This window comes from Mya arenaria, chromosome 15, assembly GCF_026914265.1.
Source record: "Mya arenaria isolate MELC-2E11 chromosome 15, ASM2691426v1".
Classification (NCBI taxonomy): domain Eukaryota; kingdom Metazoa; phylum Mollusca; class Bivalvia; order Myida; family Myidae; genus Mya; species Mya arenaria.
Genome location: NC_069136.1, coordinates 11,855,453 through 11,961,179, shown reverse-complemented (window position 1 = coordinate 11,961,179; position 105,727 = coordinate 11,855,453). Strand labels below are relative to the sequence as shown.

Genomic DNA, 105,727 nt, shown 5'->3' with positions numbered 1-105,727 from the left:
TGACGTCATCTCTGATGATGACATCATCATAAATGGTTTTTCTAGACCAGTTCGTAGAGATCGGCATGGAGGTTCGTACGGTGGTGTTGTCGCTTATATTAAAGATGGTATTAGATTTGTCCGAAGAAATGATCTTGAGTTATTTGATGTTGAATGTCTCCGGTTAGAAGTCAAGATCAGAAGAACAAAAAGTTTACTTGTTGGCGTTTTCTATTGCCCTCCAAACTCCAGTTACAACTATTATAAACTCATTGAGGATTCAATTGGGCTTGCGAGAGAAAGCGGGATCGATGATATTATTATAACTGGCGACTTCAATGTCAACACACTTCATGATGTTTCTGGTCGTAAAATACAATCATTGTCTCAAAAATTTGAACTTAGGCAAATCATTTCGGAGCCAACGCATTTTACCGAACATTTGTCGTCGATTATCGACCTTTTATTTGTATCCAATCAAAACTCTCTAGTTCATAGTGGTGTCAGTGATCCATTAATCGACCATAACATTCGTTTTCATTGTCCTATATTTGGAATATTCAGATATCATAAACCAGTTAAAAAAATAATTCGACGTCTTATATGGAAATACGACAATGGTGATTATGAATCATTACGACAGAAACTATCGGATGTTGATTGGTCAACTGTGAAGTGTAATAATGTTAATGACTTTACTTCAAATCTTACAAAAACCATCACTGATATTGCTAGCTGTTGTATTCCAAGCAAGATTGTTCATGTTAATCATAAAGATCCCCCATGGATGAATGCTGATATTAAATTAAAATTCGAAAACGCAAAAGGGCGTTCAGAAAGGCTATGTCCAGTAATAATCCAGTACACTGGTTAAAGTTCCGTGGTCTTAGAAATGAAGTTGTTGCTCTGATTCGTCGGTCCAGATCCTTGTATTTTGATAATCTTGCTTCCAAACTCAAATCCAGCGAAATTAGTTCGAAAGATTGGTGGAAAACTCTTAAATCCTTCATTAGTCCGGATACATCCAACGCTATTCCTCCACTCCTTAACCCAGCTGATGGAGAACTAAAGACAGACGAACAAGATAAGGCCGATATTCTGAACGATTGTTTTGTTCGTCAAACATACATTGACGACTCCAGTCAAACTTTGCCTCTGCTTGATTCAAATCCTACTCATGATATTCTTAATAACATCCACATTACGCCATCTGAAGTAAAATATGCGATAAGTTGCCTGGTTGTGGGTAAAGAATCTGGTCCTGACGGAGTAAGCAATCGCATTCTTCTCGAAGCCTCTGCTCAACTCAGTCAGCCTTTGTGTGATCTGTTTAATGATTCATTAAATACTTCTATTATGCCGTCAAGTTGGAAGTGTTCAAATGTTTGTGCAATTTTCAAAAAGGGTGATCCTTCAGACCCATCAAATTATCGCCCAATATCACTCCTAAATATTATGGAAAAGGTCTTTGAACGGATTATATTTAAACATGTCTTTAACTTTCTCCGTGATACTCACTTCTCAACATGTTTTCAATCCGGTTTTATGCCCGGTGACTCTGCCGTTAATCAACTAACATATATCTAGTAATAATGTAGCACATGGATTTTCCATATCCAGTTTGCAGCAAAGCAGTCACATCTCTGTTTTCCAACAATGCCGTAATAATATTTACTTGTTCGTTCTTAAGTTCAAAGTTAAACTTTTACCTAACGGAATTGTACAATATTTTAACAGTATCAGCAATCGCAATGATAATGAAGCAACTTTATTAGTTAATTCTACCGTTCCAATCCTTTATTTTATATGTTTGTAACGAATGCTGTATTGTTGTTTTTCTGCATAATAAATATGTTTTAACTAAGACGGAATAAGGCTACAAACAACCAATTTACATAGTTCCACAGCCAATGATTTTTCCAATTTTTACACTGAAAACTATCAGTTTTTGCAATACAGTGTCCAATAATGTTAAGCTCTATGCAAAAAGGCCACCTGTTCTCGTTCATTCAACTTGATAAAATATTGGTACTTGAACACAAGCACTCTTTTTCTGTATTCACATCCGGATCTTGAGACAAGTCAGGTCGTATCATAAACACCAGCAAGTCGGCGGAATAAAGGCTGGGATAGACGGGAGTAATGATAAAACGCTATGCCGTACTATTCAATTTTGGATTTCATCGTCCAACGATTTTAAATAATTACAAAGTGATAATCAAAGAATACTTTGTGATAACTATCATTTTATTTAAATTTAGATGAAAAGAGTTTTATTGATGCTTTTTTATGAATAACAATGAAGACAATACTATTAACATGTAAAATCAAAGCCTAAACAAAATCATAGTATTTTAGCATGAATATTTGGGTCATGAACCACACACACACACGCACACACGCGCACTCACGCGCGAACACACACACACGCACGTACGCACGCACGCACTCACGCACACACACACATGATGAAACAAGTGAGTAAATATCTGATGGATTACTTTAGTCAACTAATGATAAAATGTATCACCGAACACCGGACAAGGCAGGTCGCTGGAAGGTCGTTCTCTTATAGAATCAAAGCGCTTAAAGCGTTGATTGGCTTTCGGCCTGCAACGTTTAGTGAGCATAGTCATGTAATTGTAAAACATAATTATTAACATCTATAAACAAAGATAGTATATGCTCGCTAATAATTTCCTTCGCGAAAACTTTTAGAGTTTAATTTTGATTCTAAATGAAATCCTGAAGTATAGGTCACTTGAAATGTGGAATACGCCAAAAAGTTACTTATAAGGTATGGAGTAATTCTCAATATGATTATGATATAAACCTTATCTCGAGCTTTGGTTTCATAAACAATGCACTGCCACAGATAAAGCATTAAGGAAGTTTTCGTAAAATCTACTCTACACTTCAAACTTAACTTTGGCGTATTTAATACACTACCAGGGAATGCCAGCTAAACCAAATGCATCCCAACAAAATGCATTGGACATATTGATTAGGTTTATGTTTAAGGCTTCTTTCTACAACGCCAAATACATCTGGATCGAATCACCCACATACTCTTTATTCCCTGTGTGTTTGATGTACATGTATCTTAATAATGCCCTCAACATATATCACTCGTGGACAAAATACACAGATATATCAGTTTAAAAATAATGCATATGCATAATGCTACATGCTTAAGATAATGGACTGAAATTACTGAGAAAAACTGAAAAATATTAACATACACTCCGTTTCATTCGGCATTACATGACTATGCCACAACATATAGCAGGTCGATAGCCTGTCAACGCTTTACGCGATTTCATTTGAATAGTAAAAAGTAAAAGTGTATGATATTCATTTAGTAATGGTTAAAAGGTTGTTATAATGTACTGTTGTTATAAAAGTCTGCAGGTCTAGCGGCATACAGCCTTAAATATATTACGTGCACACCAGACAAGTCCGTTTGCACCGCATAGCATAATTGCTACATGTTCACCAGAAAAGTCAGGTCGCTGGAATGTTGTTAATTCTAGCCTCTCAAAGTGTAATTTCTACTTCCACACCAGACAAGTCAGGTCGCTGGAAGGTCTTTAATTCTAGCTTCTCAAAGTGAAATTTCTACTTGCACACCAGACAAGACAGGTTGCTGGAAGGGCGTCAAACCTAGCCGCCAAAATTTATAGAATAATTGCTTCTTGCACACCAGACAAGTCAAGTCGATGGAAGTTTTTTCTAGCTTCTCAAAGTTTAATTTCTACTTGCATACCAGATAAGTCTTGTCGCTGGAAGGTCGCTCTGGTGTTTTATAGTATAAATGTTACTTGCACACCATAAAAGTCAGGTCGCTGAAAGGTCGCTCTGGCGTCTTATAGTATAATTACAACTTGCACACCAGAAAAGTCAGGTCCCTTGAAATCCGACTAAATATATTTAAACAATTTATTAAAACGTTATACTCATTATTATAGGTCTCACTTATTGTTAAATAAGTTGGGTGTTTGTCGGTAAGTGCTTGAAATTTTCTGAAATGATACATGTGTTTACCATGGTTTATTATTCATTAATGCTTCATATGATTTATATTTATCCTATTGTTATTTAAATGATAGTATACATGTATGAATTGTGTACTTGTGTTAAACATAATTAACATATTTAAGTATTCATAAATGACTTATATAACTTGTTTTTTATCGGTATTTAAAATATGATGTTTTATAGATGACACTGTATAAGGTCATATTGTGTTACCATTTTAAAATAAATATGTTGTTGTTATTATTATTATTATTATCATCATTATTATTATTATTATTATTATTATTATTATTATTATTATTATTATTATTGTTATTATTATTATTATTATTATGATTATGATTATGATTATTATTATTATTATTATTATTATTATTATTATTGGAAGGTCGTTCTAGCCTATTAAAGTATAATTTTGCTACTTGCCTACAAGACAAGTCAGCTCGATGTAAGGTTGCTCTAAATAGCGTCTTATAGTATAATTGTTACTTGCACACCAGACAAGTCAGGTCACAGGAAGGTCACTCTAGCCTCTTATAGTAATACTATTACGTGTACACAAGAAAAGTCAGGTCGATGGAAGGTCGCTCTAGCCTTTTATTGCATATTGTTATTTGCACACCAGACAAGTCAGGTCGATTAAAGGTCGCTCTAGCCTCTTATAGTAATATTATTACGTGCACACAAGACAAGTCAGGTCACAGGAAGGTCGCTCTAGCCTCTTATAGTAATATCATTACCTGCACACAAGACAAGTCAGGTCGCTTGAAGGTCGCTCTATAGCTTTCCTCTTATAGTAATGTATTTACGTGCACACACGCCAAGTCAGGTCAATGGAAGGTCGCTCTAGCCTCTTATAGTAATATTATTACGTGCTCACCAGACATCTCAGGTTTCTGGAAGGTCAATTTAGCCTCGTAAAGTAATTTTATTACGTGGACACCAGACAAGTCAGGTCGATGTTAGGTCGCTTTAGATAGCGTCTTATAGAATAATTGTTACTTGCACACCAGACATGTCAGGTCACAGGAAGGTCACTCTAGCCTCTTATTGTAATACTATTACGTGCATACAAGACAAGTCAGGTCGGTGGAAGGTCGCTCTAGCCTTTTATTGCAATATTGTTACTTGCACATCAGACAAGTCAGGTCGCATGAAGGGCGCTCTAGCCTCTTATAGTAATGGAATGACGTGCACACCAGACAAGTCAGAGCGATTGAAGGTCGCTCTATCCTCTTATAGTAATATTATTACGTGCACACAAGACAAATCAGGTCGATGGAAGGTCGCTCTAGCCTTTTATTGCGATCTTGTTACTTGCACACCAGACAATTTAGGTCGCTTGAAGGTCGCTCTATCCTCTTACAGTAATGTAATTAAGTGCACACCAGACAAGTCAGGTCGATTGAAGGTCGCTCTGTCCTCTTATAGTAATGGAATGACGTGCACACCAGACAAGTCAGGGCGATTGAAGGTCGCTCTATCCTCTTATAGTAATATTATTACGTGCACACAAGACAAATCAGGTCGATGGAAGGTCGCTCTATCCTCTTATAGTAATGTAATTTCGTGCACACAAGACAAGTCAGGGCGATGGAAGGTCGCTCTATCCTCTTATAGTAATATGATTACGTGTACACCAGACAAGTCAGGTCGCTGGAAGGTCGCTCTTGCCTCGTATAGTACAATTGCTATGATAACGTAAACCATGACGATATACGCAGATTCAACCTTGGGTATGAAATTGTTACCCACCGCTAAAGAATATGTTCACCTTGGATTCAAGTGTGACTCTTTCCTGTCGTGTTCTGCGAATGTTGACGACGCTTGTGTAAATTGCGGGGCACCTTTTTAAACATATGCAATAGCGGATTATACCCTGGTAAACTCAACCCGTTTACATCGTTGATTATATACAATTCCTTTGTTATTCCAAACAGTATGTATGACTGTTAATTTTGGACAATGTCAACAACCGACTTATTAAAAAAGTCCCATAGATTCTATGTCAAAATAATTCAGGGCCTAAACAAACCTACAAATACAGACTTCACATTAGGTGCACTCGGTACTGTATCTGCTGAAACATTAATAGACGTGAAGCTCCAGTTCTTTGGGCAACTGTGTCGCCTGCCAAATAAATACATGGCTAAACATGTTTTAACTACAGACTTGTGAGCTAAAGCAATTAAGATAACCAGTCAATGAGGCTCGAAATACATAGAATCTTAAAATAATACAAACTTCAAGACATACTGTGGGACTATGTCCACAACGGAAATCCTCCAACAAAATGCATGTGGAAGAAAATTATTTAACTCAAAGTTATAAATCCAACACGTAGACAGCACTTTCATTTCAACGATTGTTCTACAAGGATTATATACCTGAGCATCTACTAAGGGACAATAATGCTTCAGAACTGTGGAATGCGGCGAGAAAAAAATCCCCGATTACTATCCCTGAATGGACATTTACTACGCTTAATTGATGCACTCTGGCGAACGTTCCCTCAATTATGCGACATATGCAATTCTCACCATGAAAATTACATCTTACATAAATGTGTTTTTGTCCATATTTGGTCGAACTTTATTAGTGAAAAGCTATGGGACCAAATAATTATGCAAAAAGGATATCTAAGTTTCATTGATCTGTCAGAGCAAACTTTGAAAAGCCAATGCAAAATCATATTTGGTAAAGCCACGGCTACAAATGAAAATTATGAAATGAAAAGTATATATGTTGCAATAATAATCTGTAAATTGCTCCAAGTGTAGCACTTATATTGAAATTGTATTGACTTTTTGTATAATTACCTATACTGTAGAACACGCCTTGATAATCTAGGTTTTAGTTTTTGAGCTAGGTTAGCAACAAGAATTGTGTGTGGGTGGATCTTTCCTTATCACCCGTATACATATTAAATTCTTTTAATAAGGGTTCTTTATATTGTATCGGGTGTGTCAAGTAATGCTATTCTTGATATGTCTAATAATAATTATGTTTTAGACATACACATTTTTTTAACATTTAGTATTAGTGTGCAATTGCATGCATGTACATATACATTATATTTATAAATATATATATCATAACTATGTAAATTTATGTTTAACTCTTCATATATTGGATTCAATTAAATGCTTATTGATATTTATATACGTACTAAGCCTATGCTATTGAAATAAAAAGATTTATGTATGTGTATATTTTGTTGCATTTCCAAGCTGAAACTTAGGTACATGCATAAGATATCTGCCCCATCAACTGGTTTTTATCATATTACACACAAGTGCATTGTCTGTATTATGCAAATTACACAGATTATATTACAGATTAGACTTTATCAGGCTCAAGCACTAAGATATATTGTTTAAAAAAGAAAATGATACATTTGTAGTCCCTACTAACTTACAGTAGTTATTTCACAATACCATAAACATGCAAAACTGATAAACTTCTTAACTGCCATCGTTCCTTTTTCTACAGACGCAATTCATTCTGCTAGACTTCTTCAGCTTCGAGTAGAAACACATCGAAGATTTCCTCTGAGGCCAAATAAAAAATAGGTGCGTTTCAGGAAACGCTGCCAAAAAAAATAGGTAGGTCGGAATATTTTTTTATTTCATTTTTATATATATTTTTTTGATATATTGATTTCTGTAACTGTTGACTTAGAAAGTAACAAAAATAAAATTCATCAATTTCAAGGTTTATCAGTAGTTTTTAAACATGTTCCATGCTTCAAAGGAAACATTCTTTATTTGTCTGGTTAAATACTTTGGCAATGATGGTTGGATTTCAATTAAGTTATGGTATTATTTAAGACATTCCAGGAACGGTTTTTCTTTTCTTTATGCACACTTTTGCTTTTAATCACCCTCTATAGAATGCTAACCTCTATGTAACATAATTACATAAAGAGTGGGACAGCAAATTTACCATATAAGCCATCAGCTAATGAAACCTCAATGCTGTCAAGAGGACCTGGGGGTTCAGGTTTGAAGAACAAGGTAACATGCAGGTTTTATTGCCGAAATTGCACTGACATATCAATCCGAAAGTCAGTATCTGACACATTTGTATCTGACAAGAAAATATAGTTCAAGAATTGAAATATACCTGCCACACAAGCACAAACTACCCGTAATTCGGACAATCTAAAAACTCGGACATCCATTCTTATTTTCAAAAATAATTTATTTTAGGTACCTAATTTTCGGACACCCAAAGGACATCGATTGTAATTTTTACAGTTACGCACCAGTCAATTGTAACCACGCCCCCCCCCCCCCCCAGGTCCGGGGGATAACCGGGGAAAAGGGCCGTGGTTTTACTTTCAAGGTGCCCCCGCAGGGCCGGGTGACCGCGGTGGTTTTGTCATAGCGCCATATTTAGCGAAGATTGGGCCTTATATAGAGCAACTGGGGTGGGGGGTGGGGGCATTTGGCCGGATTTTAACCCTCAGTTCGTCCCCGCAGGGCGGGGATTTTACCCGGGGTTGGCTGGGCCGAAAGTCAAAGTCCCGGTTATTCCCCGGACCAGGGGGCCGTGGTTACAATTAACTGGTGCATTACTAAGTCTCACAGACAAAAATTATTGATCTTTATCGGTACAATGCATGGCTAGATTACCTAACCGTATACATCACTGTGACAAGTTAGTTAGTTACTACCCATCCTAAACGATTTATTGCCTGTTGAAAAGGATGTGTGATATATTTAATGGAGGATTAAAGAAACAACAAGGGCAATCAAGACATTAAGAAAAGACAGACATGACATGTTTGTAAAACGATCCGCCAACAAAATTTGAAACTTGTAATGTTCCACACTTTCAATATAGACTTTATGAAGCAATAACCGTACAGTAATACTCATTGTAACATCAATAGAACAATAAAAGTCAACACATTCAATGATACAGGTAACTATTTAATGTGATGAATTAAAGTTAGAAATGCAATACTTAAGTTACAATCGAAAATACCACCCAGACACATTAATCCTGCATAACAATATCCATGTTTTCCATGAGATCCTCGTGGGTATAACTGAGAGTTATGTGACGTCACACAATGTGACTGTTTGATCTGAAGCCGATAAAAGGTGTTTATTCATTTCAATGCATGTATAAAATGGTGTTGAATGGGATTTTAATTAACTTGATGAAGGAGTTACACTTATAGGCGTAATAACCATTGATAACTACGGATACATTAATAAGTGGTAAAATGCAGACATGAAGAAAAAAAGGCAGGTTTACCATACATGTAGATAAATTGTAAAAATTGTTATTTTCTATGAATTCGGAGAGCGAAAAAATAATAATTTTAAGGTGTCCGAACTCTAAGGTGAAGTACGGTCAATACATTTTGAAATCCAACTCTAATATTGCCAACTTTACGTACATACATTTCGTAACAAATGCTTTTCGTACCCAAGTCACATTTTTATTAGGGAAAAAATAGGTTAGGGTCGGCGGGAAAAAACAGGGTCGGTCGGGTAACCTGAAACAGACCTATTTTTTTATTTGGCCTGAAAACAAAAGTGACAAGTACGTTGAGTATTGCAAGCAATTCATATGTCCCCTATGCTGCCATTTTAAGGCTTTATCTTTAACAAGTCAAGGGCCACTCTGCATTCCATGTTTAGGGAGCTAAGAAAGATATGGTCAACCTAGAGTCCACTACGGTGAAACTCCAGTCTCCGGTAAAGGACTAATAATTCATTTGATTGTGTCATTTAAGTATTGAAGTCATCCATTTAAATAAGTAGCTTGTTCCAACAGATTTAACATCGTGAGTGAGAAAATTCAGGCCTGGTGTTTAAAGATACCTTAAACAAACGTCTTAATTATGTTATCCTTATTCAAACCTACCTCGTCTTTCTTTTTCCCCAGCATTTTCTATGGGAGGTCGGCTTGCGGGCTCGTGTACAGGAGGTCGGCTTTGTGGCTTAACAACTTCTTCAACAGCAGATATGCCAGCTTTGTCTACAGGAGGTCGGCTTTGTAACTCAACAGCTTCCTCAACAGCAGGTATGCCAGCTTCGTGTACAGGAGGTCGGCTTTGAGGCTTAACATCTTCATCAAAAGCAGGTATGCCAGCTTTGTCTACGGGAGGTCGGCTTTGTGACTGAACAGCTTCCTCAACATCAGGTATGCCAGCTTCAACAGTTGGTTCTATCATCACTATGTTTGAGAAAAGGTGACAAATGAGAAAATATATCCAATATAGTAAGTATAAAACTGCATATTCATAAAAACACTCAGATTTAGCTTTTTAAGTAACTTGACTTTTCATAATGAAACTATTTCTATTAAAGAAAATATACTCACAAATTGTAAATGTTTCAAAAAATATTCATTGTCTAAATATAAAAAAAATTCAACCATCATCAATATCGAAACACATAGAAGGATCAGGGCATGTAAAACAATTAGTCAAGCAACAAACATTACGACAGACAGCCTCAAAATACAACAAACACAACACCAGCCTTTATCCGGCACTTGCCTGGTTTACATGTCTACAATTTTATTTATTTTTTCTTCCCAATATTTTATTATAACAGGGACATTTCTGACGAAAGGATGAATACTGAAGAAAAAACACATCAAATAAAGACTAGTATAATTATATTGACGTATACCAATTACACCAGTATAACCAACTTGGTTGCATTACCTGCATAATGGAGCAGATGGGCCGCAGCAATGGTCATTCGCACACCTACCAGTTCGACTTTGGTTATACTGAACTGCACACTCTGCCTATTAAGGAAGCATTCGGCCAGCTGAAATAGAAGGTATTGTACTGATATATTCCTATTGCCAATTTGCAAAACCTTGATTGCAATTAAACACATGTTGTGCACATATCTATCTTTCACAATCAATACCATCCCTGTAAGATAAATTTCATTTTTCTATATCTTAATCAATATTTGCTTTGTTGGGTTGAATGGGCAGTTTATTCATGACCTAAAATTTATTTTAATGTCAAGATGTTAAAGATGATGGAATGTAAGTTATACTAAACTTATTGACATCTGTTTTACTAATTATACAATTATGAAATTAAAGAGAATAAGAATATGTTAATTAAGAAACACAATGGTAAGGAAAAACACTTGGAAAGCAATATTGGAGATGAACTTACCATCAACACATACTCTCCACACGACAGCCCATCAGCTTTTTTTGCATGAGGGGAGGCCTATTAATCCTATTGCCAGCCAATTTCTCTTCAACAACAACAGTATTTCGTGCATGTAGAAATGCACTGAAAGTAGAAACGTACACAACACTTAAATACAGAATACCTAACCACTTATTGAACGAATGGTTGCTGTTTCTTGACATTAATTGCTATTACATATTAATGTCTGTGACATAATCAAAATAGTTCTGACACAGATAGCATGTTACAATGTCCAATACCCAGTAACTTAAATTATGGGAAATGGCTCCTTCAGTTCATTAGTGGGTAGAAACTTTAAATCAAGTGGAGGCGGTTGTGAGTTTGATCTCGACTGGGACATAAAAGTAACTTTAAAGATGGCTTCCAGCGGTTGCCATTAAGTAGGGCAGGACTGGCTACTCTCTAAGTTTATGTCTCGAATTTACTTCAATTACATTGAAAAAAATCATAAATAAAATGCATTTTTTTATTTATAAAATGTGCAAGTGTCCAAGCCTATTATATACAAGAATTACCATGCAGAAAACTTAATTTTTAGACAGAACCCATTTACCTGAAATGGTTTATAACAGTTTTTTATTTATTTAATATTTTGAGTAATCATTTCGAATTTGATAGCATGGTATAAAAATATACGTATCAATGTGTTTCTTTACTTTCAATGTTGTGAATCAGGTTCTGAGATAAAATTCAATTGTCTTTAAATGGTATAACTAATGTTGTATGAAGTAAAATATATCAGGCGATCACTTGATGTCTATAATCACATTGGCATATGAATTAACAGATACGGACTCTGAATTCATTTTCTATCTTGGCGGGTAGGCCAGGATAGGCTTGCAATAAACATGTTTGCGCGAGTTTAAATTCGAGGAAGTGTTCAGGAAACACCGTGTTCAGGTTTTAATAGGTAGCTTAAACCCATGTGTCATGAAATCAACATTTCTGTATCTGCTAAATTCCGCTAAATGCATTGCGCAAACGGTGCGACAAAATATTAAGTATGTCTTTCTATGACAATATCATGTTTCTCAGTTTTAAACTCAAATAAATAGCGGAAGGAGCATGTTGCATGACAAGATATGAAGTTATCGAAAACGAATTGTTGATTTGTACCATTTCGATAACCGAAACCCTAAAATGCGATTCACATTCATAAAGAAACAATTCTAGGTCCAATATGAAACATAATTAAACAATAACAAATTACACTGTAACATATAACAACAACTTAATGTCCAAAAGGAGCTTACATGTAAATACATCTGTTAGGATTGTAAGACTTGTGATTGTCCAAACTTTTGGACTCTCCAAAATACTTTTCCTTTCGAAACAGATTAACTTTTATTATTATTCTCAAGCGGTTTGACCGTATAGAAAACCATTGAGTTTTCATATTTAACATCGTAACTGAAAGTCAGAAAGATGATGTGTTTAGAGATTCCAACTTACTTGTGTATGCTACCTGAATGTTACATGTCGAATGTTTATGCCACCTGCTTTAGGGACTTCTTACTATTGATGTATAGGGAGCAACGTACAAAATGCTGCAAACACTAAACTTACAAACTTGTTAGATATGTGTCGATTATGTTTCACGTTTTTCATTTGATTGTAATGCTAAGCTTTCACATTGTAATGTTGCATTTCTTTCTGTATTTTCATGTGCAGCTTAGGGACTTTTTGGTGACCTTACATAATGACTTTGATACTATTTAATTGCTACACTGTTTATTGTACACTGCCCTTTAACAGTTTATGCATTACATTTGTAAACTAATCAATATTTCTTAGTACATGATCCAAATTGCTTCAAATACATGTTACGCCATATTGACTGCAAAAGGGCTTCTGTATAAATGTGACCATACGGATAGAAAACGACGATCAATTGTGCCTAAAAACGCTCATGCCTATTATAATTTTCTTTAAAAAGCTTTTAAACAAGCACATCAGAGACAAGTGTTTTAATTTAAAAATAGCGTCAAATGAGAAATGTCTTTATTTTCTGGCCTTACCACTTCTTACCAAAATTACCGATTGAAAGAAATTGTGTTTGAATTTCCTAATAAGGTGTTGTGAATTATTAATTGAAAATGTTCGACACTGAACCATGAACCATTGTTTCATTTCAAGTAGATCTTAGCATTACTACTGTGGACTCATTTAAGGCCACAATGCATGTAACTCATGCCAGTATCTTATTGTAAAGAAAGAATATACTAATTCATATTAATAAATACTTTTTTTTACATTTGTCTTATGATTATTAAAATCCCAAAGATAGGACGTTGCATAATTAGTTTCAACTTTGTTATAATTATACAGACTTAAATATATTTGTGTCTATGATATACTATCCTTTAAACATTAATACTAATTGACTGACGAAATACATTTAAAGTATAAAATACTCTTCGCATAAAATATACTGTTTTCATTTTTTGTTCATGATTTTCATGTTTGATAAATTGTTTGCAAAGTGTGAAAGCAAATTCATTGCATGGTCAAATGAATGCTATGCCATATACACTTTATGAAACATTAATATCAGTAAACCTTATTCATCGGAGAGTGTGGTCTGGTGGAAATTCACAGAATCTGCAGTCAGGACGTATGGTCCAACTTTGCCTATGTTGTATTGCAGACAATAAGTGGTCTCCCAGATGAAATCAACATCTGAAATTAAAATACAAAGCTACAGATATGCTTGTTGGTATACTTCTCAATTCAGTCTCCGCAAAACCTTGTATAACACAGGACAATGTTGGGCAAAACTTGTCTGCGCCTGGTAGAAATTTTGGGTTTACCTTAATAAATAATGACAGGTATCTTTTGTCAAATTTTGCTCCATATTCAATTAAGTGACAGGTAAAAAATATCCAGGAAATTTTAACATGTATAAATTGCCAGCCACATTGTCATGTGACGAGAAGCAAGATTTCGCATATACATGTACTGCTCAATACTCTATGCTTAATAAAAACGAAATAAAACATAGAATACCCAATCAATAATGTGGCTTTTCTTGAATAAACATAGATAAGAAGTTTGATTACTTACTTGAATTATTTGACAAATATAAAAAAAAATCCAGAAAATTGCAATAAAACTCGATACATTTGAATTTCAAGTTTAAATATCTGATTCATCAGTAGTTTTATTTGTTGCTCTTGATAATGAAACAAAGATATTTGATACACATAAACAAGAAGTAACAGAGTTCAAGCTTATATAACAATACTATTATATGGAGTCACCAGATGTACTGCATAGGCAAATTTTCTGAGTAACATACGGTCCACATACGATCTTAAAGGTATAAATATGAATCTTGAACTTGATCAATGTGCTGAACATTCACATATTATGCAGATGAAAGACAAAATCAGAAAACCTTTTAAAAATCTAGTATGGGCAAGACTATGGTGAACATTCTGGAATTTTTCCTGCATTTCTGGTGACTGGCCAACTACATAGTATTCATTTTTAAGTATTCAAGTATTCATTTTAAGAATTTCGTCTGACAGCTTTTTTTTGTTTTTGCCAACTTGGTTTTGTTTCATCTTCAATGTATTGCTTTGCAATTTCCTTCTTGATGGCAAATCACAAATTTTGACAGCCTGACCATCCAAGGATGAGTCAATTTCTGAAGGTTTTTCGCACACTTTTTACATCAAAGGTACAGTACAGATAGTTCTGCACATGTTTTAACACTCCAATGTTTTTCTTACTGCAATAGGCGTGACTGTTCGAGTAGCAGTGTCATTGTCAGGTTTCTTATCCTCAAAATCATCAGTCTAAGCAATATATGCATTTGGCTTGTTGTTCCTAGGCACTGGCTCATTGACAGCAATCTGCCGGAATACATCTACGTCCAGGTTGAAGCAAGGTTGATTTGTTTAGGATTTACGAAGAGTGTCTCTACCATGCTCTGGGTAGTGACTGTATATGGCCAGAACATGCTTGCAGGGCCAATGATATTTTGCAAAGTCCGAACATGAGCAGTATGGAACTTGATGTTCATAATTAATATCATACTGTGAAACAGTGAATTTTTAAAGAGTCTGATGACCGTTGTTTGCTTATATGGTCCTGGTTGATGTGCGTTACATTTGGAGCCATCTTCTTCACACAATGCTCTACGAAGGGCTTGGTTTTCGTTTTAGGAAGTTAGGCAGGTGATGTGAGTACGATCTGGTTTCTTATAACGCTGGAACATTGCTCTTAATGTACCTGATACAAAAAGCACACCCCAATACGTTACGTACAGTTCATGTCAATAGAAAAATGACGTGGCCATCAACCATCTTAATCACCAAATGTTTACGATTTGGGTACTTAGGGGTACTAAGAGCATGCAGACAAATGGCCTGATTAATATATCAGCTGGAAATATTTATAATTTCACTCACTTTTCCTGCATCTCTGGGAAGAACCTTTTCACCAATATGGTCAGCAGTCATTCACCTCACACTGCTGATTCAAGTGGGACAGCTGTCAGTGGCTTGCAGTGTAGCCAAAGAATGCACTTATTGTGAAGCCTAGGTAGATCCTTAATAGACTGAAAACGCCTTTATTGGCCGCATGATGTGTCAATATGCTTTAAGGGTGGGCAGCGATGCAAAAGTCGATTGAGGGACCAATTGTTGAATGTAAATGTTAAATGTTTTAAAAAAATCAATCTATAATTATTAGTTTTAAGGTTATATATTTAACAAGCATGACTCATTTATCTGATGCAAAATGAAAAACTGGAATAAGGAGTTGAACATTTTTACGAAAGAATATTTTATCAGATTTTCAATGAAAAAGCAACTACGTTTTCCCGGAAATGTCTAAATACGAATAAAAAGAATATGTATGTGAGTCAAATTTATCGGAACTGCCCAATCAACAATGTCTTGTGGCTTGGAGTTGACTGCAGCTATTTTTAAAAAAAAGATATATGCATTTTTGTAACCCGGAATTGAATTTCATCCGAGATATTTCATTATTTTTCTGAATATCATTCTTATTTGACATAATATCATCAAGATCTCTCAAGGCATTGTTGAATGGGTAGTCTGGGGTATTTTACCATAAAAACGATGTACTAAATTCAACAGACATTTTCGTAATAATGTGAATGCTTTTTGATCCAAAGTTTTTTAACTCCTAACTAATCCAAAACATGTCGCCAAGAATAAATGTTTCACTTCCCAAAAAGATTGTTCTTCAAAGCTAAATAAAACATGTAGTTTTTAAACGTTTTAGTTTTTGACCTTCCCCACCCACTTTTGCATCGCTGCCGGCCCTTAAATCCATCAAAACAAACAAACAAAATAAAAGCAAACTACAGGGATAAGGTCCATAAACCATAATTTTTCTAAATTTAATCCAGTTTATAGTAAAACGGCTATTATTGGTGTAGTAGCAGCTAAATGTATTTTAGCCGTTATCTGCCATCGTTTTGTAGATATGATTATAAATGTCCTTTCTGCTCGGGAAAAAATGGTGATCACAGTGATCTGACCAAGCTGGCGCTTTTTCCTTCCTATCTGCTGGGCTCTTCGATGTACTTCAGATGCATTCACTATCACCTCCTTTGCCAGACCCTTGAAAGTTCCAATGACCCTTCCATCCATTTGATTAGTGTATGCTGATAGCTACAACCCCAACGTAATAATTTCACGCAGTAAAATAGTTATGTAAGCAGTTTCAATCAGATAAACATGCTAGTCATTTGAAGAATTAAATAAAAAAGGCTGTCTACTTTATCAATCAATGAATGCATTTCATTTATGTCCAGTGTCACAATCTTTAACTTCTCAAAGGGAAACAATATTTTCCTGACTAGAAATAGTTTACATTGTTTTAAAAGAACACAAAAGTGTTCTTGTAATACAATAGCTTGATATTCAATATTCTCAACAGTATATTTTGTTTGTTTCATAGAAAGCAATATGCTTTCATAAACATATACAGGTACTAGTACACACTACATGACATGTCATCATTTGACATCAGGAGAGCTGTTGCAACCTTTGCAGTATTACATAATACTATTGCTTACGTGTTACCGAGCAACAGATAAGATGCTTTTTAGGCTATTTACTCAATTCGATTTTTGAAATACCCATTTGTTTTTCAAGACATTGGGTAACAAAAAACAAATGAATTGATGACAATCAAATCGAGATGTTGTTTTTTATGATAACATTTAGCAAAAAGTTGATTTATTGCTAAGAATTTGATAGATACCAAATGGAAAATAGCAAATTCTCAATACATTTGAATTTGGAAGATTAAATATGCTATTCAATAGAAATATTATCTATTGCCCTGACAATTAAACAATAGCTATTCAGCTTTTTTAAGTCTGTTGCGAAAAAAACCCAGAAGACAAGTACTCTTCAAAGAATTGCCATTACATATCTTCAACCTATATAGTGTGCCTTTAGTAACACATGTTTATATTTAAACAACGCAAAGAGCAGAGTAGATAGATGTTTTCCTTGGTGGACGGACACCAATATAATTGTAATGAGGCTTGGCAAATAATTAGAATACTCTGTATTCTTCGCAACACATGGTTTTATATTACTTAACGTTTTATGTGTACATTTTAGAAATTTTCCGTTTATATTTGAATTTCTTAGTAATACATTTCTTCTACAAGCCATTATTCCAGTTGAATGCTTGCATTAAATACATTAAGGCACAAACAGTTTCTTCTTTCTTATCAAAATACTGTATTAAGTGGTTAAGTATAAACATATTATCCGCAGTTGAAAACCCATACAATTTAGAAGAGACACACCTGACAACAGTAGCCAAGTGACAGCGACGGAACTCTTTGGAATGTTAACTGAAAATCATAGTATCGGACGACAGAATTGAGTTAATGCTATTTTTTTCTAAGTTAATTTCTTTCGCTATTTTTCTAAATAAAACAAAAACAAAAGTATTTTTGGAACTCATGAAACGTACACGTATGACTTAAATATTCTGCAAAAATAGTAAGATTCAGTAACATATTTAAAAATAGACGAATTAGCTACATAATTTAAATAATACTAAAAGCAATTTAATTTCCAACCATTAAGCGCATCAATTTTTTTATATGTTTTCCTATATTTATACAAACTTTTATTTTCACATCTTATTTTTGCTAAAAACTTATTTTGCCAAGTCTTATTGTTCCAGTTACAAATGATTGAATTTTTGAAAGTGTTCAGTGTCATTACGTATGTAGTGTACATATATAAGATATTGAATATAAATAATGTATAATAAATAAACATGGTTTCGCTTATTTTCGTTAAAAAATGTTTTATTTTCGCCCAAAATAGCTTGGTATCATAAATAAACATGGTGTTGCTTATTTTCGTTAAAAGTTGTTTTATTTTCGCCCAAAATAGCTTGGTATCTTTCGGTACTGGTACCCAGCTAGTGGATTTGTCCAAGGTAAATAACCGGGAACCAGGACATGGGAAGAGGGGAGACGAATCCCAGGCATGAGGCCAGAAGCATGCTTGCTGTAGTTAAAGGTAAAAAGCCACTTTCGTAGACGAATATTCGGGTTATGCAGATACCTTAAGAAGAGGTAATTGTCTCAAATAACATGAGCGAATTGGTATATTAAAGTAAGCTGGAAACACCACAATGGTGGCAGCGGTTTTGAAAAGAACCCGTTGCGATTTTCGTCCGCTCGGATAGAGGTGTGACTCAGCTATTCTGCATGGGTTTACATTTCTTTTTTGGCTTGCTTTTAAATATGCAATGCAATAAAGCTCTAGTTCAGTAATGCATACGTGTATTGCTTTATTGAATTACTTTACCAATATTTCTGCAATTTAGCAAATGTTGGCAATTTTCTGAGTTTTAATGGCAGGAAAAAGTAAATTTGTTTTTCAAATTGACCTCCATTTTGTTTCATCATTCTGATTTATAACCTTTGATGGGGCTGTGACTTTCGCTTTTTGTTTACCAAATGAATGAAAAAAACTCATTCAAAATAATTGTAAAACAAATTTGGCCTATTTTAAACGTCTCCGGCAGATTTTGCACTGATATCTGCTCATAGTTTCCGCGACCATGGTGTCACTGCTACTGTGACTCGGTTCCGTTTTAATAGGCAACAAACATTTCCGACTACTCTTCCAAAATCCCTAATTTGGGATAGGGAGGGGAATTGGGGTACAGTAAATTAACTTATAATGAGTGTTCTGGTTTGACAGAAGGAGTGTTTGTGTGCTCTCTGCTAGTGCCTTTCAATCAAAGCAGCTGATTATTACGTTTTGAAAGCCAATTCGTACTTTAATTTGTAAGGGACGCTTTGGTAACACTGAGCTGACAGAAACTGAGCTATGACCCTTGGAAACCTTTAAGGCACTTGCCTTAAAAGTTGATGAATGCCGGCAATACAACTGGTACAGCGGTATCAACAAGTTTCAACAAGAAACTGTTAAGTGTATTGTTCTAGTACAGAGAGGAGTGTACATATAATTGCCGTGGGTCCGGCTGCAGGTAGAGCAGCGGATGCAGTCCAGGTAACAATGCCCATCCTGATGTGGGAGGGGTATGTTGTAATTAATGTTATAAATGCTTAATAAACCCTAGTGACAGATTTTGAGAGGTAACCAAAGTTTGGTACTACCTGAATTTGTTTGAACACAGTCGGGTGGCCTCTCCTGATGGTAGCTGCAGGCCAAGTTAGATTCCTAGTGAATGACTGCCGATCATTTAAAATAATTTGAAGGGTTTGACACATTTCCTGGAACCACAGGGGCAGCTTGTGAGAGGGCCTAATCAGCCCTTAGTGAATATGGTACAAAAGTACGATGCTGGCCGAGATCATTGATGGAGAAGTACTTTCTCGGTTACACTTAAATAGAGAGTTCGAGGGTTGCCACTATATGCTAGCTGAGTTGCCTTGTAGTGGGGGTAGGATTGCGCAATGGTTCAGGAGTGCTAGGACTTTTCTTGGCTAGTGTAGACAAGGTGTGCTGTTAGGGCAGGACATAGCAGTCCGCAACTGATCGACGGGTCAGGACCTTTTGTGAGATCTTCGAGACCCGGAAACAGCCGTCCACGAGGGCAAATGCTGGATTGCACTGTCTCCGTTTCACCTACATAGATATTGCAAAAGTCGCCATGGTGGGGTAGCAATGCTACCTGGTGGGTGTTAGTATTGCGCATAGGTTCTGGAAAGGTGGGGACTTTCCTGGCTAGTGTGGACAACATGATGCGGTTAAAAGCCGGTTGTATACAGTCAAACTGGTAATGATCAGGACCGTTCGGGAGGTCTTCGGGACCTGGGTGTGGCCGTCCACTGGAATGCATGCAGAAATGTGGTCAATTGCCCGAATAACAGTGTGAACCAGGGTTTTTCAGCTATCACGGTTCTGTTAAGTGAACGGTTTGTTCTAGGTGAGCCAATGTAAAACGGGTAAATGGAGTCCGGGAAACTCTGAAGACATGAAATGCACGGTTGGGTGACAAAACAGTTATCCATAGCCATAGTTGTGTTATGCCCATACGATGAATTCTGCAGCTCGGTAAAAACCAAACCAGAATAATGTATTCTGGTAGGGTAATAATGTGTGTGCGGATTTTGGGACACAAGACATTAATTTAAAGTTAAACTTGTTCTTGTTATTAACATAAATACATTATAAATGTAACCTATACTATTTAAAGTTATTTTATTTAACACTTACCCGATTTTATTCAGAACATGATGATATTCGGAGGGGTAAAAGTATCATGAACTGACTCTGTATTTACATTTGCCAAAAGTGCATTTCAGATAAACTTTACCCCACCCGGTAATTGTAAGCATTTAGTGAACGTTTTCAACAGATGCATGCTTTTAAATTTAAATCGTTCAACAATAGCTTTCCTCGATATGTTGGTGTTAAGATGCATTTGTTTTCCTCACCGCTGGTGCGACGTTATATCCATATTTCTTGCATTATTTATCGTAAAGTTTCTGTACTCGCACAATGTCAGCCATTTTGTTTTTCTGCGCAACTTCCGCTCGTTTAAGGTCAAGTGCAGTCATGTATAAGGTGACTCATCTTTTTGATTTGTTTATGTTTACATTCCAAAACTTAAGGCTATGTCCGGAGCCTTTCTTTGTATCAGTTACATATTTTTCCAAGATGGCTGCCTTTGATTCACATAAACGTTCTATTTTGTGGCAGTCACATGACTGCCATTCAAATCGTTGTCACTGCCATAATTTTTCTTGGCACTGCCAACGTTTTGGGTGGCATTGCCATCATTCTTATTGGTAGTAGCGTTTTGCCAACTGTGCGAGTATAAAAGCGCCACGATTTTCGTTGGCAGGGAGGCTTAGTCAAGCATTTGTTCAGTGCAGAACCACGTTACGTTTGCTAAAGTAATAAATCTGAGTTTCAACTGAAATAATTACAATAGTTACATTAAAGAACTACTTGATAAAATAATCACTCAGCAAACGTATAACTTATGTGACTTTGTATGAATTGATCATTTATAAGTAGTTTTACTAACGTTCATTGACAAAGTCCTACTAGTGCAGTATACATATTGAAGATATAACGCACAGACAACTTTTATAAGCAAGTAGGGTGACTTTTGTGAGTTATCTCGCTTAGATTGCATTACCAGAACAATATTGAAATCGCGTTGAACTACAGAAATAACACCGCTAGATTAATAATAATATAACAAATAAATTATATTATAAATACGGGTTTTTCGGAACGTGCGCACCAGCGAAAACTAGTGACTTTTAATGAATATTATGATATAAATACATAATATTTCTGTATAAACATTTGTACCCAGTTCGAGTGATGTTTCACCTTTATTAATGCAATAAAACTGTTAAAACTTATAAACTGTTTTCAATCGTGGTTGACAATTGGTACGAACTACAGAATGTCTGCGTAATATCAGAGTTGAGTTGGTTACTTGAGAGCCAAGCTGAGCTTGTTCACACTACAATAAGTTGAAGCGAAGTTGTGATATAAATTTGCGTCAAGTACATTCACTAGCGTGAAACTAGGGCGAGCCCCTTACATTTTGGTGTCAGAAGTGGGATTGGTTATTTTATACCAATCCAGTGAGACGCATGTACGCATAACATGGCAAGCCAAGGAAGCGACGAAGATGACCTTCACCAGAGCTAGAAGCCGTACAAGAACGGGAGCAAGAGAGCAATCCGGTGAACAAGAGGAGGGTGACTGCAGCCCATACCGCAACGCAAATTCTGTTGAGCGGCATACGCATCCTGACGTAAGCGAACCAGCCCAGGCGCAAATAACAGCAATAAGTTAGACATGGCTGATGTTTTGAAAGAGGTGGTCAGTGAGCTACGGGTACTTAAAGAGGCGCAGCGTGCACATGTGCCAACGGAAGCACATAACAGCGGGAAAGATACAGACCGATGATAGGCCCGGAACCGGAAGTAAACGCGCATGAAACAGATGGGGAGCGGATGCTAACAACTCCCATAACAACCGACGGGGTGAGGTTGTTAGCCCGGAGCACATGAGAGCCCGCCACATGGACGACGACTATGGCGTCGAGAGACGGCAAATGGCGTTTGAAAGACAGGCAAGGAAACACACGTCTCGAGACAGGCGGCAAAACCAGCCTAACTTTAAATTACCACCATTTACGGGAAAAGAGAACTGGAACGTCTGGTTAACGAAGTTTGAGACAATTGCTGACCGACAAGGCTGGGACTTTGAGGAGCGCCTAGACAATTTGTTACCGAAGATCGAGGGGCAGGCAAGTGAGTTTGTGTTTTCTCAAATATCAGCGGACGTTCTGAGTGATTACGAGGCTCTAGTCGGGGAATTAACGGGCAGGTACCGTGTAATCGAAACAGAACAATTGTTTGCTGTTAGATTCAGCAGACGATACCAAAAACATGGTGAGACCGCTGAAGATTTCGCGTCCGAGTTAAAGCGTCTTTACGACAAAGCCCATCGGCATAAGGACAGACGTACACGGGACGAAGATCTCACCAGGCGATTCTTCGACGGTCTGCAAGATCAAAGCTAGGTTTGCCGTAGAGTTTAACAAGGAGCCGCGTAATATAGATGAGGCCGTGTTCCACGTGGTGAGCTGGATACAGATGAAGGCTGGAGTGAGGGGTGATAGGGGCAGAAATGCAGCCCGACGCACTTTTGATGTTGATATTGACGTTGAAGAGCTAGGGGGTGAGAGTGAAGAGCAGTTACGACGAACGGCGGACGTGAAGACATTGCGATCTCAAGCCCCGACAAAAACGGAAGGATGAGAGCAAACCCGCGTCACCCGACAACCAGCAACAGCTTCTAGAACGACTGTTGCAACGTGTTGAACATTTAGAACAGGCTTCGAGGCAAAATCGGCCACAGAGGAGAATGAACAACGTTGAGTGCTTCAATTGTCACGAGCGAGGCCATTACGCCAGGGAGTGCATAAACAAACGCGTGGTGAAGCAGGAAAAGAGCGGTATGAATACCGAGAAATAAGAAAGCGGGGCTTTAACAGGCAGGGACCGTCTCTCGCGGCAGAGGGGGGTCCAGTTAAGTGAGAACATTGTAGTCAAAGGCCATATTTTTGTAGATAATGCAAGCACGCAGGCGGGGGTCCTAAAGAGCGGAGAGACACATGCGGACCTTGGCGATGGTATATACATACGGGGCGAGGTGAATGGTGTTCCAGTTACCTTCACTGCAGACACCGGGGCGACGAGAACACTTGTATCGCATCGGTTGTATAACAAGATAAGTGACAAAGAACGACCGGTGTTGAGGGGGTCTACTCTTCTTCCGGGCGGGCGGTGCTCCTATTCGGGAGTGGGGTAAAGGTACGTTTAGGGTTACCTTGGGACCACTAGGTATGGAGAAAGAGCTCGCAGTGGCGGAGATAGAAGACGAGGCGCTTCTTGGTTACGACGTGTTGGTTGGCGGTGACGGTGGCCCGGCTGACCTACTTCTAAGCAAAGACCTTATTTTGCTAAATGGGTGTGAGATACCGTGCTTGCGGAAAGGTAATCTACAAAAGGTGAGGAAAGTGGTAGTGGCGGAGGACATTTGTTTGCCAGCGCAGTCTGAAGCCGGGTTGATGTCTTTGTTGAGAGGATAGAGGAGGATGACCTGGACGAGGAGGCAAACTACATTGTGGAAGCCACAGAATCGTTCAAGACAAGGTACCCGCTTTTGATGGCATCTACCCTCGTTAACATCAACGCTCCACTACATGTAAGGTGAGAATACTTAACCCATTCCTTACTGCGACAACTCTTAAACAGGATACAGAGATAGGGATGGCTGAGCGAGTAGAGCGTGTAGTAAGCGTTTTGGCTCCTAAGGAAGATGCGAAGGAGGAAAGTAATGCGGACCGGGTCCGAAGGGTGCAGATGAGAAGCGCGACCGATGAGCAGCCAGTATGTAGGGATATGCGGGGTGAAGTTGCTAAGGTTCCTGATCACTTGAAATCTCTGTTTGAGCGGTCAGCGACAGGCAGAAGTCAGCGCGAACAAGAGATATTGTCAGGTTTTTTTAGTGAAGTACGGGGGCGCGTTTTCTAAACATGAATGGGACTTGGGTCTCACCGATTTAGCAGAGCACTCTATCAACACAGGTGAGGCCCCGCCAGTAAAACAGCGGCCCAGACGAGTTTCAATTGCACATGCTGATGAAGAGAAAAAGGCGGTTGAAGATTTACTCCAGAAGGGTGTAATACGCAAAATCACTTCCCCTTGGGCCTCACCTATTGTCCTTGTCAAGAAGAAATCAGGCGCAATACGACCATGTGTAGACTATAGAAAGGTCAATGAGCTAGTGAAACCAGACGGCTTTCCTTTACCTAGAATTCAGGACTGTCTCGACGCGGTTGCGGGTTCCAACATATTTAGTAGTTTTGACCTTACAAGTGGTTATTTTCAAATACCAGTAAAAAGGAGGACATCCCGAAAACAGCATTTTGCTGCAAATACGGACACTACGAGATGGTACGTATGCCATTCGGGCTCAATAATGAAAGTGGGACTTTTCAGCGTGTTATGGAGCTCGCGCTGCAAGGGCTCCAGTGGGTCACTTGTCTGGTATACATAGATGACATCATCGTCTTTGGCCGCAGTTTTGATGAGCATATGACCAGAACAGCAGAAGTTTTAGACCACATTGTAGCAGTCGGACTGAAGTTAAAGCCGGAGAAGTGTCAGCTATTGCAGGCGGAAGTAACATTTCTTGGACATGTGGTCTCTGCTGAGGGTTTGCGTCCAGACCGGACTAATGTGGCCAAAATTCTAGCTTGGCCGCATCAAGTCAACGCTAAACAAGTGAAACAATTTGTAGCCACTGGGTCTTATTACCGCCGCTTTGTGAAATTTTTTGCAAAGATCGTCCATCCCTTGACCGAACTGACAAAAATCGACAAACCATTTGTATGGAGCGATGATTGTGAACAGGCTTTCGCCACACTGAAGCAGTGCTTGACAAGTCCCGATATTATGGGTTACCCTCGTAATGATGCTGGACAATTTATCTTAGATGTTGACGCTTCTGGTACTGGCATAGGTGGCGTCTTGGCTCAATTACAAGATGGTCGAGAAAGAGTTATAGCTTTTGCAAGCCGTGGTTTGAACAGAGCGGAGCACAACTATTGTGTAACAGAGCGGGAGTTGTTGGCAGTCATCTTTTTCGTTCAGTATTTTCGCCAATACCTGTTAGGCCGGAAGTTCCGGGTTCGAACAGACCACCAGGCCCTCGTTTGGCTATTCAGGCTGAAGGAGCCTAATGGTAAGGTGGCTAGGTGGCTTGAAATATTGGCGTCATATCAATTCGAGATTGAGTACAGGCCTGGTCGTCTTCAAGGTCATTGTGACGCGTTGTCGAGATGTCCGGTTCCCAGCGACTGCACGTGCGACGCGGTTGACACAGACGAGCCACTTAAATGCGGTCCATGCTCAAAGTGCAAACGACGGGCGGAGATTATGCGCTTAGAGCCACCTTTTCCAGTCATAGGTGAAGAGATCATTGCCCAGAAATCATTCGTTTCCGGAAGGGCCCAAACTATCGAACCCCCAGATATTGGTGACCAAGACGCTATATCGGTGGTCAGAACGGTCGATGCGGAAAAGCCGTCAACATCATCCACCGAACCATCAAAACCCAGAGCTGTTTGCAATTGGTTAGATGGTTACCAAGCTGCAGATATCGCCAACATGCAATCCCGCGACAGTGATCTTGAGCTGGTTTACACTGGGATGCTAGAGGCGCGCCGACCAAATAGAGAAGAGATGGCGTCCAAGAGCCGGGCGGCAAGGCACTATGATATCATCTGGGAAAATCTGTCCTTAGTTGATGGTGTTCTTTACCGTAGACAGTCTCCAGAAAAGAAACCGCAGATGGTTGTACCAAATGAACTAAAAAATGAAGTTATGCGCCTTGTCCACGATGGATTGACCGGCGGTCATATGGGGGTTAAGGCCACTAAGGCAAAACTCAATCAGTAGGAGTTTAAGTTTTATATATCATACGGAAAGAGACGTACTGTCTCTTGAAGTATAAATACCAATTGGTGATTATTTTGTGATTACCTATTTTTAAACTGCTAGGCAAATTATCCGCCAAGGTAAATATGCTGTGCGGGAAAGCATGAGTTCTGAGTGGTCTGATGATTACTGGTGCTCATTATTAACTGATACAGAGGTCTCTCTGTATTTAGATAAATGGTCTTTATTATTTCGTCTGAAGTCTCAAGGTTGTCTTGCCAATTCTCTATCTGGCTTGGCTGATGAGAACTGGTGTTTGTTAGTAACTAATACAGGGGTCTCTCTTTATTTAGATCAATACCCTTTGAGGTTTCGTCTGAAATTTCAAGGTAGTCTTGCCAGTTCTAATCATGCCGACAAATATCTCAGGTGCTCTCAGTGGGGTCCAGCGGTCTGAGGCTTCCTACTGCTGCTGATGAGCACTGATGCTCATAAGTAACTGATACAGGGGTCTCTCTGTAGACAGGTACTCTTTGAGGTATCATCCAAGGCCTCAAAGTAGCCATGTCAGTTATATATCTGGCTTGGCTTATGAGTAGTGGAGCTCTGAAAATGATACAGAGGTCTCTCTGTAATTAGACCGGTACTGTTTGAGCTATTGACTGAAGTCTCAAAATAGTCCTGACCAGTTCTAGTCATGCCGACAAGTATCTCAAGGGTTCTCTCTGGGGTCCAGCTGTCTAAGGCTTCAAAACCTTTAAAGTATGTGGGTCCAACTAGAGGTCACACAAGTCTGCTAGCATCAGGTACCAACAACCTTTATAATAGGATGGGGGAGAGTGTGGTATCTTTCGGAACTGGTACCCAGTTAGTAGATTAGTCCAAGGGAGATAACCGGGAACCAGGACCTGGGAAGAGGGGAGACGAATCCGAGGCACTTTCGTAAACGAATATGCGTTTGATGCAGATACCTTAATGAGCGCCGTGCGGCAATAAATGATGTGTTTTAAATGAAATTTGATATGTATGTCTATTAACGATGAGATAAAAATCTGTAAAAATGAATGAATAATGTTCCTTTTTTCATTTGTTTTGCTTGCCTATTTATATGCTACGGTTTACTGGGACAGCCCACGTATTAAGTTACTTAACGTTTCATACGTCTTACTTCTGTACATGCTATAATATATGTACATCAATTATCATGAATATCTAGCTTGATAAGACCGGGATTTTCCTTCGAAAACAAAAATCCTCACGAGAAACCAATGTCGGGGTCGGTTACACTCATCCTTGATTTTATTTTCTAGGTTTTGTAACTGTCAATTGTGTGTTCACATATCGAAATGTGATTTAGTTTAAGTCTAAGAACCGTGTGACACATACTTAGGCCAGAATGATCCATGCATAATATATTCATTATAGGAGGTATTATTAGATACGATATGAAATCGCTCCAGGTATATTTAGATGTACCCTGGTGACTTAATTTTCGCTAACATTTAAAAAAGCATTATACTTAGAATTCTGTTTAAAAACAAAATACGTTTATAATTATTGGTAAACATAGTCTGAGCATCCAGAAACAAAGATATCTTTGACAACCTTTTGCTGATACTACATCCTTCATCTAACGGAGTTGTTGTCTATGTACCTGACATCAAAATTTTGCAGTTTATACACAAACGATGAGAAACCGTAGATTGACTTCATATCAAATTTGCATGATTTACTTTACTTTCATCAGTGTTAGCTCGAAAATCAAAATGGGGCGTTTTTAATTACCCCCGCTTATATAGTTTCTTTGATAAAAAAGGCAGGGAAAGGATAATAATGAAATCTGCAAAGCATTAAATAAAATGACTACATGTTAAGTTTCAATTGGCTTCCTCATATTGAATTTGCATGATTTACTTTCGATGTTAGCTCAAAAATAAAAATGGGGCCTTTTTAATTACACCCGCTTATATTATTTATTGCATCATTGAAAGCGAACGTATTGTTCGCGTTTCTTTTTGCCATGTTAGAATCATTTTGACTTACAGTTCTAGTCGTACCTCTCAGTAATAAAATAAACATACAATTGCATTTTCGTACATAAAGTGAATCATACAACGAATGAATTTCAAAATAGACTTTGTTTAGGAAATTTAAGATATCGATACAAATATAAATATGTTTTTACTATAAAAATAGGAAGAATTAAAGTTTAATTTTAACTAGACACTGCACATCCTTTCAAACTTCCGTATGAGTGCATTAAATTCGCTTGAGAATAACCACATTAATTCACGCAGTTCGGAGGATGTTTATTGATCAGTAAATATGAGGACAGGATTTTTCGTACATTGTGTTTTAATGTCGTGGACGGTTTTATATTGTCATTCAAGTTCAGGTACAAATACTTTCCTTCTATACGTATTTGGCTGGTGGCAGTTGTTACATCAAATATATACTTTTCAATAATGCATAATTTCTATGTTGTTGCGACTTTTCTGTCGAGAGTTCTAACCCCTTCTGGAATCTAATTCGTTACAGTAGAATATACTGTATATATGACGACGCCTTTAGAAAGGGGTACAATGTTGCGAATTTCAATTGAAAGAAAAACGTGTTGTGTACATTTATTTTTCTTACGATTATTATTGATACGAGCCGTAGTCACCATTTCTTCGCTAACTTTGATATGAACTAAGGCGTTGCCTCTACAAGCTTGAAATGTTATTGCCGGACACGTTATTGGTCAAGTTTATTTAATGACCAAGTAAAACATATAAGGAGTGAAACGGAAACGTTTGTCATTTTTATCAATGCAACTTGGAAGTTTTCATCCCATTTTAAATAATAAGCAATTTTGCTACTGTTGCCAATTTATTTAATATATACACAAGCATCTACAATAATATTGTATACATTATATATTATTCATTATACCAATATTTATAAAAAAAAGAGCAATAGATATATATATATATATAGTTGTTCATAGTTGTCAAGAATCAGAAGACATAAATTAAATAAGCGTTTCGTAGGCCAGTTGCATAAATAAGGTTTGAACTACATTGTATTCTTTGATTATAATGTATAAATGGCTAGTTGCTCAGCCATATCTGATCCAATGTAGGTTTAAAGTTTCCTCAAGTTAATGCATACTTTGATGAGATTTACCTTTTGCGTTTTATCTTTATTAAGGATTGTTGGGATAAGAGTGAGGTTTGCGCACATAAACTTGTTTAAACCCCCCAGTAAATTTACATTTTACTGACCGTTCCAAGGCGGTACCTAACAATTTTTGATAAACATACCTATTTTTTATATATATAGTATGTACGCACTGTGCTGTTTGTGGAGTTTTGTGCTGTTCTTCCATGTTTCTTGTTGGTGTTTGCCCAGTGCCACTAAACCGGGTTTATGTTTAAATTTTTTGCTACTGAGCTTGTTTCCGTAGCTTTTTTCATAAATATTTATACTACAATAGCTTACGTTACAACAACAATATGTATAATCCTTATACTTAACCCTATAAGTTCGGTTTAAGAAAGTTTAGCAACCGGTCATGGCGTGTACGTAACATTTGTGTTCCTCTTAAAATGTCATTTGGGCCTTAACTTGTTATTTTAAAAAAGGTTAATGTTTTAATTTATGACTACTTGGCCTGTCCGTGTAGTTTGTATTGTATTATTGTTAAACAGCTTTCAATTATTGTGGGGTGGGGTCGTGGGCGTACTTAATCTCGACAATTGTTTTTATTTGTGTATATACTCATTTTAACAACTATATTGTGTAATATGATACTTAATATACATATAGTACATAAAGCGTAGCATTTATTACTGTTAGAAATGTTTGTAATATAAAAATAAATAAATTGTTAAACGATGTGCTTATATCAACTTACAGTTACGACCGCGTATACCATCTCGGGAAACGGCACGGGAACTGACGGGGCTTCGGTGCCTCGGGGTGACAACTTGAAACTGACGTGTACCTCACCAAGTCATGATATTCTATTTGTAGACTGGTATAACAAAACACGTGGCAATAGTAACTACCAATTCTCACCTTTAGTATCAATGCGAATGAATTCAAAAGGAATATGCGACTTTGACAAAACTTACACAATGCCTGCCAACATGAAGTGTGACTGTGTTAACATTTCAATGTACACGTGTACTCTTATCAGTGTTCAGGCGGACATCAATGGCGACATGTGGAAGTGTAGATTTACATACGGCACTTTTTCTTATACTAATATTCTGACTGTTGATGTGACAGGTAAGAATTTATTTATCAACAACAATAAGGTAATGCTATTCAAATATATTTTCTAAATTAAACAAAAAGTTTAACTTTATGCAAAGTAAGGTCATATACGATACTGTATTGTACTGCAATCAGTAGGCGTTAGCCGTACATATATTTGTTTTAATATACTTTATTTTTTTTGTATTTTTACCTCATAATCGATTTGCAAAATTAGTTAACATTATTAGTATTCAAATTGACACAAATCAAGAAGCACAGTGTCTCTGACATACATACATTCTTAGATGTTGACATTGTTTATAATAAAAAGTAGCTCCATATTAGGCATATTAAATATGAAAATAAATAATACACTCGATTAGATTTTAAGAATATATATCATGTTGGAATATGAATACAGTAAAATAAAATATATTTAATAGATTAGTTAATAAAACAACAAATATAATGGTGAGTCAGGTAAATAATTATCAAATATTTTCTATATTATATAAGACTAACATCTGCTTGATATATCAACAAGGTCGTTACGCATGATTCAGTGTAAACTCAGGCATCACAAATATTCTTCACTAATTAGTTTTAACCCACGAAGTGTTCTTACAGTTCCTTAATTGTTCAATTAGATATTTTGATCCAACTCTTTTCTTTGACCGGGCTGAGAGTTACATTTTAAAAGCTTGTAGGCTATTATTTAGTTGGCTGTACGGGAACCTTTACGTGTTGAGCAAAAACAAATCAAAATAAATAAAATAGAAAATTACATGGTCTTGAAATATAGTTTTTCGGAAGTGGGAATCAATTAATCGATTTTCCCACACATGGGTAGGCTTTACTCTGCTTATAGTACAAGTACCATGAAACGTCAGAGTTTGGGGTTTTCCTACTCATATACATTTCCTAAATATAGCTCCTTCATGCTACCCTTTAAGCTTTGCGCGAAAAAAGCCGGGTGAAATCTAGTCACGTCATAACATTTTGGGGCCCACCGGAAATGATAATAAAATATTGACGTCACTGCATTTGACATAATTGGCGCCATTTAACGAAGACTATATTTATCTCTTTAAAAATATAATTGCTTATATTTTTTATAAACGCCCCGCAATCTTCTATCTGATATTATTATCATTTAGGTGGTTATGAAGAAAAAAGTAATAAAAAATACCAGAGAAACATATTTTTCATGATACATGTAAAAATATCTACTACACTATGTACTCCATCATAAGTCTTTGCTAACCGCCTTCTCCATATTTCAATGAGACATCAGCTTTAAAGCTCGTCTACATTCAGGAAGTAAATGCCAAATGTAAAAGTGTACCCGCTTTGGCTTTTGGAAATGTATAATTTAAATACAATTGTTCGGAATTAAGTTAATTCACCTTATTCAAATTGATTGTAATACTGTCTATAGCTTAGCAGGGATTAACTGTATATAGCTTTGCAATGTACTTTTACAGGGATGTTCCATTTCACCCCTTAACCCCGACCCTTCATGAATATGCTAGAGCTCAACCTGTTGTATTGTTACCGTTCTCTATTACTATTATCACTTAACCAAATTACATTCCGACACGATGCGTTTGAAAGTAAACGTTGTTAGTTTTTCTTTCAGAAAACAGTAAGGTACAACAATACAACATAATCATTATACATAGAAATTGTTAACACGAATCCAAATACCTGCAGTTAAAATAGCATGCAATAATACGACGTATCGCACATGGTTACAATACATATTACATGTTTTATAATTTTACCTTTTTAATCAATATAACACATAACACGCTTACATAGTATTGAAATAACTCGGGCTTTCGAAATGTGACGACTTACCGAGGGAGGGATGGAATAATGACACTCAAATGAAGCGCAAAATTATGTATTTGAACGATATGTACTTTAATGTATATAAACGATTATGTTTTGAAAAAAATGATAAAAGAAAGCCAGCTTTACATGTGTCGAATGCTGTTTGTCGACATTTTCCTAGAAATGTCGAATATCATTATTCAAGCATGTTTGACATTCAATCTCCATTGCGAGCAATCTGAACGTTGTTTTTCTGAATGTTGATTTCTTTGCCATGCCAGCATGGTATTGTTTTTTTGAATATCGAATGTTATTAAACTATCTACCGTAGTAAAACATTCACTATCATTGGTCAAGCCATCTCAACATTCATTTTGTGAAGGTTAAATATCATATTATGTCAAGGGAGCATTTGTCAAGCAAGCTGGACACATATTTTCTGATGTTCATTGTTCAGCTAACTGAACAAACGTATCATAGAAGATACCGCTGGTTAAGGATATCGGCCTAAATTGTATGTCAATTAAAAATTATTTATTTAGCAATGCCGTTGATTGCTTTATGAATTGTAAAATATATATGTTAAAATCACTAATTTCATCTTTAGAATTTTGATTATAAACGAGTTTTAAAAAGCATGCATATACAGACATTAGATTGAAATTGTTCAGTTGCATACTTAGATATTTTAATTTATAAAATTCAATTGTTCAAAGAATTTTTATAATAATCATTTTATAATCATCATTATATCACTACATGCACTCTGTGTTTAATTATCTGAAGTACTCTGCAAAGCAAAGACAGAGTGGCTTGCTAAGTGGTAATTATTAATTGAATGGTTTAATTTCCTGGTGACTTAATGGACTGATAAGGCCTTTTCTCAAAATGAAAAAAAAACTAATTGGCAATTTCCTCAGACTGAGTAGAGATAATGCTAGCGGGAATTAAATGACACATGCAGTTTAAATTTCCAAACGTGATACATAAATGCGTTTGCTTGTAGTTATTCAATTTGGCAGCCTTCCATTCTAGTGTACATCAACCTGTTAAGCCTTAGTGCCCACTTATTCCGTATCTATTGTTATAAAATAGTATACATCTATAAAACACACACGCTGAAACTGATTTAATAATAAAGGTACATCCTTCTATATGCCTATTTTGAATCAATAAAATTTCTTAACAATTTCCAATGCAAAGTAAATAGGATAACATTCAGTGTTGTACCGTATATATTACAAAATGTATTTAAGGAAAAATGAATTCATGCTCACTTAAAATAATTTCAAAAGAAATATAAGTGTATGTTTTAACTAATATTGTATGATTCGAGCAGTCTCCATGTTCTATTATAGGTCCTAATTATTAAAAAAATATGGCTACTAAATGTCATGTTTGTCATATTTAACAGAGGATAAGGTTTCAAAAGACATTTGTCATTAAGTCTTCGACAGCATTGTACCATTCTTTTAAAAATTGTGATAACAATGCTTTTGTCAAGAAGAAAAAACATGTATATCTAGAATATAAACCCCTAATCTATAATAAATCTAATGCAAATCTAAAGTGGATATAGGCCAGATCGTAAGATGTTTGTCCGAAAGGAGCTCACCAGTTAATCTATTTTAAGCATTTTGGCTGATAAAACTCCCTCCTATAGTGTGAAGTATATGACTGAATAACTTGTGTGCAATTTGTTGCTAGAAAACAGATTCATTTTTTATTGTATGCCATATGCATATTCTTATATGCAAAGCTTTGCAATTTGATTCAGTATGATAGCATAATTTAAAGTTTTGTAATAGGTATGAGAGTTAAGCTTATGTTTATCTCCATTTGTACAAACAATATACTTATATTAATTGAATAAATGCCACAAAAGGAGTTCATTCCTAGTTGGTGGTATAACTTTAAAGTGACACTCCTTTTCAAAATCAATACATACACATGTATAACAAACATAAATTTTGACGATAAACCTTACACTCCTTACTAAATAATGCATATATATGGAAAATATAAACTACTGATAATAAGATTGTACCCGTGAATTTAATAGCGGAAAGCGCTAAAATATTAAATGATTGGTGAATGCTTAAAGATTAACTGTGGTCTACTATAGTCTCATAAGGTAGAAAATCCGTGTTTTTTGCTCATTTCTTTCAAATTCAACTCGGTATCCTTCATAATGACTATTTTTATTCATCCTTTTTGGAAATTTAAAACGATATTATTTATTGTGGTAAATATTATTTGGGAGTAAGAGTGCATCTTTAATGAAATACAACAAAACGAATTCTTTAACCTTAAAAATTTCTAGATAAAATGAAATGTTCTGAACTGCCAATACATAAGTAAAAAGAAACACATGAAAGTTGAGTTTGGAATTTGATACCAGCGGAAGGCAGGCAGAATTTATAAATCTGCGATTTGTTTAAGGTCATCATCACAGAGGGGATAACAATAACCGACCACGGTATCCTTTATCAAACTTTTGGTGGACAAATACCATGAACTGATAAAGGGGAATTAAAATGAAAGTGAAAAAGTATGTAATAACTTTAAAGACAAATGGAGAAAAGAGCACTTTCATATAAAACGGTGTGAACAGAAACGATAAACAATCATTCACGTGGCTGAAACACATTCGTTTTATCACGATCATAGATTATTTTCAGGCAATGACATCGTGTATAGGAACTACTCTTAATCGTTAAAAATTACAGATACGATGTCGTACTGTTGTTCTCCGCCTGCCTAAAATGCGACTTAATATAACGTATTTGGAACATGTTCTAACTAAAACTTGGTCCATATGAGATGTGTGGTTTAATTCAACGCGCCTATTTTGATTATTATACATGCAATTATTTTTGTTTCTAGCATCTGTTTCTTGATTAATGCATAGTGACCCTAACACGTTTTGCATGTTTTGTTTTAGTTGGCATAACGTCGACAGTAATTTCCTCTCCGATTGTCAACCCCGTGTCCGTCATAGCAAACACAACAGGAACATTCCAGTGTGAGACTTCACCTGGAAACCCTGTAGCCACCGTCGTCTGGTACAAAGAAAACACAACCTCTACTACCGGAAACTACACACAAATAACTTCGGGTACTAATACGTCATCAACACCGGACGGGGATCTGATCGTGACGCACGGAACCCTCACTCTACAGGTCCAGAGAGATGACCAGGACCTGGGCGTGTATTGTCGTGCAAGAAACAAGGAACAGTGGTTCACTTCTGGAACAAAGAAGATCAATATTCTATGTAAGTTGATATTAAAAAATCATAAATAATAATCTCTTAATTGATTATGCTTTTCGGGGCATGTATTTTAAATGGTGTGATGCAAAAGTCTTGCTTTAAAAACGAAACAATTCATGGTATATTAAACTCTACCATAAAGCTTCATGTAAGTGCCAATTTAGTGAAAGCTTTTTGAAGAACAGAAATATATTCGAAGTGATTCTATTTACCAAGCTATAATTATTCAGTTCATATGAGATATGTAAAGTTGTTTTATATTCGTTTTATTGGTCTTGAAAATGTAAATATATAGAGGATATTTGTTTATTTCAGTGTAAGATCGTATTTTATTTCACGAGTGTCAAAGAAAAACATATTTTCACGAGTGGCGAAGCCACGAGTGAAAATGTAGTTTTTTTATGATCACGAGTGAAATTAAATACGATCTTACACTGAAATAAACAAATTTTCTGTTTCTTTTATGCTTATTTTCGGAGTTTTATTTGTTTTTTATTTATTTCTGAATTACCCCCTTTTTTGAAAAGGGTGGGCTTTACGCCGCTACCCGTGGGGCGCCTCTCATGCATAATTATAGCTGTCAACTTTTTTACTTTCGGTTTGCTGAGAAATAGTTCTCTGCTATTCATTCTTATAGCTTAATATTCGCTCGTTTTTTATTGCAAAGCTTTATGAACAGTAAAAAATGAAGTATTATTAGTGCACAAACGTTCCAAAAAATAATGAAAACACTTTTTATTTTAACCAAATTACTACGCCGCTATTTATAGAATGAAAATTTGGAAGGTCAAATGTGTTAGCAAAACAAATGTGGATACTCATTGGATTTTAACCATTCTTCTTAGTTTTAAGACTGCATATACGCGTGTTTTTATAGTAAGTTAATCAACAGTCATCTTACTGTCAGAGACCAGTCTGTTTCGCTTTAAAATGTTTGTTTTCCAGAAGAATAAATGCCATGCTAGTTTGTTGACACATTTTGAGATGTGGGTGGGGTAAAAAATATCTATCTGTAAATTGTTGTGTGAATTCTCCAGGAAGCTCATTTTACGTACTACGGTTAACAGTTCAAAATACATTTGATCGATGCTATAAAATTTTATTTATGTTCGAACAGTTGTTTTTGTCTGTAATTTGTTTGGAATGAAAGCAAATGTTCGAACATTCAGCTTCAAAGATCAGTAAAATGTTTGATAAACGGGATAACCGGTAATAAACGGTAAGTTGTTAATTTCCAATTATATATTTATTTAAATTTATAAAATATTTCTTTATCTTTTTTAACCTTTTTTGACATAATTTACTGAAGTCCAGTGTTCTGTTTTGACCAAGGCAAGTACATGTAACAACAAAGGATTTTAAAAGTAGTTCTGAAAATTGATATTTTCACTCCTTATTTTGCAGTGAAAATATCAAATTGATATTTTCACTGTTGTTATTTCACTGTTAAAACCCCATATTTCATCGTAAAGCATGAAAGAAAATGATTTATTTTCATTTCCCAGATAAATTTGTTAAGTGTCTTTACTACCATATAGATAACATCTTTTCTTTTCGATGTGATTTTTGATATTTATGAAAATACCAGGCGGTTACCTCATAAACAAACACTTGAAATAATACAGCATCTGCATTGGGGTGATGTTTTCCCACGATTGACTGGTTCGAAATGATTAAATTCAATGCACTAATAAGGATTTGTTAGAGTAAATCACAACTTTAAATGTAAATATGCTTTTAACTTAAGAGTTGTTTTCAAGTACAACCATTTAAGTAATATTTTTCTACTCACAGGAAAAAAAATCCGGAGACTTATATATTTTAGAAATTCTAAACAGGTGCTTTGAGAACATAAAGCAAAATATAGTTTGAATTTTAAGCTTTTTACCACACAGACATCATTTAGGATATGTGCAATTATTGCATCGAGGTGAGAAGAATTTAACAACCAAGTTAAGTAGTTGTTTATATATCGTTTAAAGAAATTCGTTACATAGAACGGTGGCATCGGTGGTATTTCGTTATAACACAAGTTATGAGTTATGACATTCGTCATATATATATACATATAAATAAACGGACATGCACCGCTTTAATTACGCATTGATATATGCCTATGGTAAATGATTAAATGTATACATATAATGTTTATTTATTTATATATTAAAATATGATAAGCATAACACAAATATATAAATTGAAAGATATGTTATTGAGTCATGAACACGACCATCTGTCTATTACAACACCAATTTATGGCACACAAGTTTGCACTACACTACAAACAATGTCCTCAAAAGTGCACCGTTCAGTGAGAAGCATCATTGAACCAACTACCATAAAAGCAATATCGTTCGCGTCATTGCCATAACCGTGCGGAATATTAATATGAGAAATGATTGGTGTATGTATGCACGTTACAAACCAATCGATAACCTCTCATTTACACAGTCGATTACACGAGTATATATAGATGTGAGTTTTATAGATAAAAACTAAAATGTGTTTTAGGATATATTCGACATATTATTTCTAGACGGACCGGACCGTCTTGAGTGCACATCGAACAACGTCAACGTTTCCCCATCGTTGAGGGTTGTTGTTGGCAGCACGTTCTCAATCTCCTGTACAGCTGATAGTAAACCGCCGCCGAGCACATTTATACTATCTGGACCAGGGGGTTATAACCTGCCGATGAGCTTTACCGGCATAACTAGGACACAGGCTGGATCGTACAGCGTTGAGGCCATGAACAGTATGTACGCAACTGGTAATGGTAAACCGATAGTTGGCCGAAACTCGACGTTCTTCACCATCGATGTATTGTGTAAGTAGTTCATGCCAACAAGTTTAATTGAATATGATTGTTAATTATTGAGCACATGTTCATGGTAAGCTTATTTGATTCATATTAAGTATATTCAAGATATAAAGCAGAAAGAAAACAGTGACGTATTACCATACTGCTGGCCGCATAAGTAATTTCATATTGGCGGCCATATTATATTTTATAAACTGGAACGTTACTAGAAACAACAGCACTGATTTCACAGATTTCTAATATACACTTCTAATATTTGGTGATATGTCCACGAGACCTCATTACATTGTTTTAGTACACATATTTCCAACCTGTTGTGTAACACTGCTTTGACACTGTTTTTTTCTTCATAAAAAGCCCAACAGTCTCAATTATGTTGAGACTAGGGGTCTGTGCTTGCCGATGACAATAGTTTTCATGTCATAACTTCAATTTTCAGCATACTTTCATTAACAATTGTAACCTATAAATGCTGTCTGCAGTGACATTTCTTTCTTAACACCACTTATGTATACTTTCGGCCCCAATTTCTCGAAACTTCTTAAGTCCCTTATAACAGAATTAAGCTAAACCCACTATTTTCATTTTTTAATATTTCGCGTTTTATATACTCCATTAAAAGTTTTAATCCTTTAGATAGCAATTAGTGTTACATTTATCACAATAAACTATTTTTCATTTATCAAAAGTCATAATAAGTATGTTTTTTGGTTGTTTGAAATAAGCAACTTAAGCCTGTTAAGCTTAAGAAGTTTCTAGAAATTGGGGCCTGATGTTAATCTCAGTTATATAGTCAGATTGACAGGGTTAGCTAAATAGGCAGAGCATGGATGTAATCATAGCTTTCTTAAGTATTGGATACCCATCCAATATGGCGACCTGAATGGAATGGTGTTCGATTGTGGCACTAGTTCAGTGACGTTTTGGCCCTTGGCTAGTGCATCGAATGAGGTATGTGTGTGGTGTTCGATTGTGGCACTAGTTCAGTGACGTTTGGGCCCTTGGCTAGTGCGTCTAATGAGGTATGTGTGTGGTGTTCGATTGTGGCACTAGTTCAGTGACGTTTTGGCCATTGGCTAGTGCATCGAATGAGGTATGTGTGTGGTGTTCGATTGTGGCGCTAGTTCAGTGACGTTTTGGCCCTTGGCTAGTGCATCGAATGAGGTACGTGTGTGGTGTTCGATTGTGACACTAGTTCAGTGACGTTTTGGCCCTTGGCTAGTGCGTCGAGTGAGGTATGTGTGTGGTGTTCGATTGTGGCACTAGTTCAGTGACGTTTTGGCCCTTGGCTAGAGCGTCGAATGAGGTATGTGTGTGGTGTTCGATTGTGGCACTAGTTCAGTGACGTTTTGGCCCTTGGCTAGTGCGTCGAATGAGATATGTGTGTGGTGTTCGATTGTGGCACTAGTTCAGTGACGTTTTGGCCCTTGGCTAGTGCGTCGAATGAGGTATGTGTGTGGTGTTCGATTGTGGCACTAGTTCAGTGACATTTTGGCCCTTGGCTAGTGCGTCGAATGAGGTATGTGTGTGGTGTTCGATTGTGGCACTAGTTCAGTGACGTTTTGGCCCTTGGCTAGTGTGTCGAATGAGGTATGTGTGTGGTGTTCGATTGTGGCACTAGTTCAGTGACGTTTTGGCCCTTGGCTAGTGCGTCGAATGAGGTATGTGTGTGGTGTTCGATTGTGGCACTAGTTCAGTGACGTTTTGGCCCTTGGCTAGTGCGTCGAATGAGGTATGTGTGTGGTGTTCGATTGTGGCACTAGTTCAGTGACGTTTTGGCCCTTGGCTAGTGCGTCGAATGAGGTATGTGTGTGGTGTTCGATTGTGGCACTAGTTCAGTGACGTTTTGGCCCTTGGCTAGAGCGTCGAAAGAGGTATGCGTGTGGTGTTCGACTGTGGCACTAGTTCAGTGACGTTTTGGCCCTTGGTTAGTGCGTCGAATGAGGTATGTGTGTGGTGTTCGACTGTAGCACTAGTTCAGTGACGTTTTGGCCCTTGGCAAGTGCGTCGAATGAGGTATGCGTGTGGTGTTCGATTGTGGCACTAGTTCAGTGACGTTGTGGCCCTTGTCTATTGCATCGAATGAGGTATGTGTGTCGTGTTCGATTGTGGCACTAGTTCAGTGACGTTTGGGCCCTTGGCTAGTGCGTCTAATGAGGTATGTGTGTGGTGTTCGATTGTGGCACTAGTTCAGTGACGTTTTGGCCTTTGGCTAGTGCATCGAATGAGGTATGTGTGTGGTGTTCGATTGTGGCGCTAGTTCAGTGACGTTTTGGCCCTTGGCTAGTGCATCGAATGAGGTACGTGTGTGGTGTTCGATTGTGACACTAGTTCAGTGACGTTTTGGCCCTTGGCTAGTGCGTCGAGTGAGGTATGTGTGTGGTGTTCGATTGTGGCACTAGTTCAGTGACGTTTTGGCCCTTGGCTAGAGCGTCGAATGAGGTATGTGTGTGGTGTTCGATTGTGGCACTAGTTCAGTGACGTTTTGGCCCTTGGCTAGTGCGTCGAATGAGATATGTGTGTGGTGTTCGATTGTGGCACTAGTTCAGTGACGTTTTGGCCCTTGGCTAGTGCATCGAATGAGGTATGTGTGTGGTGTTCGATTGTGGCAGTAGTTCAGTGACATTTTGGCCCTTGGCTAGTGCGTCGAATGAGGTATGTGTGTGGTGTTCGATTGTGGCACTAGTTCAGTGACGTTTTGGCCCTTGGCTAGTGCGTCGAATGAGGTTTGTGTGTGGTGTTCGATTGTGGCACTAGTTCAGTGACGTTTTGGCCCTTGGCTAGTGCGTCGAATGAGGTATGTGTGTGGTGTTCGATTGTGGCACTAGTTCAGTGACGTTTTGGCCCTTGGCTAGTGCGTCGAATGAGGTATGTGTGTGGTGTTCGATTGTGGCACTAGTTCAGTGACGTTTTGGCCCTTGGCTAGTGTGTCGAATGAGGTATGTGTGTGGTGTTCGATTGTGGCACTAGTTCAGTGACGTTTTGGCCCTTGGCTAGAGCGTCGAAAGAGGTATGCGTGTGGTGTTCGACTGTGGCACTAGTTCAGTGACATTTTGGCCCTTGGCTAGTGCGTCGAATGAGGTATGCGTGTGGTGTTCGACTGTGGAACTAGTTCAGTGACGTTTTGGCCCTTGGCAAGTGCATCGAATGAGGTATGCGTGTGGTGTTCGATTGTGGCACTAGTTCAGTGACGTTGTGGCCCTTGTCTATTGCACTGAATGAGGTATGTGTGTGGTGTTCGATTGTGGCACTAGTTCAGTGATGTTTTGGCCCTTGGCTAGTGCATCGAATGAGGTATGTGTGTGGTGTTCGATTGTGGCACTAGTTCAGTGACGTTTTGGCCCTTGGCTAGTGCGTCGAATGAGGTATGTGTGTGGTGTTCGATTGTGACACTAGTTCAGTGACGTTTTGGCCCTTGGCTAGTGCGTCGAATGAGGTATGTGTGTGGTGTTCGATTGTGGCATTAGTTCAGTGACGTTTTGGCCCTTGGCTAGAGCGTCGAATGAGGTATGTGTGTGGTGTTCGATTGTGGCAGTAGTTCAGTGACGTTTTGGCCCTTGGCTAGTGCATCGAATGAGGTATGTGTGTGGTATTAGATTGTGGCACTAGTTCAGTGACGTTTGGGCCCTTGGCTAGTGCATCCAACGAGGAATGTGTGTGGTGTTCGATTGTGACACTAGTTTAGTGACGTTTTGGCCCTTGGCTAGTGCATCGAATGAGGAATGTGTGTGGTGTTTGATTGTGGCACTAGTTCAGTGACGTTTTGGCCCTTTCACTGTGCCTTTAGAAGGGGTTTATATTTGAATTTGATTATTTGACTTGTAGCATTTGACCTAAACTTATGTAGAGCATCTAAACGAAGAGTTAAAAAGTATGTCCTTTGCAGAATATTTTCACAGCAAATATTATCCTAGTAGATTATACACAAGAAAGATATATTTTAGAGGTGCCTTCAAATTGTCTGCTAGCGTAAAATTCTAATATTTAAACGACACACGTTGACAAACTACCAGTTGCATGCTTGCATCATGCGTATAAAAGGAGTCGATATATGCCTAAAAATGTTTTAGCTTCACAGAAACAGTAAATAGTTCATAATTTGACAAATGAAGTCATAAAATATGTATATGGTCATGTAAGTCATTTGATTATGTTTTACCTATATATCAACAGGGTCTAAGGTCGTGTTTAATTTGCATTTTCCTGATCTCACCTATAGTGAATATACACTAAGAAAACAATGCAAATTGTAGGTTTGTCCACCTTATTATAAGGTTTTAATATATGACTCTGTTTAGCCTCTTTAAAAACTTAAATTGAGTTCATCTAATAAATAGTTATATGGTGCGTATCAGACAAAAGACACAACCTACATTGATTAACATAGTTCGATTCACTATACTGAGCACCGCACTAAACAAGTTATCTGACCGCTGAAATCATTTATGTGCTACATAAGTGAATTTGGAGACACTTCAAGGCATTGCAATGACCAAATGACTATTCTTCAGATATAAAAAGATCTTTCTTCTTTCTATTTACACACTAAATGTAACTCATTACACTTCATTACGACTATATATTCCAATTCTTTTCCTCGGTAATACATCTGCATTTTGATATTTTTTACAATATCCTCTTTTTCGTAAGGTTGAAGGGTAGAATAAATGCCACTGTAGTTAAAACATTTTCAACCTGGTTTAGGTATATATATTTTCAATTACCGAACACTTCTGCGTTTATGTGATAGCAATCTTGTATCAAAGCATAGGTTAGTTGAGTTATGGTCATTCGTTCACAGGGCACTAGAACTGCAATATTAAATTGACCTAGTAAATAAATCACTCAAATAAAGAAGCAAACAAAGGAAAATTATCTCAAAAAGTTTATTTAGCTTCTTTGAATAACTTTAAAATCTTGTTCATTCTCTGAGTATGTTTAAATGCTATAAAGTTTAACAATCCGCCTTAATTTATGGACATACATATAACGCAAATGTATATTGGAAACTACAGGGTATAGTCTAGCATCCAGACATGTAACTACGATCGTGTTAAAGGGCACCACCTATAAAACAGACCATAATCTTACAAATTGCCGTGGGTTACAAATGTTGACTAGTAATTTTAGGAATAAATGCATCGACATGAATACATATGTAGCAAATGTATTGACACATGTAACATTTATCCGTTACGAAGAGGATTTTAATATTGCCATGCATCAACGTCCTTCTGAGTAAATTATTAAGAGCTCTTCATTTACACGTACACAATCATACATACATAGGTTTTTGTACGACTCAAACTTCAAGGAGTAAGTTTGATAAAATATCGAAATAATCGTTATATGCACATATTGTATGTCGCTGATGCAATTAAGTATTGAATTTTGTAAGATTTTATTATTAAATTCAGACCCACCTTCTGTGCCAACATTACGTGTAAATGGTACGGCAGTTCAAGGCACGGTGAATATCATCAAAGGCAATAGCAAGGTGTTCAACTGCAGCACTGACAGCAACCCGGCGAGCAGCTACAGCTGGACGTACCCACGTGGGTCTAGTGGTATCAGTACATTGCGAGTAGCGAACTTTTTGCATAGCACAGACGACGGGGACTACACGTGCACCGTGCAAAACAGAATGATATCTTCTTTCGGCAGTTTTCAGAACGGGGTGAATATGACAACTATCACGGTAAAAGTCATGTGTAAGTACGTTCTTTTGTTTGCATAACCGTTCCACAATATACCGAGTTTTCCGAGTGGATCACCGGTTGAACACAACAAATAAATATTTGCCATGTTTTACTTAATGTTTTTTAAGTCTGCACTTGTAATACTGTCTTAAAATATTTGCTGCTTTGACTACTTAAGATTTGTTAACATGTTAATTGACCTTCGGCACTTTTGATACGTTGGTTAACGTATCGTCAATTGATTTTCATTGTATTAGAATTTGATCGTTTCAAGGTTAGATTGCCAATTTTATGTGTATGACCATACATTTATAGCTGTGTCCATAGTCCAATAATAATGCAATGCAGGAAGATATAGTTCATATGATGAAAAGTATTTCATTGTATCCAGGGGTTTGTACTCTTCCGAATTTAATTGTTATTTATGCATTGTTGTGTGTTTTTAGATGGCCCGAAAATGAGGACTTTGCGAGACGTCAGTACAGTTCGAGGGGAAAAATTTGAATATCCATGTTTGTATGAACCTGGAAATCCCCCCTCTGTGTCATTCGAGTGGACAAGATCCGCAACCATCGCACCCTGGACGAAACAGAATACACATAACTTGATTATTCCAAACGTACAGCGCAGTGATGAGGCCAGTTACACGTGCAATGTGTCGAGTGTTCTTCGGCCAACATTGAGATCAACGACGACAGTGAAATACGACACTGCAACATTTCATCTAGACGTCCAATGTAAGTATTATTTTCGACGTGGATTCTACTATAAAATTTGATACTATAATGTTATCAGCAAATATCTGAAGTATGAACATACAACAGCCCATCTACAAAGGTAGACCTAATTAGCCCATATTTTCTTCAAAGACAGAAAGAAAATGATTTTCTGTGGAAGTACTATCTTCGACCAGTATCTCATATATTGCATGGGATTTGACAACAACGGTTTCGTAATTGTGCCTTTTATAAAAAATAAAAACAATCCTAAATTTTCACGGACGTAGCCGTATAATTGTGAACATACAAATGAACTTATCACTAATTGATATATGGTATATATTTTAACATATTTTAATGATGGATATTTGAAAATCGACTGTTTGCATCAGATATAGTATGTTATTTTAAGCTCCGTCCCCGTCGCTCACATATAAGTATTGCTTTAAGGAAACTATTATGGTTAGTGAAAAACACTGAAGGGCTGATATAAACATTTACTTATTTTATATTCATCCTTAAATATAACCATTTACGAAAAATCTTCTAGCCGTAATACTATGTACGGAATAAAAAACGCTACAATCTAGGGGCTCCTGACTAGCCGGTCATGATTGGTCTTCCATACTGTCATCTAACATGCCTTACTTTTATGTTTTATTGATTTTATAATCACTATTATCATACCGTCCTATAACTAAATTGCAAACAATTCGGGCATGCTATATCCACGTTAGCGAACAACTTCAGTGGTATAATGGTCCCTTGAGCTTATCAGCTTATCAGTTCATGCATCGGAAGGCCACTTGAAATAGTATATTATGTCAAGCTCCTTCCAGCGACCCTCACATAAGTTTTGCATAAAGAAAACTGTCATCTTCTTTGTAGATATTCGAACTATCCAATAATTGGCAGAAATTCTGAAATATAAAGTCAAATATAAATTATATAAAGAAACAATATGATTAAAGTATACTTTAAGATGTAAGCTCTACAATAATTAGCTCAAACGCTTTCTTCAATAGTTAATTGTGGTAAATCAATTATGTGTAACTGTTCCTGGGAGACCTTCTCCAATGTCGATTAATGGACATTTTTACTTCTATACATGGCCCGAGATAATGAGCTGGCGACGCCTGCTGGCGAGAAAGGTGGGCTATGGTAGCATAATGATTTAATATACTTTCCAACGCCTATCCTATGTTTTGGTTTATGTCATTATCTCGTAACAACCGCAATGTAATGGACAAACCGCTGTGTCCGCTACGAGCGCTTTCTCCATTTACCATATATGTATTGCTTTCCTGTGTGATTTTAAACTGTCAGTAATCAGACATGCCGAAACAGATTGCCTAGTGATGAAACTTTTTGTTCTAAATAAAATATCAGTGTCTAGCCTGACACCTATTTTTATGATAACGTAACATCAACCTATAAAGTCGAAACAGTGCACATGTCCTCATAAGAAAATTGCAAAGGTTTAGGGTTACCTAATTAAAACGTTTTACCGGCAATTGTCCGTATGAATAAACTTTGACCTTGTGACAATATGAATTTGTTTTACAGCCTCAATAGACCTAAACCATTGGCTTTATCACCTGAATGAAGTATGAATGTAAAATATGGTATATCCTTAAACAGTATTGTTTTGTTATGACATCTTTTTCTATCGAATATTAAATATAGCAAATGCCTACAAAGTGACCCTTAAGTGTCGTATATTAAAGGAACAGGCTGTTTGCGGACAACATAGGCCTGTTCGTGGACAACATCGTTAGGAGCCTGTTCTACAGCCATAGCTTTAATGTCTTGTTTGAGAACACCTGTCGAAGAGGGATTTTGATTTGAAATTTCAGGATTTAATTCGTTAGGTCTCTTTGCACCCCGAAACATGGCCTTTGCTAATCCTCATGAACTATCGGACGTTTTATCTGCCATGGTTATAATACACGCGCATTTCTGTTCACAATGTTCCCAACGAAAATGACATTCCTCGTGGTGTAACTGTGTACGTCCGTTTTTCTCTTGATATACGAAATATTTCCTAACATCGGGCTTCGGGAATTAATGGCCTGTAACATACAATGGTTGTCAAAATATTCAATAACTCGATCATTATTGTTCAATTCATTGCCACAATACGGGTAAAATTGATTGTCATTTTGAGGTGAAGCTTGCAATCTCCAAATGTTATAGTAGATTTATGTATATCGGCCGAGTCTTCACTCTGCAAAACACAGAGATACGGGCACAAGGATGTCATTTTAAAAGCATATTGTCTCTTTGTATTTCTGGCAGTAAACTCATACTCGTTAACATAATTGGTTCAAGTTTATAGAAAACGATACATTGGATTTGTTTGCATCACGATTGCAAGTCACCAAATGCTTAAACATGCCTACGTTTATGTTGGTATGATCATAAAACTGTATGCCAAGAAAGAATAATGTTAGTTTCTAGTGACCAGTCAAATTCAACTAACTTTAATTCCCTATTCCTACTAATTTTACGTAATAAGTAAGGATGTTGTCTGTTTCATACTTATGGATGCTTATTCCGTCCCCTTTTGTCAAATGCATATCTCTTAAAATATCAAAACTAAAGCAATTACTCACAGTAATGTTTAACCTGTGAAAAGCTTACAAGTACTTCCTCACATATGTTTATCAATGAACCAAAATTACATTTAAATCTCCCCAATGGACGAAACAAACGAGTGCAATTATGCAACAGACATTCTGTAATGATATAACACGGGCTAACGCTCTATCTGGCAATCGCTATCAAATTTCGTGAACTTCCACGAACGTTTGCTGTGAAATTAACAATTGCCAGATGTTAACAGATTAAATCGGATGTATGTACAATGATCATAGAAACTTGTTTTATAATGCAAATTAGCGATGCTATCGCACTAAAATAGTAGAGCCCTCACGGTATTTTTCAGAAACCATATAATGCTAAGTAAATTAAGTTTTCACTTCTTCAACTAACCTGTTATCAATATATTAGAACATAGAACTATTGAACGCTTTCCCAATATAAACAGTTGGCTATGACGTCGAAGTGTGATATATGTGTGATGATAGTTTGAATCCAAAAGGAAGCGTTGCAAAACAGTAATAACGACTTTCCCACTGAAATTCAACACATTTCAGCGAGTATTGTTTTAATGTGACCCATTCAAACGCAGACTTATCATCGATAGAAGTGAAGTATACTTCCTGTTTCGTGGCTCGAGATATGTCTCTTCATGTATCAAGGGTGAATTGTCTGCCTGACTCTCTTGAATTACTGTTCCCGAATGCCAACGGAGAAGTTATGAACCCAGCAAAAATGACCATATCGGGCCGATGTCGGCTGAAAAGCGGCATATCGGCCAATGTTTGCCGATATCAGCCTGACATCGGACCAATATCGGCATAATGACTGAAAGTTTATTTTTGTAATGATACAATACGGTTTACATTTGAATGCTTGTACATCTTTACATAAACATTAATGTTTCATTTTCTATTGACAAAAAACTTGTCACAAGTATGTTAATATCGGCCCGATGTTGGCCCGATGTTACGTATTGTTGCTTCAAGGGAAGGCAATGCATATGTTGCAACTTTCACTCGCAACCACTTGCGATTAATGAATAACTTCAATCATAATCATTAATTAATAAAACTATTACTACTATAAAAACATTAAGTTTATATGGTTATTTTTAATTAATTTTGTATTTATAACGTTACGTTTATTTAATTACAATCAAGGAAAAGATTTCGTTTAATATTTATTGCGGTATTTGTGCCATTTCTAAGAGAAGTTAAAAGTGGAATAATATTTTTGGTTTTAATTTATGGTAGGTACTGTTTGAGTCTTTGTTGATCGCATGAATATAAGACATTGTTATAGGACTAGCCTAATACTCTTTAGTGTTATTCTTGAAAGTAATAAATACTTTTATTCAACTAAATAAGTTGTAAAGAAATTCGTGTAATAAATGTTTGTGACTAGTTTTTTGTCTTTCGTTGGTTCATGATTTAAATTAAAAATCAGCATATAAATAGCATGTACAATCATAAGCATACAAAAGCAAAGTATAATATTGATGTTTTGGTTGGATTTGAACGATAAATCTATCTGCTTCTATTGTAGACAAACTTAACAAAAGTTGTGTTATCAATTATCAATCATAAATGACATACATTTTAAGTTACAGTACGTATAATGTGGTACGATCAAAGCTGCAGAAAATGGAAATAGTCTGATTTGCGGTAAAGATCATAGGAGAGGTATGTAACTTGTACCTTCATCACACGACGTAATAACTTATATTAAGCTCTTCATACTATGATAGCTACGTCTGTCATGATGATGTGTCTGCATTTTTAATTTTTTTTGTGATGGCATATTTTTATGATACATTTGATTGAGTGAGATGGAAATCTTTGATAAAAAGTAGGCTATTTTACATTTAAGAAAAAGCAATTTGACTAAGCCAACCTAAAAATTAACCGAAATCGAAAACATGATCAGGATTTACCGATTTACCTATTTATGCATCTGCGAGCATAACAGAAAATGTTTAATATTCTTGGGATGTCCTTTCAGAGCAAAAGTGTATTAATCAGATGAGGATGACGAAATGCCTGTGACAACACCACCAAAGCAATTGAAGGTACTACCTGACAGTGGCAATAGCAGGACCGCTCTGCAAGCATAATAGTAGTTGCTCCAACAACTACACGCACCTCTACAGGTATATACCATTATTAACCTTCGTTGAAAATTAAGTATAGAATTGCCTTAAAAAGGGATGTAAGGCAAAATTTATACAAATAACAGAACATACAATTCATATTTTGTCAAAAACCCTATTAAGAATTTCAGTAACGCAATTCAGTGTAAATGGATTTTGAAAGTACTGATTTCCTGAAAAAACACCTTAACTGTTGATCGGGTAAACAGTACATGCACTTTACAGAGGCTGTCATGAAGTCCCGTCTTTGTACCGCAGCAGAGGTATGAGATAAATATGTTGCCTGGATAAGGACATCATCGGACAGAGATGGTTGAAGGGAAAGAAGATTGGAAAGGGGGCAGGCACAGGTGGCTGAGTGCATCGCTGGATCACCGGGATGAACAAAATAAAAAATAAAAATGTTTAATGCAGGAGCTTTACCTCAATTGTTCTGTAATGATTTGATTCTTATTTCTAGTCTTATTTTGTTGTTTAGTTATACAGTTAAAAATAAATGTCAATATGATATCAAAACCGCATTAATCTCAACTTATATATCTCTGTTTATATTTTTATTCAGTTCATCATTTGTTTTAAAAATAACAATGTTGCCATTTGTTAAAACTGTTGTTGATCTATTTTATTTGTGAAAAATCTCTTATAGAACATATATTTTAGATATATTATTTAATTCATATTTTATTTTGCAAAAAATAAGAAGCGAAATCAGTCAAGGAAAATTATGAGTTCAAATATGCTTATGATTTCATGATTTTTATAAATTATAGAAAAAGGTGTATATTATGGCATGTATGTTTATTATTATTTGTGTATATTGATAATACATTTGGCTGTGGGGATATTATCTGCATTCTGTGATAACCCTATTTGTTTTACTTTGGTAATAAAAAATTGTATGATCAAAAAGCTTCTTTTCTTATGTAGGAATTTGCGAATATAGATTATGCCTGTAGGTTTAAGTTTACTTCGTATTATTATTTTTCTTCCAACCAATGCAAATCCTTGTTTTTAACTATCTTGTTCTGTTGTCATTGAACATGACAACTCAGCTGTGTGAGAATAGGGCCGGAAATGGATCTCGGCATTATGTTGGCTATTCGTTGGCTTTTTTACCAATATGACGACATCGGCCCGATGTTGAGCTGTACTGCACGTCTGATATCGGCCCAATTTAAATGCCGATGTCGGGCAGAATAAAATGTTCCATATTGGCCCGATATCAGTCCAACATAAAATGTTTGCTGGGTATGGTGCGTTACACTCTTATATACACCCTTTTGCAAACGTTTTTGAAAAGTATCATTATTGAAAGTTGTAAATGCTTTGCATTTTTCTACGGGGATGGGTTAATGCACAATCATATGATTTAACCCAAACAATCCCCTTAAAAGTCACAAAATAAGTTTGTATATCCACGCCATAGCATATCCAAATCATCGCTTCCTTATAATAAATGACTCCAGACGGCCTGTAAAAGCCATGATTTGGATATGCATATATGGCATGTATAGCGCGCCCATTAACTGTAAGGCGTTCTGATCTTCTGTGACATGAGGTCGTAGCTCAAGATTATGGATTCCTTCCATTTGTTTTTTTTTAAAAAAACAGTGTCAAAATTACACAAACAATTTGAAATTGCCTAATCTCAACATGATAACACTTCCATGAAATTAGTCAAATTGATGTGTTTTCTATTTCTCTACGACTCATAGCGGATTTTGCATTTCTCCTCTTATTTTACTGTATTACGTCACTAATCAAGACTGTTCATTAACATCACTGTTACGAACTTACAAGAACACCTTCAATTAATTTCAATTATGAAAAATAGTACATATAAAAACTTGTCGAGCATTCGTCGCACACACTTTAAATCAACATATTTACACATACAAATATGTTCTTTTTCCCCATATTGATGAATATCGATTTTTGTATACATGTTACCGTTTGATGATATTACTACTTAATACTTAAGACTAAAATAGTAATTGGAACAGGCCAGAAATGAATGACATATAATATACATTATTTAGGCGATAAGGGTAGACAAATCTTTGACCATTGAAAGCTCCAGTCACAACTCTTTCCTCCTTATAACTTAACATCTTAACAACCAAAGCCGCTGTAAACTTTTGTTGATCCCGATAGACTTGATAACCTTGAAATGAGCATGGCAATCGTTTCTCTGTGGGAACATTTACAGTCCTGGCCATAATGTCCAGAATAATTAATTTTGAGAAAAATTGTCAGATTTTTACTGCTTTCGTTCCACTTTGCAATCGTTCAAATTCTTGTTTCTCATCACGTTTTATTTTTCCTTTAAGTGCTTTTCAAAACCGTCAATCTTCCCGATTAGCTCATCTTACCGATGTACATTAAAACAAAATACACAGCAATTCACTATCCATTCTATGCATGATATTATAACACCAGCTCATAAGAAACTCATTGCATTATCACAGCTTTGCGTCGATATTGTAATATTGATATTGTTAATGTTCCTCAAAACTCCATTTAAAAAATAACTGGTAACAAACACTATTATATAAATGTTTACTTAAAAAACACAAAGTTGTTACGAATGTACATAACCTTAAATCGGAATAAAACTCAACATAAATCAGTGACTGAGAACAAATCCTTTTTATGCTTGCTATTCGTTGGCTTTTCGCCAATATGACGACAACGGCCCGATGTTGAGTCGTTTTGCATCTGACCAATCGTCTTTACAACATCTTTTGTAATGATTACGTACACCATCACACATTTTTACATTAAAACTACACTTCTTTCACATAAAAAACATCAACAGATCTAACACATAAGTCTTAACGTAGTTTTAGGTGAATAATAAACAAAACTTGATGTTGACCTCATCTAGTCATCATCTCTTTATTTCTTTTGTCATAAAAATCAGTTTCGACATTTACTTTACTCTTCACCCAGGCCCTCAACACGTTCATTGCTTTGAATACTGGCCACTTTCCAGCCGCTGGTCACTTCCCAGCCAAATGTATTTAATCAGTTAGACAAACATTCAAATATAAAAATCCCATTTACCACCAAAATGATATTTAAAATACTGGCCACTTTCCAGCCGCTGTCTACTCTCCAGCCAAATGTAATAAGATAATTAGACAAAGCACTTCAATATCAAATCTCCAATTTACCATTTTAATGATCTTTAAAATACTGGCCACTTTTAAGTTGCTGGCACAACTACAGCCAAATGCATTTAAATAGTTTGTCAAGTACTACACTTTAAATCCCCAATTTACCATTCCAAATTGTATTTTTTAAATGAAAGAATACTTGCCAATTCCAAACGACTGGCATTTATCCAGCCAATATATCTGATAGGTAGACGAATACATTCGTGTAATGATGAAAATAATAGCATAAGGACACACCTTTTACAATGTTATTTAACTTTATATAAACTTTTAATACATTAAAATTCATTAAAACCTCTTAAAACCCTTACATAAAATTTGAATTTTACGAACATAGTATGGGATAAAGAAAATCATTAGGTGAGAAAAGCAGCGTCAGAAAGCCTGATGTTGACATAGCAAAGACCCTGTTAACGACATATTTGTGTACAGTCATAATTCAAATGTTTTCTTCTGTAACATGGTTTTGCTAGGAATAAAAACCTGCCGCGAATTGTGATTCATTTTGCACTGAAATTTTAAGTCTGAGCAATTATTGCCAGAAAAAAGCACTTCATATTCAGATGTAAACTTCTGATCAAATACCCCCACCCAACACACATCATCCCTCTCATTGAATTGAAAAGGGAACAATAATTTATTATTAACAATGTATGCAACTACACAACAATATGAATATGCATGTTTGGATTTGCTGCATAAAGTGTACTAGTATCATTATGTTATACATCCGCTTGGGCAGTAAGTTCACAGACAATGTTGGAAAGGAAAAATACATTCTTTAGATAATCAATAAAGACTGTTATCGGCAATCCTTTTCAATAAGGATGTCTAGTGACCTCATATATTTTCGCATAAATTAAAAGGGTATTACTTGCTAATTGACACTATGGTTAAAGAGTTTACATTGTGTGTTACTGATTTATTTCAACTAAAATCAGACTTGATAAACCCAAGCCTTTTAAACTGACACCAACATAATGTGAGGTCAGAGTTAATATCTTCGTTTGGCAAATTGACAAAAATGTTCATGTTTATACTGTTATCAAGAGTGTTATTTATTGTAAAGGCATAAAGTATAACAAATAAGTCATCACTAAATATGGTGTTTCAGATGGAGCAGAGCATTTAAAGTTACTACTCAACGACGTTTCGAACACATCAGTAGTAATTGAGGAGCTTTCAACAAACAAACTGCAATGCTTTCTAGAAAGTAACCCCGCTTCGCATATGTTCATTGTTAAGGATGGCAAGACAATACTAAAAAGACCTGTTGTACATCAACTTATACATAGAATGACGGCTGAATGTTCTGACACGGGAGTTTATACATGCTCAGGATACAACCATTATGGGACGGCTGATAACGCTTCGCTCCGTTTGTTTGTCAAATGTAAGTAGTTTTATCGTTGAACTTTGAAATATCTACCAGGTAGTTAGTTAGTTTTTAACACACCAAAGTTGCCGTTTCGACAAGAAATATATTTTTAATTATTTTTACTTATTTTTAAATTTATAATAGAGCCGTCATAAAGGATATAAATTATAATGTTATATAATACATTTTATAAGGAAACCGCTCATCATTATACAGTAAGCATCTTTTATAAACAGAATAATACGCTATATTGAACTCTATAAATAGAAAATTGAGATTTTCGTGACTCAGAAGTCAATACTGCAATATTGATCTACCCCAAATAAATTCGTCAATGTACATTAATATAAATAGACAGGTCAATATTGACATTTCAAAGGACCTTTTCTGACTCCGTCTCTGAGGACTACATTGAACTACACTTGTTCATTAAATCACATTAATCGGAAGAAAACATACATTATGGATAACAAATATCAATACATTATGTTGAATCATACTTCAAGGTTACATGCAATACAGGTGGTTGTTGTCGTTTATATAAATAAAGCCAAGGTGAATATTATAACGCCATTATATAGTTTTGAAAGATAACTATTGTAAAAACATTAACCATGAAGTCATATAAATGAATAGCATTAAAAATGTGAGAATATTTTAGTAACGTTTTGGTGAAATTGGCGTTTAAAACCATGACATTAGTATTTATGATATAAACTGAGTCATTTTTATTATTTGTTAAAACTCTTGTAATATATACAGTATCCAATTACAACTGATGTAAATCTCTTATAAAGAATATTTTAAAACGAAGTTATTGAATTCATATCAGACAAGTTGCTATCATTCTTGCGTAGGTTTTACGTATAGTTCCCGTGTGCCTCTAGAAGAAAGCTTTGTTCAAATCCGAGTGGCGGCGATCAGAGGATAAGATGCTTTATTGAATGGAAATTGTTCGTTCGTCCCAAAAACGCAAACAAGTAAAATCAGGCGCACATTGCATGAAAAGAATATATTTATATTTTAAAGTGAGATTTTTGAAACAGACTGTGTGGGGTAAATAAGTAAATAAATATAAACAAGTATGTCGTGTTGGTGCTTATCCGTTTCGTTCGTGGTTGAAATCTCTACGTTTTTCATTTGCCGCAATTAAGAATTCATAAACTTATCGCTCGCATTTTAATGCAATAATGATTTATTTACAAGTATTCCATACTCGTCTGTAGAAATTCAAAAATAAATGTGTGGATGGAGAGAAGAAAAAGCTTTGATAGATTAAATTGCAGACAAACTGTTGATGACAAGCTAAATTGCCATAAACTGAACACTTATATAAACATCTCTACAACGCCAATGTTGTTTTCGGCGAAATATACGTAGAAATGTGTTGGTTTTCGTATACGTTTTACTACACAGTGTAACAATATTTGAAAGATCGTTGATGAATATATAGACCAAAAACGCCTAAACGAGAATTAGCTTTACCCCGTTTCAATCGCGTTTGAAGACAAACATGAATGGTGCATTCGTTCAACTGTGCCAAAATCTTACAATCACAGACTAATTGTCAGAAAAATATAACACTATTTTTAAGCTAAGCTGATAAACCATTTTCAAAAAATACAGACATAAGTTTATCGTAATTCTTTTTATCCCATTAACTGAAATGATAAAAAAACAACCCTGATAAACATATTCATATCTTTTTAACAAGTATAGCTATTTACTAGTCGAATGAAACCATATAATTATATTCATTCGACGATTCAATGTATTTTGTTTTGAACTATCTACTTATTATCGAGGGTGGTCGTTCTACGGTTAAGCGTCATATCAATTAGAGATTATACCTCGTGAAGCGTTAAGAGGAAAAATTGAGTCGGATTAGCTTGACTTTTTACATTAGCATTAACATCTGATTTATGAATGTTGATTATTCCAGGCTCAGCAAGGCAACCTCCTAGAGTTGATGTGAAACTTAATTACAACGCCCGTGAACATGACAATGTGACACTGTCGTATACAATAGTTGCCTTCCCAGTACCAGAACCTTCGCAGTTTGCTTGGGAGAGGTGCACCAACGAAAGCAAGGGTTCTTGTAACAACTCGTTGGATGGAATGCATAAATTTGATGTTATGACTAAAGGCCTTTCCAGCTTTTTAACAATAAGGGACGTTAAAATAGAGGACTACGGAATGTACAAATTTTCAGTCTTTAACGGCATTGGTTCACGATTAATCGAGTGGTTGCACCTTAAACCTATAGGTACTTTACTGGTCCTATATTTGTCATATATTTTGTCTACTAAATACTTACATCAAGAAGTATTTTCCTTTTTATATATATGTTATTTATAAACCAATTATCCTGCTTTACTTCGTAATGAGCTTTACTACTGTAACATGACTTACGTGAATTAGTACTATAAGATATGTATCTGAATTGTTACAAATTGTTACAAACTCGACCCAACATTTTTTTTTGTAAATGTAAAGCATGGCTTGGTAAACAGGGCCGACAGAGGTTACATAGATGGTCAAATATAGCTCATGACAATCCCATACACATGTAAACGATACAGAACATGTTCGTATTAAAGGTTAAAGACACTAAATCATACATAGAATAAGAAACAGTAGCGTCTTTTTGCTCATTGGCATCTGTTCACTTGCAGAAAAACCGGACCCGCCTACTGATTTCCATGTAATCCAAGAGGAAATTAGTGAAAGGAGTGCTGTGTTAACCTGGGTTCCTGGGTTTGACAACGGCTCACCACAAACTTTTTACATCACCTATGCAAAGAAGGGCGATTCTTCAGAATTGATCACACAATCTATAGAATTCAAATGTCAAAAAGAGATGAATTACACGTTAAGAAATTTAGAATCCAAAACAGAATATATTGCTTCAATTTACGCCTCCAACGGAGAAGGTTTTTCTCCAACAATAAACGAAACGTTCATAACATTGAAGCATATACCTGGTAGGATCCTTTTTTTTCAAATTTCTAGAAATGGGCTAAATAATATTACATGGTGGAACCTTGTCCTTGAGTGCAAATCGCCCGGTTTACTGCGAACGGGCGTTTATGAATACGAGACTAGCTATAATTCTTAATAGTAGTCTAAAACTAATGTTTTATAAAATTTATTTATAAAAGTTTGGAAAATATAATGTGTTTGGCCATATTGAAAGAATATCTATTTGCTATGCAGTAATGCTTAAATACGCCCTCTTTATAAATGGTGCAAATTTTATACTTTGTTATTCAAACACACTTAAGGGCTTATATTCATCCAGATATTAAATATCTTAGAAGTATAAAAAATAAATTGTTCTTATGTATATTAATCTTTGTAGACCCTGCATTGGCATTAAGAAGTATGCTCTGGATAATCAAACAACCTGCTTTTATCGCTAGTCCATATGCAGTTCTTTCTTTCTATTTTTATTGAAAGATTAAATATTATACATAAATAGTATTATTCACTTTAATGAAATTATACTTTACTACGTGAAATGATTATTTTAAAAGGCAAAAAGGCAGATTCCCCGGTTGCATTTATCGTAGGTTCCGTCGGTGGTGGAATTGCAACAGTTTTAGTAATTATTGGAGTGATCTTCATTGTGAAAAGGCTCAGAACATCAGGTAAACGATGCTAAATGTTATACTGTTGAGTGATTATTGATGTATATTTAGTGGGTACAAACAATGCAAGTAACAATAATGATGGTTTTATTTAGTACAAAAAAAATGAATTAAAATTATTACACTATAAAGTAGGCGCATCGAATAGCAATAACCTCTCTGCCAAGTTTAGTTTTATCTGCAGCAAGATATGGCTTTTTGGAACATACTGCTTGTTAAGGTCTTGTGTTAAAGCATATTGCTGTGTATACCGTACCAAGCGCGTTTAGGAACAAACTGTCACATTAATTAATTGGTATCATCAATACCATGTTTTCTTGATTAAATAAACCTAGCCCTACATAAACCATCTTTCTCATGTATTTGAGTTCTATAAATTGTAATGTCGACGTAATGATACGCCTCTCTACGTTGTAGGTAACTCCAGACACAGATACAAATTAAAAAAGGGCCAGTAAGGACATATTTGATTTGGATGTATTGGTTTTGACTTAAGCCAACGCGCATAAAAAATTTAGATCAATTGATTTCGACCATTTTTACTGGTTTTTGTATGTCCTATTACTATGTTCAAATTGTTTTAAAACAATGCAATGTATGGTTTATACAAAGTTTACTAATTATTTTTCAGAATGAACCAATATTCCAGTCAACAGCAGGACGATGATGGTAAGAGTTTATGTCATCGATCAAGTTCACGTATACAAAACGGAAATAACTGCTGCTTTATCATAGAGTAACAGTAACTTCCTGTTTAAAATGTAAATAGCCTTCCAAGTGTTAGTTATTTGACAAAAGTAAAGAAAGAATTATATGAAACAAATAGAATGAGATATTAGTGCTTACCACAACTTGTATCTGTCATTGTTTCGTAAATACCATTTAATATTTAATGTATTAACAGGTTATTTTATTTTCTGTTTAATATTTATCTCACTCGTTTCAAAAACATTTCATCCTATTATTTTCTTGATAAGTACACTATATTTATGAACAATATGAGAAATGTTTTGTCATCGTCTTAATATCAATATATATGAAACACTAATTTTAAGAAAAAAACAGGTATATGAAATATGGAACTTTTATCATTCACAATATGTACTCATACATGTAGTTATATGTTTCTTACAAAGGAGGGAAGTCCTACAACATTTAAGCAACACATCTGTTTTAAAAATATTCTTTAGTATATTGTTAAATTGATTTTGAACAAGCTTTTCACAAAGTGAAACTTGGTTTTTAGATTGTCGTACGTAGTTGTTCGGAAAGGCGAGCGGGCGGGTGCGCTAGCGGTGTCAAACTCACCTATAGTACATAATAAATTTAGTGAGAGTTAACATATTGTGAACAAACTTGATATGTAAGTTTGTTCATGGATACCTATCATTGATTGGATAGATTGCGTTTTAGGCCACCTGTAACCGTCAAGGTCACTGTTAGTTAAAATAGAAGAAATGGGTTGGAACTGAGTCAAATAGAAGCATGTTTTCTTCTGAGCCATATTTTAAGGAAATTTATGTTCCAAATAATCTAATTTTTATTACATTGGTGTAACATTAGTCCAATCGTTACCAAACGCCTGTAATTCTTGGTCTCTATGTTTAGTTGTGAGCTGAAAATGTGAAAAAATGCAAATACTATTTTTATATTTTATAGTTTAATTGATAAAAAATGATTGGTACATTTTATAATGATAATTATGTATAGACTGTATCACCGTATTATTCCATTATACGTCCATTCATTTTGACTTACATTAATTTTAGTGTATGTATATAAATGTTTGAATGGTATGGCCATATTGACCTAATAATGTATGTATCGACAGTGAATACATATGTCAACATTTGTTAATGTCATTAAACCAAATTCTTTATTTCAGCTTATCAAAATGGACAATCCGTGTAAGTGGTTGCTATTCCGTGAAGACTTTTGTTTGTCTAATACACATTCATGGGTTTCCCGCTTAGTCATATATTTACAGTGAACTAATTTATAAATCGTTTTTCTCATTTGCTAACTGTTCTTCTTCAGCATGTCCTAACAGTAAACTCATTTGCTAACGGTTCTTCTTCAGCACGTCCTTACAGTAAACTCATTTGCTAATTATTCTTCTTCAGCACGTCTTAACAGTAAACTCATTTGCTAACTGTTCTTCTTCAGCACGTCCTAACAGTAAACTCATTTGCTAACTGTTCTTCTTCAGCATGTCCTAACAGTAAACTCATTTGCTAACTGTTCTTCTTCAGCACGTCCTAACAGTAAACTTATTTGCTTACTGTTCTTATTCAGCACGTCTTAACAGTAAACTTATTTGCTAACTGTTCTTCTTCAGCATGAAATGACAGTGAACTGAATTGCTAACTGTTCTACGTCTGGTTGTACTGACAGTGAAATAATTTGCTAACTGTTCTTTCTTCAGCATGTAATGACAGTGGAATACTGTCAGTGAACTACTTTGCTAACTGATCTTTATTCAGCAAGTTATGACAGTAAACTAATTTGCTAACTGTTCTACGTTAACATGTACTGACAGCGAACTTCTTTGCTTACAGTTCTTCATCAGCATGTACTGACAGTATACTACTTTGCTAACTGTTTTTCTTCAGCATGTATTGACAGTGAACAACTTTGCTTACTGCTCTTCTTGAGCATGTACTGACAGTGAACAACTTTTCAAACGATTCTTCTTCAGCATGTATTGACAGTGAACTACTTTGCTTACTGTTCTTCTTCAGCATGTCTTGACAGTAAACTACTTTGTTAACTGTTTATCTTCAGCATGTAATGACAGTGAACTACTTTGCTAACTATTCTTCTTCAGCATGTTCTGACAGTGAACTACTTTGCTAACTGTTCATCTTCAGAATGGACTGACAGTGAACTACTTTGCTAACTGTTCATCTTCAGAATGGACTGACAGTGAACTAATTTTCTAACTCTTCTTTCTTCAGCATATTATGACAGTGAACTACTTTGCTAACTGTTCTTTCTTCAGCATGTAATGACAGTGAACTACTTTGCTAACTATTCTTCTTCAGCATGTTCTGACATTGAACTACTTTGCTAACTGTTCTTCTTCAGAATAGGCTGACAGTGAACTAATTTTCTAACTGTTCTTTCTTCAACATATTATGACAGTGAACTATTTTGCTAACTGTTCTTTCTTTAGCATGTAATGACAGTGAACTACTTTGCTACCTGTTCGTTTTCAGCATGTATTGGCAGTGAGCTACTTTGCTTACTGTTTTTCTTCTGCATGTCCTAACAGTAAACTCATTTGTTAACTGTTCGTTTTCAGCATGTACTGACAGTGAACTACTTTGCTAACTGTTCTTCTGTACCATGTACTGACAGTGAACTGCTTTGCTAACTGTTCTTTTTGAGCATGTAATGACAGTGAACAATTTTGCTAACGGTTCTTCTTCAGCATGTATTGACAGTGAACTACTTTGCTAACTGTCCTTCTTCAGCATGTATTGGCAATGAACTACTTTGCTAACTATTCTTCTTCAGCATGTTCTGACAGTGAACTACTTTGCTAACTGTTCTTCTTCAGCATGTATTAACAGTGAACTACTTTGCTTACTTTTCTTCTTCAGCATGTATTGGCAGTAAACTACTTTGCTTACTGTTTTTCTTCAATATATTTTGGCAGTGAACTACTTTGCTTACTGTTCTTCTTCTGCATGTCCTAACAATAAACTCATTTGTTAACTGTTCGTTTTCAGCATGTACTGACAGTGAACTACTTTGCTAACTGTCCTTCCTCAGCATGTACTGACAGTGAACTACTTTGCTAACTGTTCTTCTTCAGCATGTTCTGACAGTGAACAACTTTGCTTACTGGTCTCCTTCAGCATGTTCTGACAGTGAACAACTTTGCAAACTGTTCTTCTTCAGCATGTATTGACAGTGAACTACTTTGCTAACTGTCCTTCTTCAGCATGTACTGACAGTGAACTACTTTGCTAACTGTCCTTCTTCAGCATGAACTGACAGTGATCTACTTTGCTAACTGTTCTTCTTCAGCATATACTGACAGTGAACTTCTTTGCTAACTGTTCTTCTTCAGCATATACTGACAGTGAACTTCTTTGCTAACTGTTCTTTTTTCAGCATGTATTGGCAGTAAACTACTTTGTTAACTGTTCATCTTCAGCATGTACTGACAGCGAACTACTTTGTTAACTGTTTATATTCAGCATGTAATGAAAGAGAACTACTTTGCTAACTGTTCTTCGTCATCATGTAATGGCTGTGAACTGCTTTGCTAACTGTCCGTTTTCAGCATGTACTGATAGCGAACTATTTTGCTGACTGTTCTACTTCAGCATGTACTGACAGTGAACTACTTTGATAATTGTTCTTCTTCAGCATGTATTGACAGTATACTACTTTGCTAACTGTTCTTCTTCAGCATGTATTGACAGTGAACTACTTTGCTAACTGTTCTTCTTCAGCATGTACTGACAGTGAACTACTTTGCTAACTGTTCTTTCTTCAGCATGTACTGACAGTATATTACTTTGCTAACTGTTCCTCTTCAGCATGTATTGACAGTATATTACTTTGCTAACTGTTCCTCTTCAGCATGTACTGACAGTATATTACTTTGCTAACTGTTCCTCTTCAGCGTGTTTTGACAGTATATTACTTTGCTAACTGTTCTTCTTCAGCATGTATTGACAGTATACTACTTTGCTAACTATTCTTCTTCAGAATGTACTGACAGTGAACTACTTTGCGAACTCTTTTTTTCAGCATATATTGATAGTGAACTATTTTGCTGACTGTTCTACTTCAGCATGTACTGACAGTGATCTACTTTGCTAACTGCTCATCTTCAGCATTTTCTGACAGTGAGCTACTTTGCTAACTGTTCTTCTTCAGCATTAAATGACACTGAACTACTTTGCTCATTACTCGGTATACTACTTTACAAGACATCTGTATGTTGTAAAACATATTTTGGCTTAAATATGTCCGTTCTTTGGAGCATTCAATCCGAATAGCTATATTTATCTTAGATCTGATTAAAAACAAATAAATTGATAACTATTGCTGAAAATCTATGAAACAATTTTCCATTATTAAACTAACAAAACATAATTATCATGCATGATCATGGAGTCAGGAAACGTGTTTGTGTCAATTAACAGATCTGGAACAAACAGCACCGGATGTATAGCAGCCCAGACGTACGAGGAGTTATCCAAGACAACAGATACATCGTTTTACGATGCTCTTAGTTAGTATTACAATTGAATATGATAAGTTAGTATTGTTTTATCTTTGATACATGCGATCTCATGATAAATACTTTCTTAAACCGAAATAAAAACCACATCCTTCTTAAAGCAGCGTCAGTATCATGAACTACATATGTTATGTTTTTATTCAATTTACGTTAGTGGTTATAATGTTGTTGTGAGTAATTGGTGTCCATGTGTATATAACTATATATCAAATTACTGTTATCAAAACTTGATCAAAACATGATAGGAATTGACAATCATGGTATTTAAAAATGTATGTACATATTGAATTTTGAAATATATGTATAAACCTTTATACATGTATAACGGTTTAATTTGCTAACCATTGAATTCATTTTCAGAAGCAGGAGACAATGGGTAAGATAAAAACATGGAATTAATAATATTAATACTGTCAGACGTAATAGCATGCATACATCAGGTACAAGTATAACGTATGTGATGAGTTTAAAATCGAATGTCTATCATCCAATCGCATACAACCTTACTAAATCGTCCACATGTTATATTTTGGTTAGTGTTGAAATTATTTGATTGGTAAAAAGTCATTCTTGAATACATTTTGACCAATCATTGCATAACGAAACTAAAAATGTTTCCATATCAAGTACAACAATAATATACGATTTATTGAATAAAATGATTTCAAAATTGGAAAATCTAGTTAACTGTTTTCCTGAATTAAATTAATCAAGCATAATTGCCATTAATTAAAATAGAGTTTGCACAAGTGTATGTCATAATTGATAGATCTGGTACAGACAGCTCCAGCTGTAAAGCAGCCCAGACGTACGTGGAATCGTCAATGAAAACAGATACATCGGTTTATGATGCTCTGAGTTAGTATTACAAATTAATTTGGTAATTCAATATCATTTCCTTTTTTTCCTTTCAATGCAATCGCATAGGATGGGATCTGTCTTCAACATGAATTGTACTTGTACCACATCGCTCGTAACCAAGGACAGGAAGCATCTAACACATATGTTTTAAATCACTAAGATTTACTGAGGGTTTAAACTAGTTTGTGTGCACAACCTCACTCTTATCCCAACAATCCAGAATAAAGTAAAAACGTAAATGGTAAATCAAAGTTTGCATTAAATCAAGCTTGAATTACCAAAGTGAGTGATATAAATGAATGATGTCTTATTGTGAACGGAACAGTATTTATATAAAGAAACTACAGAAACAAGCACAGTAGTCAAGAGTAAAAAGAAACATAACCATAAAACTTAATCTTTTCATTATTAGTCTTGACATGGTATTTCAAAATGCACCTTAAAAATATATTGATAATGAAATAATAACACAAACATACTTGTATGTCCCTTTCAATGTTTACTATCGATTTAATTTCAGAAAAAGGAGAAAATGGGTAAGATAAAAGCATGAATATAATGTATTGAAACTGTAAGACGCAGCATGTTTAGTTTATGTGATAAGAATGCATCCTAATGTAAAACATTCAGTAAAACAATTTGTATAGGGTTTTAGCATTCACCTGTTTATGAATTAAGATGTTTACCATTTGAAACAAATTAGTAAATAAATATATTAAACAACAAACAATAATGTTAATGTATTTTCCTAAATATAACACCAAGCGTTTTATAAACACAATGGTGTGTATGGTGATATGTCTCGGTACATGTATTCATCGTTGGCTTTCAAACAATGTTCCGTTTTGAAAGAATTGCATTTAGTTGCAGAATAGCACTTTACTTGTTCGGCTAGTACAGTGAATAACACCTAAAAGATACTCGATTTTGTTAAACTGCAATTGTACCTTTGTATTTATGCACGCATATCCATTCTCGTAGACTGCAGCTTACGTTATTTTTCAGTCATGATGATTCTCAGGTGTACACGTCGTTGGATGAGTCAAATTCAAAGTCGCACAACTACTACGAAAATGCCAAGAAAGGTATAAACACTGTATATATTTGTACAGTATGTGGTGTAATCCTGCATATTTAAGTGATATTTGATGTATGTATAACGTTCGAGATATGTACAAATCTCAATTTGTGCAACAATGTTTTACAAGTTTTTCTACAGACGCAATGAAGACGAAAAAGTAATCACAAAAAACTATGTAACTTTTTAACGTACGTTTAATTTGATACAATCAATTATTTGGTTCAAAGCCCGAATGCAATATAAACCGTTATTATCCGTATGAGTAGCCACTTGACATCGTTGTTTTTCTGATCCTTTTCCATGTGATTACAGAGGATCCCGTTTACAACAATACTATGTTGTCGATCCCGGTGCAAAAAGTGCTTTAACTGGATAACTGAAAGTCTGACACCATCATTCTCTATGTCAGTGAAGTCTTTAATGAATATATTTCTTCACTACAGCCAATGAGCCAGCAAATTATCGACGAACAAAATATTGCTTAAAGTGAAAAAAATAATGATTTTCCAACCCTTTTTGATATAGAGAGATGCATACATATGAGTATGTATGCTTATGTGTTGGGATAAGTAGTAGTATATGAAGTCAATCTAGGAACACCATATAATGACATGGTTAAATTAAGGAAAACTTGAACAGATATTTCTTCCGGACGGTCAAAGGGTAAGGTCGAAAATTAACTTTCTTCTTCTTTTTCCAATCAACAAAAAATAACGCTTGTACAAACTGTATATAAAACGTCGTGAGTATCTTGGCTAGTACCTGTAGATCCCATACTGATTTTTAGATCAACAAATAATTGTATTATAGATCAAGGTCACCGGAATGACTTCAGGTATAGGCATCTTTTAAAACGGGTTATTTGATAACAAACATTAAACACTTTTAAAAGGAGCGAAAAACAGAAAATATGTTTGATTAGTTTTTCGGCTTTTTAACGTAAAAGCAATGTATTGTTCATAATAGGGTGCTTTTTACTGGAATCAGTCATTTAGTGATGTCAATTACACTGTTTTTGTGTATTAAATGAAATAGGAGATAGTGAAATCAACACTATGCTTATAATCAGTATCAAGTTCGTGTATATTTTCCTGCAAAATGTGCGGATGAAGGTTCTTAACATTGAAATCCGTCTTCGATCAATCCTGATGTTGTCACGATCATGTTTTGAAGAAGAAGAACGTAACATTTCGATATACTGGTTTACCTTCAAACAAATGCAGGCTTACCCTAACAGATATCAGGCAACTTTAATGGGCTCCATGTAAGTTTAAGACATGAAGCAATAACTTATACTTAATCACACTATTGATTGTGAAGAGAAAGTTAAATGTTTAGGCGTTGAGATAGATAGTTTATTAAATATTGATACTCAGATTTATGAAATGTGCAAAAAGCAGCTAAACAACTGAATATCATTCAATGACTTAACAACTATCTGACAACTAATTCTAACCTCATTACCTTTTATCTTTTATTAGACCCAATTTCAACTACTGTCTTGTTGTTTGGCATTTATGAAGCAAGACCTACACAGACAAAATTGAAAAAAAAATACAAAGTTGATTTCAATTATTACGCATCAACTTGTGTATTTGTTTCTCATGTAGTTCATCTGCAAACACTACATTTGAGCAGAGTACGATGCATCGCTATTAAAATCTGTACGGTATTTGCCAGAATATACTAAAAACCCTGTATCCTTTAAGACATGCAATTTAAAACCCGGTTGATGTGGCATCCGTAAGAATAGCTAATATGATATAATTTTCTCCTCTTTGAGGCCACTCGGATGTGGAACAGCCTCTAAAAGGAAAAGTGGGCTCTCAAACCTACCTAAAAGTAGTAGTAAAGAAGGCAGGTCCACCTTGCATATATATGCTCAACCAGCGGGACCGTGTGTGTGTAGCCTGAACGTACTGTCAGGAAAAATAGTTGATGTTATCATTCTTGACAATGATCTAATCCATCTTACTTTTTTGTTATTGCATGTATATAAACAGCTTTGTAAATACTTTTTCTCACGTGTTACATATTTAAAAATATATGTTTTTATTTCCAGGACACCAATCAGTGTTTTGTATTGTAATTCATGTTAGATCTTTGAGCTTATGTCTTCTATGTTATCATGTACCCGACTTTAAATAAAAGTATTGTATCTTGTATCTTTGTATTTGTAACTTCCCTAGTGCGCAGGGTATATAGAGTTTTAACCACAGCTTTCCCATCATAAACATATCTGTTTTGTATACTTATATATCATGATGGTTTAAGTGACAAATGCGGTATTGATTATTTCATTTTCGGAGTTTTATATGTACCTTAATTGTATTAGTTTGCAAGTATAGTTGTCAACAAGTACCGTTGTATTATCAGTGTAAATAAATAACAGGCTTGTCAAAGACCTAGGATTTGTCGAATTTGATATCAATATTAGTGAATTGTAATTATGTAAGAGTGCTACAATGTTTTTGTCTGCTCTGCGTCTTGATCAGTTCTAATTTGATTTAAGATATTAGGTCAAGTTCACAGCAGGTTAAGGTCGAAATAACTTAAAGTCATAATAGCTAAAGAGAACAAATGGTTATTTTTACAATATGTCACGATAACACAGTTTAAGGTCACAATGTACGTATGTTTCTCAAGACACAAATGATTAAGACAACATGGAGCCAAAAGTCCTTACATGATATATACACCACTTTGGACTAATAGGCACTGCTAAGGGTCAAGGTTAATGCCACTGTTACTTAAAATAGAAAAAAAAATGGTTGGCACTGAATAACTTAAGTAAGGTTGACATATTGCGACCAAACTTGGTATATATTAACAGTTTATAGAGACCTTTCATTATGTCTTGGGCTCCGAAAGTTAGGTCACTGTTACTTAAAATAAAAACAAAATGGTTAGCACTAAATTACTTTAATTAGAGTTGGCATATTGTGAACAAATTTTGTAATTTGGAAGAGGTTATGGAGACCTTTCTAGGAATTACGTTTGGGTCCCCTAGGGTAAAGGTCCAGGTCACTGTTACTTAATAAAGTTATCCGTTTGGTCCTAAATAGTTTTGTTAGGGATGACATAATGAGACCAAACTTAGTATTCAGGAAGAATTTATACAGGGCTTCCATGGGATTTCATTTGCAGGGCCTATGGTCAATGTCAATGTCACTTTTACTTAATTAGATAAAACACTTAAACTTGAATATCATAACGAAGGCTGGAGTTCTTCTGCCAATCGTTTAAAACCTGGTTTTGTCACATTGCGGAGATTTTGAACTTTTCATTTCTTTTGACAGGCACGTATTACATACTTCTTATATTTATTTCTAAAACTTGCACTGTGATGTCATTTTTAGATTTACTCTCCAAAACTGATATATTGTTCAAAGTTTGAGAGTTCGGTAATAGTATGATTTATCATTTGTCCGAAATGCATGTCGTAAATCAATATACCTGTATGAAGTGAGTAATTGGAGTTCCCCCTGCTGCATCACATTGTTAAAACCCTTACTTATTGTATGAAATCTTTAGCTAATTCTTTCTCCATAACTCTACCAGATTAACTCGTAATTTTGAGTGCTAGCTTTAAGTCTAACACTGTTTACTTGTTAAACTTGTCCGCCATATGCATTTTGTAGGTGACGGCAAGGTACATTATGCATATAAGTGAATCTAGTCATTTTTAACATTTAAATGTGATGTTATTATGTTATTTAAGGTCAACTCAGATTTCCAATGCTCGGGAGCACTATTTAACGATTGTTCTTGCGGAATGTTGGTGTAATCCTGGGCTCACTTATCTTATAAGCATCACTGTTTTACTTCAACGAAGTTAATGTTGCACTGGTTTGTTAAATGCTTTATGTTTAATTCAATTAAATACCATATATACACGTTTTAAGTAAATATATATAACTTATGTTTCAAACTAAATATGAGCCGCATTACTCAACCAGCGTTGCTGGTGAAAATATCAAATTCTGATTGGTTGCTAGCAACGCCAGCACCAATAACCACTATATAAGACGATGCATTTTGCAATGGAGTCAGTCGTCAGTAGACAGTCGTCAGTAGTCAGTCATTTGAGTAACGTTTAGTCGAACTAAATCAGCCATGAAAAAAGCCATGGTGGTATTTTCTATCATTCTAACTACATTTAATACTTTAATTAACTACATATATACCTTCAAAATTACTACTAGCATGTAGTTCCTATTCGGAATACATAAGCTGACTACTGGTTCCATTGCTGACCCATGTAATGAGTTATCCATGACTTGCAAAATGAATAAATGAATAGAATCTCGAGTTTCTATCTAAAACGATTAGAAAATTGAACCGCCCGACTTGCAATTTTTTTTTTTTTTGAGCGGCCACGTTTCACATTCACACATCTGGAAATACACTGGTCTAGACTGTGTGTAAGTTTCTTTTGTGACTTACAGTAACAATTCAGCAGGAACTTTGTAATAATTTTCAATATGCAATGGTATCAGTGTTCTATGGAATCATCAATATTCGTGATGGTCTAGTGTCGGGTAGTTTGAGCGTTAAAAAATGTGCGATTTCTTGTGAAACAAGAAACTGGGTAAGAATGTATGAAAACACTTATAAAATTGTTCATTTGGGTAAAAAAGAATCTATGTTAAAACTAAACAAAGGATGGCAATATGATTGCTTTTAACTTCTTAAAACCTGATCAAACACTTTATAGCATGAATTGTAGTTGATGTTCCAAATTGGATCATGAAAGTATTGCTCCAGGTAGATACAAAGCGTGTAAATACTTGAAACCACATTTTGACCAAATCGTCAAACAATTTATTCAAAGTGTCACCGTGAAATCTATTTCGTGTTTTGTATTCGGTCATATGGGATCAATTTATAGGTAACTGTCGAGTTTTAAAATTATCCTGTATACACTCTAAGTTCCACCTTTTCGGCTCCTTAATGATTTCTATGAAAAGAAGTTATTGCACATGGCTTGAAGTTGGACCATGTGGGTTGAAGTAGGTCACTAGGTCGAATGTAAGTTATTTCTTGTAGGAACCATAGTGTTGCATGGTCTTCGATTACATAATTAGTATTTGACTTAAGTTTGCTTCCCAGAGTCCTAACGGCCAACTTGTTATACTATCATAGAGGTGTTGCTGTATGTGTTTGTGATTGGATCTGTACTGTATTTTTCGATGATCGCAACACCTCCAGACATGTTCGGTTCGCGACTCATCTTATATTGATAAACAAATAAATGGGAAATTGTTAATCTTGTAATTGTTTCAACAACCACCAGCTCAAGTCAATGAAACTAAACTAAACCATACTACGGTTTATAAGTGATAATATTCAAATATATGATTCTTCTTTTTCACAGGCAAGGAGAGAATCGTTCTTTTAAAAAAAAATAATAAGCTGGAGACATTGAGCAAGTTGCCTTCGTACGAACAGTTTTTGACTCGTGCCAAAATATTCAATGAAAAGAGACTTATAAGAGAAAACAGTTGTGTGGTTTTGAAATTTGGTTTACCAAAATACACAGACTAAATGATTGAAGCTAAGGCCACACCAAATTAATGTTTAGTTTCTCGGATTTTTGCCAAAAAAAATTGGAGCGAGCGAGCGAAAAAAAAAATAAATTTTTTGTCAGTTTCCATAAAAACCGAAGTGAGCGAAGAGCGAAAAATATATTTTTCCTTATATTCAATATAAATAAGAAAGATTGTTCAAAATAATTGCCCTTAAACCCATTTTAATGCCATCTTGAACTGAACCTCTGATGGACATCGGGAAAATGTCGGAATACATACTATTTATTCATCCGTGTTTAGTACAAACATTATATGGATAAATCTAATTTCTTATATTATTAAAACGTACTTTAATATGACGATCATTGAATCAGTTTAACATCATATGCAACTGTATTTAGACATTGATTTTGGATTTGTAAAAAATTATCACTTACACTGATTTTGGATTTGTAAAAAATGATCACTTACACACGCACCATCAAACATCTGACTCCATATAACATAGACTAAATTTTGTTTTTATTATCACAGGAAATGCAATGACATGTGCTTATTAAAAAAATGAACAAGGGTATTTTTCAGAGTACCTTTTTTTGGTTATTTAGATGTTTTTATGCACCAGCCAGTTGTATATGCCCCCCCCCCCCAAGTCCGGAATAGCGGGGACTTTGACTTCCAGTCTAAAAAATCCGGGTAAAATACCCGACCTGCAGGGACCTGAAAGGTAAAAACACAACCAATTGCCTCTGCTGTCCCCGGTATACCCCTGTAACAAGGGCGAGTGGTGGGCGGGGCAGTGGTTACAATTGACATGTGCATTACAATCCCGGATTATTCTGCAAATAAAAACAAAATATAAGGTGATAAACTTAGGCTTAATTATGTTGAGGTATATCCAGACCAGTGTTTATATCGCTATTTGTGGAAAGATATTTGTTCAAAACTGTTGTTTTGTCAGAATTTGATCAAAAATGAGCTTGATACATCGATTTGGACCAAACAATGACTCATGTTCCAGTTAAGTTGACCTGTCCATCTTCAGCATCGTCGTAACAAGGTAAAATTTTGTCTCTTGTATTATGACTTGAATAAAATAGTACTAAGTTGATCATTCCGATTTCCATTCAAAACGAGTCACTAATTACGCAATATAATCGCTACCAGTCTCAGATACACATGCTTTATTGCATAATGATCGCTTTAAATAAAGATCCTTAAGTGCATGAGACGATCAACAATGACTTCAAGCATGCTCAAAACATATTTATTGTCAAAAATAAGATTTAATTTCCAAACTTCGAGCCACATTGTTTATACCAGAAGCCGCCATTTTGATTGAATTTATTGAAACCCATGCTAAACCGATCGATATACAGTATAAAAATACTACGCATCGGTAACTTCCCTTTACAAAAACACGAAAACTAGCGTAGAAAAATTATGCTTGATTATTTTTAGCCCTTTAATAAATTATTACCTGAAAAAAGTCTGCTTGGTGATCAAAATGGAGGTGCGGGCGCACAAAAAAAATAAAAATTTTTTTTTTACATTTTCAAAAAAATAGGAGCGGTAAATCCGCGGAACGAAATATCAATTTGGTGTGGCCTAACTTGCATTTAATGTATGAGCTGGTTGGTCAAGATTTTCGATGCATATCTTATGAAATTTGCAGCACTTCCATTTCGACAGGACATTGTTTACGGATTCATTTCAAACAATTATGAACACTTCTTTACCATAATTAATTGTCTCTGAAGGTTACGGGAACTTTCAGTGTCAAAAGAAAGATTTTTTTTACCCCTAATGCTATTAATAAATAATATAATATATATATATATATATATATATAAACTTTTAAAGCACCTTTAAAGAGGCTTTATTTTGGGGCACTTCTCACATCTTCTGGCTGCTATTGTTTACTTAAAGAATCTAAAACTATGTAGCTTTATATAAAAGTATTTAGCATATATCAGATATGTGTTGCTGCCAAGATGTAATATACATATCCGATTCAAACTGTTTTCATTTTAGTGCTTTAGATTTAAAATCGGTGCTTTTGGTGCATGATACATGTTTACCAGTTATATAATAGCATACTGCGAATTACCTTTTCATAAATACTACATATCAGACACACTAACATGGCTATTTTGTTATTTGAAATCATGTTAAGACCGTTAGTCTTTGTTTTTACTGATGATACAATGATTATAACAGGGACAAGATCAGTAGCCTAACACTTATAAATATTACTGAAAGGCTCACAGCTAAAGCCTCACTGACACTGAATGAGAGTCACACAAAACGTACGAACCAACACGCACGTACCACACCAGAATATGTATATAACAGTTTATGTTGTGGTAGTCTCCCTGGAACGGTTAGCGAAACAGGAGTCCATCTGGAGCCAACTGTTTAAAACTTGAATAATTGGATAAGTTGTGGATATGTTATTTTCGGCTAGCTTACTCTTTTAAAAAAATTGATTGGTTAGAATTAACCATTGTATAAATATTGATCAATCAATAAACATTTTGAATAACGTTGACAAAGACGGTTTTATACAATTAGCTGCGGAGTTTTAAACCATTTTTGAGTATTGAACCTCAGACTTGTGGCAATATTCATTAACAAAGTGTCTTAGATTACGGGGAACCGACAGAAGGGTTCACAAATTAGAATTATGAAAGATGACAATATTTTATATGATATATATATCTTTACAAAAGTGCACGAAGACTGTGCATCGAGTGCCTTTTAAATAAAGTAAAGTGTTACAAAATAATTTATATGTTTGCTTAGCTTTTTGCAATTATTTCGCATTGTCTTAGATTGAGACACATTTCGCTTTTCTTTCTACGTTTACTTTTTACTTTTGACGTTCTTTGAATGTTTTGTATTGCAACTAAAATTCTTGCCTGTTATAACAATACTAAATGTTATTCAGAAATAATGCATTTGTACGGTATGTGACAAAATATCAACGCCTGAAGCCATGCTATTGTTAGCCGCCGTATCGGCAAAACATGGCGATCTGTAATTTATCACAAAGGCAGAAAATCTTGATAATAAGGTAACTTTGAAAATGTCATGTTATGTTATGTAGGGCGACTTTCTTCCATTTCGTGATGAATTTGAGAAAAAAGATTTTATATCAAACATGTATTTACAATGACTCATGCGATTGTATCATAAACGAATAAAGGTAAAAAGGAATAAACACCTCAATCGACTATTGAATATCTTGTTTGACAATTGAGTTTCATCCAATCTGTATTGAAGAATGCTTAAGCTCAGTTATATTAGGCCACATGTTATATGTTCCCTTAATTTAAAATTAAATAAAAATGTGCTTTCGGCGGTAGTCTCTTTCTGTTTATACTATTAGCCGACCTTGAGTCTCAGAATAATGCAAGTGAATATTTTCATTCGAGGTTCTAATGGATTTTAGAAATAAAATGGAAAACAGACGAAGGCCATATTTAATGATAATGGTGAAATAGTTTTCCCCACTAAATCTCAGGATTTAATCACCATGACGTTCTTTATAATGTGTTTTATGATTCGAGATTCAAACTATTTGTTAAAGTAAATAAAACATGTACATGTTTCTCGTAGCATGATATTATATGTTAAACAGCATATATATATAAATATATATATATATATATATATATATATATATATATATATATATATATATATTTAGACCAATCCAACCTTTGGGTAACTTTGATGCAACCTTTGGGAGACTCGTGTCACCCATAGGATATATGTTGTGTCGCCCAAAAGTAATTGTGTTTTTTTCTATCAATTTATTTTTTAAAATAATAAAACAATTTTGCAAACGATTTTGAACGCTTTAAAAAAGGTTCAGTCATTAAGCACTAATCAGCAGGAATACCATTTAAGGAAAAATCATGAATTTCAAAAAAGTGTGTATATTTTGAAAACAACCTTTGGGATACATTTAAATTTTTATCAATAATTTTCTTGTCATAGGTATATGTTTTAGATAAGAATTCATAAATGTAAAGAACATAATATTTTTTAACAGAAAAGTTAATTGTGTTCAACTTTAAAGATTCCGAAATTCTCTCAAAAAAATATTTTCGCAATAAGCATACTTTCCGTGTTTTCGTGTCGCCCAAAGGTTGATGTATATTCAATGCTTTGCAGACTATAAGAACGACATGTTCTTTTTAGTTGTATTAGTTATTTTATTAAAAATTTAATAAACACAAATGACAAAAGTGCTTTTTATAATTTATAATAGTTGTATTTTAAAATGTTTAATTGGACATTCGAACCAATCGTCGAGGAAGTTTCAATTTGGCCTACAGTCACTACCAAGGGTGACGGACCTGACGCAACTATTTGCGAATAACGAATGGCAATTATGGTCGCATGTGCTTCGTCTCTATATTACAGAAAACCTTGTTCTATATTTATATACTGATATAAATGGGAACAATTCATTTCAAAACCATTTAAGGTACATATACTTACAAATACGTTCGGATATGTTACTTCAGATAAAATGAATATGCTCGGAGTTGCAAGCTAAATAAAGCACATCTTATATCTTAGTTAGTAATTGAACAATTGTGACTCACAACAGTTATCTGATATTTTTTTATAATGTGCCAAAATAAATGATTTTCACTGCAGTTTTATAGTTTATTCATGTATCATATGAACACAACATGACAAAACATAAAATACAAATATTTAAGAGTTCAGTGCACATCCATTCATAAAATTGAATTACAGGAGACTAAAAATACAACAACATATCTTGACATTGTTAATAAAGGATAAAAAACAATTAAGTCTATTCCAAAAAAGATAATTACTCTTATTTACATGACTCTTTTAAGCTAAGAAACTATGATACATCTAAAAGGATTATCACTTAACTACTTGTACAAAGCATTGAATCGGAATTTAAGTATATTAAAACAGGTTTTGGTGGTTAATTTAACAATATCTGTATTTGAGAGTAAAAATATACACTTATGTACCTGCACGTATTATTTTATCATGCAAACTGATATGTTTGTCTTGAAGCCTACGAAATCTGTGATTTTATATATACAAAAGCTGTCATCGTTTAATGCTACTTAACTGGTCTGGATCTACATAAACATTAATCAAAGGTAAAATATTTTCTTTATGGAATGCGTAAGGAGTGCATGCTGCTGATAATCATTCCATAAATTGTGTTCAAATCGTACAGGCCATTAATAGCCTTTTCTATTTCCGTTGTCAACAAATGTTGCCGAAATCATTAGAAATAAAACAAGTGTAATAGGTTATTTATTTTCAATTTATACTTTTTGTTTATTGGTTTACAGGTTCAGTTCATATATGCATATTACTTTAGAAAAAGAACGGTTTAAAAAAGTAAAACACAAGTTTAATTCTGTTACATTACTGTTTAACGCGTAATGATGCGTTAATAGTGATGATTAGATGACTGGCTGTTTCCGTGTATTTATATGTGTTAACTATTATTGGCGAAACGAACTGCGAAATTATGCATTTATGGGAAATATTTCTTACTTATAACAAGATTATAAACGTGTATTCAGTAGCTAAAACCGTACAAAACATAAATGACTGGTGGGTCCTAAGATAATAACAGTCATCAAGTAAAAGAAAAAAAGAAATACCGTTTTTCCTTTGTTTCATATTACAGACGGTGTCCTTCATTATATTTTTTAATTATTTTTTCTTAATTTTGATAAATTGAAACACTTGTTTCAATTGAGGTTACTCTAATTTGGGCGTGAGAGTGAATCTTTAAATGAGATCTTTTGACCAGTAACTCTTCAACTAAATTTGAAACACATGAAATGTCACAGAAGTCCTCTCTTGCTTAATGTCCAAAGAAAATCCAATTCTAAGAATACTTAAATATGATTTTTGCGAACATTCAACAGTCAATCGCTTGAATCCTGAACTGAACGACGTAGAGACAACACTAGTGTCCCGTCTGACAATGACTGGCCGCTGACACTTAAACCGAGGCATTCGGACTTCATTGAGTAGTTCCATTGTGTTGTTTGCATTACCACTTCACAAGTAATGCATGAAATATGTCTACCATATGCAAATGAATAGTCTGTAAATGCCAGACCCTTTACTCATATCATGTATGTTTTAGTCGCTGTAAATAACTCATGGATACCTAATTGCCTTTATATAAGCGTAAGTAAGAATTCACATTTTCAAGAATAGCATAATACTCGTGTCTTAGAGATACTTGTTTTTAAATGTTGACAATTAAATGTGCTGTAGCACGACTTTAAAACCGAGTATATAAGGATATATGTTCATGCAAGTCGTGTTTTATTACTTTGGAATACAAAGTAGTTGAGTTTTAAATGGAAATGTGAAAAACACCATAAATATCTTGAAAAGTCGATAGAATCTCTGAAAATAAAGCAGTAGGCGTGATTGTAGGTCAAGGGGGGTTTGTGCATTGTACAAGTATGTGCTTCTAGCTTCTATACCGACAAAATGATATTTTTTTCATAACCTTGATATATGCATTTTCTCAACATTTAGGTTCTCAACTATGTGTAATCTTTATAAGAAAAATAATTTGGGTTTTCTTAATTATTACAGTATAGAATATCGGTCACTTAGTGTGAGGGCCTAGACGCGAACCCAAGCAATGACCTTTTTAAGCTTTATTTAACAGCTAAAAGTGATAAGATTAACTTAGTTGCAACCTTCAGACAATATAAGTCAGAAACCGAAAACTGTTAACTCAAAATGGCCCCTAAACGGTGCCAATATTAAGTATCCAGTATACTATGTTTCCTAGATAAGCAATAGTTCCACTCGAGATTAGGATTCGAAGCAGGGTCTCTTGTGAAACAACTATGCCGCACAACCGCATGGTGAGAATGACTCATTTTATATTTTTATGGTAATTGCCCCATTTGCATTATCGTCACTTTCAAGTGTCGTGGCACCAACCTCGCACTCACATCTATGAGTCAATGTCAAAGTTTGTGAAAAGACACATTTTCAATTCTTATCCTTCCGGCCAGCTCTTCAGTGTAAAGCTTGTTTTAAACCTTTGTGGTACTTCTGTGGGACTGATCAAACCATTTCTTAAGAGCAGAAGGTGATGCGCCGAAATCTCATTCGTTATGATTACATGTAATTTTGAGCAGACTGCAGAGGCCGCACAATTCATCTCAGGATTTCTCATTTCGACGCAAATAGGTCTAAAACCCATGAGGCAGTGGACATTAATTATGGTTGATCTTCCTATTTTTATCGGTAATGTTTTCTATGAAAACTTATTGAATGAACTTTTTTTATTTTATTTTTTTACAATTTCAATGCAATAGTTATGATGTTCAAATTGAAATGAATATTTCAAACCACGTTTTTATGAAAGATGAATCCGCCCGAAAAAGAATTTCAAAAGTATACACTGTCGAAGAATTCACTTTTCAAACGTTATTTGTGATATGATTTTCGAATTTTAAACAATACGACGAATAAACAGTTATTGTTGCTAATACTAAAATGCACATGGGCGATACATAAGTTTCAAAAATAATCAGATCTCGTTGTCAGCCGATTAAATCTTCGATAATAAAATCAGGGTCCAAGATTACTGTGACGTCAGCTTTATCATGAACCATTTTCAGACCTCCTGCCCCAATTGCTCGATACATCATAAGTCCCTTAAAACAGTATTAAGTTCAGCCGATTTTTTTGTTTGGTTTAATTTGTGCCATTTTACTCTTTTAAGCGTTTTGGGAATTCGAAAGGGAATTATCTGTATGCTTATCACAATGAGCTATTTTTCGTTTAGATAATTGTATGAAAGTTTGCTAAAATAATATCTTCAAAGACCAAAATAATAGTAAAAAAATCCAAATGTTGCGCTTCTTCAAAAGTTGTATTGAAATCCATATATTTCAGTTCCAATGTGACACGCCTTCACTGTTTACTTATTGTACAATTAGCGCGAAATATCTTAATTAACTAATCAGTAAATTTCACTATGGCCATTTTAACACTGGTTCAGCCACACGTCAGAGACTTTCTGAATACATGCAATTGCGTTAAGATATCAATGCACAACTTTCGTCAATTTGAATTGAACTTATCAGATGTATCTAACAGGGTATTTATTTTTATTAAATCCATGGCGCGATCATGACTCTAAAAAGCGGCCGTATAAATAACTTTCATGTTTTTTTTTTAGTTTAGGGTTAAGGTCATCATTGTTCATGTCAAATAGGCACTCAAAAAACACCGGCCCGTTTTAGTAGGGCATGCACATTAGATATAACATTTAAAGTATGAAAATTTTTAATGCAACAGTACACACATCCTCATAAAATTCTGATAAATAAGTGTCCAAAGTGCAATAACGGGGTTATAGCAGGTACAACCCATTATAGTTGTGACCTGCAGAATGTCTTTGTCTCACGAGCTAATTCAAATTTCTCGCATGTTTCAACTTTATTTAGTAGTGGCGGGTTTGAATCAATGCTGAAACAGACCCAGACTACTACGTTCAGGAATGGGCTGTGAAAATGTGGTGACAAAATTCGCCGTCTGTGATATTGTGCAAACAATGCATTTTGCACTTCTTGTTTTAACAATCAACCCAATAAAAACCATTTTTTGCAAAAGTGTATATCGAAACATTGAAGATGACACTTATTATCTGCTTGAATTGGATTCTTACAACCCCAGACCAAGCAATTGGTGTGCATCATAATATTACCTTGTACATACGTTCAAATCCCCATTACACTGCAATGTTCACAGTAGAACTGCAGGTCTATTTTGGCCGTTATACACATATATTTGTCTTCCAGCACCTTGTTCTCGGATACAAGTGTCGGTCGATATCCGTCACAGGTTAGTAATATTCAGAGTTAAATGGACTATCAGGCGCGTAAATATAGATAAACGAGTACTCGGCTGAATCCATATGATATTGACACTAAACAGACAACGTTGCAATACGCATACTTGACTACCTGATGTTTATTTCAAAATACTTTAAAAAATACTAAAAATACTACAAAAGCACCTCAGAACGACCAGAATGAACCAGATTGCACCGTGGTTTCCAAATGTTCCGAGGGGGGTGCAAGCACATTCATCAATAGAGGGCTAGCTACGCGTCTGACTATGGCTGTAAACTAAACACTAAGATATTCGTATTGGCATGCTTTTGAACGTGTGTTTGGTTTTACCTAAGATCAAGGCCTTCCCCTAGAAGACACGTGCAAGTATTGGTGGATGAGTGCTGGAGGCGGTGTTCACTCTTCCGTGCGTCAATTTTTTTTCAATGCCAATTTTACAACAACATAAAATGATTGCTTTGTTGCCAAAAATTGGCCTGCCCAAGATGTCTCTCAATCACAAGGGCAAGAATTTTGATAAGTTGTATGTAGCCTCATATTTTTGCTGTTAACTAACAAAAATCAAATAATATTCCTTTGGCCAAAGCATGCCTTGGCCTTAGTTAATAGCGTCTGAAGTAAAAAAAAATAAAGAAAATTTCCTGAAACCGCAGTCGTAGACCCTTGAAATAAAGTTTTTGAGCATGATGTAATGGTGCTTTACACAGTTTGTTTAAATTAAGGTTTTTTGCTCTCTAGACTGGCCCTGTGTGGTACAAGGATTTCCATTTCCTTTTCTAATCTTATTTTAAAAATCTTCTTTAAAATTAGGGCCGAATGAACATGCACTCTCACTCACACTCCAACCACAATCCCGTTAGGGACACTCAAGTGATCACTTGAGTTGAATGAATGGAGTGACACTCAAAAGATCTTTCTGTTTTCAAACGCCTCGCTTACACTCCATCTCATCAAATGACCAATTCAGTACAAATACATGTATGTTTTCATGAACATATCGGATTATCTGTTTCACTATGGTGGTGTTTACAGTATTTAATGTTAACATATGTTTTGGATTGTGAATATTTAAAATAACAGTTCCAAAATTCGTTAAAATTCGTTTTCTGTTGTTGTTTTTTTTTTTTTTAAATATAACCGTTTTCAATAGTATCACGTGATATGGATATGTATTCGAATAGTGTAATATAGTCTGCATAAAGTGGTCTTAGAGTTTGAAAATAAATTAAGACTTTATAAAAAAGCACATTATATGGAAATAATAAACGAATGAATCTACTTTTTAAAGAAAATTACATCTCGGACTGAAAGCAAATCAAGAAATGTAGGGAGCCTATGATCGGATGATGATGACGGTAACAACAATAATATAATAATAATAATAATATTAATAATAATAATAATAATAATAATAATAATAATAATAATAATAGAATAAATCCAAGTGAATGTAGGCTGGAAAATGCATATTATTTCTCTGACCAAGGTCTGAAATGAACATGTTGCGTAAAACCATGTACGCGAAGTTAGCGGCCTAACAGCATGGAGTTTGAGGCCTGGCGGTCCCGCTTCCTAGCGGCCTAACAACGTTTCTTATTTCAAAACTTTTAATATGCGTTCTTTTCAACAATGATAAATTAGATGTTTCTATTCAAAGGTCAACGTTCTTACGAACATATTAGCATATTTCCTTATTTTTTAGTCTGCTGGATTGAGTGGTATCTGAATTTTAGACCGCTAGGCAATCAAGCCGTTAGGCCCCAAAATTTACGCTGCTATGGCGCTGGATTGCTCGATCATGTTTTTGAAACAAATGTTAATAATCGCTCCAGAGTATTGCATTTTGCATAAAAAACAATGGTTTTAGAAAAAAAAAGTAATATAAAAATGTTTTGAATAAGAAATAATAGAAGGCCGCTATTATAATATAATTGTGAATGAAACATTGATTTATCATTAGTTTCCAAATAAACACAAGTTTTGAAGTCCACGTTATTGAAGTAAAATGTACTTCAATGGATTATCCCGGTCTCTTGAATATTATCTGAGAACGAGCGGCCTTGCGGAGTGAAGTTGGTGGCCTAGCGTCCTACTTCTCTACTTCAATGCAATTGAACATTTGTTTCATTTTATGAAAACAATGATTAATCAAAGCATATGCATTCATAGATTAACACAAATCATTTGTATATGTGTTTGCTTCCTAAACAATACTTGTTTACGAAACAATCAACACTCTAAAGCGAGTATAAAACAAATTTGATCACCAATCCATTTAGGGAAAATGCCGGTATTCGCTTAAGGATATTGATTTGTCAATAGGAACATAAGATCAATTATCATTTTAGAAGAAAGCGCATATATAATGTTTTGAATTAGGAAGCAATTTTAGGTGGCCGCTTACTTCACGCCGCTTGGCCGGCATGCCGATAGGCCGCTAACATCACGTACATTGCAGCTTTGAGGTTTTACGCAACATTTTTATTACAGAGCGTGGTCAGGGCATTAATATGTCTTTCCCAAAAAACAGTCAGTTGGATTATTATTAGTAGTATTAGTATTAGTATTATTAGTTTCTTCTTCTTCTTCTTCTTCTTCTTCTTCTTCTTCTTCTTCTTCTTCTTCTTCTTCTTCTTCTTCTTCTTCTTCATATTATTATTATCATATTTATTATTATAAAAAAATCCTACATCACTTGAGTTGTTATTCACTCCGATGTGTTATTTTCACACCCGAAGCCGATTAATTCGCTTATTCTGTCCATGTGTTTTCGACTTAACATTTAGTATTTTTAAACGCTAAAATACAGTTTTTGCAAACAAACAAAAAATAAATTTATACACGAAAACACATTAATTAACGTGATACATTGCATAACTGCTACATATTAAAACACACACACACACACGCACACACACACGCGCGCGCGCGCACACACACACACACGCACACACACACACACACACACACACGCACACACACGTGCATTTCAATGCGTTTTGCATCATTTTGTTTATTTCCAAAATGTTTATTCAAGCGATTGTTTTAAAATATTAATTTCAAATTATAATAGTAATTGTCTTTTATTTGACACCATTTCTAACAATAAGGTACCCAAATCTTATATAAACATATTTTTTATGTTTACAGAAAACACTACCATAATCCGAAATGATCATGAACAAGTACATGTATTTGGTATTGTATTAGTGACTTAATGAAGTGGAGTGTTAGTGAGGCGTGTGATTACGAACATATCTCTTGAGTGTCATCCCCCTTGTACCACTAAAGTCACTTTAGTGTCCCTTGCGGGAATGTGGTTGGAGTGTTAGTGTGAGCGGCTGTTCTGAATTTGTCCCTTAGTTCCCGAATAATGAACATAGCAATACATATAAGATAGTTTGACAAAATAAATTTTAGTTTTCCATTGCAAAAAGACAGCAAACATTTGCACACTAAGATCTTATAGTTTGTATTTCATTTTCTCAATAAATATTCATGTATTAAGATTGATTAATTTGACCTATGATTAAAGGCTATTCTTTCTGATCAATATACAACTGTCGTACCTGATTAACAATGCGTTTAATATCAGTTGAATTCTCAATTAACTATACTGTTATCATGACGTGATGCTACGTCATGCGTTATCATGTAGATAAACAGCTATTAACTTATTTTTGTGAAATAATATACAGTTGTTGTTAACCTCAAAATCAGTATTCTCTATTCTATCGTCTCGTTCAATAATTTATTTTGGGTCAATATGACCTCATATTTCCCAGCTTAAAAGTAAATAAGTTTATATTATTATTTATTTATTTATTTATTTATTTATTTATTTATTTATTTATTTATTTATTTATTTATTTATTTATTTATTTATTTATTTATTTATTTATTTATATTAATCCATTCTATTTTTAAACGAGTCGTGTTTTCATAGATATAATTGTCTTTACCTGTTTTGCAGCCTTATTTTTTCACATGTTACTGTTTTTCCCAATCGCTCCACTCCGACAAGCTGTTTAAGTTTATTTTCTGCAAACATTCAAATTCTTGCTTGTTATCCGCATACAGGATAATCATATTTTGTATTTCAAAGGTAATGCTATTTACATTCATGCATAAGAAACATGATGAGTCCTAGAATTGAGAACTTCATAGTTTATTAATCTTCGTGAACATTCATTTCAAGCTTAATAATTTGATGTATATCGTTCAAATACAAAATTAAATGTTTTAAGGACTTATACCTAAAAATTATATATTTTAATTGATGTTTAAGAATTTCGTGATTAACCTATTCAAATACTTTGATATTTTCATCTGGATGGGGAAATCAATTGTCTGCATTAGAAAGGATTATTGGAGTTGTTTTGGTCATGTAATTAGACATTGGATTAGTATTCATTCTCATTCATCAGAGGTTTGACAACGGTATTTCTAACGCATAGCATCATCACTTGGGTAAAGAGATTAGGTTGTTTAAGCTGATTAAGTATGGTTCGTTCTCAAATGGTTTAACACGTTCTCAAAGGTAGATAAACAAACACTGTTATTGATATCTACTGTATAAACATACACTTCGCCATTTTCCCCCAATCCTTAAGATGCTGGTACAGATAAGTTGATACATTTAGCAGTTAGTTTCCTGCTTCGAGTTTCCAGCCTAGCTGTTTTACACATAAGCATCACAAATTAAAGTGAAGTCAGCCATCATTAGGGTGTTATTGCATATTAGATATAGCAATCGAGAATATTATGTTGTATTTATATTGATTAACTATTATATCAGAAAAAAGTGGTCTAATTGAATGCATTAGAATATTGCCAAAACTAATCGGGTATTGTTTAAATTAAGTGCACAGATCTTTGTTCACAAATCGAATCGTAAAATCAATGTGTTCAAAATCAAGTTTTGCATGCATATTATATTTTATTTTTTACATACATGTATAGTTCATTTGTAATGATTTTTCTTGATTTAAGATGTAGAAATGCCCCCTAACAAGACGTACAGTTGAACAACAAGATTTTCAAAATTACATGCATAGCTTAATTTAAAAGCTACCTTTTGTATCAGAAATAAAATAACCATGTATTTGATTCGATTACATTTTATAACTTAATAAGTTTCTGTGTTTTTTTAATTAAATTAAACATGCAGTTTAATTGGGCAGCAGCCCCTGCACCTTTTATTTCCCAAGCATAATTTATTGTCTAAAAGGAAGCCAACCGTCTGAATTTATCATTTTGTATTGATTTAACTTAATTATTTCAGGAAAAAACCTTTAAACCTCAAACTGAGCTGAAGGTTTAGGGGGTACAAGCGCCACATGAAACAATAGGCCCCATTTTGATCAAGTGATGATAACTGATACAAATGAAAAAGATGATAACTACAACCAGAAGCCAATCACTAGATTGGATAAGCCGAAATAAAAAGTATAACCAAGTTTTTAGCATATAATATCATCGTAGGAGCCAGTTAGACAAAAATGACTTAGACTGTTTAATGGTGAATTGCTAAATAACAAGTGAATATTAAATATATATACTAAAGTTGTCTACGCCTATACCCTTTTTCAGAAATAGCGATATGGACAACGGTGTAAATTTATCCTTTACATAATTAAACGAAATAGGTATATATGCAAATTTTAAGATTGAAACTACTAGATGGAGGTGATGTGACGCACAAAGACCGGGTACTGGTACGTAGAGAACATAAAGGGCTACGATCTGATACCAGCCAATAAGGGCCAGCTTTGAGTCAAGTTGACTAGTAATGAGTCTTAATGTCAGGAACCGCGGAATTTGCTATTATACGCGAGTTTGTGGACTCTGGGCTGGGAGGATAATAAGTGCGCAATGTGACTTCCGGAAACTGGATACAGGCAGGTAGGTGACATTTAGTTTACCATCCGGACCCGAACCAATAAGGGAGGATCGGGTAGGTCTACTCAAAATTACTTTAAGTGTCAAGGACCGCAGAGTTTTCCTTTATAAGCCAGCGTGTGGATTTTTGTTGGGGGTAAATACTACTAGATGGGGTGGTGTGACGCCTAAAGACTGGGTACCGGTACGTATGGGACATCTAGGGCTAATACTTGGTATAAGCGAATAATGGCACCCAAAGGCACCGTGTCCTGGCTTATTCGCTCAAAGTATTGGTTAAACATTTACCAGTTGAAACAATCGCATTTGTGCAAATGTGAAGAACTAGAAATGCCCCTTAAACTAGTTAGAAGATGGTTGTTATTAGTATGATAAAATATGGAGGAAACGCCATAATAGTAGTATATTATAACCTCCAGTACGCCTGGTGTGATTTTGACGTCCGTATAGGAAGTAATTATTAAACAGAGACCCCTTATGAGTACGCTCTGCTATATTTGGTTACCCACTTCGTTTTTAGAAAGTGTAAACATTGTTATGCGGACGATCTAATTTTATTTTATTTAAACAGTATTTTATAGTGCCTATAGTGGGTTCAATCTAAATAAGCTTGAAACATTTAAATGCAAATAAATAAACTTATATTTGAAACGTTCATACATTGAAATTCTTATTATTAGGTTAATGATTAAGTCAAATGTATTAGACAAAGAATAGGGAAAGCATATATTTTATTCACAAGAAAAAGCACAAAAAAAATAAATTCAAGTTATATTTCAAAATACATATACATTTATAAAGATACATATAACAGCAAATTCACTTTTATTAGCAAAAGAAGAAAAAATGACTTCGAATGCCATAAAGCATAAAAAGTGAACTTGCATAATATAACTTTCATACTTATCTTCAGTGCATTTTTATGGGGTTGTATATTGATTTATCGGTGAAGACTTTATACCTCTCGGGGTGTTTACATAGATTGCTTTATAAGAAGATGCATACCGCATTAGCGGATACGGTTGTTGATTAGTCAGTCCTGTTATCTCGACTCCACCTACCGTCTGGTGATCGGCATTTTCACAATCAGCTGGGTTTAATCGTTTATAACTCAAATATTTCACATTGTTTATAATTTGAAGCCTTGATGAAAGCATAACAGTTAGATGGCAGTATTTTGTATTGGTTAATTCATTATTGATTGTGATCGTTTCTGACCGAAAAGGTGTCTGAAGTCAAATTTATATGATTTAAAGAAAAAAATGCACTGCCTCTTCCTAACAAGATGTCACAGAGAACACTGACTATTATTAAAAAGAACAGAAAACATGAATGTACCAACAACCAGCCATAAAGCATAAGTCTATGACGGAAAATTACACAAACCTTCAAAGAATTGGCTGGCTCCAGTTGTTTTGCGCAGTCACATAAAATGTTCCTTAAAAAATGTCGGGCAGCAAAAACAAAACAATGGTAGGGAAGGTGTGTGTTTTCATGAATATCTCATATTGAAATAAGAAATTGTCAGTAATATAATGAAATATAATGAAATAAATAAGACTTATGTGTGATACAGGGCAGTATTATTACGTTACTAAAGTGCAGATTTTGCCTTGATGTATTTTTAGGCAACATGCAGAAACCCTCCCAAAGCAGGGAATGTAGTTAGTGAGAAGTATGCCACAAAACATGTTTTGCATATTTCTTTATAAGACTTATTGCTATGTTTCTTAAATGTTGTATGAAAAATGATTTTAGCAAGAGATAAATCAGAAGTGATCGTAAAGCTTTAACTTCACTAAAAGCAAGAACACAAGAAGAGACGCCACAAAAAAAGGTGGAAATATATTAACACATAAGACTACATATACATCGTTACCAAAATAAGATTGATGTTGTTTTAATCTTATACAGACTAAACGAATTATATCTGTATTTTGCATGTACTTTGAATAGCATTTTTGTAATATTTTGTTCGAAATTATCCTTTTTTATACGCCATAGCGTTTTTTTTGTACGCATTTATACTGGACTTACTTGTACTGCTGTAATAAATAACTTGTTGATTAAAGTGTAATTTATCATTTTTAAAAGAATCATATGTCTATGGTGTTTAAGCTATTCAAGATCTTTGCATAAATAAACTTATTTCAGCACTTATGTACGTGATAAATAATAAAGACCTTTTATCTAATCGAGCTACTATTTTCTTTTTGTCTTATAATTATGTTAATGTGTTGAGATATATATTTCTTGTTAAACCAAAATAATGATCAGTCTTCGCTATTTCTAGAAATGTTCATTATTATAAAGCTAAGACTATAATCTTGACACTCGTTATCCTCCTTGCATGTTCAACTTATAGTGTTAATAAGCCGAACGGACGCACTTACGCAAACACTGACGCACCCACGCACGTACGCATCTACACGGACCCGACTGTTTGGTTTATTCATATCTTAGGCCAGATTTTTTTTTCGTTTTACGGGAGCGCCGTACCTAAATATTGCAAAACCCAAATAAGAAAGATATTCAAATTCCTAACATTATTTTTTTTTCCGCCGCCCGTTTTTTGATCTCCGATAGAAAATAAAATTTAGTGTGTTTTTAACTTATTGCTAATTTCACAACAACAACAAATTATCGCGCACAATTTCCAAGATGGCGGAAGCCGGCGCTTCTTGCTTTTGATGTTAACTGAAATGTGTTTCATTGTTTTGTGATATCACATGCATATTATATGTCATGATGAAAATAAAATTTTAAACTTGCTTATTATCATCATCTAAGCGATTGCAAGGAAAGTGGCCGCCTTTACGAAATTTTAAAGTGGATTTAGTTTGAAGACTGTTGTTTATAAAATCAGTGCGTTTGTCATTTTGTGATATTTATACCAAAGCATAAGATCTCTAAAATATTTCTGTGTGTAGACCTGTTTACACGGGGATACACTGAGAATTGTAATTTGCTGTACATGTTCCGACTACAGAAAAAGGCGAGAATGTGACATTGGATTTGGCTTGTTTGTCTAAAGACAATTAAGTTATACCAACATATCGCATACCATTTTAATGGGCATTGGCTCCTCTTTTCATGTCACTCATTTTGAAATGGATTGTTTGTATGTTGATTAAGAAACTGAAATAAATGGACTCTACTGTGAAATCTGGTAAGTTTGAGTTATATACCTTGTTTCTTTTCTTGTATATCAAAGACATTAAATTTGTTCAGATGTGTTGTTTATCTCAATATACGATGTACCCACAATGATATTAATCAACATTTTAGACACAAACAATATGCCAGATGCCTTATGTTTTGCCGGTGCAGTTTCAGTGACTATAAAAAGCACGACAAAAGTATATATGCTCATATTAAAATCATGCATATATAATAATTTATGTGTAATTTTACTAATTTTTATTTAAAAGTGCAGTGTTAAATACTGCGCAGTTACAGCTGAAGAATATATTTACATGTGGTGTGAATCAGTTGACTTGTGGCGTTTAGGGAGTAAAATGACTATCCAAAATTAATGTTGAAATAAGTTCCTTAAACGTGCATTATGCACCAGGTTATGAACCAGTCATATTTTAACCACGGCCCCTAGGTCCGGGGGTATAAAGGGGATAACGAGAGAAACGAGCGGTTATTTACCTTCCAGGTGGCCCCGCAGTGCTGAGAGAATGCGGTGGTTTTGATTTTGCGCCGAAAATAGTGGGGAATGGGCCTTACCTCAGGGTGCAGGGGAATTGGCGTGGATTTGACCAGTAGACTGTCGTCTGTCTCTACGCAGGACAGGGCTTTTCCAAGGATTAGCTGGACTGAAAGTCAAAGTCTCCGCTATTCTCAAGACCTGGGTTGGGGGAGGGGCTGGTTACAATTCAATGGTGCATGATTGAGGCTACTTGTGAAAACGACTTCTTGTTTTGACATTATTATACAGATTTATTATTCATCAATCGATGCCTCTGTATATACCTTCTTTAATCATAAGTTTATGTTTAGAACACCTGAATCGTGGTAATGCTATTCTATACTTCGTAATATTAATATAGTTAAGATTGTGTTCATATATATAACTTTTCCTCATAACTGCATACGATTTTAACTTTCTGCTATTATTAGCATCTTCAAACCAACATAATACGCATTGATCATGAGCACGTTGGATTAACATCTCCAATTCAACTTTCGTAACATTTGCATTATGCTACATATATGTATGTCAAACTCATCTAATAAGCGTTTTACTTGTATGGACAGGTATAAATCTGAAGGTATTTTGATAAGGCGTATTGATGATCACATAAAAATATTGCGCTGAATGTTTCTCCAAATAAAAGAATAAATACAAATGACAAATGGTGAGCAATCTCGAAAGTACTCGGTACAACCTAAGATATTCGTACTAAATTAGTATCAAGATTGCTTGTTTATTGTTTTCATCTGGATGGGTTTATATTTTTATTACGTGAATATTTTGCATGTATGAGAAACGAAATATTACCCACATGGCACTTTCAATAACAGATGTAGAGCCACAGTAAGAAAATACTAAAAAGCTTGTAAATAGTGTCCAAAGTATTTGGTCAAAACCGACCTTTGGGTAACATCTTTGCGACCTTTGTGAGACATTGAAAATGTTCACCAGAAGGTCATATCTTCTTTCGACCAATAGTCATTGTGCGTTATGTGTATGCTTATTCAAGATTACTTTACGTCGTAAGTTAATTATTGATTTGCAAAACATTTATTATCTGCACAGTTTCAAAGGTCAAGTGATAATTTCAAAAGTTATTTTTTTATATAATTACGACTTAATGATTATCCGTTATTGTTAATATAACAAAACATAGCTCCCAATTTAGTAGTACTTGTAATTTACAGTCGATCGTGGAATATAACTGGACTTCGTAGAAAACTTGGCGATACTAAATTTGTGAACATTATATGTGTATATGATATAGTAATTTTAACAGAGACATGCCTATCAGAAAAACATACTATAAATTTAGACATAGCAAATTTTCATTATGAGCCTTTCTTTGGTACTAAATATAAAAAATACAAGAAAATATCGTTATAATGGGAGGTATCTCCAATTATTTTAAGGATAGTTTTAGAGAAAATATTACAATTATTGAAAGACATAAAAATGTTGTTTTGTAGACTAAAATATGTTTTAGGTGTCCTTTCAGCATTCGAAGATTTATATATATGCAGTCTATATTTGCCACCAAGTAATTCCACTATTTTAAAACAATTTTAAATATATTTATTCGATCTTATTGAACAGGGAATCGAAATATATAGCACTGCTGGCATAGTTGCATTAAATGGCTATTTTAACGGCCGCATGGCGGATGAATTTGACTTCTTAAATTTTGTTAATTATATAAACAACGAGCAATTTGAAAAAATGTTGACAAATATTATTTTTACACCAATCATGTATAACATGGAATAAACAAAATATTACATGCAATAAAGTGAATACAGTTTCGTGAATAATTACATGCAATCGCACATTAAGATCAACATAGTATAGAGATACTGGTTTTATTTAACATAATTTCGTATCATGATAGTAAGCACATAATTATATTACATTCAGTAGTCAGTACATCATTTCAAAGTTTTGTAGAAACCATTGTTTACCTGTAAGAAATCTAGGATGAAACTAAATTACTTAATATATGTTTTATCGACAATGATACCAAACATACTTTTGTATTAAAGAGATGAGCAGCATTGAACGTTAACGCCTGATCGGATTTCATCAATCACTAGTTGATTGATTATTATTATTATCATTGCTATTATTATTATTATTATTATTATTATTATTATTATTATTATTATTATTATTATACCTGATTTATATAGCACTCTTGTCATATGGCAATATACGTTCAAATGTGTTTTACAATACATATACACAAAATATCAAAACAAACAATTAGGCTACAAATTAAGTTAGCTAAGTCTAGCTAATGCAGAACTAGCTTTAAGACCGACCGCCTGGTAGTGTTCTTGATTTGTATATAAGTTGACTGAAATTTTATCATCAAAGGAATCAAAATAATGGTAAACAACACAAAATGTTGCGTTTCTTAAAACATTGTTTTGAAATCCGTATATTTCAGTTCCAACGTGACACGCCTTCACTGTTTAATATATGAGTCTTACTTATTTTACAATGATTGCGAAAACTGTTTATTTACTTATCAGTAAACTTTACTTTGTTCACAATGGACCATTCAACACTGGTTCAGCAAAACGTCGAGGACTATAAGTTTTGTATTTCAAGCTCCTTGAATATATCCTAAATATTGCACCAATTAAAGATAGTTTGACAAAATATACTTTAGTTTTCCATTGCAAAAAGTCTGCCAACAGTTGCACACTTGGTGTTTTATTATTCGTTTTTCACTATCTCAATCAATATACATTTTTAAAGATTGATTTTTTGAAGTTTTACTATGATTTTAGGCTATTATTTCTGCTAAATATACAACATCCGTTCCTGAATGACAATACGTTTTGTATGAGGAACATTTTAATTAACTTCTTTTTAATTTTAAGCATCATCTGATACGAGTAGTATATATAAAATAGGTTCTTCCATAGTGAGCTCAACTTGTGCAGTTCTAAAAATAGATATAACGTCACACTGATACTTGATTTTGTTGCATATGCAGTCCATTGTGACCGCAAAATCAGAATTATCAATACTATCGGTCAATAGCGCAGCTTTCCCGGCTACTTCTAGCATCACATAACAAACAAACAAAACGCAAGTCAATTAGTCCAATAAAACATTTTCAATTAAACAAATCAATCATTTATAAGAAATATGAATGCCCGCGTGTATCACACGCTCGCACACGTTTATTCTACAAGCATGTGTTTCTTCTATTGTTTTGTATGCCTATAATGAGCGATATCTTCTTCGTTTAGAGACGATGTCCTATGCTGCAGTATAAGATATAGTAATGATTTCTCAAAAGTAGCTAGTGTGACGATTTAGTAAGGATTTATATTAAAATGCAGCTGTTTGATACAACCAATGGTTTATATATTGAATCCGTTTTATTTTTTCAAACAATTCTTGTTCTCGTTTTAAAGCTGTTATTTCACAGATTGAACGTTGTGACAACTGTTTTAGAACGAGCCAAATTATGTGAAAATGCATGTAAACAAGGCATATAAGAATTCAGACAGAAATTGGTCCCAGATATGTTTTTATTTAAGTTCGAAATATGATGTTTTATGCATTTGTTGTAAACAGTTAGTAACACCTTTAGCTTCAAATATAAATTTAAGAACGGAACTATGAAAATTTGCGGTCTTTTATCAGAAGTATTTTATCGCTTGTTTGCAGATATTTAGTACTACGAAAAATTCTGCTCATTTCTGTACAAAAAATAAAAAAATTTGTAAAAAGCGTTAAATCTGTGCTGCTAAGCAATATACTTGTTTGGACCTGTTAGTTAAAGTCTAGTTATTTTCTTCACACGTGATAGCTTTTATTTCCGATACGCACCACTCTGATATGCTGTGCAAGAATAGTTTCTACGTACATTTATTTTTTGTGCATTTACGTTAATTATTATGATAAGGTAAGACACAATCCATATACAAGACAATCAGATTTTGTATTTCAAAGGGAATGCCTATGATGTATATATATATATATTTATATATATAAAACATGAGGTGTCCCAGAATGGACCCTTGGTCAACTAAAGAGTTTATAAATTTTCCTGAATATGAAATATCAATTTGATGAATGTCGTTCAAAAACAAAATCAATGTTTAAAGGGATTATAGCAAAAATTCTATAATTTTAATTGATGTTTAAGAGTTTCGTGATTAAGAGTTTCAAGAGTTTATTGGCGAATCGGCATGTTTGCCTTTGACCATTTACAAACTATCTAATTATGGCCAAGATATAAAAGTATATTGATTTATAAAGCAATTATGTGATAACATTACATATATATTCAGTGATCAACTAAATCAATTTCTTGGCGTATGATATTTTTCATGCGATAATTTGAATGGATTATCGGATTTGTTTTGGTCATGTAATTAGAAATTTGGGTTGCATTTATTCTCATCCATCAAAGGTTTAACAATTAAAATCTAACGCATAAAACCATCACTCTGTTCTAAAAGATAAGGTTGTTTAAGCTTATTAAGTATGTTTCGTTCTCAAGGGGATACACATGTTCTGCAAAGTAGATAAACAAATATCTGCTATTGACATATGCAGTGTAAACAGTAACTTCCCATATCTCTTCAATCCTTAGATGCTGGTACAAATAGTTTTACATATAACATGTTGTTTCCTGCTTCAAGTTTCCTGCCTATTTATAACTGACCAACATTTAGAATTTAAGAGAAGTCATCTATCATTAGTTGATAGTGAATTTCAGATAATGATATAGAATTGTTTAAATGTTTTATTTGTATTGATTAACATTTATATTGATGCATTGATTACATTTTAGAATAACATCAAAATGACGAATCTACTATGAGTTCATATATCTAAGTAAGGTACATGTTTTCCATAACAACAAGACGTTTTCTTCATGTCTAGATAAAAATGCTCTGGGTTACTACTAGATAAAAATTTCAGACGAAACACTTTTAAATAAAACATAACCCGAAGACACGTCTTGTAATCGATTATTCCGACATAAAAGCGAAAATCTGTTAAGCAAATATTATCTATTGTTCAAATGGACGGCAAAAAACATAAATTACGTCGAAATGTGTTATCATGTACTGATAAACCAAAATCAGTTCAGGGTTAAACCTCCTCACCAAAAATAAACATTTTAATCTGATGGTGTATGGTTTACAAGCGGAATATCTAACTAGTTTCCCCAAATCCTCAAGATCAAATATTGTATCCCAAAATAATATGTTAACATGTAAATGTTCATTCGAAGACAATAAACGTAGTTACCCATACTTAATACGTAATACACGTACATCTGCAATAACCTGAGTCGACTATACTTAAAAAACAGTTATAATTGATATCTTCTTTCCATCAACTTGAGTGCTTAGTTGCTAAATTCAAATTCATTCTTCGATATCAGTAATGACTAATGTGTATCGCATGACAGTGAGCATCTACAGAAACTTTTAAAAATGCAGTCAACTTATAAATCACTGTTACTGAGGTTCACTCCATGTGTGAACGACATGAACCTTATATAGGCCCTACTTTAACCAACGAAGGATAACGGATAAAAATGAAGAAAAAAATAACGCATCTTAAAACAAATAACTATGCGGGTTACGTCGAAATATAACATATATCCAAGGTATTAATAAATAATATTACCGTAACAGCAAATTAGGAAATATTTCATGAAGGCTGATGAATGGTGAATTACTTAAAATTCGTTATTAATATAATATAATAGTATATGTTGTGAAGAATATGGTTCATAATACTAGAACGATGTGGTTTGACTTTTTAAGACCGGCTACTGGTACGAAGGGGACAACTTGAACTACCATCTTATATCAGCAAACAAGGGCAAGATTAGAGAACCACGTATTTTTCTATTATAAGCCAGTTTGTTGACTCTGGATGGGTTTCATGCTATTATAAAGACGCGATGTGGCACCCGAAGACCGGACAAAGGCATGTAGCGGAAATCTAGTGCTCAAACCTGATCCCAACCAATGAAGGCGCTTTAGGTAGATTTACTATTTGAATAAAAATACATAAATGGTCTTGTACTGCAGATGTTTCTATACAAGTGTGGGGAATTTTGTTGAGAGTTTGAACTACTAGATAAAGGTGATGTTGACGCCCGTAAAACGTTAGCTGGTATTTACCAGTCAGAGATTTTAGGGTTTGTGCATATGCTAACATGTATAAAAGCCTCTAACACTTAATATTGATGGCCACTATTATGATGAAATATAAAGAAAAGTACGTTATATTATATTATAACTTAAGTACACCGCGTAATTTTGACGTCTTATGAATACGCTCTGCTAATCTTGGTTCCCGTCTTTATTTAAGAAAACGTAAACTTTGTATTGTAGACCACATTTTGTCAGTTTGAGAATCATTTCAGTGCGCAAACTTTGCTATTCTTAAAGTGCTTAAGGACTAGTTTAAAAATGTTTATCATTATAAACCCATCATGTTGTTCATGCGTTAATCGCACTGGTGTCACAGTAGGGGCTATTAGAAAATGGCATTGTCTTACTAACACATTTAAACAATGTGCTTAGCCAATGTATTTATTAATTAAACCGATTGGAAATCAGAATTATTTTTAAATAGTTAAATGACATGTATTTAAATCCATTTTGATTGAATGGTCACCATTGTTCTATCCAAATTGTGACGCATTCCGGTTAAATTGTATAAACGGACTATCTACATAACTCTTTTCCTTATTTAAAGGCATTATGATACAATCACCATTTGAAAGCAACATAAACTAAAAGACAAGATATATTGGTGCATTTCTATAACTTCACAGCTCGCCACCTAGATCGGAGATCAAATAAGCTAAACAAGCGCCTTGGCCATAGTGCATAGTCAAGAGACGTCATAATTAAGATTTATATCACGGAATATCAATAGTCTTTCAAAACAAAAGTTATATAACAGCCTTTTAGACATTATTTATAAGTTTGATATCATATTTTCAACAGACACATTGACTTCTAAATATACTTATATTTTTTATTTAAGCATTTAAATTGAAATAAACGGTGGCATACCAATGACTTTGTTATACTTCGTTTTTACCCTCAAAACAACAACACAAATGTGCAATACCAGACGAGTTGTTTATAAGATGATGACGTGCAGCCAGGTTAAGTAAGTATAAAACGAGCACATGTATTTATGTAGAGCACAACACAATGAAATTCACTGGCAAATAAAGTCCTATGCAGTGCAACCGACCGGCCTGGCAAAACCAGAGACGGTTAACTCTGGAAACCTGTGTTCGTTTGCCAAATGTCGATCCACAACGTATGAATGTCGAACCTCATTCATTTGTCTGGTTTCAAATATGGATATAAAACAGTGAAACAAAATCACTAAAAATATTGAAGTGAAAATTTAGGTTACGAAGTGAAATGAGTGACGTCGACTGGTAGAATGACTCTTCACGCTAATATACCAATATAGCACGAAATCCTCGTGCAAGACTGACCACTACTGTATTCAAATACTATCATTTCGCCAAGACAAATATTTCACGCTATACTAACGAAATGCGTGAAATGAATATTATCATCACAAATCATTTAGCAAATATTTTGAAATTGCTGACAAAAACCGATAAAGTAACTGTAAACTATTACGATATGATCAATTTGATTGTTTTCGGTTTTAAAAACGATTACCAACTTAATAAATGTTTGGTTACAGCGGATCTTTATGGCAGTAGCTCTAAATCATAGATTACATAACATTCGACGGGTAATCAGCTGTCAGATTGTGCTTACATTCCACCACGTGATTCAAAAGATTATGTGCTAGTTACACAAGGTAAACGCTTCATCGAATTATGTCAATCCAAATTTGATATTTTTGTTATATGTCGACTGCACACCGATCAGATATGGGCGAATATACATTTTATTCAAAAAGAATCAATCAGGCGTATTGGATTATTAAATACTTCAGCTTCAAAATATATTTTCTGTTTCAGACTTTCAAATACAAGATCCAACCGAATTTTCGAATCAATCATAATAAGCAGTTTGGGAAAAATAATGCCAAAAATAATAGTAAGAGTAATAATATCAATAATGATAATACAATTTAATGGAATCCATACAAAATTGAAGAACTTAAAAGTAGTTTGTCATTCAAATGTAACCAATTGTCTTGATTTGTAGAACAATTAGATTGTAATTAAACATTGATGGTTTAACAAATTCGTTCATACAGATAATTCAAATTCGTCTTTGTGTCGGTCTGCCAAAAAACAAAATGATACAGCTTCTAGAAAATCGCTTCCAAAAAAAGCCGTGAGAGTCTGAGCAAAATAAACCTTAACGATTTTTAGAAATGAAATAAAAACGAATATAAAAAAGTCAACCAAAATCTGAGAATCAAAATGCGTCGGATTTATAAGATAATTTCAAAACACTATATAATACTTAAGATTATACTAACAACTCAAAATTAAGAGCAAACATTTGCGATGACAATCTTGATAAAAGGTCATTTTGGCAGATTAATGAAGCTGTAATGCTGAAATCTATAAAACCATATTTACAGATATATCACCGTTTCTATTGAAACTATTAAATCGCATCTTTACCACAGGAGAATATCCCAGATCCATTTAGGGAAGATTATTAGTACCTGCATTTAAAGGCAGAAATGAAGACGACCCAAAGAATTATAGAGAAATAACCCTCATTGATATTTTTCGAACTTTGATTCTCAAATATTTCTTAAAAGATTGACGTGGAGCAGTCTTAATAAAACTATTTAAAATCAATTTCAAAAAGGCAAGTCTACGATTTATTGATATTTTACTAGGGATGGCAACGAGTACCCGAGGACTTGAGTACTCGATCGAACGTCCGAGTACTCGAGTACCAAATCACTACTCGAGTACTCGGGAACAAATCTGTAAAAATCACCAAATTCACGATTTACAGACAAAATATCAGATCTGGTTATTTGCCAAGAGGACAATTTACGGTCCCTCTAATCCCCGCTGTGTACACAATTGACCTCAGTCAATTAGTTGACAATTGTTGTGATAGTTGCAAACTGTCAACAAAGGACCTCTTTTTCAAATTGCACTGATGTCAATTAGCGAAGTTTTGATAGAGGTACTTTCACCTACATAATTCTATTGTATACCAATCAGAGACCTTTCACCAAACAATGGACGCTAACGAGCGAAAGAGTATCGAATGTTTCACTATCTATCTATCTATCTATCAGTACAAAAAACTATCATTTAAAAAAAATAATTGTAGAGTGAACAACTGGACTTCGTATTGAATTTCGTTCACTATTTTTATGTATGCTATTAATTTTCGTTCATTATAATTCTGATTGTTGTTTATTTCTGCGGTGCATACTTGTATAAAATGAAACGAATAAGACAAATTAAAAGCCTGAAACAACATTTGTTTTCTTTTTATATCATTTTTTTGTTAAAATACGTAATGAAAGTTTACTTTAAAGGTGAAAATGACCAATAATATGGCCAACGCACAATATACGTCATTAACGATACATGTATACACAATCTTGTCTCTGCGAACACATATTCAATTTTTCCGAGTAATCGAGTACCCGGGTACTCGATCGAACGATCGTCCGAGTACTCGAGTATTAACTTTACTACTCGTTGCCATCCCTATATTTTACATTCAATTATGATTTTGATCGAAATAATACGACAAAGAATAATTGACATGGAATGCAGATATTAATGAATAGAACAGACTAGAAACATATCGCTGGTATAAAAATGAACTCAAGCATGAACATATCTAAATAGTATGCACATGAATAAATATAAAACGGTCGTTACAACATTTCCTCACATGACCTTTTAATCGAAACAGGAAGACAGCATCACTTTCCAAGAAAATATAGAATATGTAGCTTTTGTAATATGAATGTCATCGAGATGAATATCATTTTGTATGTCAAAAACATCATAATCTACGAAATCATTGCTGTAAACCATATTTTTGCATTTGGCCAACAAAACAAAATGTATTACACTTTTTCCGCAGACAGCGGAAAAAAATATGCCAAGTTAGTAAATATTTATAGTATGCATCTTTGTTACGATCGAGAACATTATTATGTTAAGAATTTGATACTATGATGTATAGTATACTTTTCTATTGATAGAAAAGATCAGAACAGAAAGTTTATTTTTGACTTAAACATAAAAAGCTCATCGTTATATTATATGAATACAAAACAGAAATATAGAATACACACACATAAACAATCAAACTATATATAGTTTAATGTATAACACGTTTTAAATGAGTTTTTATCATTGACAGAATTTTTAGAAATTACTCAAAAATCGAAAGAATAAAAGAGTAAAAGGAAAATATCAACCAAGTTAATCACACAATTCAGCGTGCATGATGGGTATAATGATATCACGATGATTTGTTTCATATGTTTTTGCTTTTTATTTGTATTGATTAACATTTATATTGATGCATTGATTACATTTTAGAATAACATCAAAATGACGAATCTACTATGAGTTCATATATCTAAGTAAGGTACATGTTTTCCATAACAACAAGACGTTTTCTTCATGTCTAGATAAAAATGCTCTGGGTTACTACTAGATAAAAATTTCAGACGAAACACTTTTAAATAAAACATAACCCGAAGACACGTCTTGTAATCGATTATTCCGACATAAAAGCGAAAATATGTTAAGCAAATATTATCTATTGTTCAAATGGACGGCAAAAAACATAAATTACGTCGAAATGTGTTATCATGTACTGATAAACCAAAATCAGTTCAGGGTTAAACCTCCTCACCAAAAATAAACATTTTAATCTGATGGTGTATGGTTTACAAGCGGAATATCTAACTAGTTTCCCCAAATCCTCAAGATCAAATATTGTATCCCAAAATAATATGTTAACATGTAAATGTTCATTCGAAGACAATAAACGTAGTTACCCATACTTAATACGTAATACACGTACATCTGCAATAACCTGAGTCGACTATACTTAAAAAACAGTTATAATTGATATCTTCTTTCCATCAACTTGAGTGCTTAGTTGCTAAATTCAAATTCATTCTTCGATATCAGTAATGACTAATGTGTATCGCATGACAGTGAGCATCTACAGAAACTTTTAAAAATGCAGTCAACTTATAAATCACTGTAACTGAGGTTCACTCCATGTGTGAACGACATGAACCTTATATAGGCCCTACTTTAACCAACGAAGGATAACGGATAAAAATGAAGAAAAAAATAACGCATCTTAAAACAAATAACTATGCGGGTTACGTCGAAATATAACATATATCCAAGGTATTAATAAATAATATTACCGTAACAGCAAATTAGGAAATATTTCATGAAGGCTGATGAATGGTGAATTACTTAAAATTCGTTATTAATATAATATAATAGTATATGTTGTGAAGAATATGGTTCATAATACTAGAACGATGTGGTTTGACTTTTTAAGACCGGCTACTGGTACGAAGGGGACAACTTGAACTACCATCTTATATCAGCAAACAAGGGCAAGATTAGAGAACCACGTATTTTTCTATTATAAGCCAGTTTGTTGACTCTGGATGGGTTTCATGCTATTATAAAGACGCGATGTGGCACCCGAAGACCGGACAAAGGCATGTAGCGGAAATCTAGTGCTCAAACCTGATCCCAACCAATGAAGGCGCTTTAGGTAGATTTACTATTTGAATAAAAATACATAAATGGTCTTGTACTGCAGATGTTTCTATACAAGTGTGGGGAATTTTGTTGAGAGTTTGAACTACTAGATAAAGGTGATGTTGACGCCCGTAAAACGTTAGCTGGTATTTACCAGTCAGAGATTTTAGGGTTTGTGCATATGCTAACATGTATAAAAGCCTCTAACACTTAATATTGATGGCCACTATTATGATGAAATATAAAGAAAAGTACGTTATATTATATTATAACTTAAGTACACAGCGTAATTTTGACGTCTTATGAATACGCTCTGCTAATCTTGGTTCCCGTCTTTATTTAAGAAAACGTAAACTTTGTATTGTAGACCACATTTTGTCAGTTTGAGAATCATTTCAGTGCGCAAACTTTGCTATTCTTAAAGTGCTTAAGGACTAGTTTAAAAATGTTTATCATTATAAACCCATCATGTTGTTCATGCGTTAATCGCACTGGTGTCACAGTAGGGGCTATTAGAAAATGGCATTGTCTTACTAACACATTTAAACAATGTGCTTAGCCAATGTATTTATTAATTAAACCGATTGGAAATCAGAATTATTTTTAAATAGTTAAATGACATGTATTTAAATCCATTTTGATTGAATGGTCACCATTGTTCTATCCAAATTGTGACGCATTCCGGTTAAATTGTATAAACGGACTATCTACATAACTCTTTTCCTTATTTAAAGGCATTATGATACAATCACCATTTGAAAGCAACATAAACTAAAAGACAAGATATATTGGTGCATTTCTATAACTTCACAGCTCGCCACCTAGATCGGAGATCAAATAAGCTAAACAAGCGCCTTGGCCATAGTGCATAGTCAAGAGACGTCATAATTAAGATTTATATCACGGAATATCAATAGTCTTTCAAAAACAAAAGTTATATAACAGCCTTTTAGACATTATTTATAAGTTTGATATCATATTTTCAACAGACACATTGACTTCTAAATATACTTATATTTTTTATTTAAGCATTTAAATTGAAATAAACGGTGGCATACCAATGACTTTGTTATACTTCGTTTTTACCCTCAAAACAACAACACAAATGTGCAATACCAGACGAGTTGTTTATAAGATGATGACGTGCAGCCAGGTTAAGTAAGTATAAAACGAGCACATGTATTTATGTAGAGCACAACACAATGAAATTCACTGGCAAATAAAGTCCTATGCAGTGCAACCGACCGGCCTGGCAAAACCAGAGACGGTTAACTCTGGAAACCTGTGTTCGTTTGCCAAATGTCGATCCACAACGTATGAATGTCGAACCTCATTCATTTGTCTGGTTTCAAATATGGATATAAAACAGTGAAACAAAATCACTAAAAATATTGAAGTGAAAATTTAGGTTACGAAGTGAAATGAGTGACGTCGACTGGTAGAATGACTCTTCACGCTAATATACCAATAGAGCACGAAATCCTCGTGCAAGACTGACCACTACTGTATTCAAATACTATCATTTCGCCAAGACAAATATTTCACGCTATACTAACGAAATGCGTGAAATGAATATTATCATCACAAATCATTTAGCAAATATTTTGAAATTGCTGACAAAAACCGATAAAGTAACTGTAAACTATTACGATATGATCAATTTGATTGTTTTCGGTTTTGAAAACGATTACCAACTTAATAAATGTTTGGTTACAGCGGATCTTTATGGCAGTAGCTCTAAATCATAGATTACATAACATTCGACGGGTAATCAGCTGTCAGATTGTGCTTACATTCCACCACGGGATTCAAAAGATTATGTGCTAGTTACACAAGGTAAACGCTTCATCGAATTATGTCAATCCAAATTTGATATTTTTGTTATATGTCGACTGCACACCGATCAGATATGGGCGAATATACATTTTATTCAAAAAGAATCAATCAGGCGTATTGGATTATTAAATACTTCAGCTTCAAAATATATTTTCTGTTTCAGACTTTCAAATACAAGATCCAACCGAATTTTCGAATCAATCATAATAAGCAGTTTGGGAAAAATAATGCCAAAAATAATAGTAAGAGTAATAATATCAATAATGATAATACAATTTAATGGAATCCATACAAAATTGAAGAACTTAAAAGTAGTTTGTCATTCAAATGTAACCAATTGTCTTGATTTGTAGAACAATTAGATTGTAATTAAACATTGATGGTTTAACAAATTCGTTCATACAGATAATTCAAATTCGTCTTTGTGTCGGTCTGCCAAAAAACAAAATGATACAGCTTCTAGAAAATCGCTTCCAAAAAAAGCCGTGAGAGTCTGAGCAAAATAAACCTTAACGATTTTTAGAAATGAAATAAAAACGAATATAAAAAAGTCAACCAAAATCTGAGAATCAAAATGCGTCGGATTTATAAGATAATTTCAAAACACTATATAATACTTAAGATTATACTAACAACTCAAAATTAAGAGCAAACATTTGCGATGACAATCTTGATAAAAGGTCATTTTGGCAGATTAATGAAGCTGTAATGCTGAAATCTATAAAACCATATTTACAGATATATCACCGTTTCTATTGAAACTATTAAATCGCATCTTTACCACAGGAGAATATCCCAGATCCATTTAGGGAAGATTATTAGTACCTGCATTTAAAGGCAGAAATGAAGACGACCCAAAGAATTATAGAGAAATAACCCTCATTGATATTTTTCGAACTTTGATTCTCAAATATTTCTTAAAAGATTGACGTGGAGCAGTCTTAATAAAACTATTTAAAATCAATTTCAAAAAGGCAAGTCTACGATTTATTGATATTTTACTAGGGATGGCAACGAGTACCCGAGGACTTGAGTACTCGATCGAACGTCCGAGTACTCGAGTACCAAATCACTACTCGAGTACTCGGGAACAAATCTGTAAAAATCACCAAATTCAAGATTTACAGACAAAATATCAGATCTGGTTATTTGCCAAGAGGACAATTTACGGTCCCTCTAATCCCCGCTGTGTACACAATTGACCTCAGTCAATTAGTTGACAATTGTTGTGATAGTTGCAAACTGTCAACAAAGGACCTCTTTTTCAAATTGCACTGATGTCAATTAGCGAAGTTTTGATAGAGGTACTTTCACCTACATAATTCTATTGTATACCAATCAGAGACCTTTCACCAAACAATGGACGCTAACGAGCGAAAGAGTATCGAATGTTTCACTATCTATCTATCTATCTATCAGTACAAAAAACTATCATTTAAAAAAAATAATTGTAGAGTGAACAACTGGACTTCGTATTGAATTTCGTTCACTATTTTTATGTATGCTATTAATTTTCGTTCATTATAATTCTGATTGTTGTTTATTTCTGCGGTGCATACTTGTATAAAATGAAACGAATAAGACAAATTAAAAGCCTGAAACAACATTTGTTTTCTTTTTATATCATTTTTTTGTTAAAATACGTAATGAAAGTTTACTTTAAAGGTGAAAATGACCAATAATATGGCCAACGCACAATATACGTCATTAACGATACATGTATACACAATCTTGTCTCTGCGAACACATATTCAATTTTTCCGAGTAATCGAGTACCCGGGTACTCGATCGAACGATCGTCCGAGTACTCGAGTATTAACTTTACTACTCGTTGCCATCCCTATATTTTACATTCAATTATGATTTTGATCGAAATAATACGACAAAGAATAATTGACATGGAATGCAGATATTAATGAATAGAACAGACTAGAAACATATCGCTGGTATAAAAATGAACTCAAGCATGAACATATCTAAATAGTATGCACATGAATAAATATAAAACGGTCGTTACAACATTTCCTCACATGACCTTTTAATCGAAACATTTACAGTTCATCGTTGTTACAATAACATAACACATTGCATGGCAATAGTTGATATATGCGAGAGTGCATTATACATATATAAACTATCAATGATTTCAACATGTTAAAAATTAAGCATTATTATTCAAAGCAGTATATCGTAGCTTAAAAGTATGTTTGGAATACAAAGCTAGTTTTCGTAGACATGCAGCGTTTTCCGAGTTTAATGATTGAATGAATTTAAACATGCTTGGTCTTGCATAATAAAATTTAGTTATATTTTTTTTCCTTATGCCATTATATTTCGGACAAATCAGAACAAAGTGATATTCATCTCCGATATCATTATGAACACATAAAATACATTTACGTTGATTTCTTTCAATATTAACATATCTGCCTTTTTCAATATTTAACATATGAGAAGACAATCTAAATCTAGCAATAATATTCCTAATTTTATAGCTATACAATTTATCTATATACGATGACATATGAATAGTGAATTGTAGTTCTCTGTAAAACACTAATGAACTTAATGAGTTTATATAAGTTTTCCAATGTCCAATAAATGAGTCGATTAATCTTCTTCTAAAAAAGGAATAAAATAATCAATATAAATCGA

At 34.5% G+C, this 105,727-nt stretch overlaps 1 protein-coding gene across 1 annotated transcript; it reads left to right on the top strand.

Annotated features, from left to right (window-relative positions):
- The first annotated feature begins 28,997 nt into the window (after positions 1–28,997).
- On the top strand, positions 28,998–64,908 carry LOC128219109 (nephrin-like). Its single transcript, XM_052926930.1, has 17 exons — positions 28,998–29,085; positions 30,591–30,965; positions 35,716–36,048; positions 38,582–38,872; positions 44,284–44,577; positions 45,012–45,302; positions 54,331–54,609; positions 56,537–56,860; positions 57,270–57,578; positions 58,131–58,244; positions 58,662–58,698; positions 58,876–58,913; positions 60,130–60,151; positions 63,410–63,498; positions 63,868–63,883; positions 64,277–64,365; positions 64,889–64,908. Exons 1-17 carry the CDS (start codon positions 29,016–29,018, stop codon positions 64,906–64,908), a joined length of 2,991 nt encoding a protein of 996 aa, XP_052782890.1. The 5' UTR covers positions 28,998–29,015.
- The last annotated feature ends 40,819 nt before the right edge of the window (positions 64,909–105,727 follow it).

What these genes read in the sequence shown, in the direction of transcription:
- LOC128219109 (XM_052926930.1), top strand. Translation starts at nt 29,016, where the DNA reads ATGAGGACAGGATTTTTCGTACATTGTGTTTTAATGTCGTGGACGGTT. An exon ending in AAAGAAGATCAATATTCTAT is followed by an intron (nt 36,049 to 38,581) that starts GTAAGTTGATAT and finishes TATTATTTCTAG; the next exon opens with ACGGACCGGACCGTCTTGAG. An exon ending in ATCGGTTTATGATGCTCTGA is followed by an intron (nt 64,366 to 64,888) that starts GTTAGTATTACA and finishes ATTTAATTTCAG; the next exon opens with AAAAAGGAGAAAATGGGTAA.